Source organism: Ornithorhynchus anatinus, chromosome 7 (genome assembly GCF_004115215.2).
Source record: "Ornithorhynchus anatinus isolate Pmale09 chromosome 7, mOrnAna1.pri.v4, whole genome shotgun sequence".
In the NCBI taxonomy this organism is placed as follows: domain Eukaryota; kingdom Metazoa; phylum Chordata; class Mammalia; order Monotremata; family Ornithorhynchidae; genus Ornithorhynchus; species Ornithorhynchus anatinus.
In genome coordinates, this window is record NC_041734.1 from 15,741,231 (window position 1) to 15,857,867 (window position 116,637).

The 116,637-nt window shown below is 45.8% G+C and overlaps 3 protein-coding genes, 2 long non-coding RNA genes and 1 other non-coding gene across 8 annotated transcripts; 2 read left to right on the forward strand and 4 right to left on the reverse strand.

Annotated features, from left to right (window-relative positions):
• Nucleotides 1-4,670: 4,670 nt before the first annotated feature.
• MEP1B (meprin A subunit beta) lies at nucleotides 4,671-34,487 on the reverse strand. Its single transcript, XM_039912536.1, has 15 exons — nucleotides 34,428-34,487; nucleotides 32,829-32,847; nucleotides 31,812-31,862; nucleotides 31,671-31,714; nucleotides 30,772-30,850; nucleotides 27,841-27,958; nucleotides 21,493-21,671; nucleotides 18,859-19,077; nucleotides 17,570-17,722; nucleotides 16,220-16,435; nucleotides 14,501-14,950; nucleotides 13,143-13,319; nucleotides 8,525-8,675; nucleotides 6,584-6,792; nucleotides 4,671-4,768 (listed from the first exon to the last, which is right to left on the reverse strand). Exons 1-15 carry the CDS (start codon nucleotides 34,485-34,487, stop codon nucleotides 4,671-4,673), a joined length of 2,223 nt encoding a protein of 740 aa, XP_039768470.1.
• Nucleotides 20,079-20,216, reverse strand: LOC114813597. Its single transcript, XR_003761314.1, has one exon. It is a non-coding gene; the product is annotated as a small nucleolar RNA SNORA7 (small nucleolar RNA).
• Nucleotides 34,488-46,250: 11,763 nt separating the features above from the next.
• RNF138 (ring finger protein 138) lies at nucleotides 46,251-64,407 on the reverse strand. Of its 2 annotated transcripts, XM_029069097.2 has the most exons (7): nucleotides 64,228-64,405; nucleotides 56,788-56,953; nucleotides 55,032-55,147; nucleotides 52,009-52,065; nucleotides 51,493-51,604; nucleotides 50,244-50,351; nucleotides 47,601-47,778 (listed from the first exon to the last, which is right to left on the reverse strand). In XM_029069097.2, exons 1-7 carry the CDS (start codon nucleotides 64,338-64,340, stop codon nucleotides 47,710-47,712), a joined length of 741 nt encoding a protein of 246 aa, XP_028924930.1. In that variant the 5' UTR covers nucleotides 64,341-64,405; the 3' UTR covers nucleotides 47,601-47,709. The 2 variants fall into 2 exon arrangements, with proteins under 2 accessions (XP_028924931.1, XP_028924930.1); XM_029069098.2 differs by lacking the exon at nucleotides 50,244-50,351 and having other exon boundaries at nucleotides 46,251-47,778; nucleotides 64,228-64,407.
• Nucleotides 64,408-65,027: 620 nt separating this feature from the next.
• Nucleotides 65,028-66,121, forward strand: LOC114813240. Of its 2 annotated transcripts, XR_003760914.1 has the most exons (4): nucleotides 65,028-65,438; nucleotides 65,544-65,621; nucleotides 65,910-65,989; nucleotides 66,095-66,121. It is a non-coding gene; the product is annotated as an uncharacterized LOC114813240 (long non-coding RNA). The 2 variants fall into 2 exon arrangements; XR_003760912.1 differs by lacking the exon at nucleotides 65,028-65,438 and having other exon boundaries at nucleotides 65,445-65,621.
• Nucleotides 66,122-71,424: 5,303 nt separating this feature from the next.
• Nucleotides 71,425-95,680, reverse strand: RNF125 (ring finger protein 125). Its single transcript, XM_039912537.1, has 7 exons — nucleotides 95,632-95,680; nucleotides 92,896-93,004; nucleotides 84,208-84,361; nucleotides 82,739-82,833; nucleotides 80,214-80,304; nucleotides 77,743-77,850; nucleotides 71,425-73,182 (listed from the first exon to the last, which is right to left on the reverse strand). The coding sequence occupies exons 1-7, from the start codon at nucleotides 95,678-95,680 to the stop codon at nucleotides 73,096-73,098; spliced, it is 693 nt and encodes a 230-aa protein (XP_039768471.1). The 3' UTR covers nucleotides 71,425-73,095.
• Nucleotides 95,681-104,310: 8,630 nt separating this feature from the next.
• On the forward strand, nucleotides 104,311-105,213 carry LOC114813241. Its single transcript, XR_003760915.1, has 2 exons — nucleotides 104,311-104,461; nucleotides 105,146-105,213. It is a non-coding gene; the product is annotated as an uncharacterized LOC114813241 (long non-coding RNA).
• Nucleotides 105,214-116,637: the final 11,424 nt, after the last annotated feature.

Below are 116,637 nucleotides of genomic sequence, written 5' to 3' on the forward strand. Positions count from 1 at the left end.
GGCAGGGAGATCAGCGAGGAAGCTGGGGCAATGGACACCTCTGCTGCGGGAGAACAACCACTGTCCTGATTACCGTGAGTCGGACTGCATTAGAATAATGTACAAGTGAAGCCAGAGCTTGGTGGTTCTAGAAGCTACCGACTGAGCAGTTCAGTCAAGGAAAGGAAGGGCCGCTGGCTGAAGAGGGATCAATCATTAAGTGGTATTTAATGAGCGCTTACTATGTTCGGAGCATTATTTTAAACCCTTGGGAGAGTACAATACAACAGAATTAGCAGACTTGTTCCCGACCCATAATAAGCTTACAGTGTAGAGGACATTCCAAGCGCTTAGTACAGTGATCTGCACATAGTAAGCGCTCAATAAATACGATCGAATGAATGAATGAGCTTAGAGTCTAGAGCGTGCAAATTCTTGGCTACCGCATTTAGCCAAGAGCACCAGGCCCACAGGAAGAGCTTGATCAACTTCAGGATCATCAGCAAAACACCGGCCAGGCCCGTGACCGTGGCTTGGTTTTTATATAGGAAGAAAAGAGGATTTTGGCTGTCCTCTCTCCTCTCGGGCTGCCGGAGCCTCAGAGACGGGAAAAAGGGGTTTCGTTTCAGCCACCGAATTGCCAACCTCCTTGAGGGTCTGGATCGTGTCTACCGGCTCTGTCGGATGGTACCCACCCAGGGGCTTAGTACAGTGTTCTGCACCCAGTAAGCGCTGGGTAAATCCCATCGATTGAGTGATTGACCGAGGGAAGACCCCTGAAACTCGGTCAGGGAGATTGGGCCCATTACACTGCTCGTGTTGTTGCTGCAGGCCCAACGGGGTCCACGTGGCGGCAGGCTTTCCCCTCCAATGGGGAAAGTTGGAGATGGCAGATTTCAGAGTGGATTTCAGAGTTTGGACGAAGCCCACCCTGTCCGGCCCTTCACACTCTTCTTGCAGGCGGTGATCTTCCTCAGCTCGAAAAAGTAGTCGAAAATATTATCAAATATTTATATTAACGTCTGTCTCCCCTCCAAGATTCTAAGCTCCTTATGGGCAGGGAATGAGCCTGCTAATTCCGTCGTGTTGTACTCTCGCGAGCACTGAGTACCGTGCTCTGCACATAGTGAGCCCTAAGTAAATCCATTTATCGACTGAGTGGTAGGAACAAGATGGGGCCGTGAAGAGCAAAGGTCCTCTTGGAAATAGTGATAGTAATTAAAGTGTTTATACTGTGTGCTGAGCACTAGGGAATAAGGCAGTGAGACCAGGCACTGTCCCTGTCCCTCATGAGGGCTCTCGTGGCTTGAAGGGCAGAGCTTGGGACCAGAGGACCTGGGTTCTAGACCCAGCTCTCCCACCGACTTGCCTTGTGACCTTGAATTAGACACTTTACCTCTCTGGGCCTCAGTGTCTTCCCCCATAAAATAGAGATAAAATGCCCTCAGAGTGTGAGCTCCATACAGGACAGGGATGACTTCCACCACTTGTCAGCTGTGTGACTTTGGGCAAGTCACTTAACTTCTCGGTGCCTCAGTTCCCTCATCTGTAAAATGGGGATGAAGACTGTGAGCCTCACGTGGGACAACCTGATTACCCTGTATCTACCCCAGCGCTTAGAACAGTGCTTGGCACATAGTAAGCGCTTAACAAATACCAACATTATTATTCTTGGGAATCCCGGTGTTTTGCTAGGGCACTTAAACTCAAAGTAGCAACAGCTGAATGACGGACTGCAGCTGTTTGAAGTGCCCTTTCTTAGGAAGTTAGTTTCATTCATTTTTCTAGAGCAAAGATTTTCTCTGCTAAATCCTAGGAAATACAAAGTCTCGCTAAGATGAGTGAGAATTGGTCAGGGAAAGGTTAACTAAGAGACACTGAATTCCAAAATAAGAAATCAGTCTCATCCCATTTTATGGAAAGCAATTTCAAAGCCACTTCTCGGTTATGAAGATAGCTTCATTCCGGCATTTATTTAATAGTTAATTAGCAGAATCTCTTAAAACAGTTTGGCTGCTAGAAAACATATCCAGGGCTATAATCCTAGCTAATAATATCAAACTGATGAGCAAAGCCGCGATACCTAGGCTTTCAGCTGATGATGTGGCAAAGATCAAGAAATTCTGCAAAACTCAATCTAAAGTAAGTTATAAATTGCCCAAATACTAGCTAATGGATAATGAGATTCTATTCTAATGTTGATAATGTGCAATGTAAGTGTTTCCTGTTTCTTAAATAGGGTATCTTTGACCATTTAAGCAAATCTTTAGCAGCAAGCATGCCCGGACAAGACTATATTAAAAAAGTCATTTTGTGGGTGCCTCTCAGAGGTAATGAGCAAGGGCTCGGCAATGGGACAGGCATAAAGGGAAGCATCTGTGCCATTAGTAGGTAAAAGCAGGCCGAGTTAATAGTGCAGGGACAACTTATCTTTGTCTCCGGTGCCATACGCTCGTGTGATTTGGTGAGACATTATTAGCAGGCAAACAACAGCCTAAGGAGCCCAATGTTGGGACCACCATTTTCTTGGACGGAAGAGTGCTAGAGGAGCAGTGTGGCCTACTGGAAAGGGCATGGGCCAGAGAGTCAGCGGACCTGGGTTCTAATGCCGGCTCTCCCGTGGGCTTGCTGTGTGACCTTGTGCGATTCCTTTAACTTCTCTGTGCCTCAGTCCCTTCATTGCAAAATGGGGATTCAATACCCGTTCTCCCTCCTACTTCATTCGTTCATTCATTCAGTCGTATTTATTGAGCACCTACTGTGTGCAAAGCACTATACTAAGAACATGAGAGAGTACAGTAAAACAATGAGCCCCATGTGGAACCTGATGATCTCATATCTACCCTCACACTTTTAGGACAGTGCTTGGCATATAGTAAGCCCTTAACAAATACCACGATTATCATTAGTAGTAGTATCCCTGGGACAATTTCTATCTCATCCAGGAGAGTACTCCATTTCCATTTGGGGCTCAAACCTTCCACCCATTTCCTTGACCCAGACTTGGTCCTTGGGATAGCCTTAAGAAGCAATCGGATTGATTGATTGATGTCCCACCCGCCCCAGGAATCTGGTTCCCTAAATTTCATCCTGGACCTAAGGAGAAACTCTTCCAACTTAAAAGTCTTTATATGTTATGTTGACTGATAATGTTAAAACCTAGGAAATACAAAGTCTCTCTGAGTGAGAATTGGTCAGGGAAAGGTTAACTAAGAGACACTGAATTCCAAAATAAGAAATCAGTCTCAACCCATCTTAAGGAAAGCAATTTCAAAGCCAATTGAAATGTTGACTGATATGTTATGACTGATAACATACGACTGATAAATATGACTGATATTTTTTAAGTGAAAAATCCTTGACATGGTCACCTAGGAGTTGGGCGTTTTTGTCTGTCTTCCCCATTGAATGGGAACCTCCTTGAGGGCAGGGAACAGGTGAGTTGCTACTGTTCTGTTTTTCCTTTTTTATGGTATTTGTTAAAGCACTTTCTATGTGTCAGGCGCTGTACTGGGGTAGATACAAGTTAATCAGGTTGGACACAGTTCTTGTCCTACATGGGACTCACACTCCTAGCTCCATTTTACAGATGAGGTAATTGATCAATCACTCTTAGGTTGATTGATAGTTCATTCCAACCCATCTCATCCTCTCCCAAACATTTAGTCCAGTGCTCTGCAGACAGTAAGCACTCAATTAATACCACTGAGTGATCGATGGTCACAGAGAGTGACCAGTGACTGACTGATGGAGAGCGCTGAAAAATGAAACAAGTGGAGAAGAGCTCGGTTGTGAAATGGAGGTAATAATTGACCACTTAAAGAGAGTTGATGAATTGTACACTTAGCAGTTGAGAAGCAGCATGGTTTAGTGGATAGAGCACAGGCCTGGGAGTCGGAAAGATGTGAGTTCTAATCCCCACTCTTCCACATGTCTGCTCTGTGACTTTAGGCAAGCCACTTTACTTCTCTGTGCCTCAGTTCTCTCATCTGTAAAACGGGGGTAGGAGTGTGAGTCCCACGTGGGACAGGACTGTATCCAACCTGATTAGCTTGTATCTACTCCAGTGCTTAGAACAGTGCTTGGCACATTAATTAATTCATTGTGCAAGTGAAGGAGGAGCACTCATTTGTGGTTGGATGGTTCTTGATGGTGTTGAGGTAGTGGATTTTGCATACAGATACTGTAAACCCATTTCATTCATTCAGTCAATCATATTTATTGAGTGCTTACTGTGTGCAGAGCACTGTACTAAGCGCTTGGGAGAGTACAATATAATAAATAGACACATTCTGGAAAGAGAAACAGCATGGCATAGTGGATAGAGCACAGGCTTGGAAGTCAGAAGGACCTGAGTTCCAATCCCAGCTCCATCACATGTCTTCTGTGTGACCTTGGGCAAGTCACTTAACTTTTGGGAGCCTGTTACCTCATCTGTAAAGTGGGGATTAAGACCATGAGCCCCATATAGATATAAGATACCGCAGCACTTAGAACAATGCCGGGCACATAGTATAAGCACTTAACAAATACTATTTTTTTAAAAAAAACAAAGACTCAGACTACCAACTTCAAATCTCCCTAAATGATTTTATTCAAATAGGACATTTACAGCACTCTGAAATGAGCTTTTCGCAGAAAGTTTCCATAAGTAAGAAAATAATAGTAGTGGCATAATCCCCAAAGGCCTCTCATGTGATCATAATTATATCCGAGGAGTATTCTTTGAGGAGAATTTCATTTATTTTCAGGTGGCACTCTTTTAATAACTTCAGAATGTTGTATTCCGCTAAAAAGGAGAGAGAACAATGAATGACAATCCTTAAATTGAAAAGGCTGGAATTTGAACAAATCCCAACAAAATGGTCTAATTTTTGAACAAGGTCGCTGCACCTGTTTTCCAAGATAATCGGCAGAGATTATTTTTCTGACCTTCACACAAACCTTTATCCCGAGGGATTCTTTCACCTGCAGTATCAGTTACATGTGTGATTGCTACCAAAGTCTCTGGGCCTTGGCAGAGAAAAACCATAAAACCTCAGAGCATACTTGGAAAAAACTCGGCTACGTTTTAACAGCCACTCCTGGATAATCTCCATTGTTTATCTAAGGGTTAAAACATCTTGGGAAGTATGTGAAAAAATCCCCTTGCAATCTTTTATTTACCTTCTAGATGGAATCTGAGAAACACACAGGGTCTGCCAGAGAAATGCTAGCAATGGAGCGGTATGGTTCTTCTTTGGTGTTGGCTTGTATTAAATAAATTTAGAGTTTGAGTGCCCCTGGGAGACAGGATTCAGTGGTCTATGCCCAATAATCCATCTTCTACTGTAACATTAGGCTCCTTCCCCTTCCCCACCCCCTCCACTCCAGACCCTCCCCTTCCCAGTCCTGGAAGCAGCATGGTCCAGTGAGAAGAGTACAGCCATGGGAGACAGAAGACTTGGGTTCTAATCCTAGCTCTGCCACTTGCTTGCTGTATGACCCCGAGCAAAGTTACCAAACTCTCTGTGTCTCGGTTTCCTCATCTGTAAAAAAGGGATTCAAAACCTGTCCCCCTTTCTTTGAAGATCTTGAGCTCCAGATGGGACAGGGACTTTGACCGCCCTGATTATCTTATATCTACTCCAGTACTTAGTACGGTGCTTAGTGCAGAGTAAGCACTTAATAGATAGCACACTTATTATGTTAAGTGCTGCCAACAGACCACCACTCCCCCTACCTTTAAAGTCTGTCGAAAATCACATCTCCTCCAAGAGGCCTACCTTTGTTACTCCCCCAACCCCCAACCCAACCACCCCCCAGCCCCCCCCCCCCCCCCCGCATCACCTATGCACTCAGATTTGCTCCCTTTAAGCACTTGATATTCACCCCAACCTCAGCCCCACAGCACTCCAGTACATATCCTTTCATTCTGTTGTTTCCCCTATCTGTGATTTAGTTTAATATCTGCCTCCCTCTTTAGGATATAAGCTTCTTCTTGGCAGGGATCTTATTTACTAACTCTCTTGTATTTTCCTAAGCACTTAAAACGGTGCTCTGCGCACAATAAACACTCAGTACATACCAGTTATTGAGCGACGGATTAGTCCTATGTCCACAGAGGCATTGCCCCTTGACCTTATTACTAAGAGCTAAAGAAATCTAGACCCCACGATGCTGTGCTTCTCTGGCAGTTTTGCACCCCTACTTCCTCGACATTTGGCTTGAAAACCTCTGTGGCCAGAAATAAACACATTATCCCCTCCGTTCTCAGTTCTCCATTTGTTAGTGGAGACCTGGCCAGAGAATAGTCTGAAATACATCTGCAGTTATAAATTTCCCCAGCAACTTGGAAAGTATATATATATCTTTATCTACATATGCATAATGCTAGGAAAGCAGCATGGCCGAGTGGCAAGAGCACAGAACTGGAAATCAAAATTTGGTCTCTAATCTTGATTCTTAGGGGTTAAATACCTGTGTGAGCACCGTGTGGGACAGGGACTGTATCTGATCCTATTGTATTGTATCTATATCAGCTCTTAACTCAGTGCTTGGCACATACAAAGTGCTTAACGAATACTACAATTACTATTCTTCCTTCTGACTCTTTCTTACCCACCCTGTGTGCTACTTACATTTGTCAAAGTCAAATCTTGAATCTTTCGAAGGTACTTCTTTTTGGTACAGTAGAATGTGAGAAGAGTGATGATGAGCATGACAACAAATACCGAAATGGTTGAAGCAACTGTAGTGACAATGTTCTCCTGTCTTGTTCCTCTCTTCTCACACCTCTGGCCCAAATACCACCAGTCTTCCCCCACGGGACACCTATGAAACAATCAGTCGATCAATCAATCGGTGGTGTTTATTGAGCGCTTACTATGTGCAGACAATGTCCAACCTGATTATCTAATATCTACCCCAGTGCTTAGAATAATAGTGAGAATAGCATGGTGCAGCGGATAGAGCATGGGTCTGGGAGCCAGAAGGTCATGGGTTCTAATCCAGGCTCTGCCACGTGTCTGCTGTGTGACCTTGGGCAAATCACTTCACTTCTCTGGGCCTCAGTTACCTCTTATCTATAAAATGGAGATTGAGACTATTATTTTATTTATTTCTATTGATGTCTGTCTCCCCCAGTCTAGACTGTAAGCTCATTGTGGGCAGGGAATGTCACTGGTTATTGTTGTGTTGTACTTTCTCAAGCATTTAGTACAGTGCTCTGCATACAGTAATGCTCAATAAATATGATTGAATAAGTGAATGAATGGGTAGAGAAACATCCCCCTCCCCCAATCCCTTTTTCCCCTCAAGGCAGGAGAAATAATTCTCTTTGTGCTGGACCTGAGGTGACATTTTTGGTGTCTAAACAAAGACCCAGTTTGTTTCCCCGACCTGGATATGAAAGGGAACCTGGAGAGAAAATCCTGGACTATCCAGAGAAGCTGAGCTCCACTTATCAATCAATCAACCAGTCAATCAATCGATCATATTTATTGAAAAATTACTATGTGCAGAGCAACCTCTCCCTAACCCTCGATGGTTTTCCTCGATGGTTTCAGTTGGGAACGGAGCTCAGTTGGGAAATCCATCTGGGTTATTGTTCATTTCACATTTCTTTCAGACTGATCTCGCTGCTTGCTACCGGAAGAGGATGCATCTGCTCATTCTGTTGTATTGCACTCTCCCAAGCAATTAGAATAGTGCTCTGAACATAGTAAGCACTCAACATATATCATAGATTGATCATTGATTGATTCTAAATGAGGTTAAGGGGCCAATGGACAGCACCTCATTTTGGAGACTCTTGGCCTGGATTCGCTCATTTTGGAGAGCTGACCCCAATTTTTCTTTTTGGGAAAAACTCATCCCAATCAGTCTATCAGTCAGTTATATTTATTGAGTGCTTAATAATGTACAGAGCACCATACTAAACACTTGGAAAAATACAATATAAGAGTTAGTGGGCATGTTCCCTGCCCACAGTGAGCTTCTCAAGGGGGATCCTGACATTAATATAGATAAATAAATTATGGGTATGAACATAAGTGCTCTGGGGCTGAGGGAGAGGTGAAAACAGGGAGAATTTCCAAGTTCAAGCATGATGCAGAAGGGAGTGGGAGAAGAGGAAATGAGGGCTTAGTCATGAAAGGCCTCTTGGAGGAGATGTGCCTTCAATTCACTCATTGCGTACAATCTTATGTATTGAGCACTTATTGTACGCAGACCACATATTCAATCCATCACTAAATGCTGTTGGTCCCACCTTCACAACATCCCTAAAATCCTCCAGTTCCTCTCCATCCAAACTGCTACCAAGTTAATAAAATCACTCATGCTATCCCACCTGGATAACCACATCAGCCTCCTTGCTGCCTCCTAGCCTCCTGGTTCTCCCCACTCCAGTCCATACTTCACTCTGCTGGCCAGATCATTCTTCTACAAAAATGTTCAGTACGTGTCACCCCCCTCCTCAAAATACTCCAGTGGTTGTCCATCCACCTCCTCAGTGGCGTCCCAGACCGTGCAGGTAGGGCCGGGGATCCAGCTGGTGGGTTACCTGCACTCTGCTTTGTTGTCTTTAGTGGTGCAGACACCCCCGTTCTCACAGTGCAGCTCGGAGCAGAGGTCGGCCACACTGGGCACCGTCGAGGATAAAGAGATCTGGGTAGGCTGCGGCTGTGGCTGGGACTCTGCCAGGTGAGCTATATCTAAAAGAGAAAAGTGTCAAGCTCCACCGGCCATTCCATCCACCTATCAAGCCATCCATCCGTCGATCGTATTTATTGAGCGCTTACTGTGGACAGAGCACTGGACTAAAAGCTCAGGAGAGCTAAATGCAAGAATCGGTAGAAAGGTTCAAACTCCCAGGCCCATGCTCTATCCACTATGGAAGCAGGGAGACTAAGTGGCAAGAGCAGGGGCTTGGGAGTCAGAGGACATGGGTTCTAATCCTGACTCCACCATTCATCTGCTTTGTGACCTTGGGCAAGTCACTTTACTTCTCTTTGCTTCAGCTACCTCATCTGTAAAATGAGGATTAAGACTGTGAGTCCCCATGTGGGAAAGCCTGATTACCTTGTATCTACTTCAGTGCTTTGCACGTAGTAAGCTCTTAACAAATATCATCATTAGTATCATTATTATTATTAAAACCCAGATCACCTGCCTCCCAGTGCAGAGCCTCTTTCCACTAGGTTCTGTTGCTCCAATAGTCTCTCAACATTTGTGTGGCTGCAATGGGGATCTTTTCTTGGAATTCAGAATATTTTTCTCACCCAGAAGGATGGGCCAGTGCTGAGCTGTGGAAGGGCAGTCAAAATAATTCCATTTGACCTGAACAGGTTCCTCACACTTTGAACACTAAAGTTTCATGGCACCTCATTTGAGTCCCACCCTGTATACACAGAGAAGCAGCATGGCTTAGTGGAAAGAGCATGGGTTTGAGAATCAGAAGGTGTGGGTTCTAATCCTTGCTCTGCCACTTGTCTGCTGTGTGACCTTAGGCAAGTCACTTCACTTATCTGGGCCTCAGCTCATCTGTAAAATGGGGATTGAGACTGTGCCCCTATGTGGGACAGGCACTGTGTCCAACATGAATTGCTTGTAACCAGCCTAGCACTTAGTACAGAGAAGCAGCGTGGCTCAGTGGAAAGAGCACGGGCTTTGGAGTCAGGGCTCATGAGTTCGAATCCCAGCTCTGCCACTTGTCGGCTGTGTGACTGTGGGCAAGTCACTTAACTTCTCTGTGCCTCAGTTCCCTCATCTGTAAAATGGGGATTAAGACTGTGAGCCCCACGTGGGACAACCTGATTCCCCTATGTCTACCCCAGCGCTTAGAACAGTGCTCGGCACATAGTAAGCGCTTAACAAATACCAACATTATTATTATTATTATTATTATTACAGTGCCCAGCACATAATAAGCACTTAACAAATTCCATAATTACTATTATTGTTATTCTCAGACAGGAAATACTGGAAGTTCTAGTGAAAAAGAAAAAAAAATGCATCACCTCCAACCACAAAATCTCTTCCTGGATTAAGTGGGAAATAGATGCAGAGTTTCAACAAATCAATAATATCTACTGAGAGCTTCCACTGTTCAATGCACTGTACTAAGTGTCTGGAAGAACACAATGCACTTAGTAGACATGATCCCTGCTCTGAAGGAATTTACAGTCTTCTCCCAAGAAATACCCAAATCTCATACCTGGGAGGTTTTGAGCTCAAGTGTTTAGGGATCAGGCCAGGAAAAGTCCATTACTTGTTTTATCTGGAGTGGAAGATCCTTTTTTTTCCTATAATACTTTAAAGCGCTTACTCTGAGCCAGACACTCTACTGACCCCTGGGGCAGATACAAGCTAATCAGGTTGACATAGTCCCTCTCCCACACTGGGATCACAGTCTTAATCCCCATTAAAGATGAAGTAAATGAGGCCCAGAGAAGTGAAGTGCCTTGCTCGAGGTCACCCAGCAGACAAGTGGCAGAGCCAGGTTTAGAACCCAGGTCCTTCTGACTCTCAGGCCCTTGCTCTATCTCCTAGTCTGTGCTACTGGCAAGGATGACTTTTGTTTTTATTTCTCTGGCTTTTATTTCAATTCTACTCTCCCTTGTGTCTAGTCGAGTACTCAGGACACAGCAATAGCATCTCGCCTCACCTTGCCGCCCTGTCCTCTCTTCCCACTCTCGACGATCAGGTCTCCGCTCTCAACTCCACCCTCACTACTCATCTCGACTCTCTCGCCCCCCTTTCCCTCCGCCGCTCTCGCGCCACTAACCCACAGCCCTGGATCACCTCCTCCGTCCGCCTCCTACGCTCCTATGCTCGAGCTGCTGAGCGCCGCTGGCGAAAGTCCAAGCACCAAGCCGACCTCACACACTTCAAATTTATCCTTTCCTGCCTTAACTCTGCCCTCTCCTCCGCCAGGCAAAGCTTCTTCTCCTCCCTCATCGACACCCATGCCCGTCACCCCCGCCGATTGTTCCGGACCTTTAACTCTCTCCTTAGGCCCCCTGTTCCTCCCCCTCCCCCATCTCTCACCCCTAATGATCTGGCCACCTATTTCCTCACGAAAATCAACACGATCAGGTCTGAGCTCCCCAAAGTCACCCCTCCGCCTCTCCCCTCCCCCCCAACAACTCCCTCCCCTACTTTCCCATCCTTCCCTGCAGTATCCTCAGAGGAGATCTCCTCCCTCCTCGCAAGTGCCACCCCCTCCACCTGCGCCTCGGACCCCATTCCCTCTCACCTTCTTAAAACCATCGCCCCTGCCCTCCTCCCTTCCTTAACTTCTATTTTTAACCACTCAATCTCCAAGGGCTCCTTCCCCTCTGCCTTCAAACACGCCCACGTCTCCCCCATCCTAAAAAAACCCACTCTTGACCCCACTTCCCCCTCCAGTTATCGTCCTATCTCCCTACTACCCTTCCTTTCCAAAATCTTAGAACGAGTCGTCTACAATCGATGCCTAGAATTCCTTAACTCCCATTCTCTCCTAGACCCCCTCCAATCTGGCTTCCGTCCCCTCCACTCTACTGAGACTGCTCTCTCTAAGGTCACCCATGACCTCCTTCTTGCCAAATCCAATGGCTCCTACTCCATTCTGATCCTCCTTGACCTCTCTGCTGCCTTTGACACTGTCGACCATCCCCTCCTCCTCCGTACCTTATCTCACCTTGGCTTCACGGACTCTGTCCTCTCCTGGTTCTCCTCTTACCTCTCTGGCCGATCATTCTCGGTCTCCTACGCTGGAGCCTCCTCCCCCTCCCATCCTTTAACTGTTGGAGTTCCTCAAGGGTCAGTTCTTGGCCCTCTTCTGTTCTCCATTTACACTCACGCCCTCGGTGAACTCATCCGCTCTCACGGCTTTGACTACCATCTCTACGCAGATGACACGCAGATCTACATCTCCGCCCCTGTCCTCTCCCCCTCCCTTCAGGCTCGCATCTCCTCCTGCCTCCGGGACGTCTCCACCTGGATGTCTGCCCGCCACCTAAAACTCAACATGAGCAAGACTGAGCTCCTCATCTTCCCTCCCAAGCCCGGTCCGCTCCCAGACTTCTCCATCACCGTGGATGGCACGACCATCCTTCCCGTCCCGCAGGCCCGCAATCTCGGTGTCATCCTTGACTCGTCCCTCTCGTTCACCCCACACATCCTATCCGTTACCAAGACCTGCCGGTTTCACCTCTACAATATCGCCAAGATCCGCCCTTTCCTCTCCACCCAAACGGCTACCTTACTATTACGGGCTCTCGTTATATCCCGGCTAGACTACTGTGTCAGCCTTCTCTCTGACCTCCCTTCCTCCTCTCTCGCCCCGCTCCGGTCTATTCTTCACTCCGCTGCCCGGCTCATCTTCCTGCAGAAACGATCTGGGCATGTCACTCCCCTTCTTAAACAACTCCAGTGGTTGCCTATCGACCTCCGCTCCAAACAAAAACTCCTCACTCTAGGCTTCAAGGCTCTCCATCACCTTGCCCCTTCCTACCTCTCCTCCCTTCTCTCTTTCTACCGCCCACCCCGCACGCTCCGCTCCTCTGCCGCCCACCTCCTCGCCGTCCCTCGGTCTCGCCTATCCCGCCGTCGACCCCTGGGTCACGTCCTCCCGCGGTCCTGGAACGCCCTCCCTCCTCACCTCCGCCAAACTGATTCTCTTTCCCTCTTCAAAACCTTACTTAAAAATCACCTCCTCCAAGAGGCCTTCCCAGACTGAGCTCCTCTTCCCCCTCTACTCCCTCTGCCATCCCCCCTTTACCTCTCCGCAGCTAAAGCCTCATTTTCCCCTTTTCCCTCTGCTCCTCCACCTCTCCCTTCCCATCCCCACAGCACTGTACCCGTCCGCTCAACTGTATATATTTTCGTTACCCTATTTATTTTGTTAATGAATTGTACATCGCCTTGATTCTATTTAGTTGCCATTGTTTTTACGAGATGTTCTTCCCCTTGACGCTGTTTAGTGCCATTGTTCTTGTCTGTCCGTCTCCCCCGATTAGACTGTAAGCCCGTCAAACGGCAGGGACTGTCTCTATCTGTTGCCGACTTGTTCATCCCAAGCGCTTAGTACAGTGCTCTGCACATAGTAAGCGCTCAATAAATACTATTGAATGAATGAATGAATAAATAGGATGAATAGATGGATTGGTCACTAGCATTCCTGTCAATTGTCATACCTTCCACAGTCAGAAGGATATAAACGTCATCTCCTTTGATGTAATCCCTGCTCCTCAGTCGGCTCTGGGTTATGAAAGTGGAAAATCCTTTCCCAGGACCTCTTTTGAACTTTGTTCCATTAGGAAAGCTTTCTTCTCTTCCCACAGTCGAAGGCTTATCCCAATAGAAGGTATCACCTGAAAGAGCAAATTAGAGTCACTGATTGTTCTCTGCCAAACCAAGTTTATTAGCAGTGGAGCATTCTATCCTTGGGGATCCAGTTTAAAACTCCAGGTAGAAAGGACCCAACAAGATTTTCTTGGCCTGGGATCCTTTCTCCAGAAGATACGGGTGGTGGGAATGGGAAAAGTGGCCCATTCTCATTGTTCGCCATGCTGAAATTCCCTCCCCACCCCCAGCTCTGATGAGCCATTATTGCTTGCATCCATCCCACCTCCCTTTGGGAACAAGTGGGTATTGAGCTTTTCGCTTGCTTGTTAAAAAGGGATGGAGAGCTTTAGGATCCATAAGGGAAGGGTGAGAAATAACTTCTTCCAACCAGGAAGAAAATACAATTTATGATGTGTCCCTCTTAGAGATTTTCAACTTTAAACTAGCTGTACCAGTCTCTAAAAGTTGCATCGGTTGTTTTGTTCATCATAACATTTATGCATATTAATGTCTGTCTCCCCCTCTAGACTGTTAGCTCATTATGGGCAGGACACGTGCCTGCTAATTCTGTACTGTACTCTCCCAAGTGCTTATTACAGTGCTCTGCACACAGTAAGTGCTCAGTAAATGCAATTACTTGACTGATTGATTGATAGAGTACAATATAACAGACTTGGCAGATTGGGAAACTCAGGGTGGATGACAGGAAGGGGTGGAAAGTAAGTTGCCTATCCGCATTTGGCTTCTTAGCTTATTGTGAGAATAGAGAGGAGAGACAAATACTTCCAGGAGTTTAGGAAAAGTAAATAATAATAATAACCATTGTGGTATTCATTAAGCCCTTACTATGTGCCAAGCACTGTGCTAAACTCTGAGATCAATATAATCAGATCAGACATCTTACCTGTCCCACATGGGGCTCCTAGTCTAAGGGGAAGATAGAACAGACATTTTTAATCCCCATTTTACAGATGAGGAAACAGAACAAGAGAAGTTAAGGGACGTGCCCAAGGCCACATAACAGGCAAGCGGTGGAACTTGGATTAGAACCCAGGTCGCCTCCCTCTTGCTGTCCTGTGGTCTTGCCACGAGGCTAGACAGCTTCCCCAGGGCTGTCAGCACTGCCAAGTTTTTCTGCTCTCGCTGCTTCCTCTCTGCTCAAAGCAAGGGTGCCTGGCGTAAGCGATAACGATTGCAAATCACTGACCCTTTTTCTCCTCGGGGTCCGTGGTCACACTCCTCTGATTGGACATGCGTCGCCGGATGTCAGGGTTCTGATCCAGAAGGGTCAGGGTGGCCTGTTGCCAGGGACATGGCCATTTCAGCGAGTCGTCGTTGGCTCCGGAGATCAGGTAGAAGAAAATGCCGACTTGAACCGGATCACTGATGTTCAGCGAGATCTGAAAAGCATATCCTTTAGGAGAGTAAAATGGAGGGCTGAATATTTTTCCATTCTGCGAGCTCGTGTCCAGAAGGTGTGTGAAATTTCTGATTCTCCAGGTGTGGTGAGGACACCGCGTCTCCGACAGGTTGATGTCATCGATCGAGAGACCGCCGGGAGACGTCCCGGCTCCTCGGACCCCTTCAAACACCACTCTGAATTTTTTGGACACATTCAGTGACACGTGGTAAAGTTGCCAGGTGTCCTCAGGTGCTCCTGCAAAGGAAGAATCCTCTGTTATTGTTTGGGCTTCGGAGTCAGGGCTGAATTAAGACCCTCGTGATGGGCCTCCATACTCTTCAATTCGGGGCTCCCCCGTCTCTCACGCTCGTCCCTTTTGCTCTTCCAGACCCCCACCTCCACCAGGAGAGACACCGTGCCACCTAGTGGATAAAGCACGGGTCTGGGAGTCAGAAGGACTCGGGTTCTAATCCCCACTCGACCACCACCTGTCTGCCATGTGACCTAGACCTGTAGTTTTGAGAAGATGGTGACACCACTGTGAGCCCCCTGTGGGACAGGGACCGTGTCCAACCTGATTTGTTTGTATCCACCCAGCCGCTTAGTACAGTGCTGGGCACAAATATCGCATTTATTATTATTATTACCAGGAGACAACCCCATCTGCTCACATGGAATAGACAGCACAGTGAACCCCAGCCTTGCTTTTATTCAGAAGATGCTGAAGGGATTGGGAGATGCATTCATTCTGAAACTGTTGGTAGAGAGAAAGATCCTGTTTGCTAACCACCTCAACAAAAGAGTAAACCTTGAGCTGCTCTAAGCAGAAGCATCTGAACAGTGCAGGCATTTTGAAGCCAGAGAAACTGACTTCAGGGGAGAGGGGAGCTTACCAACTGACCAGAGGGGAAGCTATTTGCTGATCAGAATAACAGAGTGTTTATAGAACACCCTCTGCGTCCTACCCAAAGCTCCACAGAGAAGTTAAATGCCAGCTGGTGACTCATTATTTTAAGCTCCTGTTCCCCTATGAATCAATCAACTAAGATGGCTCTTTTATAATAATAATGTTGGTATTTGTTAAGCGCTTACTATGTGCCGAGCACTGTTCTAAGCGCTGGGGTAGACACAGGGGAATCAGGTTGTCCCACGTGGGGCTCACAGTCTTCATCCCCATTTTACAGATGAGGGAACTGAGGCACGGAGAAGTGAAGTGACTTGCCCACAGTCACACAGCCGACAAGTGGCAGAGCTGGGATTCAAACTCATGAGCCCTGACTCCAAAGCCCGTGCTCTTTCCACTGAGCCACGCTGCTTCTCCAAGCGCTTTATGGCGGGGAGGGATCCAAAATGGCAGCAGCAGGTAGAGATTTGTTTGTGTTTGTGGGTTTTATGTAGGTGTTGATACACGTCATGCACGCACACACAATTGTGTGCAACTGATCCCTCTACCCAGAAGTTGAACAGAAGATCAAAGTTCTCGCTCCGAAACCAAGCATAGCTAATGAGAAGGGTGGGTCAAACCTATAATTTCTTCCACAAGGTTTAAGGTTCCATTAACGTGGTCTGAAGAGTACTCCCTGATCCAGATCTTCAACTTGTCATCTAGACTACCGCTGTTGTAGTAGTAAAACTGAAGGCACTGAAAATTTCTCTTGGGGTAGAGTATTCGGCTTTCCAGGAAAGAATTGCCGCCTTCTTTGACATTGCTGCTGTTGAAGTGCATGAAGAAACCAGCATCTGTTAGAAAGTTCAAAGAAAGGATTGAGGGAAAAATAAAGATATGAATTTACTTAATGTTAACTAGTAATGTCAAAGTCAACTAGATTCTTCAAGGGTTTCAACTTCTTTCCACTTTCCTTTGTCTATCTCATAGTTAAGTTATGAGGCAGTGTGGGCTAGGGGAAAGAGCACGGGACTGGGGACCCTGGGCAAGTTACTTAACTTCTCTGGGCCTCGGTTTCCTTGGCTCTAAAATGGGGTTATGAAAAATTGTGAGTTTTATGTGGGGCAAGGACTGGGTCCAATGTGATAACCTTCTACCTATCGTGGAATTTAGCACATAGTAAGTGCTTAATAATACCTTAATTATCATTATTTTACCAACTTTACTTAAAACTCCTCACTCTATTAATGACTTAAGACAGTGAAGAATTCTAGATTCTAAGTTCCTTGTGGGCAGGGAACATGTCTACCAACCTGGTGGCATTGTAGCCTCCCAAACATTTAGTACGGTGCTCTACAGACACAAAGTGCTTAATAAAAAGGATTGATTGATCTTTTGGACTGGTGGAATATCATCTGAACTACCAATTAAGAAGTACTAGTGATGGGCTTAGTGGAAGGAGCATAGGACAGTTCTGCCGCTTGCCTGCTATGCGACTTTGGGCAACTTACCTTCTCTGTTCCTCAGTTTCCTCATCTGTAAAATGGAGATTAAATAATTGCTCTACCAGCACCCCTTAGACTGTAAACCCTGGGTGGAACAGGCAATTTGACCTGATTGCCTTCTATCTTCTAGAGTGTAAGCTCACTGTGGACAACCTGTTGCTATTATCAGTTCTGATGTATTGTGCTCTGTTGTGTTTATTGTTATATTGTCCTCTCCCAAGCTCTTTGTACAGTGCTTTGCAGACAGTAAGTGCTCAGTAAGTATGATTGATAGCACTTAGTACAGTGCTTGGCACATAGTAAATGTTTAACAAACAGCACAATCATTATTGTTTTATATTATCATTATATTTTATTAACAATCCCCTCCCAGACACCAGCTCGGTTCTTAAACCATCTGACTCAGCATCTGCCCCTGCCGTGAGTGAGAGGAGGGATCTCACTGAAGAAAAAGCTGTCGAAGAGGCATTATGGACAAGTTACCTTTGCACTGTCCCATGTTGGACTGATCAGCCTGTGGCGCGTTGGAAATCTGGCTAACTCTCTCCCAGTCAGCAGTGTCCTCCGAACTTTGAATCATGCCACACACGTTTTCCAGTTCGAAATTACATGAGTCCATAAAGGTGAGGGAGGAGGCTATGAAAGATAAAAGCAGCTTAATGACTCTCTCAGAGTTGAATTGCTTGCTTATAAATGAAAATCAGCTATACTTAATCACCCCTGCTATTTCTGCTCCTATTAGGAAGAGTACTGAGCAAGCATCATAGGAGGTGCTGGGAAGGAAGTCCTTGGCTGAGGACTGATTACACAGGGCCCCCTGGCCCCTGAGGGGTTCAGGTAGGTGGATTTCTGGATTGCACCATTACAACCAAAATCATCAAATGTTTCAGGAGCAATCCAGCCTGCATATGTGTGAATTTCCCTTGCATTTGGACTAGCAAGAGTCTGGATGTGTCCGCTTCTAGGGCAACTATCAAAAGCCCCAGAAAAGCAGCATGGCCTAATGGAAACAGCATGGGTTTAGGAGTCTCAGAAGGACTCCTTGAATCCCAGTTCTGCCACTTGTCTGCTGTGTGATCTTGGGCAAGTCATTTTACTTCTCTAGGCCTCAGTTCCCTCGTCTGTAAAATGGGGATTAAGACTGTGAGTCCCGTGTGGGACGTGGACTGTGTCCAGTCTGATTAGCTTGTATTTAACCAGCGCTAGTACAGTGGCTGGGACATAGTACGCGCTTAAGAAATACCATAAAAAAGGCCCAGATGCAAATCCTTTGACCAAGGAGCAGCCCAGAGGTGCTGCAAATCAGGATGCAAGTCTGAATAAGAGCAAAGCAGTTGGGCCTAAAGGCAAGAGTACAGGCCTGGGTGTCAAAAGGACCTGGTTTCTAATCCCAGCTCTGCCACTTGCCTGCTGAGCAGGTCACTTCATTTCTCCACACCTCAGTTTCTTCATCTGTAAAATGGGGATTCGATACCCCTTCTCCCTCCTACCTAGTCTGTGAGCCCCATGTGGAACAGGCACTGTGTCCAACCTATCTAGTAACTACCTCAGTACTTAATGCAGGGCTTGGTATATAGCAAGCGCTTAAAAAAAATACCACCATTATCATTATCACTGAGAGGTCTAGGTGCCAGAAGAGCAGACTGGACACAGATACCGATTGCCTTGTGTCAGCCTTCTGTTTTGGATCCTGGGAAGTCCATGGCCCAAGAACACTTCCTAGGAACAACCAAGTGGTCCCAAAGGGCTCTCAGAGAAGCCAAGATACTTACAGCAGTTGTACAACCGATTCACCTTTTCCAGATCATTATCACTGAAATCCATCCGTTGTCCAATCACATCCAGGAAGTCATCGATTTTGGTGATGATGGTCGGTAAAGTTCCGTTTTGGAATGCAGTCTTGCTATAGTGCATCACGGATGTGTAATCATAGGGGGTGTTCAGGGAGTTAGATTTGGTGTCATCATATACGTTGAAATTATTCTCCTTTCCTAATGTTTTTAAAAAAGAGCAGTTAGTGCCCATGATTTGTAGACCCTTGAAGAACATAGTCAAGGGTCTTCAGATGGAGAAGGGGAAAATGCAACGGACCTGGAATGATTATGAATCATCTTTCACTGCAGTTTGCAAAGTGATTCCCCAGAAGTGTGTTGAACGCTGTCCTTAGGCTGAAATGGCCAAATGGTCAAGAAGCAGCATAGCGTAGTGGATAGTGCATGGGCCTGGGAGTCAGAAGGACTTGGGTTCTAATCCCGGCTCCACTACTTATCTGCTGGGTGACCTTGGGCAAGTCACTTCACTCCTCTGGGCCTCAGTTCTCTCATCTGTAAAATGGGGATTAAGACTGTGAGCCCCATATGGGACCTGAACTGTGTCCAACTCAATTTCTTTGTATCTACCGAGCGTTTAGTACAGTGCCTGGCACATGGGAAGTGCTTAACGAATACCACAATTATTATTATTATTACCTGCTGTTAAATCCTCTAAGCCATGGTCTCATTCCAAACAACCGCATGGAGAGTGGAAGAGGAAAGGCTAGGTGTGTGGAGGTGGAGGAGTAAAGTGACTTGCCCAGGGTTACATAGCAGACATGTGGCATCCCGATATTCGAACCCAGGTCTTTCTGACTCTCCCAGGCCTGGGCTCTACTCATTGCCCATAAGATCAGGATGCTGGTGAGATGGCCCGCGGAGAGCAGTGAGCCCTGGGAAACGACCAGTTTATCAAGAGGATAATGGGTCTCCACTGCTTCATTGAGAAGCAGTGTCTTGTCTTGTCTTATGCCGTTGAGTCGTTTCCAACCCATAGCGACACCATGGACAAATCTCTCCCAGAACACCCCGCTCTCCATCTACAGTCGTTCCGATAGTGGATCCTTAATCTTGGTAAAAATACAGAAGCGGTTTACCATTGCTGCCTTCCGCGCAGTAAATTCGAGTCTCCACCCTTGACACTCTCCCATGCCACTGCTGCTCAGCATGGGTGAGTTTTGACTTGTAGCAGATTACCTTCCACTCGCTAGCCACTGGCCAAGCTAGGAATGGAATAGGTAGGCTTCTGCTTCACTCTCCCTCCCATAGCCGAGACTGGTAGAGTACTGGAAACTCTCCAGGTGCGACCCTGAGAGGGGAGAGAAGCAGTGTGGCCTAGTGGAAAGAGCTCAAAGCTACATTCTAAAGCTGATTTCACCATTTACCTGCTGTATGTTACCTTAGGCAAATCACGTGACTTATCTGTGCCCCAGTTTTCTCATATGTAAAAGCAGCCTAAATACCTGTACTCCCTGCCCCTTCAACTGTGAGGTTTGTGCTGGACAAGGATGGTGTCCAATGTAAGAATAATAATAATAATAATGTTGGTATTTGTTAAGCACTTACTATGTGCAGAGCACTGTTCTAAGTGCTGGGGTAGACACAGGGGAATCAGGTTGTCCCACGTGGGGCTCACAGTCTTAATCCCCATTTTATAGATGAGGTAACTGAGGCACAGAGAAGTTAAGTGACTTGCCCACAGTCACACAGCTGACAAGTGGCAGAGCCAGGATTTGAACCCATGACCTCTGACTCCAAAGCCCATGCTCTTTCCACTGAGCCACGCTATTACCTTTTATCTACCCCAGGGCTCAGCACAATGCTTGGCCCACAGAAAGCACTTAACGAATACCACAAATATTACTGAAGAGAAACAAATGGGGCCTCTTTATCTTGAGCCTTTGGGAATGACATGTGGCCTTGTCTTGCCTCACATAGTTTACCACAAATGGGGAGCCAGAGATGATGGAACCGTCATCCCAAGGAAGGTGGCCTGTGGAGCATCTCATGGAACGTAAGCATGAAAGAAAATTGGGGGTGAGGGTTGTGGGGGGGGAGAAACCTGAGAAGCAACGGGACCTAGTAGAAAGAGCATGGGCCTGGGAGTCAAAGGACCTGGATTCTAATTACAGCTCTGCCAACTGCCTGCTGTGTGATCTTGGGCAAACCACTGAACTTCTCTAAGCCTCAGTGTCCTCAACTATTAAATGGGGATTCGATACCCGTTGTCCCTCCTACTTAGACTGTGAGCCCCATGTGGGATAGGGTCTGTGTCCGAGAAGAAGGAGAGGAAAAGAAGAGTATTTAAGTGCTTACTATGTGTAAAGCACTGTTCTAAGCATTGGAGAAGATACAAGTTAATCAGATCAGACACGGTCCCTGTCCCACACATGCTCACATTCTAAGTAGAAGGGGGGAAAGATATTGAATCCCCATTTTACAGATGAGGTAATTGAAGCCCAGAGAAGTGAAGTCACTTGCCCAAGTTCACAAGGCAGGCACATGGCGGAGCCAGGATTAGAACCCAGATCCTCTGACTCCCAGGCCCATGCTATAGCAATAACAACAATAATAATAATAATAACGATAACCTACCGGCCTGAATCCGGTTCCACATGATCATGACATAGTCATCCCGGTCTGCCCGCGACTGCTCGTGCCAGAATCCCAAGGCATGCAGGAACTCATGCTGGATAGTTCCGATCCGGTCACAGTTTTCCCCGATGGAGAGTTGTTGCTTGCCCTTATGCTGATTTCCTATCGAGGACCAACAGCTGATGGCGGCGACAGGGAGTGAAAACGAGAGTCAGAGGAGGCCCTTTCCACGTCCTGTGGTTCCGGCTGGTCTGCACCGCCGAACTCTGGGGACTCAGAACGGCCCGGCTGGGGCCTCCCCGCCACTCTCTGACCTTGCCCTTCCTCGGCCGAGCAGAAAACACGGACCAAACGGTTTCCGCATCTCTAAAATGGTCTTGGAGTCGGTGAGACATGTGTGGGGAAGGGACTGTGGGGAAGGGATCGTGTTGGATCTCATAATAAGGACAGAGTATGTATAGAATGGGGAGAGTTTGGGGGTGCACTGGTATGCGGGGGGCCAAGGGGACCCTTGGTCAGGAGGAACATCATAGATTAGTGGAAAGAGCATGAGTCCAGGAGTCAGAGGACTTGGGTTCTAATCCCAGCTCAATTGCTTTCCTGCTCTGGGGCCTTGGGGAAGCCATTTAACTTCTCTGTGCCTCAGTTTCCTTAGCTGTAAAAGAAGGGCAATCTCCCTCCTACTTAGGCTGTGTTCCCCAAGTGGGAGAGGGACTTTGTGCAACCGATAATCTTGTATCTACCCCAATGCTTAGATAATGCTGGACACATAGTAAGCACTAAATAAAATATTATATTAAATAATTATTAATAATTATATTAGTTCTTGTTAAGTGCTTACTATGTGTCAAGCACTGTTCTAAGCTCTGGGGTAGATATAAATTAATAAGGATGGACATAGTCTCTGTCCCAGATGGAGCTCACAGTCTTAATCCCCATTTTACAGATGAAGTACCTGAGGCCCAGAGAAGTGAAGTGGATGATGTGGCCCAAGGTCCCACATCAGACGTATAGCGGAGCCAGGATCAGAACCCAGGTCCTTCTGACTCCCAGGCCTGTGGTTTATCCTCTAAGCCTCACAAATGTCATCAACTCTGCAGGCTCAAGTTCCTGATTCCTCTTTCCTGACCAAAGCAAGTCAGGGGGAAGAAAGTCTAAGAGCTCTACCTCATTTTTCTTCAAGAAAATGGCCCAGAACAAGATTGCACATTGCGGCCCTCAGTTGGGCTATCCTGCCTCTTCCCTCAAGGAGACACAGCCCTGGTGACGTGCTTAGCTTTAAAGGGAGCATCATTTTGCTGTGGGGAAAGAGTGCAGGGTTGAGGCACGAGGCTTCTGTCGGGAAAAGGCAAAGAAAAGATCACTACCACCTTCTTCCCACCCTGACCAGGAAACCAGGAGCCAGAGAGCACTCCTCTGAAATAAAGAGTCAGCAATGTTCTACACAGCCCGATTAGAGGCAGAGCTTCGAGCTCCGCTCTGGGGCTTAAGTTTTCCAGAGAAGCTGAATGCATGTGTTTGCAGGAAGAACAGTTTATTGCTCCAGCAACAATCAAGATAATCTCACCACCTGATTTCAGGGCTTAAAGGTAATGTTGGCCCCAAGACATCTGTTTTTCTCTCCCCCCTAAGTCCAGAGGTTCATCTGCTGCCTTCCACAACTAGAGGGTTAGGAATCTGTTGTTCTCTTCCTCCTACTTTCAAAAGTTTATGTGCTGCCTCCCTCAGTGTGATAGAGGAGGAAACTGAGACACTCTTCTCCCTCTCAGGTCAGCAGGGAAAGGGCAGCTGTAGCGTTGAGCACAGTGGAGAATCGGAGGTTTGGTTTCCAGAAGACGATGATAATAATAATAATATACTAGTGGTATTTTTTAAGCGCTTACTATGTGCCAGGCATTGTTCTAAGCGCTGGGATGGATACAAGCAAATTGGATTGGACACAGTCCCTGTCAAGGGTAAGAGGGGTTGATAGCAACTGACAGACATCCACTGTGATAGGAGCCTTTTGGATTTGCTGTCTGTCCCTGTTTGGTTCAGGTTATTGCTTTCTATGGACAGCTGTCCCAGCAAATCCCAGTCAATCAATCAATGGTTAGTTGCTTGATTTTCTCCCCACCCCAACCCCACAGTACTTATGTACATATCTTTAAATTATGTATCATAAATTACTTATTCATGTTAATGTCCGTCTCCCCATTTAGACCGTAAGCCCGTTACAGGCAGGGAACATATCTGCTAATTCTGTTTTATTGCACTCTCCCAAGCACTTAGTACAGCATTCTGCACATAGCGCTCAATAAATTCAGCTGATGGATTTATTAAGTGCAAAGCACTGCACTGAGCACATGGGAAATTACCACAGAAAGAAGACAGTCATTTCTTGCCCTCAAGGAGCTTATAAATTGTCTCTCTCTGTTGCCAAATTGTACATTCCAAGCGCTTAGTACAGTGCTCTGCACATAGTAAGCGCTCAATAAATACTACTGAATAAATGAATAAAATGGATGATTAGAGAATCAATCCAATCCAAGGGCACACATGGGTGACTAGAGGATCATGGGATCTGTTGTTCAGTTCCTCCAAAGTTTAAAGATTCGTCTCTTGGCTTTCAGCGTCATGACTGATTGGAGGATGAAAAAGGGACTGGACGTTGGCAGTTGATGCCCAGATTTCCACTTGAGAGAGACGCCATCGGTTCCCTTATGATTCCCACCACCCGAAGGGAGAGGGCCAAAGTCTCTCTCTTAAAACCCCCAGCCCCTGCTCCCTAAACGAAAGACCCCAGTAGCAATCAATCAATTGACAGCTTTTATTGAGCACCTACTGTGTTCAGAGAACTGTGCTAAGCCTAGAGAGAATACAATACAACAGAGTTCTTAGACACATTCCCTAGCCACAAGGAGCTTAGACTTAAGATGGGGAGGCGGATATGCATCTGAGTACTGTGGGGCTGAGGGTGGGGTGAATATCAAGTGTTTAAGGGATACAGATTCAAGTGCATAGATGACACAGAAGGGAAAGGGAGTAGGAAAAAGAAACCTTAATTGGGGAAGGCCTCTTGGCGGAGGTGTGATTTGATTAAGGCTTTGAGGATGGGAAGAGTGGTAGTATGTCGTAGCAGTGAGTTTTCCTCCCTAGGATGTCCTAGGCCGCTGGGTTCCGAGGAGCAGTGTGGCCTCATGGAAAAAAACATGGACCTGGGAGTCAGAAGACCTGGGTTCTAATTCTGGCTCTGCCACGTGTCTAATGTGTGACCTTGGGCAAACCACTTAACTTCTCTGTGCTTCAGTTCCCTCATCTGCAAAATGGGGATTCAGTACCTGTTATCCCTTCTACTTAGGCTGTGAGGTCCACATGGGACCTGAATATCTTGTATCTTCTCCAGTACTTAGCACAATGTGTGACACAGAAAGCACTTAATGAATACCACAATTATTACTGTTAGTATTGTTATTTTTTAATGGTATCTGTTAAGCACTTACTATGTGCCAGGCACAGTTCAAAGCACTGAGGTAGAGACAAGGTAATCTGGTTGGACACGGTCTATGTCCCACATGGGGCTGACAGTCTTAATCCCCATTTTATACAAGATGTAACTGAGACACGGAGAAGTGAAGTGACTTGCCCAAGGTAACACAGCTGACAAGCGGCACAGCCAAGATTAGAACCCAGGTCCTTCTGACTCCCAGGCCTGTACTCTATCTAGTAGGCCATGCTCCTTCTACCTTCATAACTCTGGGACATATCTCAGTGCCCAGAGGGAAAAGTGAAGCCCCGGCCTGGTTCCAGAGCCCCCCTCAGGGAACAAAACACCCCCAAGGTGGTCCAGATGGGGCTAGCAAAGGATCACATATCACCATAGCCATGGCAGACCACAGGTTTGGATGGACCAGATATGGGGCCACAGAATGGTAACTCCATTTATCCATTAATCAATCCATTACTGGGTGCTTACTGGGTGCAGAGAGCACTGTTCTAGGCACTTGGAAGAATAGAGTAGAATCAATAGACCTGATCCTTGTCCTCAAAGAGTTTACAGTCAAGCAGCGGTTGAAAGACTCTGAGTAGATTACAGATAGGAGAAAGTTCTAGAGGGCCATGATAAGGGCTTCTTAAGTGCTTAGCTGGTGTGTAACTGCTAACTCAGGGAGTTGGGAGATGTAAAGTGGAGAGAAGAGTCATTAAACAAGGAAGATCTCCTGGAGAAGAGGTGATTTCTCAGTTCTGCAGCTTGCCTGCTGTGTGTCTTTGGGCAAGTCACTTAACTTTAAGCGCTTAGTACAGTGCTCTGCACACAGTAAGCGCTCAATAAATACAATTGAATGAACGAATGAACATTTCTGTGCCTCGGTTTTCTCATCTGTAAAGAGGAACCCTGTCCTCCCTCCCTCTTAAGACTGTGAATCCTGCATGAGGCTGGACCTGTTTCTGAGATGATTGCATTCTACCTACCCTGAATCTTAGCACTATGCTTGGCTCATAGTAAGTACCTAACTTACTATGTGAAGATTAAGAGAATTTGTCTAGCAGACCTCTTGGCCCCTAGTCAGCTCCAAGCCGGGGTGGGGGTGGGCTGCCTGCCAGAGGCCAAAAGGTTGTGGGACAAAATTAATGGCTTCTTCCCCACGGTCTCAATTCTGAGGTGGAGGCTCAGTTAGGATCAGAGATTTGGCAAGATTCCCAAGGCTTTCCCTTCTTCTCCTTCCTTCTAGACTGAAAGCTCACTGTGACCAGGAAATGTGTCTACCAACTCTGTTGTATTGTCCTTTCCCGAGTACTAAGAAAAGTGCTGTGCACACAGTAAGTACTAAATAAATTCCACTGATTGTTTGATTACTCTCGTCTCAACTTAAATCCAGATTTTCAGGGACAGGCACTTCTCTCCAGTGTTCTAACTTGTACCATCCTGCAGGTTTTTCTTTGGCTCTTTTCCTGTTCAAAGTGTCCTCCCTCGAGAGTGAATATAAGTGATTTTGCATTTCTTCTAAACAACTTTCCCTTCTGCCCTATTGCTCCTGGATCTGTTGCCCCATTGATCTCAATAAGCGTCTTGCTAAATGGACGTGGAAGAAATAAAAGAATGATCGATCACACTGTTTCAAACTTTCAACCCTTTTGCAAAATAAATAAACTGTAGTATTTGTTGAGCCCTTACTAGGTGTAAGTATCGGGGTAGGTAAAAGATAATCAGCTCCCACAGGGGGCTCACAGCCTAACTAGAAGGGAGAACAGGAATTCAATATTGAATTCCCATTTTGCAGATGAGGGAACTGAGGCCCAGAGAACTTAAATGACTTACTCAAGGTCACATGCAGACATGTGGCAAAGCTGAGATTAGAACCCAGGCCCGTGCCCTTTCTAGTAGGCCATGCTGCTTCTCTACTCTCCCAAATGCTTGGTATAGTGTTTTGCACACAGTAAGTGCTTTATCAATACCATTGATTGATTGAGCAGGGGGGTGGTGACAGAAAGGCAGGGGACACTGGGGCCTGAGAGCCATAGCCATAAGAACCACCAGGAGAGCAAAAAGCAGTAAGGCTGTGTGCAGGAAGGGGACAGAATGGCTGCAGAGCCAGACAAGGACAAAGACATGGTGGAGGAGGCAGGGAGAAGGGGGAGGGGAGGCAGCACATCCAAGTACAAACCGGGTATTTCACCAATGAATAAATAAATATTATAAATATTGAATACATTCCCTGTTCTGTGAGATTGACCCTCTGTGAGAGGATTGACCTCCACAAGTCAGAAAAAGAAGAAGAAAAGAGATTTTTCTAAATCTGACCAAAACCCATTGGCCATCTATGGACAGGGACAGCACGGCTTCATCAGCAGCCTCTGCCACCACTGCCAGGAAGCGAAATTTCACAAGACCAGTGAACATTTCTGGAAGAAAAGCGTCTCCGGGAATTGAGATGAGGAACTGCATCCAGGGACTCAGGGCACGGGGAAGCAGGAGGGGGGCAGATCGAGCCTTGGATTAGGTCTCCGGCTGCCTTTCTGACAGCTGCAAAAGTGGAGTTCTAAATCAGGGTACACCTCTGCTCTATCTACACCACTCTGCCAATCGATGATATTTACTGAGCACTTACTGGGTGCAGACCACTGCACTGAGCCCCTGGGAGAGTACGATACAGTTGGTAGGCACGATTCCTGCCCTCAAGTTGCTCACCACCCACAAGGGCACAGTGAAATCATCCTTGACCACCACCAGGGATTCAGCAGATCAGTGAATCCTCCGGCTCAGAAATCTTTGGGATTTCTGGAGTTCTGGGGAATTACTGAAGATCAGACATGGCCGCTAAAGAGTGCTTGGCAGTACATATTTCGAAGACTCACTCTTCCTCTTACCCGCTTCCCTTGAATACAGATATATAGTTAGCTTCGCCTTCCCAAGGTTTGAAGTCGATGCAGGTTTTTAGGCGGTATCTCTCAAAGGCATTGAGAATGACTCCCTTAGCATTCATTTCTGCAGGAAACAACGGATAGAGACGTTCCTGTTAAAGTCATCAACTTGAGAAGCAGCATGGCTCAGTGGAAAGAGCACGAGCTTTGGAGTCAGAGGTCATGGGTTCGAATTCCGGATCGGCCACTTGTCAGCTGTGTGACTGTGGGCAAGTCACTTAACTTCTCGGTGCCTCAGTGACCTCATCTGTAAAATGGGGATTAAGACTGTGAGCCCCACGTGGGACAACCTGAATGCCCTGTGTCTACCCCAGCGCTTAGAACAGTGCTCGGCACATAGTAAGCACTTAACAAATACCAACATTATTATTATTATTACCCTCATGAAATGGAGGTTGTCCAAGCTATGGCCACTGACCACTGAAATAGCCCATGCTAGTTGTTATATCTCTTCTTGATAACTTTCTGAGATGTCTAGTTTAGGACTCAGACATTGCAAATATTAGCTATGATATATTAGATACTTTAGAGAAACAGAGTGACCTCATCGCAGAAGAATGGGCCTGGGTTCTAATACTGGCTCTGCCCCCGCCTACTTGCCTGAGACCTTGGGTAAGTCATTTAATTTATCTGTACCTCGGTTTCCTCATTTATAAAATAGAGATGATATACCTGTTCTCTCTTTTCCCTTCAACTGTGAGCCTCATGTGAGACAGAGACTCATCAGATCTAATTGTACAGTGTACAGTATACAAAGCACATAGTAAGGACTTATACAATTATACCTATACTATTATAACCATGCAATTATAATTATGCAATTTTATTATTATAATTACACAATTAAAATTATACAAGTTTATGGTTATAATTATACAATTATACTTATACAATTATTATATGGTAACTTTAGAATGCTTTATTGTTTACTTTTCCCTCAGGCTTCCCCCTTCGGGGCTCCCTAACCATAGGAAATGTTTTGTCCAAGACTTTGCCTCAAGGAATTTCCCACCTGGATAACCATGTTCCAAACAGATGCCTCACTGATTTCAGGGAACTGAATGGAAAGCTGGCCACCCTCCATCTTTGCCAAAGGGAAGTGAGTTGGGGTAAGGGGTGTCAGGAGGGAGTGCAGTTGCTTGTAGTTTGTTCTCAATTTAAACTTAAATCTTGGGGATTTTCCCTGGGATTCACCCCCTGCAAGAAAAAAACCTTTGAGCATTAACTTTAAACTGACCAGGGGCATCTGATTGAACTCTAGGATGCTGACTTCCTGTGGGCAACAGATGCAGTAACATTGGAACTTTGGAGGGTAATGCAAATCTGTTTATTCACAGAGGTGGTTGGGTTCAAGAGAGAATCAGGCATGCTCTCTCCCAAACAAATTCTCCTTTCTCTTGAGAGGTAGCTAAGACCAGGTCTTCAGGGCCAGAGGGACAAAGATTTGGTCAAAAGACACAATTATTTTGTTCATTTTTATGATCCCCTTAGCCTTTCATATCTCTACTTACCCAACCTTACCCACCCTATTCAATGTGGAAATTAGAGCAAGTTGACCTAAGTTGACCTTGAGAAACTAAGGGGGAAAGACAGCCAGAGAGAAGGAGGCAGATAGAGAAAGAAAACTACTTAATAATGTATGAGCTAAAATAACCAACTAAAGTTATGTTATTGCCCTCAGTTGACCAAGTCTCAAAATTAATTCCCCAAACAAAATGAACAATTCCTCATTCAATGTGCAACTGTTTTTTCTTTCCTCCATCCTTTTTACAAAAAAACCCTGCCAAAATGTAGTTTCAAAAGCATACCAAGCTGTCAATCAGTCAATTGCATTTATTGAGCACTTACTGAGTGCAGAGCATTGTAGTAAATGAAAACAATATTACAGACACATTCCCTGCCCACAACAAGCTTATGGTCTAGAGGGGGAGACAAACATTAGTATAAATAAATAAAATTACCGATATGTACATAAGTGCTGTGGAGCTGGGAGAAAGGATGAATAAAGGGAGCATGTCAAGGCAGTGCAGAAGGGAGTGGGACAAGAGGAAAGGAGGGTTTAGTCAGTCCTCCTTTTGGAGGAGATGTGCCTTCAATGAGGATTTGAAGGTGGGGAGAGCAACTGTCAGATCTGAAGAGAGAGGGCCTTCCAGGCCAGAGACAAGATGTGGGAGAGAGGTCAGTGGCGAGATAGACGAGATCAAGGTGCAATGAGAAGGTTGGTCTTAGAGAAGCAAAGTGTAGTAAGAGAGTGGGGTAGTGAGATAAGAGGGGCAATGTGATTGAGTTTAAAGCCAATGGAAAAGAGTTTCTGTTTGATGCGGAGATGGATGGGTAGCCACCGGAGGTTCTTGGAGGAGTGGAGAAACGTGGCTTGAATAATAATGTTGGTATTTGTTAAGCGCTTGTTATGTGCAGAGCACTGTTCTAAGCGCTGGGGTAGATACAGGGTAACCAGGTTGTCCCACGTGAGGCTCACAGTCTTAATCCCCATTTTACAGATGAGGTAACTGAGGCCCAGAGAAGTGAAGTGACTTGCCCACAGTCACACAGCTGACAAGTGGCAGAGTCGGGATTCAAACCCATGCATGACCTCTGACTCCCAAGCCCGGGCTCTTTCCACTGAACCACAACATTTTTGAAGGAAAATAATCTGGGCAGCAGAGTGAACTGTGGACTCAAGTGGGGAGAGATAGGAGGCAGGGAGGTCAGCAAGGAGGCTGATACAGTCATCAAGGGGTGATAGGATAAGCACTTGAATTAACATGGTAGCAGTTTGGATGGAGAGGAAGGGGCAGATTTTAGCGATGTTGTGAAGGTCGAACTGACACGTGATTGTGCTAGTTTTGAGCAGAAGCTGATGCTGGCGGTACCCACCCAAGCTATCCTCAAGGACGTAGGGAATGATGTGGGGCCATCTGTACCGATCACCAATAATGGAGTTCCGATCTTGACCCTAAAGGCAAAGAGATGAAGAAAAATACATATTCATGTGTGAGCGGGAAGGCACTTTAAGGAGCAATCTGTTTACAGCAAGCACAGTCCCCCGATTAGACCGTAAGCCCGTCAAACGGCAGGGACTGTCTCTATCTGTTGCCGACTTGTTCATCCCAAGCGCTTAGTACAGTGCTCTGCACATAGTAAGCGCTCAATAAATACTATTGAATGAATCGAGGAATGGATATATTCCTAAATGCAGTTCTGAGCTTCTCTCACCCCCGGCCAGTACCACTAGAGGAGCACAGATCAGAGGAGCACACAGATGATTTCTCAGTAATTCAGACTGGACTCTGCTCCTTCAGCAGACAAAGGAGCACTGCCAAGTGTATGTAAGGAATGATGTTTGAAAGACAAGAAATCACCATCGTTAGCATGGACTCCTGGAGCAAATTTACCTCTACGCAGAACAATTGTACGCCAAGAGGGAATTACAAATGAAATCTCCAGGGTTCACATCCAAGCCTGCCTGGCCTTTAGTGGGGGCGGGGGAGGGGAGAGGGCGGCCACTTCTGTGGGAAGACGGCCTTCAAGCTGCCGTCCCTCCGCTTACAGGAAATCCGAACAACGGAAAGGAGATGATGTTATTAGGAACCGAGTAATTTTTCTCAAATGCAATTTGCTTAGGTGGAGTGTGCAAATCTACCTCCGAGTGATTGAGGTCGATTCTGGCCCAGCTGCAGCTTGTGTGGTTTAACCCGGTCCCTGCTGGTTCATCCGATTCAGGCGGGAGTCCCGCCGCATTGGAAAAATTCCCCCAAGTGGGCTTTCCGACTCACCTTGGCAAAAACGATGTCTCCCTCAAAAAGGTCCAGGCCCAGAGCTGAGAGGGAAGAGGAGAATCTGCATTAGTCAACGGAGAGCAGAGCTCAGGCCGAGCAAGGGGCTGTGGGGTGGAGTGAGAAGGGGAACAGGCCAACCTGAATTGATGTCGAATATATCCCGGTCGACCCCACCATCCACGTCTTTGACTGCAAAAGCAAATAAACGGATAGATCAATCCCTGCCATTAGAGTTACAGGGGAAGGAAAATCTCCGAGACGCCGATTGCTAAATTACAAGTCCGAAGTTATCGCTGCTGGGGGCCGCTGCCACGGCCTGTTTATGGAGGGGGATATGGCAGTGGGCTTTGAGAGGAAGAAATCGATCCTCCTGTGGAACAGAAGTACTGATTGAACAGGAAGCGGCATGGAACACCACTCAGGCCTAGCTGGCCCTCTGCTGGCTTTGTGCCTGTGGAATTCTAACGTTCAAACTCTCGCCTACAAAAGCAGCTTGCCCGTCTGCCTGCCCCGCTGAGGCCGTAAGTCTCATCAGGGATCTGTCACCCTCCCACAGCCCAGCCCCTACTGTGCTTAATGCAGTATCATCATCTTCGGAGCCAGTCAGCCGATGAAGTGACAGCTTTCTGAAAGGCCCTTCTCCACTACCTGGCCACGTGTCAGCCTTCTCAGTCACCCCACCGTGCCAGGACACAGAAGTCACTGTCGGCTGTGACATCTCCAAATACAAAGAACTTTGTGCAGTGTGACTGGGTGTATCCTCATATCCCCAGCTTTCCTGAGGTGGCAGATGAGTCTGACACTTGCCAAGGATACTCCCTGCCGGAGGGGTGGGCAACTGCGGCATGCCCACCAGCACACAGAGGCTAAGTCCTCACCACTGTGAGCATCTCCTCCCTACACTGCTGCTGCCCTGTTGCCTAGCAATAAAAAAGGAACAGTGGAAGTGGGAGCAGGCCGATCCAGAAGAAAAGGAGACTCCCATGAATGCAAAAGAGGCCAGAAGTGTGAGAAACAAAAACAATTTGCAGGAACCTTTCCAGAACACAACTTAGAAGAGAACTTGAATCTATCCTAGTACTTAGTACTGTACCTGGCACATAGATCTTAACAAATACCATAAACATATACATCTTTTTCAAAAAAGGAACTCACCATAAGTCTCCGGAGTAGGCTAGAAGACAAAAAGGAGGCAAAGGACACCATCATGAAACCTGGGATTTGCAAAAGCTTTTCTCATTTTCATGTCACATTCAATATCAGGAAACATTTCCTTTTTTCTCAACTAGATTTTTTTCTCTTTTTCCAGACAGCAAACAATATTGGGTTTTCAATGTCCATAATTAGTTTTTATTCAAAATTAGCTCATGCTCTCAGAATTCCAGAAAGAAGATGAATAATCAATCAATCAAAAGCCTTTATTGAGTCCTGTATTGTGGGCAGTGAACTGTACTAAGCACTTGGAAGAGTACAATAGCATTAGAAGAGACAAACCCTGTCCTCAAGGAGCTTGCAATCTGACGGACCTCAACTGTACAAGTTGCAGAAAACTTCATAATAACAGTAATTATGGTATTTGTTAAGCACTTACTATGTGCCAGGCACTGTACTAGGCACTGGGGTGGATACAAGCAAATTGGGTTGGACGCCATCCCTGTCCTACGTGGGGCTCAAAGTTTCAATCCCCATTTTATAAATGAGTTAACTGAGGCACAGAGAAGTGAAGTGACTTACGCAAGGTAGTCACAAAGCAGATGAGTGGTAGAGACTAACAGAAAGGTTCACACTTTGAGGAGTGTGATACATAAGGAGGTGGACAAATTTAGACAGGCAAAGATGAGGGAAAACAAATGCAGCGATACAAAGGCAACTGTGTCTCCGTTCCTCATTTGCAAATGGGAAGTAGATACCTGTTCTCCCTTTCCCTTAGACTTTGAGCCCCATGTGGGTCAGGGACTATGCCTGACCTGATTATCCATTATCTACCATAATACTTGGCACATAGTCAGTGTAATAAATCCCAAAATTATAATTGTGAATTATTATCAATGAGCAATTGACACTATGGTCTTATGAAAATCTACTTTCTCAAGCGAACAAGTATCATTCTCTGAATAATCTAAACAATTCATTCTCACAATGCAAGCAAAATAGTCCATTATTTTAATGGCATTTGTTAAGCACTTACTGTATCCCAGGCTCTGTATTAAGTGCTGGGGTAGATACACACTAATCAGTTTGGACACAGCCTATGTCCCACTTGGGGCTCACAGTCTTAATCCTCAGTGGAAAAAGCATGGGCTTGGAAGTCAGAGGTCATGGGTTCTAATCCCAGCTCCGCCAGTTGTCAGCTGTGTGACTTTGGGTGAGTCACTTAACTTCTCTGTGCCTCAGTTACCTCATCTGTAAAATGGGGATTAACACTGTAAGCCCCATGTGGGACATCCTGAGTTCCTTGTATCCCCTAGCACTTAGAACAGTGCTTTGCACATAGTAAGTGCTCAACAAATGCCATTGTCATCATCATTTTACAGATGAGGTAACTGAGGCACAGAGAAGTAAAGTGACTCTCCTAAGGTTACACAGCAAAGTGGCAGAGGCAGGATTAGAACCTATGTCCTTCTGACCTCCAGGCCTGTGCTCTATCCACTAAACCACGCTGCTTCTCATTTTTGTAAAACATCTTTATCATAATTAAATATGCTTTGGTTAAAAGTGCTGGATGGCTAAAAGTTCTGGATGGCTCAAACCCACTTTCATGTAAGTATAGGCTTTCCCAATTTCATTGCTTTCAGAGCCTTGACTATAAAGCATGGCCACTCCCCCAGCTAATAAAATAAAAACTCAGAAAACATCCTTGAGATCTGGGTGAAAAACTCTGAAAATAATACAGTGAATCAACGCTGTTTTCATGAAGGACAGAATGGAGTGGGGCAGGAAGAGATCTCCCCTGTGGAATTCATCCAGAAAGGTCTAAATGGATGGTTCCATTTTGTGATGGATAGCTGTCAGATGAGCTGGTCACTTTAGATCAGTACCTTCTGGACAGTTGTCCTCACATCGTACCATTGAATTTGACATGAGCAGGTGTCAATAGTGTTCATATAAGTTAGTGAGGCAAAAAAAAGTACAAATATCCAGTGGAATGTAAGGCCATCCCAGATAAGAATAACCACAGTGTCATGTTTACAGTTATAACTTGAAATAAATAGCTTGCTCCTTTCTGGATGCTAGAATGCGGGCCTGAGGATAGTGTTCATTTGATCACAATTTAAAAATCATGACTAAAAAATTTTCTCCAACTTTATGGAATGGAATTTAGCCTTCACAGATTTGTTCATTTGTCTTCTGTTAGGAAAATAGATCTCCAGGCGGAAGAAAGGTTCTGCCCAAGGTAATGAATAATTAAAACTGAATTCATCTTAACTTACTTATAACTGCCTAATAAATCTGGCAGTCCTCGCAAAGAGCCCTGCTCCAATATCTCTACTATTCAGGATATGATTATTTAAACATTTCTAAACTTGGGACAGTTACCAACACCTAACTTTAAATTGTGGGGTTTCAAAGTTTCATTTTCACTAAACCAGCTGGTTTGGAAACAGAGGAGCAGGGATAACAAGATTAAATCACCTGAAAGACTCAAATCTTCTCTGACTGCACACCCATCCTACAGCTAGCAATCAGCATGACCCAATTGGTCATTCATGTTCAATCAATCAATCAATCACCGGTATTTATTGAGTGCTTACTGGGTGCAAAGCACCCTTCTTTGCATTTGAAAGAATGCTATCTAAGAGAGTGGACAGAGACATTCCCTACTTACAGTCTAGAGGGAGAAGCTTAAAACTGTGTTTATCTAAAAAAAATGTTATTTCATTGTCATTGGGCAAGGCCCACACCTAAGGAAGCTGCCTCATAGCAATCAGTACTGCCCCCTCCCCCCAAAAATTTTGATTTCTTCATCATTTTCCAAGAATTCAGTTTCCTCAGTTCCTTACCAGACCAGAGACCACAAAGAATGTCCAGCAGAACAGAAGAAAAAGCAAAGACTGTGAATCCATGTTGCTTCATCCAGGTAAAGGCTGTAAACTATGACATTCAGCTTGGGTTTTACTTTTAAAAGCTATAAACATCATAAAATGGAATGCTTGACTTGGATTATATACCGGGCAGGTTTGGCTTCCTGGACTGTAATAACCTAACCAACCTAGGAGGTGAAAGTCCATTTTTTTTCCACCTTTCTGGGACTTCTGAATTCCTTGTTTGGGAAGATAACTGTGGTATTTGTAAAGCACTTACTGTGTGCCAGACACTATACTAAGCGCTGGGCTAGATACAAGATAATTGGGTCGGACACAGTTCCTGTCCCACCTAGCGCTCCCAGTCTCAATCCCCATTTTATGGATGAGGAAAGCGAGGTGAAGAGAAGTGAAGTTACTTGCCCAAGTCCACACAGCAGATAAATGGCAGAGCTGACTGGCTGGGCTTTGACTAAGACCAAAAAAAACTCCATATCACAGTACGGCTCTCCCTATCATGTCCTCCCCCAGCCCTAAGGGGCAAAGACTATGTCTAATTCCCACTTTTGTATTCCTAGCACTTAGTACAGTGTCTGCACACGGTAAATCCTTAATAAGTACTATTACTACTATTATTTAGTGATGAATTAATCCATAGAAATAGGGATGGATTAGAAATAAGTGAAATATTCTACCCTGTATTTCTAATTTACTTACTGAGTTACAGAATGTAGTCTCTTTTATGGTATTTGCTGAGCACTCACTATGTGTCAAACACATTTCTATGTGCTGGGGTAGGTACAAGTTACTTAGGTTGGATACAGTCCCTGACCTGTATGGGCCTCACGGTCTGGGTAGGAGGAAGAACAGGAATTGAATCCCCATTTTACAGTGAGGAAACTGTGACCCAGAGAAGTTGAATGATTTGCCCAAGGTCGCACAGCAAGCAATTGACAGAGCCAGGATTAGAACCTAAGACCTGTGACTCCCCAGCCCCTGCTCTTTCCCCTAGGCCATGCAGCTCCTAATGAGTCCTGGACAATGTGTCTGTCTTGAAAACCTGTGAACTGGCCAAACGATAGCAGCTCTCGCTTCTGAAAATTCCCATCGAGGAACAGCTACATAATAATAATAATAATGTTGGTATTTGTTAAGCGCTTACTATGTGCAGAGCACTGTTCTAAGCGCTGCGGTAAATACAGGGTAATCAGATTGTCCCTCATGAGGCTCACAGTCTTAATCCCCATTTTATAGATGAGGTAACTGAAGCACAGAGAAGTTAATAATAATGTTGGTATTTAAGTGCTTACTATGTGCAGAGCACTGTTCTAAGTGCTGGGGTAGATACAGGGTACTCAGGTTGTCCCACATAGGGCTCACAGTCTTCATCCCCATTTTACAGATGAGGGAACTGAGGCACAGAGAAGTTAAGTGACTTGCCCACAGTCACACAGCTGACAAGTGGTAGAGCTGGGATTCAAACCCATGACCTCTGACTCCCAAGCCCGTATTCTTTCCACTGAGCCACACTAGTATTGATCATCCCATGTAGATGATACGTGGTTATTTGTGTTTTTTTGATGGTGTAAGTTATGCACTTACCAAGTGCCAGGCACCGTTTTAAGTGCTGGGGTAGATACAAGGTAATCGGGTTGGACACGGTCCAGTTCCACACTGGGCTCACAGTTTTAATCCCCACTTTACAGATGAGGTAACTGAGGCCCAGAGAAGCAAAATGACTGCCCGTTTGTCTCACAGCAGACTAGTGGTGGAGCTGGGTCTCGAACTCCCAGGTCCATGCTTTGTCCACTAGGCCACACTGCTTCTCAAGCACCTGGATTCCACTGTTGGAGACAGCTCCCTGGGCTTGGGTGAGCAATTGATATGACCAAGTAATGACCTTGATAGTAGAGAAGCGGCATGTGTAGTGGCAGGGGCCTGGGACCTGGGAGTCAAAAGTCATGGGTTCTAATCCTGGCTTTGCCATTTGTCTGCTGTGTGACCCTGGGCAAGTCACTTCACTTCTCTGTGCTTCAGTTACTTCATCTTTAAAATGGGGATTGAGACTGTGCTCCTCCGCTCAATTGTATATATTTTTATTACCCTATTTATTTTGTTAATGAGATGTACATCACCTTGATTCTATTTATTGCTGTTGGTTTAATGAGATGTACATCCCCTTGATTCTATTTATTGCTATTGTTTTTGTCCGTCTGTCTCCCCTGATTAGACTGTAAGCCCATCAATGGGCAGGGACTGTCTCTATCTGTTGCCCATTTCTACATTCCACGCACTTAGTACAGTGCTTTGCACATAGTAAGAGCTCAATAAATACTATTGAATGAATGAATAAATACTATTGAATGAATGAATGAATGTGGGAGAGGGACTATGTCCAAACCGATTTGCTTGTATCCACCCCAGTGCTTAGTACAGTGCCTGGCACGTAGTAAGTGCTTAACAAATACCACAGTCATTATTATCATTATTATTATATTGATCTGATTTACTGGCATAGGCACAACCCCACTACTTTTCTTTTTATTAATAATAACGATGATAATAATTTCATGCATTCATTCATTCCAGTTGTATTTATTGAGCACTTAACTGTTTGCAAAGCACTTTGCTAAGCACTTGGGAGAGTACAATAGAACAGAAAGCAAACACAGTTAAGCACTGACTATGTGCCAAGCACTGTTCCAAGTGCTGGGATAGATACAAGCAAATCAGTTTAGGCACAGTCCCTGTCCCATATGGGGCTTGCAGTCTTCATCCCCATTTTACAGATGAGGGAAGTGAGGCACAGAGAAGTGCCCAAGATCACATTGCAGACACTCAGAGGTGGGATTAGAACCCAGGTCTTTCTAACTTCCAAGTCCTTGCTTTATCCACTAGGCTATGCTTCTTAAGTGCCGCATTTGCCAAGCATTTACTGTGTACAAAGCAGTGAGTAAATAGAGTACAGTAAGATCAGACAGAGTCCTGGGTTCACCCATTTGAGGCTTACAGGCTTTTGTATTGTCGGGGAAGGAGGAAACTACCTTTTACAAATGAGGAAAATGAGGTCCAGATAAATTCAGGGACTGCCCAAGGCCACACAGTAAGCAGGCGGCAGACATGAGATTAGACTCTCCTATCTCCCAGTCCCAAGTGCTTCCTACTAGGCCATGCTAGTTCTCCACTTGTCTCTTCCCCTTCCCCTCTGCTTCCTCCGGGCCTGACCCACCCTCTAATATCCCTTAAACTCTCTCCTCACACCACCCCCAAAAAAGCCAGGCAACTGTGAACCCAGCCGGGAAATTGGCAGCCAAGCATGGTGGAAGAGAGAAGCAAAGCAATAGAGGGGGGTTTTTTAGAGCTCTGGATGCTATTTCCCCCTGAACTAGAGTTCATTCATTCAGTTGTATTTATTGAGCACTTACTGTATGGAAAGCACTGAACAAAGTGCTTGGGAAAATACAATATAACAATAAACAGACACATTCCTGCTCACAACAGAGTTTACAATCTAGAGACTAGTTTCAAGTCTAGACTCCTTCCCAGGACTGGCTGGCCTGGCCTGCCAGCCTCAGCTGTGGCCAAGTGCCGTATGCAGACTGGATAGAGAAAAATGGGTCATGCTTAGCCTGGGCTAGGAGAAGGGCAGGTCTCTGTCCCCATGTCGGACCTCCTCCGGGCTTAGCTAGCGGACCCTGACTGGGCCAACTGGGCTCCTGGCTGGGCTAGTGCTTCCCCGTCCACCACCCCGCAGTGCTTGGGGACTCATGTTAACCTCCAGGTTCTACAAATCCCTCTTCCTGAGCTCCCTGAGGGGCCGGTGCCCAGGAGCGACCATCCTGACTTTGCCAGTGGCCGTTCCGCTCCTGGGGATGAGCCTCTCTTCCCCCCATGGTTGGCTAGGGTTTCCATGGAGCTGACCAGCTGGTCCAAGGAGCGGCCCTGCCACCTCACCGAGACCAGTGCCGAAGCTCTGTGTGTTGCATAGGCGTCGGCCACAGCCAGGCACTTCCATCCCCTTCCAATACTTCCCACACTTTCCAGCTGGTGGCAGGTGGCCCTGCAGAGGCTGGACCCAGGCCATCAACCCTAACCCTAACCTGGCTGTGCAGGGAAAAGCGGAAGAGGAAGAAAAGAATGAAACCTAGCAAGAGGCTCTACACACCCCATCTGTAAAACTCCAGATGTGCCCTTGCCCCCGTGAAACTAGAACAGGACAGCGGGCAGGATGGGCTCACCTCCAGGAAAATCTCTGTGGTGAATGTCGCTAATGCATAGACTAATGCTCCAGAAATGCCCAAACCCTGGCGACTTTCTCCCGATCTATAGCGGGGAGCTGGCCTGTTGTTCCATTTCTCTTTCAAATCCCCTGACCTTGTTAACCCTGGGCCGGGCAGCTTTCCCTCTCAGAGCTCTACAAAATGCCCTTTTCTTGTCTTTCACTTCTTGAAGGAGCTTTGCAAAGAGTAGGTTCACATTCTCCAGGACAACAGAATTGCACTGAGGTGGGAAGAACCAAGATCTGATTTGTTTAATGAGCCAACAGGCAATTACTCTCCCCCCCTTTACTCTCAAATATGACAGGCAATTATTGAAGGCACATCTCCTCCAAGAGGCCTTCCCCAACTAAGCCCCACTTTCCTCTTCTCCCATTCCTCCTTGCAATTCCCTGACTTGCTTTCTTTATTCGTCCTTCCTACCAACTCCACAGCACTTATCTCCGTATCTGTAATTTAGGTATGTATATTAGTGTCTGCTTCTCCTCTAGACTGCAAGCTCATTGTGGGGAGGGAATGTCTCTGTTTATTGTTATATTGTACTCTTCCAAGTGCTTAGTACAGTGCTCTGCACTGTACTTGATTGACTGAATTCAAGTTAATGAATGAATGAAACAAGGTAATGGAGACCAAACAACAGTTTAGAGAATGAATCATTATAAAGTCCGTAATCCTGCACTCTGAACAGAGGAGGTGATAAGTAAATACTATTGGCTGATAAGCAGTAAACCCCAATGAATGAATAAATGAGAAACAGTGTGGTTTAATGGAAAGAACACGGGCCTAGAAGTCAGAGAACCTGGGTTCTATTCCTGGCTCTGCCACTTACCTGCTGTGTCACATTGTTCAAGTCAATTAACTTCTCCATGCCTCAGTTACCTCATCTTTAAAATGGGGATTAAGACTGTGAGCTCCATGTCCCTGTATCCAACTTGATTTGCTTGTATCTAACCCAGCGCTTAGTACAGTGCCTGGCATAAAGTAAGCACTTAACAAATAAGTTGAAAAATAAAATAAAATAAATCAGTAATAAAGCCTGTAAATTACTGAGTTAGTGGTGAGATGGAGGTGGAGCTGGTATGACTGATGGGGCGATTAAACAGGGAAATACCTCAGATTTTAGAAGGGCTTTGGAGGTGAGGAGATTGTGAACTCGTTCTAGGTGGGAACATGTCTGCTAATTCTGTTGTATCGTACTCCCCCAAGCGCTTAGTAAGGTGCTCTGCAAATAGTAACCACTCAATAAATACCACTGATTGGGTAGGGACGTGTTTTGGCAAAGCCAGAATGGGTAACACTAGGAGTTGTCAAGAGCTCCTGCTTAACATTATCTTGATGATGATGTCTTGTTTTTGTTTTGTTCTGCTTTGCTTTGCTGTCTGCCTCCCCCGTTTAGACTGGGAGCGCGTCATTGAGCGGGAATTGTCTCTATCTGTTGCCCAATTGTCCATTCCAAGCGCTTAGTACAGTGTTCTGCACATAGTAAGCGCTCAATTAGTACTATTGAATGAATGAATGAAAATACGGTCCCGGCTGAAGAACGGGAGTGAAGAAGATTCAGGGAATTAAACAGACTCTCCCTTTGGATTTCCAGGGTGTCCCTACTGTTAACATTTCAAAGGTAGAAAGCAACTATGAATATTTGGACTTAATTATGCAAACAAGAACCCTGTTTTTCCACCCCTAAGGATGGAGAACGAGGATTTCCTCTCCAACATTTATGCCACGATCTTCAGATGCCACCTGGTGGCTATTATGTATATTGCAACAGCTCGAAATTTAACAACCCACCGGTCCCCAAAATAATAATAATAATAATGTTGGTATTTGTTAAGCGCTTACTATGTGCAGCACACTGTTCTAGGCGCTGGGGTTGATACAGGGTCATCAGGTTGTCCCACGTGAGGCTCACAATCTTTATCCCCATTTTACAGATGAGGGAACTGAGGCCCAGAGAAGTGAAGTGACTTGCCCACAGTCACACAGCTGACAAGTGGCAGAGCCGGGATTCGAACCCATGACCTCTGACTCCCACGCCCGGGCTCTTTCCACTGAGCCACGCTGCTTCTCTAATAATAATGTTGGTATTTGTTAAGCGCTTACTATGTGCAGAGCACTGTTCTAAGCGCTGGGGTAGACACAAGGGAATCACGTTGTCCCACGTGGGGCTCACAGTCTTAATCCCCGTTTTACAGATGAAGGAACTGAGGCACAGAGAAGTGAAGTGACTTGCCCACAGTCACACAGCTGACAAGTGGCGGAGCAGGGATTCGAACCCATGACCTCTGACTCCAAAGTCTGTGCTCTTTCCAGTGAGCCACGCTGCCAAAAAGTTCAATAATAATAATAATAATAATGATGGGGCGGAGCCGAAATTAGAACCCGCGACCTATGACTCCCGAGCCCTTGCTCTTTCACTAAGCCATGCTGCTTCTCCAGGGTTCAAGAAACCCTGGACTAAAGTAGGCTGACCTGGAGAGGTCACTTGGACTACCCCCCTGTCTTGGGAGAGTACAATATAACAATATAATAGATATTCTCTCCCCACATTCTTAGTAGTGGTTGGGAGATCTTACTTGTAATATCTACTGTTGAGATAAAGATAAGTTTTCTCCATGTTTTCAAAGGAGATTCAGACAGCTGGAATTCTCCATATTGGAAACTGTGTCAGTCACAGAAGAGAGAGAAATCTTGGGTTCCTATAATGTGTGCAGAGCTGCTCAAGTAACAGTTTTTTGATAGCATGAAGAATGAAAATTAGTCTCTCTTAAGAAGACTAATCAAAGCAAAAAGATCCAGGTAAAGCATTGTTGTGTTTACTAGGCTATATTTAAAGATGACGGGGTGTTTTGGGCAAGGGGTTAAAAATATAGAATCTGCACATGGTAAAATGCTTAATAATTACTATTTCTACTACTACTACTCCCCATCGACCCCCAGAGTGGGACATGAACAGAAGTCACCTTTCTTTATCACAGTTAGAGAACAATCAATTGTATTTTATTTACTGAGTGCTTACCGTGTACAGAGTACTGTACTAAGCATTTGGGAGACTTCAATAGAGCTGTCACATTCCCTGCTTACAAAGAGCTTGCAGTCTAGAGGGCCCGGAATACCTTCTGATTTATCCGTTCCTTTATTCCAGATTGTGTTTTCTTTATAAATCTAAATTATTTTGTTGTTCAGGGGCTTACACCTTCCAAAGCTCCTCAAACCTCGAATCATTAACCTCACACCCCAAAATTCCACTGGGTTTTTATAGAGAAGGTAAACCCCCTCACTAGGAAGGGCAAGGTTTGACTAGGAATAGTGGCCCAATGGATAAAACACGGGCCTGGGAATCAGAAGGACCTGGGTTCTAATCCCAACTCTACCACTTGTCTGCTGGTTGACCTTGGGCAAGTCACTTAACTTCTCTGGGCCTCAGTTTCCGCTTCTGTAAAATGGAGATTAAGACTGTAGCCCCATGGAATATGGACTGTGTTCAACCTGATTCATTCATTCATTCGATTGTATTTATTGAGCACTTACTATGTGCAGAGCACTGTACTAAGTGCTTGGAAAGTACAATACAGTAATAAAGAGAGGCAATCCCTGCCCACACGGGTTTACAACCTGATAACCTGGTATTTACCCCAGCGCTTAGAACAGTGCCTGTAACATAGTAAGCACTGAACAAAAACCATTAAAATAATGGAAGGGGTGAGACATGAAAATAAATTACAGATATGTACTTAAGTGCTGTGGGGCTGAGGGTGGGATGAATATCGAAGTCCAAATATACAGGCAATGCAGGAGAGGGAGTAGGAGAAATAAGGGCTTTATTGGGAAAGTAAGCTCCTAGTGGGCAGGAATTTTATGTTTATTGTATTATATACTCCCAAGCACTTAATACAGAGCTAGGCACACAGTAAGCGCTCAATAAATATGATTAAATGAATGAATGAATGGAAAGTCTCTTGGAGATTCGACTTTTGGGACCACCCCATTGGAATTCCTGAGGGCAGAGATACAAGATGGTCACCATCTCGGTTCTTACCTCCCAAACCCTACTTTCAGGCCTACAGCCAGGAAATCTGGAGCGAGCCTCCATTTTAATTTGCTCTGCTCCGAAAGGCCATTCTTAAAACCAGGCCTGAAGCTGCAGGGAGCCAGAGGACTTGACATCCCCAGCTCATCAGCCTGTGTTTACTAGGTAATTGAACCAAAACCTGAAAACATGCTGCCAAAAGAGCCATGAGATATAATAATGTTGGTATTTGTTAAGCGCTTACTATGTGCAGAGCATTGTTCTAAGCGCTGGGGGAGATACAGGGTATTCAGGTCGTCCCACGGAAGGCTCACAGTTAATCCCCATTTTCAGATGAGGCAACTGAGGCATAGAGAAGTTAAGTGACTTGCCCACAGTCATACAGCTGACAAGTGGCAGAGCTGGGAGTCGAACCCATGACCTCTGCCTCCGAAGCCCAGGCTCTTTCCACTGAGTTACGCTGCTTCCATGTATTTGGCATTCCCAATGACAAGCTGGGTCTCATGTAGTTTAGCTGAAATTAGGAGAGGTGGAGGGGGACAGGTAGAGGAGTGCATGAGTAGGAGGTTAAACCAGTTACTCAATCATCAATAGTATCGATTGAACATTCATTATGTGCAGATCGATCAATCGATGGTATTTACTGAGCACCATGGGCAGAGCACAGTACTAACTAACAGCTTGGGAGATTACAATACAACAGATTTGGCAGAAACAATCCCCGCCCAAGCTAACACTCAAATAGGGAGAGCAAGTTAGGAGGGAGGGAGAAAAGAGGCAGAAAAGGATGTCTGTAATTTCTAATCATTTTCTTAAAATGTACGGGTAATTTAGGTATTTCATTGGTTCAATAGCCAGTTCTGAAATCCCTTATTTTCAATTCAACTAAAATTAACCAGGAGTTTCATCTCTGCATTTAGTTGTCAACAGATCCACTTTTCATGGAAAAAGGAGGGGAGAATGGTGTTTTTCCTTTCTCATTACTATCCACCTGATTTGTTCTACACTCTAGGGTCCTGAACTTGGAAGAAACCTGCCAGATTGGGAGCAGTGAGCCCTGCAGTCAGACTGGCACAGATGGCATTAACATGGACAGGGAATGTGCCTACCAACTCTGCTACATTGTACTCTTCCAAGCGCATAGTACAATGCTCTGCACAGTAAGTAAATACGATTGATAGATTTCGTGGTCCAAAGCCTCATATGCAGTAGGAAGGACCTATAATCAGCTCAAACATTGGAAATCTCCCTCATGAGCTTAAAGCCATAAACTACACAGGTTGTGATGATGCCAAGAGATGAGCTGACAGCAGGGTCCCACAACCAGCTTCTCCCTAAAAAGACTGGGTGTCCAAGTAAAAATCTTCACTGTTTGAAACTACTGAGACCAATGGGGAGAAATGGTCAGCTAATGCTTTTGAGCACTTACTGTGTGTAGACCACTGTATCAAACACTTGGGAGAGAACACTACAAGAGTTGTACAATGGTCTCTGTAATTACTTTTAAATGTTTTAAATGAGACCTCTCCTGCAATTCCAAGGTGTTCAAGAATGTAGCAAAAAACTCAAGGAGCAGACCTGCTGCTTTCCCACCTATGCATTCTTTCCCAGGGATTAGTACGATGTTCTGCATCTAGTAAGTACTCAACAAATACTACTGATTGATTAATAAACACCATTACTACTAACGCCACTGTCCCTCACTAACCACGGTCGTCACCTTTCTGTGTATGCCAATCAATGGTATTTTCTGAGCACTTGTGTTCAGACCATTCCACTAAGCAGGAAATAGAGTTGGTAGGGAGGATCCCTGCGACTTGGGCCACCCCAAAATAGCTTTGCTAACTGTGTTTGGGTGGTGCAGCCTACCTGCCATACCATGCTAACCCTGCCTTCGACTTTTCTGATTCCTCTATTTGTAAATATATCTATCTTCCTGACTATAATGTGAGCTTCTGGAGGGCAGGGACTATGTCTCATGCTTCTGTTATACTTTCCCAGGTATTTAATACAGCATTCAGTGGGTGCTCAATAAATACCTTGGTAACTACTAGTCTACTGCTGTGGAATCCACTGAAAGCTACTAGTGTAACTGAACTAAAGTCCATTTTCCTCATGACTCTTTGCCTTGCTGACTATGGGGTTTTCAACAATCAAACCCACAGTTCCCTAGGGGTTGACATTACTCTTCAGGTCTTAAACTATCTCGCATGACTGGGGGGAAAAAATAGCTCAAAAACCACACTTCCAAAATTAATAACAGTTTTTATTAAATCAGTTAGAAATGTTCACTGTAAAAAAGTTAACATTCTGGAGATTTTTAACAAAATCAAAATAGATCTTTTTACAAATATTAGCAGCAAACTGGTTTGAGGTCTCCATTATCTGCTCATTTTTGAAGGTAGCATAAACAGTACATAAAGCATGGAATATCCAAGAGTCCCCTTTTCCTCCTCTGCAGTGATTCAGGCCCTCCCAGATGTGTTGTAATGCAGGGGGCTGGCACTCAACACTGTCACTGGTGAGCATGATCAACTCAGGCTGTACTCAGGGTGGCCCCGGGGAACTGCTCTCCTGAATCACCCAAACAATTTTTACCCTCTAAAATGCGAGACACACAGATAAGCAACTTAGCACCTCACTTGTTGAATGGGTTTCAATGGAGAGAAGATACTCAACCCAACAGAATAAGATAGTCTAACCTCCCAAGTTACTTTTCGATAACCCCAGTTCGGTTGATACTACAGATACACACGCTACCTGTAAAGTGCCAAAAATGTAGAGCATTTACATTTGATCTTTAGGAATAATAAAATGGAACTCTGACATACTCAGAGAGAAGGGGTCAAACCTCACTTCGATACCACTTCCTTGAAAAAATCTCTCCCAAGTCACTGCTCCCTTAACTCCTCTGAGCACTTGCTATCAAAGTCTGAGGGCCAATGGCAACTGCTTGGCATTTTCAGGGCAAAGAGCTCCTTTCAGTCAAGGGACTCACTACCCACTTCAAATTGCCCAACGGTATTTGAACTCTATTTTCCGCCTGCTACTAGTATACCGGTTCTTTCACCAGGTGGGAAGTGAAACCGAGTGGCGATACTCCATATCTAAAAATAACGTTTGTTTTCATTTTTTAAAAGTTAACATTCAAGAAATCTCACTACCCTTCAAAATACCAAAAAACATGTACATGCATATTTTTCCTAATAAATTCCTGAACTAGAAACCACCCTAAGAAATATTGAATAATCGGAACATTTTCAAAGTTTCTATTGTACAATTATTACTGGCTCAGACAAGAGCTAACATCCATTTTGTTTTTCCTATTTTACTAATGTTATTTACTGTACAGTGAACAAACAGTGGGAAAACCTCACAAAATACAAATGAGAAGTTCAAAGAAATTTAATGCGAGAAAGAATAAAGGTACGACATTTACATCAACACTGACTAAATTTTCACCAACACCAGGTGAAAAAAAACTCCTTTATTTTACAATACCATAACCTTATATTATTTGATCAAAAAAGAGGGTAGGGTGTAAAAAAAACCCAACAACAACAAAACCCCTATTTTTGCGATTGAAAAAACCAACAAGATATTGAATTCTGTTTTATTTATGTACACCTCAGGCTGTTGAAACGTGAATCACGAAGTTTTTTCTTACAGGTGGCACTGGCAGGCAGAAGAGGCAGGTGACTGCACTTTTAGAAATTCAGTTGGTAAGACTCCTCAACAGCAGTTTGGTATTGCGTCTCCTCATCTAGTTGAAGGTTCTAAAAAAATGTTTGAAATAGGAGAGACCAATGGAAAGAGAAATATTTCACTGTTCACCCCAAACCACACGAACATATTATTTCTATTACAATCTCCATTTAATTGGTTGAGTGATAACGGGAACTCAGTCCTAATCCTTCTCTCAAGGATGTAATCACTTATGCTTAAAATTAGAAATGAGCTCCCTTGGACTATTTAAGAACCAGTATTCATTCAATCGGAGGGCAGTGACCATTTAAATGAAAATGTAAGAACTTGTTGATCAATCTCCTAGAGTAAAAATAATTCTGGTAGCCACCCCTGCTTTGAGCCAACTGCTTTCCCTAGGGCCCCTACAATCTTCTGGCCCCCAGGACTCATTTTTCTGGCTTTAACATAAAAGGGGCTCTTTCCAGGGGAATCAGAATCTGCGTTTTAGAGCGGATCATCCCCGAGCTAAATAAATTAACTTTGATTTCTATTCATTAAAGAGGCTCTCTAGTTATTAAGTAATTTCTTTCAGTGAGATCTGGAGAGGTCACAGGGATGAGGTAGCCTAGGCAGAGCACTACCTTCAACAAAAACTGCTCCAAACATTCATAAGAAACTGAAAATAGCCTGTAGACCGGCCTAAGGGGGTTACAGTACCATATTTGGGGACCAAAAGGAGAAGAGTCTCACCCTGGTAATAATAATAATCACTGTTGAGCATTTACTATGTGCCATGAACTGTGCTAAGTGCTAGGGTAAAGGGTAAAAGCTGGAGGATCCTGGAAGAAGACTGAATGCCCTCTCCCTGCCAGGACTCGAGGACGCCAGGAAGCTGCTGCTGATCAGGGTCCTGCCCACAGGAGCAAGACAAGGCACAGGACCAGCTGCAGTGGTGGTCCAAGAGTCAAAGTAATAATTCCAGGTACTTGTATTAGAAAGAGCTGATCATGTAGAAATACTGAAGTTTGTGTGCGAGAGGCTGCGGTGAGGCAATGACCATTTTGAGAGGAGACAGTCCTTATGGCTGGGGTGGCTGGAATGGAGGGTGGTGGTTTGTTGCGGGGGATGTCATGCTTTCGGTGAGGCCCCCATCTCCCTAAAGCACAACGCCAACTAGATGACAGTAACCCATACCAAACCCCTTCCAATGTAAGCTACCTCCAGAATTTGAGGGTTGAGGATCACAGGTGGTCTAGGCGCCCTTCAGACAGTATTTATTTTTATTTCTCATGAAACTGAAATGGCCGAGTGGTGTTTCGTTTTTAGCAAATACAAAAATTTACTAGCCTACCGAGCCATCTGCCTGCACTAAAAACAGCCTAAACCACACCACTAGTAGCATTCTCTGGTACTAGCTCATCAAACTGAGGTTACCTGCAAGGTTGCTCAATAGTAACCGCAATTTTGCATTTGGGGTAATAGATGTCATAGTGTTGTTCCATGTGTATTCACTGCCACATTTACCTCTGAAGTGATACTAAACTTAAATTTGCTGTTAGTGTTACGCAGTTCATTTCTGCATCCAAATGGTCTGTGCTGTTTAGATCTAGTTTTTGCACATGACACTCGTGCTGTGCACATTTTACATCTTCTAGACCTGCCATACGTCCTCCCTTCACCCTCCCTAGAAGGAAGGGAACAGCAAATGGAGCCTTAGCTTCAGAGTCCATATGGTTGGTCTTAAATATACATTTTCCTTGAAAAATGTGTCTTTTGGAGGGGTTTTTTTTAATGCCATTGGTTAAGTGCTTACTATATGCCAGGCACCATATTAAGCGCTGGGGTAGATACGGGATAATCAGGTTGGATACAGTCCCTGTCCCACATGGCACTCACGGTTTTAATCCCCATTTTACAAATGAGGTAACTGAAGTACAGAAAAGTTAAGTGACTTGGCCAAGGTCACAGAGCAGACAAGTGGTGGAACTGGCATTAAAATCCAGGTTCTTCTGACTCCCAGGATCATGTGTTCTAGTCACCAGGCCACACTGGTTCTCTACATGTTACCCGTAGAGGTTTCTCTTCTTAGTAAGAGAAAACCCTTGCAGGAAGGGCTAATTTTATCACTCTGCACCCTCCTATGGGCCTCCAAAGCACTGTTTTAATTGCTTACAAAGCTCATCAAGCAGTGTGCCTTCACAGTTCTCCACCTCTCTAGAAAACACTTTTCCCAGAGCATGTATGATCACTCTCTAAAAATTATTCAACTCTCTTCCTGGCCCAGGTGAAAAGAAAAACACAACTTCTGCTTGCATTACCCTATTAGCAAAAAGAGTGTAACCTTTTAATAATGATGGTATTTGTTAAGCGCCTACTATGTGCCAAGCACCATTCTAAGTGCTGAATAGCGTTCTACGGCCCAAAAGAGTCATTTCTAGACTGGTTCAGACATATCATCTAAGATGGTGAAACAGGTTAATTTTACTTTTCATATGCAGCCTTTCACAGGCCTTTATACACTGTTTTCTTGAATAGCAATAAGGAACACACTTACCACAAATTCACCATAATCAAACTGATGTCTCTGATTTAGATGGCTAACAAAATTTCTAGTAATCTGGCTAGGATCGCCCCATGGAAGAGACACACAAATAGGACATGTCTAAGTGAAAGAGATTTTGAAAAGAATTAAGATAGTTCAGTTAGTTACACGATATAGAAGTACACTGAATGAGGGGGTTCAACCCCCTGGTCAAAGTACTTTAAAGCCCAAATAAACAGGAGTTATTTGTTGCAAGCCCCATTGGGAACTTTCTCCCATCAACCACTTGCCACTTCACTTGAGCGGCAGGCTATTTCCCATGATTACAGCTTTTTACACTCAGATTACAGTGAGATGTAAAGTGTGTTACAATGAGGTAAAGGTCCTTACTTTAATATCTAACGTTTTTTGTCTTTTGTTATATAGCTACAGTCTTTCCTAATGTTGGTATTTGTTAAGCGCTTACTATGGGCCGAGCACTGTTCTAAGCGCTGGGGTAGACATAGGGGAATCAGGTTGTCCCACGTGGGGCTCACAGTCTTAATCCCCCTTTTTCAGATGAGGGAACTGAGGCCCAGAGAAGTTAAGTGACTTGCCCACAGTCACACAGCTGCCAAGTGGCAGAGCTGGGATTTGAACTCATGAGCCCTGACTCTGAAGCCCATGCTCTTTCCACTGAGCCACGCTGCTTCTCCTAATGGGTTTCCTTGTCTCGTTTCTAAACCATAGAACCAAATCTCTAACTGCCACATGCTTCTCTGGGACCTTTAATAATGAGAAAAAGCAAACATATCAAATATTATACCTATCTGCACAGCTTATTCTGGCTTTTCGAATGAATACCCCAAATTTTAAGAAACTAGTAAGTTAACTATTGAATGAATAGTGGTCCAAAGGAGGCTTGGATCACTGGATTGATTTTCTGAGTACCTTCAATGAAAAATCGAATGTTTTTAAAAATTTAATCTGGTTTTCGAATAGAAAGAGACCTGATCTCTTAAATCTTTACCATTAAGGTGAGATTCCAAATGAAAAGGGAAATTGGGTTTGTTTTATAATACCTGACTTTGAGCCCAAAGGCTAAGATAAAGAATGAGCCATCAAATAGCTCACGTAAAATATAACAATTTAAATCAGCCCACCCTGCCCAGTGTAATTCAAAATAGCTAAACTAAGGACAAAAGAATCATTTTCTAATTATACCCTGTGTTTTCCTGGGAGACTCACTACATTCAAGACTGCCTCTGACAGATGCACTTACCACGGGAACAATCTGAAAGAGGTGGCTACTATTACAGTGATCCAGTAAACGCTGCCTTGTCAGGTTGGTTTCTTGACACAAGGGACACTTAAATGTGGGATGCACACTTGCACTGAAAGACACGCAACAATGTTACATGGAGAATAGGGTTCCCCCAAATCAAATTTCTACTTCAGCTTGGAATACAAACTTCATAACATTTTTCTCAGCTGTACAGTCAGAGTAAGTGTAGAGAGACATTTCACTCAAAGCAAGCTGGCCTCTCCATCTCACGTCTGTTGTTATCACAGATAGATGGAGCACCGGGGGAGGGACCGCCTGCCTTACCACCAAAACTCATATTAGACCAAGGGTTATTTTAACTGGTTTCTGTTGGGCAGGCTTTAATACAGCACTGAGAGGTTTCAATGAATAGCAAATGACCAGTATTATCCAAAAGTCCGTTCAATAGCAGTCTCTTGCAGTTTAAAGAATTATCCCAAAATTGAATTAAACCAGAGTTATCTCCTTTCTTACCTTGACTCTCTTGGAAGCGATTCTGTATTATCAGATGTAGATGTTCCACTCCGATTACTTCATTTAAGCACAGAGAAAGGACAGTCAGTATTTAAAAACTATAATATCTTAAATAACTGAAAAGTGTCCCTTTTTTTTTTAATCAAGTGTGAGATCATGAATTTAAAATTAGCTTAAATCAGCAGGACATATATAAATTCCCTTGACGGAACAAGCTTGTTTCTCATAATAACCTACCAACAGTGGTATGCTGAGATAGTTTGAAGCCACTCTACACTGTGAGCTTATTGTAGGCAGGAATGTGTCTGTTGTTAAATTGTACTCTCCCAAGCGCTTAGTAGAGTGCTTTGCACACAGTAAGTGCTCAATAAATACAATTTAATGATCACAAAAATTACCCAGGGTGGATGACAAAAATGTAACCCATTTAAAAGGGAAATAAAAATTTAATGGACTGTGATAGTGTAGAACCAAACTAAAAAATAAACCGATGAAAGTTTAGGTTGGCAGTTCTCGCCAATCCTGCGGTTGAGATCTGCAAGTACTGGTCGCCTCAGGGCTGCGACACTACAAATACCAACTGAGCTCTGCTCCATTTGCCCTGCTCAAGTTATCAGCACAAGTCAGGTCTTCTATAAGATGAGGGATATCTTCCTGAAGAACCTCATGTGAAGGAGAAATCTTGTCACGGAACTTGGGCCATCCACCCTACGCATGGGCACAACTGTTTCTGCTGACACTGTGTTGCTTTTATCCAGAGAGATATACTGAAGGATGAATGCTCCCTAACCCCTCATATCCTACCCAGAACCAGTACTGAAGTCGCATGATAGTACAGTGCTCTGCACACAGTAAGTGCTCTATGATTCTATTTATCTTGATGATGTCTGGACTAGCCTGCTCGTTTTGTTTTGCTCTGTTTTGCTTTGCTGTCTGCCTCCCCCATTTAGACTGTGAGCCCATTACTGGGCAGGGATTGTCTCTCTCTGTTGCCGAATTATACACTCCAAGTGCTTAGTACAGTGCTCTGCACATAGTAAGCGCTCAATAACTACTAGTGAATGAATGAATGAACAAATATGACTGAACAAATGATAGGGAAGAACTGACTGTACTTTAAAAATCCTTACTAATGCTGACCTGAACTTCTCAGGTCCTTTTATTTTTAGGTGCCTTTAAAATCAGGTATGCTTTTTGGGGAAGGAAATCTGGCAATATCGGAGAATCTGACCTCATGAAACGTGGCAAAAGTTCTTCTGACAAATGCAAACTTAATGTTCCCAGGGGAAATATATGAATTACCATAGCCAGGGGGCTAAATCTTCCACTTGTGGAAGCAAGGAAACCCTCCAAATCAATATGCTCGTGGACCAAGAGACATCTCTGGAATGTCCTTTATGAACAAAACCAGGGCAATTTTGCTTTATTTGTTTGCAGACCATGTGTGGTAAGCTCTGTTCATTCACCCAACTTTATTTGTACGGCCACGTTGCGAAATAAGGAGACCGTAATGGCTAAGTCAGAGTGGGTAAATGTCTTAGATAGAATTAGGCTGCTTACATTGGTACCGAGTTGGCGTTCCAAACAGACTTCTTCTGCATAAATTTGGATACTTGGAAATTGGATATAAGTTTCATGTACTCAAACAGCCAGACCCTTGAGGCATAGCTTCATTTCAAATACAAACGAAGCATCCAACTGTCAAATCAATTAACGACAGTCTGGTGGGCCACGAAAACAGTCACGGACTCGATCCCTCTCCGTACTTCAATATTCACCTCTGAGGCCTCCCTGGATAATCACCCGGTGGAACTGGCAGCATAATCCACCCTTTCCCCTTTGGTACTTAGGAACTCTGAAGTCGTACGAAATGGGGCCCACAGAATCCAAACAGGCTCATGTTGTTAGAAGGACATTCTCAAATTCCTTAATCATGTTCTAGCCAAATCATGTTATGGCAGAACTACTTGTTTACTTCAGTGCCAAGAACAGTGATCTCCACGGACTAAGTCCCACTCCCGGCTTTTCACAAAAGTTGTCGATGAGTTGATTTTTGAGAAAAGCTGATGATTCTAATTTGCTGAATGAACTTTAGGTGTTTGATTTTTGGCTGGCCACATGCCCTCGAGGCACTCTACAAACTGAGCTAGTGACTTTCTAAGCTATGAGAATGTTAATTGGAGGATGCAAACCAATTTAAATTGACAAGTTTAAAATGAGTAAACTAGTGATTCTTTACAGTAACTTGAAATCAATAGGAATATAACCTAGAGCTAGCAAACAACATTTGGGGCTTGGGAACTATAATACCTGAATTTAAAGCATAACAATGAAGTCAAATTTGGCACCAAAAAACTCAAAATAAAGACTCCAAAAGGAAAACCCAGCTGCACTAAGTACACTGATTTTTAAGTTAAAATAACATGTAGGATTTATCTCAATATTGGAAGGAACAAATTATGAGGAAAAAGATTTATCATTCCATTGAGATGCAAAGGGATTGTGTGACTTGTCCGAGGATCCACAGTAATTCTTCTACTCGGGGATGAAGGAGAGTCCAACTCAACCTCTAAGTTCGTTGTACCGTCTCCTTTAACTCAAGAGTTTGCAAGAAATATTTATAAAACTCTGCTGGAGCGTAGTTTTAGTTTTGAATGTCACTATCCTATGACTCTGGCATGGGATTCAGGCATGCTTCCTCTCAGAGCTACGCCTAGCAATTTTCTTTAAAACTTCCCCTCTAAGCATTCATTCCCTCAGGGCCTGAAAATATAATTACACTCAACTGTTCCATAACCTGTGTCTTCACTGTGCATTTTGGATAGAACTCTGTTATGGAATTAGAGAATGTTCTAGATAGAAAACAATATGACGCTGGGGAAAACAGTTGTCCACAAGCGACAGACCTTAATGCTTGCTTCCCTTAGCACAGAATTCACCCAAAACAGGAAAACTTGGTATATTTTTACGTTCGGGTTTTTTGGGGGGTGTTTTATGTTTTGATGCTCAAGGAAATCACTCACCTATTCCCTCCTGAATCTTGGGAGATTGGGAAGTTTGGAATGACAGAGGAAACACCATATTCATCTTGATACTTCTTACAGGTTTTGTAGTGATGCCTCATCCGATAGAATTTAATCTGTAAATAAAAATCACCAAATCAATTTTTCATTTGAGCTAGTGAAGACACCTCACAGTATCCATAGACACTTGTGCCAACAGAAAAACAAAGATGAGATCAAGGAACTAAGTATTCCAACTGTGCTCTGCACACAGTAGAGGCTTGTTAAAATCTTACTGAGTGGTGGTTGACTGAAGTAGAGAAGTTCCTTGCTCATGCAATTCTAACAAGTAAATCCTCTATTCTCCACTCTGAATTAAACCTTAGGATATTCATGAAAGGGATAAGTGCCTCTGGCATCGTAGAACGGAGAAATCCTCCACTTAACTGATTTAAATCTGAGCTTTTATTCATGCAGCCATATTCCTGGAATGCCAATGTTAGTTGTAATAGGAATTAGTAGGAGGGTGAGGTACAATCTGGAGAGCAATCACTCAAACCACACAGACCAATCTAGGTTCCTCATACACATTCTCTCAGCCAGAAATGCAGATTTGAAAGAATAAAAAAATCTATCTCCTGAGGATAATTGGGTGGGTTTTTTTCTAGTCTAGCTATCATGTGGTGCCCTCACTTGAAATTTAACTCCTAAAAAAATGAAATGCCAGGTTATCCAGTGCACCGCTTTCCAGGCAAGTGATGAGGAGTTAGAAGCTCTTCTTCAAATGGAAGACCCACTTCCCTCACACCTGGAAGAAGCCCCTGATAGGACCTGGGCATAAAGCATGAAAGAGTCTGACTGCTAAACCACTCTGTTGGCTGGGACAGAGGATGGTTTTGTTGAGGATGGTTACGCTTATCACAACTTCTCAATCCCAACAGCCTCCCCTGCCCACCACTGTTATTTTCCAAGTAAGAAACTGGGAGATAGAGGGAAAGACTAAGTTTGTGTCTGTAGTCTGTAAAAAGTTGGTTTTTGGCCTTTTATTTATTTATTTTAAGGAATCTCACAAATATAAAGCAAGGGTCTCGTTCCAAATCTGCCCCATGAGGACATGTTGGAGCAACTTCTCTCCCAAGTGTATGTTAAAACGTCCTTTAAAATGGATGCTAAGAAATTGTCATCTATGATAAATGATTTTTTTGAATGACCCTTAAATTAGATTTAAGACTTTCCTTCAAATGTATCCTTAGGTCAGAACCCTCAAAGCGCACTGGTGAGACTTCACCTCAGTGTTGCTTAAACTCCCCATTCCTAGAGTCCTGGGTATGGGTCATCAGGCACACATGGCTTTAAAGTTATTTGCCAGAGATTTGACTTTCCACTGGTTTCTTGTCCCAGCTAGGGATTTTTACCTACTCCCTTAACTTAGCATTCGAAGTTGTTCTTTGTTCCCATAAGGACCACTAATTGTCAAACCCCCCTGAGACAACTGTTTCTCAGGTTGTAAGCCCCTCGAGGAAAAGGTTCCAGCTCTAATTCCCATCTGTGTACAAGTTCCCAGCGCTCAGTACAGTGCCCTCCACATACAGTCGGCGCTTAAGAAATACTATTACTACTAGTTTGTAACTGTTCAACTTTTTGTAATTATAGAAATAACTCCTGCACCAGGAAGTAAGCTTGGGCCCCAAAGCCTTCAAAGCACTCAGCTCATTCAGGGTGATGCTCTCTGAAGCAAAGTTGACTTTCTACCATCAAGAGCAGTAGCTTACTCTACCTGTTTGGCACAGCATCTGCAGCTGCCAGAGAACTTCCTCATGACGTTTTCAATGTCCAAAGCTCTTTCGGGACATGCTCTTTCTCTTCTGGTCACATTTCCTCGGCAGAAAGGGCAATGTACTCCACTTTCCCTCATAGCAGTCAGGAAACATTTTCTACAGAAACTGAACCAGAAGTAAGATTAGAAATTAGGGAGAGAGCCCGCAGTCCTAGAATACAAAGATAAAAACAAAGATCAGGATAAAGAATGGCAACAATACGGGATGGGAGACTTTTCATTATTTCTTCTCGGAATTTCTACATTTTGAATCATCTCATTTGTTACAACATAGAAGCCCAAAACGTAACTGGAGTCACTTTTAGTTTTAGAAAGGAATCTCAAGTAGAACATTGAAACAAACATCCTGAAGGCAACCAAAACAAGAGGCTACTGAATTTGAACAAGGATTTGAAATTCACTCGCTAATGATTTGCTCATTCTATATTGATCCGAATAAGAACCTTCTTAAAAAAATAAAAACCTACTGCAGCTTTCAAAAGTGAACAAATGACTATCTCTGTTCACATAGTCAGTGTCTCTGGCCCTTAACCTGGCTAGCCAAAAAAACAAAAGAACGATGGCTATCGAGCTGGATTCTCCCCTTTCGATCTCAGAGAGAACAAGGCCCTTTTCCAAAGTGCAGGAAAAGAAAAGGAGGAGCATCCTTCTCTCAGCCTGCCTGTTTCTCTGGGTCCAGGCAAACACAAGGGCTCCATGCTCTGCAGTGGCCCAAGAAAAGGCTATTTTCTGCACAGAAAATTTGGCTCAGGAGAGAAGGAGCCTATGGAGTTAGACTTGACTCCATCCTTCTTCCCTGGCCATCCCCACTCTGATCCTTCTAAAGCTCACACCCACTCAAATGAAGAACTTGGGAAAACCCTAGTGAAAAGCAGGGTTTAAACTTGCCCATCCTCCCGATCACATTTCATTTGTGACCTTGGGTCATCAATTGCTGGGCAACTTTTCATTGAGTCTAGCACCCGTGAGACTGGCAATTATATTTGCAAGCCCGGGGGATGTTTGTTTAAAAAAAAAAGCAAACCAAAAAAAAAAGGATTCCTTGCTGATGAAGAATGAGAAGAACCTCCTGGCAAGCAACAAGCATTCTGAATGTACAGTACTTTGAAAGAAAAATCTTTTAAGGAAACAGAATGATTCGATCTGCCTTCATATGCTCCTAGAAGCAGAAGCGAAATGCAACAGATGTGATCCATACACTAGTAAAATAGTGGGAAAATATGTGGGTGAGATCCTGAAGGCAATGACAGCTTTCTCAAAGACAAAGGTAGACTGGAAGATCCTTGAGGACAGGGATCATGTCTACCAACTCTGATGTACTGTACTCTCCCAAGTACTTAATATGGTGCTCTGCACACAGCAGGTGCTCAACAAATGCGACACTGATTGCTCTACACACAGTATGTAATCAGCATGTGCTCAGTTGGACTATTGTATCATCGGCCTCCTCACTGGTCTCCAGGGCTGCGGTTTCTCTCTACTTCAAGTCTATATTATATGCTGCTGCCCAGATCATCTGCTGCATGCATCTTTCCACTCAAAACCTTCCAATGACTACCCATTGCCCGCTGCACCATGCAAAAATTCCCTACCAATGGTTTCAAGGCTCTCCAACAGCTTTCCCCAGCTTACGTATTGGCTCTCTTCCCCACTACTCCCCAGCTTGCACTCTTTGATCCTTACAGGATCACCAAATTGTACCTGGGTTTCTACTCTCCTGCCTACGACCCCCTGCTCATACTGTTTCCCTGGCCTGGAACTTTCCTCCCTCCACAACACACCCAAATCCACTGACTACTGTTTTAATTGCAAGTCCTGATTTTTAAAAAATTATTACTTAGTAATAATAGTACTTGTTAAGCGCATACTATGTGCCAAGCACCGTACTATGTGCTGGAATAGATACAAGGTATTCAGGTTGGATACTGATCCTGCCCTAATCAGGCTTCACTTTTAAGTGTAAGAAAGAACAGGGATTGAATAATCCCCATTTTACAGATGAAGAAACTGGGTCACAGAGAAGCTAAAGTGACTTGGCCAGGGTCACACAGCAAGCAGGTGGCAGAGCCAGAACTAGGAGCCAGGTCCCCTGACTCCCAGGCCTGGACTCCTTCCAGTAGGCCAGGCTGCTTCTCAGTTTAATTTACTGACCTGAGATGAGTGCAGTAATTTTAACCTAAAAAGAAGCAGTGCAGTTTAAAGGATGGAGCACAGGCCTGGGAATCAAAAGAACCTAGCTTCTCATCCTGGCTCCGCCACTTGTCGGCTGCGTCACGTGTGGCAAGTCTCTCAACTTCTCCGAGCCTATTACCTCAGCTGTTAAAATGAGAATTAAGATTGTGAGCCCATGAGGGACATGGGCTGTTTCCAACCTGATTAGCTTGTATCTACCCCAATGTCTGGCACAGAGTAAATGCTTAACAAATGCCATTAAAAAAAACAACCCAAAACAAAGTTAAAAAAAGTTTGGAGAGGGCTCCCCCAGAGACCCTGAGCAGCAGTGTTAAATCAACACCTCTTCTTCTCCCTGGCCCGAGAGCCACATTTGGCTCCAAGAAGATCCTGATGTGGCTTCTGAGCCATAGGTTACAGAACACTGGTCCACCACCACAAATGCTGGAGGTCCAGCAGACTCCTGGTGACCAAAAAGTTTTAGGTGAGGAAAAGAACAAATGAATTTAGAAATACAAAGAAGAAAGGGCCAGGTAAGTCAAGGAAGGAGAGGGAGAGAAACAGGGGGTGAGACATTGAAAAAAAGAGACAGCACTAGGCAGAGAGGTCTGAGCGCTAGCCGGAGAAAGAGGCGAACATGGAAAGGATGAGTAAAAAGGTCCATGGCAGGATTCCGGGGGGGGGGGGATGTCTCACAAAGTTAAGGTGACACCAAATACTGTGTCCCCTTCCCAGCCAACACTGCGTGGCTAATAAAGGCCGGGGGGGATGGGGGAGAAAACCTTTGCCCACTTGAACTCCCAAGAACTCAGAAACCCTCTTTCCACTATTTTTAGTAAGAATAATGGCAACACCTTGAATTTATACAGTGTTTTCATTTTTCCAAAGCATTTTGACAGCAATTCTCTCACTTTGTTCTTGTAATATTCCTGTGAGAGGGAAGTATTATTACCCACAGTGACCAGGTGAGGAAATGGGAGGCCCAGGTTAAGGAACTTGTCCAGAGTGACACACTAAGCTAGGTGTTAGGTCCCAGGTCCCTTAACGCCCAATCCCATCACCTTCCACTAGACTACAGTGGCTCAAATTCTTACTGGTGAACTGGACAAAATTCTTCTTCCTTCCTTCTTTCTGCCATCACCAACCACTCACTTTCATGGCTCCTTACACTCTACTTTCCCCTAGCCTACAAATACCCTCTGCACCAAACTATCGCCCCATTTCTCTCCTCTCATTTCTGTCCAAATGAGTTGTATGCACTCTCTGCCACCCCTTCCTCTCCTCCAACTCATCATCAGCAATGGTATTTATTGAGCGCTTACCATTTGCAGATCAATGTACTACGTGCTTGGGAGAGTACAGTCCAAGAGAGTGGTCCCACACTCCCTTCTTGACCCTCGCCACCCCTGCAACTCTGTGCCCAGTTGGGAACAAGACTGTCAGGGAAGACAGAGTGTGAGTAAAACTTGACAAACCACTAGCACGATAATCACTTCCTTCATGCGGGCTTCCTCTCAGTCCCCAAGTCCCTCAAGAGCCTTCATCGGCACCACAGAGCTCACGGCGACAGTGGCTACACCAAGCGTCATCTAAAGGGCCCAACAGATGGGCCAAGCCTGCCTTGCAAATAGGCACCTACCCAGGCCTCATTGTTTACGCTGAATGAACAGAAAGAAAAAACTGCTGATTTCATTTCACTTCTGCTGTGCATCTGAAGGAGATGGTACACTAATAAATGGACCTCAGCTGGCCTAAAAAATTCTATTTGCTTGATGGGGTAACAGGATAGAATCCCTCAAGTTTAAAGGACCTGTAAAAATGACCATCCTCTATTCCTCCTCTGCTTCTCACCCCATTAGTGTTTGTACCCAGTTCCCTCTCTTCCTCCTAACTTCCCACCCCTCCCTCGCCGGAGCAGAGCCTTGCTCCTCCTTTCTCCTCCAGCCTTGATTCGACCAGGACTCAGGTGAGGATCCGAACGTGGTCATGTATGAAATGATGTGTATTAATGATGTGTATCTATATATTATATATCTATAATTCTACTTATTTATATTGACGCTATTGATGTCTGTTTACTTGTTTTGATCTTTGTCTTCCCCCTTCAACCCCGTTGTGAGCAGGGACTGTCTCTATTTGTTGCTGATTTGTACTTTCCAAGCGCTTAGTACAGTATTCTGTACACAGTAAGCACTCTGTAAATACGACCAAATGAATGAAATGGGAAGACTGGTGCACATCTCCCCACACCTCCAAAGGTTGCTCACCCTCTCCACTTCAAATGGAACCTCCTCACTGTTGGCTTTAAAGTAGCCAATCAGCTCTCCACTCCCTCCATCTCCTCGCTCCTCTCCCACCATACCCCAGCTCACACACTTTGTTCCTCTCACACCAACCTACTCACTGGGCCTTGTTTTCATCTCTTCAGCCACTGACCTGTTGCTCACATGCTCCCTTTCGCCAGGGCTCCCCTCCCCAGTCACATTCAGCAGACCTGCTTCTCTTCCCATCTCAAAGCTCTCCTGAAATCACATCTCCTCCAAGAGGCTTTCCTTGATTAATTTGTCACCTTTTCACCCTATATGCCCCTCTCTTGCCACTTTGATATTTCTAGTTATCCAGTTAGTCAGTGGTATTTATGAGCTGCTTACTACATGCGGATCACTGTACTAAGTGCTTAGGAGGGAACAATACGACGACGTTGGTAGACACATTACCTGCCCTGTCTAAACTGTAAGCTCCCCTCTAGACTGTAAACTCATCAGGGGCAGGGAACATATCTGCTAATTTTGTTGTATTGTACTCTTCCAAGCAATTAGTACAGTGCTCTGCACAAAGTAAGCACTTAAATACCATTGATTGACTGAGGGGGAAGAGTACTTGGACCCAACCCCACAGCACTATGTACATATCTTTAGACTTTGTCGCTGAAAATTCTTTTGGTGCCACGGATTCTAATCCCCACTCCACCTCTTGTCTGCTGTGTGACTTTGGACAAGTCACTTCACTTCTCTGTGCCACAGCTACCTCATTCATTCATTCAGTTGTATTTGTTGAGCCCTTACTGTGTGCAGGGCACTGTACTAAGTGCTTGGAAATTACAGTTCAGCAACAGAGAGACAATCCCTGCCCACAATGGGCTCACAGACTTGGGGGATTTGAAGGTGTGAACCCCATGTGGGACAGGGACTGTGTCCAATCTAATTTGCTTTTATCCGCCCCAGTGCTTAGTACAGTGCCTGGCACATAGTAAGTGCTCAACAAATTCTATAATAATTATTATTAGTTGATTTTCAACACCCTGCAAATCCTGCCACCCTCTGTAGGGGAACTCGTGGAACATAAAGGGCCACGGAAACCTGGTGGAGAGGAAGACCCAGGGAAGGGAAAATAGTTTGGAACTCACTGTTTTAAGTCACCCTCCCTATCTTTCCTTGAACCAAAAGATGAATTTGTTTCCAGAGTCTGTGCCTCTTAAGCATTTGCTATTCACCCTACTCCCATACCAGCTCCCAAACCAGTTATGTACGTATCCTTAAACTCTGCCAATCCCTGATGTGAAATTTTAGTGTCTGTTCCCCTCTTGACTGTAAACTCTTTTTTTGGGGTGTTATCTGTCAAATGCTTACTACGTGTCAAGCACTGTTCTAAGCGCTGGGATAGACACGAGTGAGTTGGGTCAGGCACAGTCCCAGTCCCACATGGGGTCCACCTTCCAGTAGGAAGGAGATCAGGTAATTCCTTGTGGTCAGGGAAGGTGTGGAAAGAGCCTGGGCGTCGGAGTCAGAGGTCATGGAATTCGTCTCCCGGCTCTGCCACTTGTCAGCTGTGTGACTGTGGGCAAGTCACTTCACTTCTCTGTGCCTCAGTTACCTCATCCGTAAAATGGGGATTAACTGGGAGCCTCATGTGGGACAACCTGATTACCCTGTATCTACCCCAGCGCTTAGAACAGTGCTCTGCACATAGTAAGCGCTTAACAAATACCAACATTATTATTATTATTATTACCAACTCTATTGAACTGTCCCCTCCCGAGGGCTCTGTCCAGTGGGTCGCACACAGTGAGTGCCTCATAAATACCACCGATCAATGACCTCAACGGCCAGAGCCCAGGGGTGGGGGCGGGACGAGTGGGCAGGCTGGGATGGAGGGAAGCAGCAGGGTGGCCCAACGGATAGCGCAGGGGCCTGGGAATGACAAGGACGTGCCTGACGACTTGTTTCGTTTCGTCGTCTGTCGCCCCCGTTTCGACCCTGAGCCCGTTGTTGGGCAGGGGTTGTCTCTCTCTGTTGCCGAACTGTCCATTCCAAGCGCTTAGTACAGTGCTCTGCGCACAGTAGGCGCTCAATAAGGGCGACTGAATGACTGAACGAATGAGGAATCCCGGCTCTGCCACTTGTCGTCCGTCCGGGTGACCTGGGGCCGATCACTTCAGTTACCTCAACTGTAAAACGGGGGTGACGGCGGGGAGCCCCTTGTGGGTGGTATCAGGCCCGGCGCGCAGTGGGCTGGACGCTGGCACGCAGTGAATGCTTAACCAGCGCCCTTTTTAAAAAAAGGGGTTGGGGGGGGGGGGGGAGGAGACCGGGCAATCTCCAAGCGAAATGACGGTAAGATGATGGCTTGGGGGCGAGGCTGCCCCGTCCCCTCCACGGCCTTCCCTTTCCTCCCGGGGGCCCCAAGGGGGCAGGAGAAGCGGGGGGGGGGTGGGGGGGGGGGGAGCGGCCGTTGAGGGAGGGAGGGTAAGGGGAGGGGGACGGAGGGTTGAGGGAGGGGGAGGGAGGGTTGAGGGAGGGTTGAGGGAAGGTGAAGGAGAGGGAGGGAGGATGAGGGAGGGTGAGGGGAGGATGAAGGAGGGTGAGGGGAGGATGAAGGAGGGTGAGGGAGGATGAAGGAGGGTGAGGGGGGGTAAGGGACGGTGAGGGGAGGGTGAGGGGAGGATGAAGGAGGATGAGGGAGGGTGAGGGAGGATGAAGGAGGGTGAGGGGAGGATGAAGGAGGGTGAGGGAAGGGTGAGGGAACGTGAGGGGAGGGTGAGGAAAGGTGATGGGGGAATGAGAGGGAAGGTGAGGGGAGGGTAAGGGAGGTTGAGGGGAGAGTAAAGGGTAAGGGCAGGTTGAAAGGGTGAGGGTGAGGGTGAGGGAGGGCCGCTGAGGGCGGTCGGGCGGTCGGTCGGTCCAGGCCCCGGCCCCGGCCCGGACTCACACGTGCTGACAGGCGGTGATCCGCACGGGGGTCTTGAAGACCTCCTGACAGACGGGGCAGTAGAAATCGTCCTCGCTGAAATCCGGCCGCTCGGAGAAGGCTTCGGCGGACATGGCGATGGCGGCGGCGGCGGCGGCGGCCTCGGCTCCCTGCGCCGCCCGAGGAGAAGGACGGACGGACGGGCGGGCGGGCGGACGACGAGGAGAAGAAGGAGAAGGAGGAGGCGGCGGCGGCGTCAGCGATGGGCCGGGCCGGCCGGGCCTGGGGGAGGGAGGGACAGAGAGACGAGGAGGAGGAGGAGGAGGAGGAGGAGGAGGAGGAAGGGGAAGGGGAAGGGGAGGGGGCTGAGTTTGGGCCCCCGGAGGGCCGTCATTTCCTCTCCCGCCCCGCGCGCTCCCCGCGGCCTCCCTCGGCCCGCCCGTTAACCGGCGAGGGGCCGGGCTGGGGGGGGAGGGGGGGGTCCCGTCCCCCGGGGCACGGGGGCTTTCGCTTTCGTTTTCCCCGGGACCGGCCGCCCCCCAACCCCCGCCGCCTCCTCCCGCAACGGCCCCGGCCACTGACTTAGGAGGGCGGGGGTCCCGCTGTTCCCGGCCGGGGGCGGGGGCGGGGGGCGGCGGCCGGTCCTGCGCTCACGGGCCCGGCGTCGGGCTGAGCCTCATGGTGCTCCGGGAGGACGAGGAGCGGCCCTCTCCCTCCTCCTCCTCCTCCTCCTCCGCCGCCGCCGCCCGCGAGCCCCTCGCCCATGGCACTGCCCCTCCCCCGCCCGCCCGGCCCGGGGAAGGCGGGGGAGGCGGCTCCCGCTGCCATGGCAACGCCCCCCCACGCGGGGGAGGGGCGCGGTTTGTGACGTCAGGCCCCGCCCCCTCCAACCTTGGGGGCCGTTACTTAGGGTGGGCCCCGCCCCCATCGATCAATCAATCGATACTACTTAGGGATCGCTGCCCCCCCCATCGATCAATCAATCCTACTTAGTGACCGTTTCCCCCCCTTCCCCCCCCGCCCCCATCATCCCACTAAGAGCGCTCTCAGGGAACATCATCCAGCAGAATTTGAACAGATCCGTTCTTTGATCGGAATCGTGGTGAAAGCTTTCCCCTCTGATTCTTTTTTAACTGATGGTATGATCTATTTAGGATTTTGGGGAAGCCTCTGCAAGTATAGAGCACTGTACTCGGCGCTTGGGAGAACCCACCACTGACCTAAGCGCTTGGGTGAGTACAAGCAAGCAGAATTTGAGCAGACACATTCTCTGCCCACAGCCAAGGTGAAAGCTTTCCCCTCTGATTCTTTTCTAACTGATGGCATGATCTATTTAGGATTTGGGGGGAACGTTTACAAGTATAGAGCACTGTACTCATTGCTTGGGAGAGCCCACCACTGAACTAAACGCTTGGGTGAGTACCAACAAGCAGAATTTGAGCAGACACATTCTCTGCCCACAGCCAAGGTGAAAGCTTTCCCCTCTGATTCTTTTTTAACTGATGGCATGATCTATTTAGGATTTTGGGGGAACGTTTACAAGTATAGAGCACTGTACTCATTGCTTGGGAGAGCCCACCACTGAACTAAACGCTTGGGTGAGTACCAACAAGCAGAATTTGAGCAGACACATTCTCTACCCACAGCCAAGGTGAAAGCTTTTCCCTCTGATTCTGTTTTTATTGATTGTATGATCGATTTAGGATCTTGGGGGAGCACCTACAAGTATGAAGCACTGTACTTAGCCCTTGGGAGAGCCCACCACTGACCTAAGAGTGCTTAGGTGAGTACAGTCAAGCAGAACTTTAGCAGACACGTTTGTTGCCCGGAACCAAGGGGAAAGCTTTCCCCTCTAATTCTGTTTTTATTTATTGTATGATCTATTTAGGATATTTGGGGAGCACTTACTAAGTACAGAGCACTGTACTTAGTGCTTGGGAGAGCCCACCACTGAACTAAACGCTTACAGTGAGTACAATAAAGCAGTTTAGTAGATACATTCTCTGCCCGGAACCAAGGTGAAAGCTTTCTACTCTGATTCTGTTCTCATCTATTTTATGATCTATTTAGGATATTTGGGGAGTACTTACTAAGTACACAGCACAGTACTTAGCACTTGGAGAGTTAAGGACCAGACTTGCCTCCAGTGACCTTACAGTCTACAGGTGGAGACAGACATTCATTAAAAGTGTACCCGGAAAGGGCTTTGCACTGATTTACCTCCTTCCCCGGAGGATTCGGAATCGTGTGCCCAAAGGAATTAGCTCTTGGCGTCTTACTTTATATAAATTTGTGTGTGGCTACAGTACCAGGTTACATTGTATCAAGGTGTCAGGAATGTGGTCAACAGGACTTACCTTCAAGTCACTCACAATGGCAGATTTTAATGTCCTTGTTTTCTCTCCTCCCTCCCACCCCCCCAAAAAACCCCCAACAACAACAACAAAAAAAGGCATTAAAGGACAGGGATTGGGAAAGGTAGTCTTGTGTAGCTTGGGAAAGAGTTAAGGAAGCATGTTAAAAGGTTTAGAGATTATGCCATCTATGTTTAGGTATCTGTTTGTCTTTAAATTTTATATGTTCTTTAAAGTCTAAAGCCAAAGGGCAATATTTTGAAAGTACAAGCCCCAAACTGATTTTGGACGTGAACCCAATTGACGTTTCAGGAACTGAGTCTTCCTATTTCTCTTTTTAGGCTGTTGTCTTTCAATGAGAAGCAGCACGGCCTAAGAGCAGGAGGCTGGGTTCTAATCCTGGATCTGCCACTAGCCTGCTGGTGGGTCCATGGGCAAGTTGCTTAAATTCTCCGAACATCAGTTCCCTCATCTTGAAAATGGGGACAATGGGGGTAAAATGTCAGTTCTCCCTCCCCTAAGGGAGACCCACCTGAGCCAAGAGATTGTCTGATCTGACTGTATCTACCCCAGTGCTTAGCAGAGTGCTTGTTATATAGTAGGCATTTAACAAATCCAGTTATTATTAAACACCAATTATGTTCACATGTTCCAGTTTCTGATATGTTTTGTGAGTATTGTTTTCTGAACTGAGAAGCATCGAGTTCCCACTCACCTCTTCCCTCTCCCTTTCCTCTTTTTCTCCTCTCCTCTCCACTGAAAGTAGCAGAAGCAGCAGGGTGGTCTAGTGGAAAGAGCATGGGCCTGGGAGTCAGAGGACCTGGGTTCTAATCCTGAATTTGCTACATACCAGCACCTGCTGTGGGGCCTTGGGTAAATCACTTAACTTCTCTGTGCCTTGACTCCCTCCTCTGCAAAATGGGGATTCAATACCCATTCTCTCTCCTACTTAGACGTGAACTCCAAGTGGGGCCTGATTATCTTGTATCTTCCCCTGCTAATTAGTATAGTGCTTGGCACCTAGTAGACATTTAACAAATAATGCAATAATAAGAAGAAAATGGGCAGAGCCAAGACTGCCTTGGGCAGGCTCATATCGGGGTTCCTCTGGGTATTATAATGGTATGTTGCTTCAGAAACTCTCACTCTTCTCACCCTGGGCTCCCCTCGAAAGCTCCCCTGGTGTTAGATTTGCAACATTCAGATACAATATATGAGTGAAATACAGAATGACACTAGATAAATATGTTCCCAAGCATATCTTGCTTTTATTTAGAGACAGACAGCTCCCTAAATTGGAAGAACCAGTGCAGAATGCAAATCTAGAATCAAGTGTTTGCTCACCTGAGGCCCAATTCTGGCCTTCCCCCTTTCTCTGTGACACTCTCCTCCTTCCTATTCCTTCTTTCTGGTACTAAAGCAGACTTCCACTTTCAGGCCTTTTTTTAGGCTGCAGATTTTCACGAGCTTGCTCAACACTTAACCATGTCTCCATCTAACTGGTGGTTGTGAGTTTCAAGGGCCCCCAAGTTCCGTTCCACTTGAGTGGAGTGCTTTTTTTTTTGGAGCGCTTACTGTGTGCAGAGCACTGTATTAAGCGCATGGAATGTACAATTTGGCAACAGAAAGAAACAATCCCTGCCCAACAACGGGCTCACAGTCTTGAGCGGAGTGCTTTATTTTAGTGTTTTGGAAAATAACTTTTGACCTGCAAAATGATTCCTTTCCGAGCCAGAGTTCTAGGGAAATTTGCAGGGTGAGATTACAAGATTCCAAGGGAAGATTTTTAGGGAACCTCAGGCTTCCTGGTAAGACTAGAGTAGTGGGAAAGCCTTCTTATAAACTCTTCTATGGGATGCCGCCCAGTGATGATGGCCATGGCAGAATTGTGGGCCTTACCACGCTGAGGAGTCTCATTCTCAACCATTCAGCTGCCGACTCTGAAGGACAGGAGAAAATCTTGGCTTCTGCTGATACCTTATAGTGTCTCCCCCAAACCCTGACCCTGAATTGTTTGCGCTGAACCGAAACCTAGGTTGGAGTCCAGCATAACGAGTCTCATTATCCCTTCAATTTTGAATGTAATTGCAGGTCAGATCTCATCCCTATTCAGAGATATGTTTTTATTTGTCTTCCTGCCACACACTTCCAGAGCAAACATCCTTTCACTAGAGGAAATGAGAGTTTTGATGGAGGAATGGGAAATGGATATTATAAGCTCCTTGTGGGCAGGAGCTTATTGTCTATTAACACTGGTTTTTTTTAAAAAACGATATTTAAGTACTTTGTGCCAGGTAGTATACTAAGCACGGGGGTAGATACAAGGCAATCGGGTTGGACACAGTCCACGTCCCATATTGTTATTATTATGGTATTTAAGTGCTGACTATGTGCCAGGCACTGTATTAATGGGACTCACAGTCTTAATCTTCATTTTGCAAATGAGGTAACTGAGGCCCAGAGAAGGTGTGACTTACCTAAGGTCACGTAACAGACGAGAGGCAGAGTTGGGATTAGAACCCAGATCCTTCTGACTCCCAGGTCCATACTCTATCCACTAGGTGATGCTGCTTCTCTGCTGTTTAATTGTGTTCTATTGTCCCAAGTGCTTAGAACAGTGCCCCGGCCACCATAAGTGCTCAATAAATACCACTGATTGATTGAAGCAGGGCTAGCTGGACCTCCAATGATGATCTGGCTTTTCCATCTTGGCCTTCAGATGGACCCAATCAAGAAGCCGTTAGGCTATCTATCGGAACTGGATTTCTCCCTGTTTTCCTTGGTAGAAAAGGCACTGGACATTTATCATTATAGTACAGGGTAACTTAGAACCCAGATGAAATTCCTGCACCATAATAGTCATTTTGCTGACTACGTTTGGTAATCAACTACCCCAATTCATCTGGGAAAGCCCGGAGTTAAGGGCTTTCCTAGCCGGTTGCTGATATCAACAAAAATGTTGGCAGGGAGGTTATGGCTTTGGAATAGGGTGCCGCTTTCTTCACATGCCCTGGCAACTCCACATGCTTCACATGCCCTGCAAATCCTGCAACTCTGGATTTGGAGCAGCAGGAGGGTAAGGGTGCCTTTATTTATTTCAATTCCTAGAAATTTCCCCCCAAGCTTGCTGGAGGCCCCTTGGCGGGTCTCTTGAGTACCGGGTTGGCCTTCTGGCTGATCTTCCTCCTCCTGTCACTCCTCTCTCCCATCCTTACTTCACTCTGCTGTCCAGATCATTTTTCTTGAAAACCGTTCAGTATACACCTCCCCACTCCTCAAAAACCCGCAGTGGTCACCTGTCCACCTCTACATCCTACAGAAACTCCTCACCATCCGCTTTAAAGCATTCAATCAGCTCACCCCCACCTATCTTACCTCACTGATTTCCTACCACCCAGCCTGCACGCTTTGCTCCTCCAAAGCCGACCTCGCTGAAGCTTGACCTCATCTATCTCACCTTTTGCCCTGGACCTCCTCTCTTCATATGTGCTTAGAAGAGTGCTTGGCACATAGTAAGCACTTGACAAATACCATCATCATCATTATTATTATGCAACCTACTACCTCTCCCCACCTTCAAAGCCTTACTGAAGCCACATTTCCTCCAAGGGGCTTTATCTAAGACTAGATGAATATGTTCCCAAGCATATCTTGCTTTTATTTAGAGACAGACAGCTCCCTAAATTAGAAGAACCAGTGCAGAATGTAAATCTAGAATCCCTCATTTCCCCTACGCCCTCTCCCCTTGTGTCACTTATGCCCTTGATGTCCACCAGACTCTCAATGCCACAGCACTTATGTGCGTATCCCTCATTTATTTTAATGTCGGTCTCCCTCTCTGGATGTTAAGTTCCTGGTGGGCAGGAAATATGTCTACATGTCTCTTGAATTGTACTCTCCCAAGCACTTGGTACAGTGCTCTGCACCCAGTAAGTAGTACATAAATACCACTGAATGATGACATGTCAGGAAATCAACATGTCATGAGAACAAAGTCGGCCCTGCCCCTCCCTCCAGCAAGAAGGAGAAGCTGCAGTCACATGACTCGAGTCTCTCCTCTCTGGGGGTCTGGTGAGCAGCTCTGCCCATCCTGACAGGTGGAAGGAGGCAGAGGTGGTCGTTAGCTGTTAGGAATAAGTGGACAGTCTAGAGGGGTCAGTGCAGGACCTGAAAAACATCCCCTCCCTCTCTTCAGGGTTCTGCAACTTGTATGCCTGACCTCCTTCCTCCACCTCCTCTTACTTTCTCGTGGCGTAGTGGACAGAGTCAGAGGACCTGGGTTCTAATCCCAGTTCCGCTACGTCTGCTGCGTGACCTTGGGTAAGTCACTTAACTTCTCTAGGCTTCAGATACCTCATCTGTAAAATGGGGTTAAGAGTGAATCCCACATGGGACAGGGACTGAGTCCATCCTGATTAACTTGTATCTATCCCAGCGTTTAGAACGGAGATTGGCACAAGTAAGCATGTAACAAGTACCATAATAACTATTATCATTATTAGACTGTGAGTTCCCTCGAAGCCTGGTTATTATCCTGGAGTCTTTCCCTAGAGTTTAGTCCATTTAGGGTTTTGCAAAAAGTGCTCAACAAAAACTGTACATAGCAGAGAACGTGTTACCAACTGTTACCTCGTTATAGCTGTACTGTCCCAAGCGCTTACTTCAGTGCTGTGCACACAGTAAGCGCTCAAAAAATACGATTGATTAATAAAAGGGTAGTTAAGTGTGTAATGGGTGAGTCTCTGGTGTGCCATTGGTAATCACCTGGGTGCTTATACCCGAGGCTCTTCCGTCTTAACATCTGTTGTGCAGTTCACCTGTTGCAGCATGATCCAACACAGGAAAAAAAAAGTCCCAAACGTTATATTTAGGAAGGACATTTTTATTGAAGTTCAGCATTAATACTAGGAGACAATTTCAGTGAAAGTCATGGTCCTACCATCCTTAATTATCTGTCCCGGATAAGATATATTTACAAAAAAAACCAACCCAAAACATCAACTTTTATATGGCTGTCTTTGTTTTTGGGGGAGGGTGTGTTTTTTGATCTCTGTCCTTGGAGGCACCGAATCGACCTGGAGTCGAGATGCAGCAATCTCAGCTTTTTTAGGAAGAGAATCCTAGCCCTCAGTGTGAGGCGAGATAAACAGGGAGGATTGGGAACCAGGAGTTCTTTAAGAATGCAACCTTGGACCAGGTGCTTTTTGCATGGATCTCTTGGTTTCTCGGTAGGAAGCCTGAATAATACCGACCGATCTAATTACAGATTGAAAAGGTAATACTATTAACTCCTGAGTATGCAGAAGCTGCTTAGGCAGGGGAGTTTACAGAACTCTAATTTATCCAAAGTTGCGACTTTTTAAGGCTTGCTGAGCAGCTTGGGTCAAGGCTAAAATTCATATCTAAAAGGAGGAATAGGAATTATCTGCAGATCTCATTTATTCACATTACCTCTCCCCCTGGTACGGATCAAGGAAAAGGATCCAGAGGGAGTGACTCAGTAGAGAAGAGTCTGAAGCCCTAACAGCATTTTCTTGATTCAACAAACCTCTAAAACCAACCCCTGAGCTCAAGGAATAGTCAGAGTGGATTCTTGATTAGAAACTGTGAACCAGGATGATCTGGAGTCTTAGCTGGATAAGATTTTACCCTCTGAGGTAGGAGGGGTTGCTTTCACACAGATCTGTACCCCTGTCAAACTTGAAAATTTTAATTCTATGCCCAGAACATATCCATACACTTGTAAGGGCATCAGAAGACGCCCATCAGAGGAAGAATCTTTTGGGGGGTGAGGAAATATTGGTCAGTGGTTCACAGGAACTTGATTCCATTAAGACATTTATATTAAACTTAACTGAAAATATTTGGAAAAATATATTCAACAATGCTAATGGATATATATTTATATAAAAGTTACAGCACTAAGTTTACATTCCCATTACAAAATTTATTTTGTTACAGTACTGAGTAACGATACAATTTAAAGGGATGTTGCCAACTTGGTTATTTCTTTTTTGCTTCCTCTTCCCCACCCTTCACAGAAGAACATAGTTTTTGTAATAATCTTTTGGAAAATGTTTTTAGAGCCTATTTGAATATTGGCAAGTAGTTTTGCTACATAGGTCCACCTTCGTAGATAACAGTGTGTTGCAGATTGTTTTGTACTCTCCCAAGAGCTTAATACAGTGCCCAACTCACCGTTAGTGCTCAATAAATGCCACTAATTAACTGAAGCTACAGTCAGTCTTATCCCAATTTATCAAAGGCACTGCCCACCCCTCAAATTACTTCCCAAGGTAATTTGCATGCTGAGAGCAACAGAATATTTAAAGTCAAAAGTGGACTATAGTTGTAAATGATAGGCACATTTGAACACCCATTGGCGATAGGGTGGTAGACATAGGAAAGGAATGCTGAATTCTTCCCTTCAAAAGGTTGACAATTTCCCTTCAATTGTTAAGGCAGCACTTAAATGCACTTTGCAACAACATCCATCTCGGAAAGTCTCTGAAATGCAGTTTTCTCTGTGGCCAGATTATCTGCTGTTAGAATGATTCATGTATTCTAGAAGTGAGCGGTCTAAGACTCTTCGGATGAGAGCTTCCTCTATTATATTAAAGTCCTGAAATAAAGGAAGAGTTTTGTAGGTATACAGATCGACCCAGTTTGTTCTAAAACAAAACAGCCTGGTCTCCGAAACTCTACATTCTTAGCCGGTTTGCTCGGTAAAGTTTGGCAGTTCAGAGTGGGAGAACGAAGCCAATTTATTTAACACGTACAATATGGACCTCAGACGACCCAGATGGCAGCTCCTATGGGTGGAAATCCCCAACTACATTATTTTTGGGGCCGCACCCAGTACGGCTGCATACCCGTCAACAACACTGGAAACTCCTCCTCTAGACTGTAAGCTCCTTTTGGGGAGGGAATGTGCCCACAACTCAATTGTAGCGGTACTTTCCCAAGCTCTTATATAGCATTCTGCACACAGTAAGTGCTCAAATACCATTGATCTGAATACAACACAACAAGCCTTTACCTAGCTAACCACGGGAAGGTAGGTGTTGTGTCCTCCAAGCCGGAGCTGTCTGAACAGAGGCCTGGGGGGTGTGGTCCTGGCTAAAGCTTTTGGGAAGTAGCAGCCGTGCTTGGGGGGGGGCTTGGGGCTCAGAGAATGTGGGTTCTAATCTCAGATCCGCCACTTGCTAATGTGTGATCTTGGGCAAGTCACTTCACTTCTCTGGACCTCGGTTTCCTCATCTGGAAAATGGGGATTAAGACAGTGAGCCCCATGAGGGACGTGCGTTATGTCCAAACTGATTCCCTTATACTTACCCCAGCACTTAGAACAGTGCCTGACACATAGTAAGTGCTTAACAAATGCCATTATTAATTAATTAATCAATCTTATTAGCATTGAAAAGGAACACAGGCCTGGGTGTCAGAAGGACCTGGGTTCTAATCCTGGCTCTGGCACTTGACAGCTGTGTGACCTTGAGTGAGTGACTTAACTTCCCTGTGCCTCATTTACCTCATCTCTAAAATAAAGAATAAGACCGTGAGCCCCTCGTGGGACAGGGATTGTGTCCAACCTGTACTGTATTTACCTCAGCGCTTAAAGTGCCTGGCACATAGTAAGTGCTTAACAAATGTCATTGTAATTATTGTTATTATTATTATTATTCAGCAGGCCAAGCCTCAATTTGTACCTGGATAGAAGCCTACCTAGAAATCCTGGCCACTTTAGCCCTGCCTGGTGCTTTGCTTTCCTCTAGGATCGATCCTCAGATACTGTTTGCCTCGTTCAGTTCTTCTTGTTTTCCCCTGTTCTAGTACAACATGGGTCAGGCTCTCTCCCCGGACCCAGGCATGTCACCTCCTTTCCCTCTCTACTGCTGTTTGTTGTTTGAGGGCAGTGGCTGGATGATGGCAGATAAGAAATAAAGAGAAAACCTAATATTATCACCTGAACTTGAAAACTGCCTACAGCCACTGCCCAGTGTACCAAGAGGGCCAGGTAAATTGTATCCAAGCCCCAACAGTTCTGCATGTTTCCCTTCTGGCTATTTCACACCCTTGAATGTGGCCCATCGGCTAGTATTGAATTTTGGCCCGATATACAAAGCTATTTTGCTTGGAGTTCTCTACAAAAAGACAAAAATCCTGAAGGGGGAGCAATGACAGCAAAATAGCCTTACACAATAATGCATGTGTCTAAGCAGACTGGAAGCTACTCACTTGACATAGCCAAGATCGACGCTTGCCTTTTACACTAATGCTAATGGCGGTGACGTACACGTTAGCTCAAAGAGTGGACTACTAATTTAGAGCTGGCTTTGGCCCCCACCACTTCCCATCCTCTAATTTTTATCTTCCTGGTGTGCTTCAGTTTTGGTGATTAAAAAAAAAAAAGAGAGAATTGTTCTGTGTTCCAGGGAGTTAGAATCATAGAACTACTTAACTCATAGGAGCTCAGCACACAAGATAAAGTCACCTTTTGTTTTTCTCCTTCCCTTTTGTTTTTCTCCTTCCCCCAGAATTCAAAATGGATTGTTCACTGGATCTTGTGGATACTGAACTCACTCTATGAACTCATTTCATTCATCAGTATCTCCTCCAGACCATAAGTGCATTATGGGCAGGGAACACGTCTGTCGACTCTGTTGTATTCTCCCAAGCACTTAGTACAGTGCTCTGCACATGGTAAGCATTCAACAAATATCACTGATTGGTTTCCTCGAAAACGAGTTATATTAGTACCCAAACCTCAAAAACAGGAAAGCATCCATTGCCATTCATTACTATTTTGGATGATTATCAGGAAAGGGAGATTACGATAGAGTCTCCAGTCAGGAATTTAGGATGAGCCTCAGTTTTGAAACTTCAGGCCCACAAAACTGCCCAGAGGAACTGATCATAGTGCTAGTGGTTTGTGTGATGATGGGCACACTCTCTTTTTCCTACCAGCTGGGGTGCACCTGGGGACAGTGAGCAAATAGAGGGGCAAAATGCAAAGACCAGGTGCTGTCTTTGTCCCCATTAGAACTCAGTTCTAGAACCCAAGATTAAAACCCCAGTCTCTTGATTCCCAAAGCAGTGCCCTTAAGCTTAACATGGGCAGGGTATGTGTCTACCACTGTTATATTGTACTCTCCCAAGGGCTTAGTACAGTGTTCTGCACACAGAAAGCACTCAATAAATATGATTGACTGCAAATTCATTGTGGGCAAGGAATGTGTCTGTTCTATTATTGTTATATTATACTCTCCCAAGCACTTAGTACAGTGTTCTGCACATAGTAAGCACTAAATAAGTACAATCGATAGATTTCTGCTGGAGCAACAGCAGGGCTGGAAGGAAGGGAGGGTAGTGGAAAATAATTTCACCCTGGATAAGGGTCAGCCTTTAGATCACTGCCTACCAGAAATTCTATACCATCTAAAGGTTTAATAATAATAATAATAATGCTGGTATTTGTTAAGCGCTTACTATGTGCCGAGCACTGTTCTAAGCGCTAGGGTAGACACACGGGAATCAGGTTGTCCCACGTGGGGCTCACAGTATTAATCCCCATTTTACAGACGAGGTAACTGAGGCATCGAGAAGTCAAGTGACTTGCCCAAAGTCACACAGCTGACGAGTGGCCGAGCTGGGATTCGAACCCATGACCTCTGACTCCAAAGCCCGGGCTCTTTCCACTGAGCCACGCTGCTTCTGCCCACCTTCAACAGGGGCCTTAATTGTGTGTTTTGAAATACAACCCAGTTCCAACTAGGGATATTTTGGCCGTCTTGAAATGCAGCACACTTTATCTCTTCCCACCTCCCACCCATTTCAACATATTCCCTAGAAGCGGATGGGGCTGATCAGCTATCTCGGAAACTATTTTCTCCTTCTTTCTCCCTGACTCAGCATCATCCTGGCTTCTTGTTTTTCTAGAGAAGCAGCATGGCCTAGTGGATAGAGCACAGGCCTGGGAGTCAGAAGGTCATGGGTTCTAATCCACTTATCTATGTTACCTTGGGCAAGTCACTTCACTTCTCTGTGCCTCAGTTACCTCATCTGTAAAATGGGGATTAAGACTCTAAGCCCCACGTGGGACAGGGACTGTGTCCAACCCGATTTGCTTGTATTCCTCCTCAGCACTTAGTAAATGTTTAACAAATACCACAGTTATTTTTATTATTATAAGTGTACACCCATACACACACTTTCATCTCCGGCCAAGGAAACGAGCAGCCACTCTGTACTCAGAAGCCTCCAGCCTCCGGGAGGGTTTGAGCACCTGCAGAAACTGCACGGGATGGGGGAGGATTAGGAGCAAGCCTGGGCCTGGCTCACTGCCCCAGTCTCTATGGCAAGCATCTGCAAATCCACCTGCTGAGAGTGGAAAGGAAGAAAGTGGAAAGGAAGCTGCCTTTGCTGCAGGCCTTGGCTTCCAGCTGCTATTTTCTCCCGAGAGAGCTGAGTCCCTGTAGGGGTGGAGGTGTGAATGTATTATCTGCCCTTTCAGTTCTCTGCACAATTGCTCCTGCTTCTATGAGAGAGAGTTTGCCACCTCCTGGCCTCTCGGAGACAATCGGATTTCAGTCAATTGTATTTATTGAGCACTTTCTTTGGGCAGAGCACCGTGCTAAGCGCTTGAGAACGTATGATATAACAGAGCTGGTGGACACATTCCTTGCCCACAACGAGCTTACAGTCTAGAGGAGGAGACAGAAGGATATATACTTAAGTGCTCTGGGGCTGAGGGAGGGACAAATAAAAGGTGCAAATCCAAGCGCAAGGGAGACACCAGAAGGGAGTGGGAGAAGAGGAAAGGAGGGTTTAGTCTGGGAAGGTCTCTTGGAGGAGCTGCGTTTTTAATAATGTTTTATTTATATTAATGTTTGTCTCCCCCTCTAGAGTGTAAGCTCGTTGTGGGCAGGGACTGTGTCTGTTATATGGTACTCTCCCAAGCGCTTAGTCCAGTGCTCTGCACACAGTAACCACTCAGTAATTATAATTGACTGACTGATTAGTTTGGTTTTGAACGTGGAGAGAGTGATCATCTGTGGGCTATGATGAGGGACACAATCTTGGGGACCAAAACATTCTTTCTCCTCAAGTTCCATTTACAAGAAAAGGCTGTTTTCACAGCCAATACAGCAACTTAAGAAAAACAATCAGGTCATTTACTCACTAGGAAGTCATTGTAAAACAAAGTGTGCCTTATCTGCAGGTGCCTGATTAAGCTGCCGGTGAAACTGCTTGGATCCCCAGCAGGTAACAAGCGGCAGAGTGGACAGAACTGGAAATCAACCAAGATAGAAACTGCATTTTCAACAAGGTAATAATCCAGAACATTAGACATATAACAATTCATTAGTGCTGCAATTAGAAAAGAGAAACTCTCTGACAAAAGGCTTTTCTATTATAGGAAAAGTCTGGAGTATTCTATACACCATCCAATATGGGGCTGTCTAGGGGAATTAGGCTATTCTATTACACACCTGGTACAAGGTGCTTACGAAATATTAGCAGAATTGCCTTAGTTTGTCCCTAAGATAGGAAGAAGGCAGTGGAGGTAGGCAGGAGGGCCTTTCATTCACTGAAGTTGATGGCCTTACTTGGAAAGCTTAAGCAGAAGCAGGCAATGCAACTGTGGTTCAGTTACTGTGTCACCACCATGACTGCTGGCTGTGTTTTTACCTGTAATTGCTAGATCTGAGGGTAGGGATCATCTCTATCAGCTGTACTGGACTCTCCCAAGTGCTCAGCACAGTGCTTTACACTAAGTGTTCAATTAAAAAAATTGATCGAAGATTTGCAGCTGCAGGGACAAGAAAGGGGAGAAGGCCAGTGGTCCGTAAGAAGCAGTAAGGCCCGTTATTATGATCATGGCCATTATTACTGTGGTATTTGTTAAGTGCTTTCTATGTGCCAAGCACTGTTCTAAGTACTGGGATAGATACAAGTTAATCAGGTGGAACACAGTCCCTGTTCCACATGGGGCTCACAGTCTCAATCCCCATTTTACAGTTGAGGTAATGGAGGCCCGGAGAAGTCAAGTGACTTGCCCTAAATCACATGGAGGACCTATCCTTCTGATGCCCAGGCCCATACCCTATCCACTAAACCACACTGTTTCTGATTTTGTACATCAGTTTCCTCATCTCTTGTCTGCTATGTGACCTTAGCCAAGTCATTTCACTTTTCTGGGCCTGTTACCTTATGTGCAAAATGGGGATTGAGACTGTGAGCCCCAAGTGGGACAGGGACTGTGTCCAACCTGATTTGCTTGTATCCACCCCAGTGCTTAGTACAGTGCTTGGCCCAAGCGCTTAACAAGTACCGTTATTATCAAAATACTGCCATTTTCCTACTTCACAAGGATGTTGGAAGGAAAAAAATGCAATAAGTAATGGAAAAGTGCTTTCAAAAATAAAAGCACTAGATAAAATAAAAGGAATTATAAAAATTGAAAGGGAGTACCCAGAGGTGTGCAGATAATCCCAGTAAAGCCCTATATCTAGCCCTGTGCTTGAAAAAATACTTGGCAGAAACATTTCACTAATCAGTGCACCAGACCAGGACTTCTCACTCTTTGTTTCTGTCAGTGTGACTAGTGGTATAGTTCTCCTTTCCCACCACATAGTCTGAGAGGGAGGGAGAGGGAGAGAGAGAGAGAGAGAGAGAGAGAGAGAGGATGGAAGGGGAAATCCAATGACTTGACTCTCATCCCCAGGGGAGACACACTCCTGGATGCCAAGAGTTAAAGGGGGCTAAGGGAAGAGGGAGGCAGATCATGTATATATCTCTAATTTACTTATTTATAGTAATGTCCATCTCCCCCTCTAGACTGTTAGCTTACTGTGGACAGGGAATGTGCTATATTGTACTCTCCCAAGCGCTTACTACAGGCTCTGCAAAGCGTAAGTGCTCAATAAATACGACTGACTGACTGACTAATCAACAATGCAGGTGTAGTCTCCCCCGGTTAATTAACGTAGCCCACCTTGATGAGGTAGGGCCATCCTTGCAACTGACTATCTGTGACTCTCAAATAGTGTTCTGAGAAAGTGATATTCCTTTCCTCCAGCTGAACACCCCCAAATCAGCCCTAGTGGACAGAGCCTGGGCCTGGGGGGTCAGAAGGACGTGGGTTCTAATCCCAGCTCTACCACTTGTCTGCTGGGTGACCTTGGGCAAATCACTTCACTTTTCTGGGCCTCAGTGACCTCATCTACAAAATGACGATTAAGACTGTGAGCCCCATGTGGGACATGGACTCGGTCCAACCTGATTAGTTTGCATGTACCCCAGCACTTAGTACACAGTAAGGGCTTAACAAATACCATAAATACCCTAAAAAAGGCATCCAAGCAAATTGTGGGAGCACTCAGTCTTCACCCTGTGAGACAAGAGCGTCGTCACTGAACTTAATGAGAAACACAGCAACTGATTTTCATGTTGCAGTGTGAGTTCTGGGTGAACAGTGTTCTTTCAAAATTCATCTCAGTCCAGTTTGCCTCACTGTAAAGACTAACTTTCTGAGATTTGAGAATTAGATCTGTTCACTGTAACCAGTCTTTTAATTTCTTTCTCTCACTCAATTCCACACCCACTGTTTGCTTATGAAATGGAAACCTATAGGATTTTTATGATGCTTACCACTGGCCTTCTCTCTGATTTGTGATAAGTAAGACAGTGATCCAACAGGCCATCTTCATCCAATTCTCGCTGGCAAAATGGACACACACACCTGCAAATAGGATATAATATATAAACAGGACACACCTGGCAGCTGACCTTGGCAGTAACCGAGACCAGTGGTCACTGAATTGGAAGCAGGAGAGGCAACCGGAAAGTGGACCAAATTGAGTCAGGAAATTTGGGTAAGAATTCCAGCTCTTTCCCTGACTCACTGGGTCACCTCAGGCCACTTGACCTTTCTGAGCCTGCAGTTTCGTATGTGGAAAATGAGCAGAATCCAACCAGCCTCCCCACTCCCACAAAGGATTTGGCCAAACTAAACAAAATAATGAACCAAATTTTCTCTCTTGAAGTGGTCCAACACTCACCTAATCACTTTCAGGAGAGGCAGAGGGCAGAACAACCTCTCCTCCTCTCCTTCAGTCTGCACTGAAGCCAGGCTTAGAGCAGGAATTACTGCTATGGGTTGATGAGAATGATGGTGATGGTATTCTGCCTGCTGCACAGACCAGGGAGTCAGAGGACCTGGGTTCTAATCCTGACTCTGCCACTTCTCTGCTGTGACACCTGGGCAAGTCACTTAACTTCTTTGTACCTCAGTTTCCTCATTCATCAAATGGGGAGTAAATCCTATTCCCTCCTACTTAAACTGTGAGCCCCATAAGGACAGGGACTATGTTAACCTAATTATCTTGTAAATACTCCTGTGTGTAGTACAGTGCTTTTTTTACTGTATGTGTTAAGCACTTACTATGTGCCAGGCACTTTACTAAGCGCTGGGATAGATACAAGCTATTCAGGTTGGATGGAATCCCTGTTCCACATGGGATTAGGCCCCATTTTTCAGATGAGGTAAATGAGGTCCAGAGAAGAGAAGGGATTTAACCAAGGCCACACTTTAGACAAGTGGCAAAACTGGGATTAGAACCCAGGTACTTCTGACTCCCAGGCCCGGGCTCTATCCACTAGGCCATGCTTGGCACACAGTAAAGCACTTAACAAATATCACCACCATTCCCATTAGTACCCACAATACACTTCCAGTGCTTGCTTCTAAATTGCACACAGGAGAAGTGGGGAATGACGGCTGTACTGTGAGCATCATCCCGTGCAGCATGACCTAGTGGAAAGGGCGCAAATTTAAAAGTCACAGAGGACCTGTGCTCTAATTTTACTTTGCCACGGCTGGCCGTTTGTCCTTGGTCAAATCACTTCCCTTCTGCAGGCCTTATTTTCCGCAACTGTAAAATGGGGCTTCAATACGTGGACTCCCTCCTACTTAGATTTTGGGCCCCGTGTGGGAGAGGGATTCTTGTATCTACTCCAGCATTTAGGAGTACTTATTATTTTGTAAAATTATTCTGTAAAATGGGGATTCAATATGTGTTCCCTCCTCCTCTTTAGCCCCATGGGTGGCTGGAAGCCAAAGCAGGCAGCTGGTTGCCCCCTGGGGTCAGAGTCTGTCCCGAGTGGGTGGGGTGGAGGGCAGGGGAGTGGAAAGGACATCAAAGTCCCAGCTGAGCTCCAGAAGAGAGGTGCATTGTGATGGAGGGTCGCCAGGCTGGAGGAGGAGGGGGCCCCCCCAGGGTTGGGGAATGAGGCGGGGGCAGGGGCTTGCTCACTGCCACATTCAGAATTGGTTGAGTTTTAAGGGAGAGAAGCAGCATAGCCTAGTGGGTAGCACACAGGCCTGGGCGTCGGAAGACCTGGTTCTGCCACTCGTCTGCTGTGTGGCCTTGGGCAAGTCAATTCACTTCTCTGGTCCTCAACCACCTCATCTGTAAAATGTGGATTAAGACTGTGAGCCCCAGGTGAGACATGGACTGTGTCCAACCTGATTAGCTTGTATTTACCCAGCGCTTAGTACAGTGAGGGCTTAAATACCACAAAGGCAAAAAAAAAGGGGGCCTGGGCCCTGATTTCTATGGTAGTCCCATTTGTGATGACAGATATATTTCAGTGGAAAGAGCCTGGGCTTGGGAGTCAGAGGTCATGGGTTCGAATCCCGTCTCTGCCACTTGTCAGCTGTGTGACTGGGCAAGTCACTTAACTTCCCTGTGCCTCAGTTCCCTCATCTGTAAAAATGGGGATTAAGACTGTGAGCCTCACTTGGGACAACCTGATTACCCTGTATCTACCCCAGCGCTTAGAACAGTGCTCTGCACATAGTAAGCGCTTAACAAACAAATACCAACATTAATTGTACTTACTGAGCGCTTACTGGGTGCAAAGCACTGTTCTAAGCTCTTGGGAAAGCATAATATAACAAACACATTCCCTACCCACAATGAATTTACAAGTCTACAGGAGGAGACAGACATTAATATAAATAATACAGATATAAATCTTTATATTTATGTGCCTAGCACAGGACAAGGCTACTATTACTACTGCATGAATCATTATTCTCTAAATGCAGATCTTTATAAATTTAATAATTCATTCACACAACCTGGCCCATATTTCTCCCTCCAACACTTTACCTTGTTGCTATTTCTCCAAGCTCTTGTAGAGGTCCATATTTTTCTATATATTTGTTGCAATTCCTTATATGTGCTCGCATTTCACTGAGACACACCTATGTAAGAAATGGATGAAGGATAAATTAGCTTTTAATCCTTTGCTTAATTGGGCTTTTTTGGTTGCTATTGCCACCATTCAAAATCACGTTTCCCCCTAGGCCAGTCTGTGTAGGGGATTATTTCATTGCAAAGTGTGATGAGTCATGTTCATTCGGTCGTATTTATTGAGCACTTAATGTGCGCACTGTACTAAGTGCTTAGTATAGTGCTCTGCACACAACAGGTTCTCAATAAATGCTCCTTTATTGGCTTCACTGATATTGCTAAAGCCTATCTGGAGCTATAATCTGGGTGTATCTCTATGCCAGGACTTGATCATTTCAACTTGAATAATAATTATAATAATAATTATGGTATTTGTTAAGTACTTTGTGCCAAACACTGTACTAAACAGAGGGGTGGATACAGGCAAATCAGGTTGGACACAGTCTGTCTCCCACGTGGGTTTCACGGTCTCAATCCCCGTTTTACAAATGAGGGAACTGAGGCACAGACAAGTTAAGTGATTTGCCCAAGATCACACAGCAGACAAGTGGCGGGGGCGGGATTAGAACCCATGACCTTCTGACTCCCAGGCCCATGCTCTATCCACTAGGCCGTTCTGCTTCTAATTCATTCATTTATAAGACTTGTTTTTGGTGGCCTCATTTTTCAAGAATGCACCCCAGGGTATGACATAAATACCATGAGTCTATACTCTGCAGAGGCCACACATAATAAGTCCATTAATAGTATATACAAAAGATGGCTAATGCATTCCATTTTATGAGCCCTCAATAAAGAACACTTGTTTTTGCAAATATACATTCAGAGATCCTGGTGAGGAAGTCTGTTACTCACTAGACAAATTCTGCTAACTACTTAATTGGAGATCCTGATAAGATCTTGGGCCACAGGAAGCTTTGTTCTCTGTGGTAGGACGCCAGACAGATTTTGAACTATATTTTGAACTATATTTTGCTCAAACTACGGAAGCTAAAACTCTGACCATGAAACCCTCCGTGTCGGACAAATTCAGTTCCCGCAGAGAAAGAAATCATTAAAACTAAAGCCGAAAACCCTGTGCAATACTAACTCGCTTCTTACGATACCTGCAAAGGCAGGGAAAGCCTTCCAGGTAGCTTGCTTGATGCAAAAATACTCCCAAGATTTTGTCACCCAACCTAGCTCTTTGACAATCCCACACCCCTGGGTTGTTTTTTTTAACAGCCTTTTTGAACTGCCAAAGAACTGACTAAAGTTGGAACTTTCCCAATTCTTGAGCCCTACAAAATGAGGGTTTCCGCACTGCATTCTTGGACTCTGAAAAGGAGTCAGGGGGTCTCAGGGGGTTGCGGGGTGGGGGGGGCATTATTTCTAGAGATACATACCGGTGTTTCACACTCTGTGCAGTCCTGGTATGCAGCTTTCATTTTCTTAACAATATCAACAGCTGGAACCCCCTCAGAAGGAAGGTAAGCCCGACAATAAGGGCACGTCCATTTATTGTTCCTCAGGCTTGTAGCGATGCAGGAGCGACAAAATCTATCCAAAACAAGTCAAAACGTAAACACTTCCTCGGGGGGAGGAAAAATTCTATTACGACTTTTAGTTAACAACTCCAGCAGTCACCCAGATGAAATAAATCTCAAACTCTTCACAATAAACCTTACACCACCATTACCACCTCCTTCTCTTCTCTTCACCTACCAGCCTCCCTTTAAAGTAGGGGTTTGATCATGGACCTGGTTTGGACCAGGAACACTTTTCGGCAGACAGGAATGCAGTTTATAAGCCTGTTACTCCTTTCCTCTTTGCCTAGACCAGAAACAAAAATGTTGGAAATTCTCCACAAGCCTCACCCTTGCGATATCGGAGAATCAAAGCTAGTAAATCTAACTAACCATCACGGCCGAGTGGGAAGCAGCATGGCCTAGTGGATAGTGCACAGGCCTGTAAGAAAGATCTGGATTCTAATTCTTGTCTGCTGGGTGACCTTGGGCAAGTCATTTAACTTCTCTTTGCCTTGTTACCTCATCTGTGAAATGGGTATTACGGCTGTGAGCCCCACGTGGGACAGGGACTGTGTCCAACCTGATTGCCTTGTATCTACCCCAGCGCTTAGCACAGTGTTTGGGAAATTCATGTCTGTCTCCCCCTCTAGACTGTATGCTCGTTTGGACAAGGAGTCTGTCCGCTCATTCTGTCATCCTGTACTCTCCCAAGTGCTTAGGGTAGTACTCTGCACATAGTAAGTGCTCAATAAATACGACTGATTGGCACACAGTAAGTGCTTAACTAACACCGTAAATAAGAAGTGTTCTATCCTCTTAAGGAAGGGGAGACTCTACTTTGGATCCTTAGAGACCACGCAGTCTCTCTGGGTTAAGATTCTCTGCGTTAACAGCATGTTCACAGTTTGGTTTCAGAGAATAATGTATATGAATAGCCCATTGTTTTTGGACAATGAACAATTTGCCTACTGAGATTCTACCCGGTGCTAAGAGATGATGGATCCAAAAACAGTGAAATCTAGAAGCTGGTTGGGGGAATCACTATGAGGTTAGCTGGAAGCTGCACTGTGAGGTCATGCCTGTCCAAACTCTGAAATGTCGGTTGCTTCAGATTCATTAGTATCAGTTCAATCCTTCCCCCTCCTCATCTCAGGATGTGGCTAAGTGGAAAGAGTTTGTGCCTAGGACTCAGAGGACCTGGGTTCTAATCCCAGCCACACTTCTTGCCGGTTGTGTGACCTTGGGTAAATCACTTCACTTCTCTTGATTTCAGTTTTCTCCTCTCTCAATCAATCATATTTATTGAGTGTGTACTGTGTGCAGGGCACTGTACTAAACATTTGGAAGAATACAACACAACAATGGGGATTCACTGGCTGTGCTCCCTCCTAATCAAGCAATGGTATTTATCGAGGGTTCACTGTGGGCAGAGCACTGCACTAAGCACTGGAGAAAGTACAATACCACAGAGTTAGTAGATGCGATACCTGCCCACGAGGAGCTGACAGAAATGAAAATAGATTAGGGATGGTGGAAATCGAGGAAATAGATATTTACATAAGTACAGTGGGGCCGGGGTGAGTGTCAAGGTGCCTGAGTGGTGCACAGCCAAGTGCACAATCAATAATAATAATTATGGTGTTTTTTAAGCATTTACTATGTGCCATGCACTGTACTGAGTGCTGGGGTGGATTCAAGTAAATCAGATTGGACACTATCCCTGTCCCATGTGGGGCTCAGTCTCAATCCCCATTTTACAGATGAGGGAACTGAGGCACAGAGAAGCAAAGTGACTTGCCCAAAGTCACACAGCAGACAAATGGTGGAGTGGGGAATAGAACCCATGGCCTTCTGACTCCCAGGTCCATACTCTATCTTCTATGCCATGCAACACAGAGAGGAGGGCTGATAGGGGAAATAAAGGACTTCGTCTGAGAAGGAAGCCTTTTGGAGATGTAATTTTAGGTGGAGAGTCTGATGCACTGTCGGGTATGAAGTGGGAGGGAGCTCCTGATCCAAGGGAGAATGTGGGGAAACGGTCCTTGGGGGGATAGACAGAATCGAGGTGCAGAGAGTAGATTGGTGGTAGATCGTGAGCCCAATGTGGGATGGGAATTATATCCAGCTTTATTATCTTGAATCTAGTACAGTGCTTGGCATATAAAGTGTACTTAAGAAATACCACCGTTATTATTACTATTACCAGCTCTTCCATGCACAAGAAATAACAACTGATCGGAGAGGGAGAAAAGGCGATCAGCAGCCCAACCAAGTCATGTTGAAGCACTTCAGAATCATTACACTAACAGAATTCTTGCCTGGACAGGAAAGCGAATTAGGCTACTTCTTCAAACCAATGTATACTCAAACCCAATTAAAAGAGGTCTAGAAAAAAACAAAATGCAAAGAAGGTTTAGCTCACTGGGAACTTGGGTTTGCCATTTGGATGCAAACCATGTTTTGTCAACTTCACACTAAATTACACAGTTGTATAAATGGGCCCCGATATGATTGCCCTAAGATAGTTTTGTTTTGCCTTTTCAGGGAAGTTAGCCCAGTACAAACACCCTAGTATAGCAATCTGGCCACAGTTCAGGTTCATAAAGCAGAGGAAAAGCCTCATTACACGGCCATTCATTTGCATTTTTAAATTGCATCTTAGCCTAAGAAAGACAGTAGTTTAGACGACACAAATGACTGTCTGCTGTGGGGAACATCTGTGGCGTGGAAGAGACCCAAGTCCCTTTGCCCAAATGAGAACTATGATGACCCCGCCCCCATCAGAACACTGCACACACATTTGTCCAAACAAAGAAGGGGGGAAGGGGGAAGGAGGGACGGAAGTTTAGTTTGCAGTTTGGACTTCTGCTTTCTCTAGTTACTTGCTTCCTCCCCCGCCCAAACAAAGAGAAAACGAGATATTTAAAGCGGCTTAAAAGATACAGCAGTTCTCTAGGATCCCTCAGCTAAAAAGATTGCAACCGCTATAGTGCACTTCATGCAGGTCAGTTCTCCAAACCAGAAGACTGTCCTCAGCTCAAGAACGATGATAAAGAACATACAACCCTCCCACCCACTCCGTCCCTGCACAAGAGTATTGTCCAAGGTAATTTCCCCATTAGCCAGGAGCACATGTGAATCCTGTTCAAAATGTGAAAAACTGACTGCTGGAGTCCAAACATTCATGGGGCGGGGAAATGGACACTTTTTGTTCTCTGGAATGAAACTTTCAAAAAAAGTGGATAAATCTTTTGCTCTTTTACCCACTGGACTTCTATTCAAAATCTTGGTTACTCTGTAGCTTTCCAGACCAAATTTGCACTTCATTCTGAACCTGATTTCAATGTCTCCAGCATGCAACTTTTTAATCATTTCTTCCCAGAGACATATATCTCTCTCAGTGGTACACTCAGGGGCATGAAGTCAACTTGCATCAAGGTGGGTCAAGAAAAGCGAATCTAGCACACCTAATGACCAACATTAATTAATTAGATGCTTACTACACATCAAGCACTGTGCTGAGCACTACGATAAATAAAGGTAATCATAATAATAATACTAATTATGGTATTTATAAGCATTTACTATGTGCCAGGCACTGTACTAAGCGCTGGGGCAGATACAAGCGAATCAGGTTGGACACCATCCCTGTCCCACATAGAGTTCACAGTCTCAATCCCCATTTTACAGATGAGGTAACTGAGGCCCAGAGAAGTGAGGTGACTTGCCCAAGATCACACAGCAGACACATGGAAGAGATGGAATTAGAACCCATGACCTTCTGACTCCCAGGCCCGTGCACTATCCACTCTGCCATGCTGCTTCTCATATGTGCCTAATGCAGTCTTTTCCAATCTGATCATTCTTTACCATTTTTTAGGCATATTCACCTCTAGACTGTAAACTCCTGGTGGCCCGGGAACATGTCTACCAACTCTGTTATACTGTATTCTTCCTAACAGGGATCTGCAAACAGTAAGCACTTCATAAATATGATTGATTCAGCTCCAGCTCCACTTTGTGTGAAAAAACTCCCTCACAAACATCGAATTCATTTGATCTAATGAAAAACTAGAACATTTCAGTTCTTGCTCAAAGGGGCACTTGGCTGAAAACATTTGGTCCATCTAGTATTGTCTTGGAGGAAACTGTGATGGTTATTTTCCCTGACATCCATCCTTAGAGTTAGGGATGAACCCTCAAAAACTCCTAACTTTTCCACTCTACATCCTGAACCATCCCTTGATAACCCAGTTCAAACTGCTCAACCATGAATTTATCCAAATCCTTCTTGAACCTACTGATTCCTTCTTCCTGCACAACTAACTTCCTGTAGTCTTGAATTCACATGTTTATCACCAGAGCAGTGAAAAAGTGCTTCCTAGTGTTTGTTTTGAACTTATTCTCCCTGCAGTGAGTGTCCCCTCATTCTGATGTCAACAGAATCTTGCTTGATTATTGCTCAAGAAACGATCAATATTTTTTTTGTGTTGATCCACAGCATATTGGGACAGTTGATTTGGCATTAAGGACACATGGAAACACAACTTCAGATGGGTTTGCCGAGCTGTGGAACCACAACAGAAGCAGGCACGTCGAACTGAACGCTGACATCTTTTTTATCGTATTTGTTCAGCGCTTACTATGTGTTGCTGTTCTGAGCGCTGGAATAGATACAAGTTATCTTTATAGTATTTGTTAAGCATTTACTATGTTTCAGGCACTGTACTAAGCGCTGGGATGGATAATAATAATAATAGTAATAATGATGACATTTGTTAAGCGCTTACTATGTGCCAGGCACTGTTCTAAGTGCTTCTAGATACACGGTAATGAGGTTGTCCCATGTGGGGCTCACAGTCTTTATCCCCATTTTACAGATGAAGTAACTGAAGCACAGAGAAGTTAAGTGACTTGCCCAAGGTCACACTGCAGACAAATAGCAGGGCCAGGATTTGAACCCAGTTCCGTCTGACTTCCCTGACTTTCTCCCTTTATTCACCCCCTCGCTCGGCCCCAGCCCCACAGCACTTGTGTTCATATCTATAATTTCTTTATTAATATCAATGTCTGTCTCCCCCTCTAGACTGTGATCTCATTGTGGGCAAGGAATGTGTCTGTTATATTGTTACGTTGAACTCTCCCAAGGTCACAATACAGTGCCTTGCACACGGTAAGCTCTCAGTAAATAGGACCGATTGATTCCAGGACCACGCTCTATCTACTAGACCATGCTGCTTCTCGAGTTAATTAGGTTGGAGACAGACTGTGAGCCCCACATGTGACAGACTAAGTAGGAAGGAGAACATCTTGTTGTCCAGAAGGCCGTGGCAATGCTGAAAACAGCAAAAGCCTGCAAACAGCCTCCGCATCATTAACTGAAATACAATCTCCCTCTGTAAGCAGAGTGGAACCGACCTGCTCTGCAGGTCGCTTATCGATCGGCCTTTCAGCTTCCTTCACAACCTAAATAGCACAGTCATCCGTAGCATCCTCTCGAACACCAAGGACAAGGACGTGTATACAACCGGAGGCCCACACCCACACTACAGAAGTGATGTTGGAGCTCTGTCATATTTGCAAAGCATGGGCCTTTGGATACATTCTCTGTGGGCTATTAGAAAAAGCATCCTAAACTACTGTACCTTACAGTCACGGTTGTGCCTAATCCTCACCACATTTCTATAAAATGAGCACTAGACAGAGAGACAAAGCTGCTGTGGGATTCATCCACCTAAAGAGTGGAGTGAAAGTGAAATATGAGTTCAAAGGACAATCCCCTGAAACAAACCACACTGCTCCACCATCTCTATTAACATTACAATATACAGCTTAAGGAGGCACGATTCAGTTTAAAAGGTAAATATCAGGGTTTTAATCAATAAAAAGTATTTATTGAGCACTTACCATGTGGTAAGCATTGTACTTACCATTGTACTAAGCACTTGGGAGAGTACAATTTAACAGAGTTAGCAGACACATTCCCTGCCTGTTTCCCATATCCTCTAGACTGTAAGCTCGTTGTGGACAGGGAACGTAAATGATAATGATGGTATTTGTTAAGCACTTACTTTGTGCCAAGCACTGGTCTAAGGACTGGGGTACATACAAGGTAATCAGGTTGTCCCACTTGGGGTTCACAGTATTAATCCCCATTTTACAGATGTGGGAACTGAGGCACAGAGAAGTTAAGTGGCTTGCCCAAGGTCACACAGCAGACGAGTGGTCGAGCCGGGATTAGAACCCAGGTCTTCTGACTCCCAGGCCCGTGCTCTTTCTGCTAAGCCACGCTGCTTCTCATGGTGAACATGTCCACCAACTCTGTTTATTGTACTCTCCCAAGTGTTTAGTGCAGTGTCCTGCACCCAATAAGTGCTCAATAAATACAACTGATCGACGGACTGATTGATGTGAAGCTTTCCCTCAGTAGTACCTCGTTGTGGACAGGGACCATAGTTACCAACTTGGTTGCACTATACTCTCCCAAGAGCTTAGTATAGTGTTCTGCATGCCGGGTCCTCTCAATACCACTGATTGCTTGCCTGGTTAGAGAAGCAGCGTGGTCTAATGGATAGAGCACGGGCTTGGGAGTCAGAAGGATCTGGGTTCTAATCCCAGCCCCACCACTTGTCTGCTGTGTGATCTTAAGCGACTCACTTAGCTTCTCAGTGCTTCATGTGGGATGTGGACTGATTATCTCTCACCTACCCCCAGGGTTTAGTACGGTGCCTAATACATAGTAAGCCCTTAACAAATACCATTAAAAAAGTAGAAAAGTAGTTGAATATAGAAGTAGATAAGTGGCTGAATATAGGGCACAGCACATCAGGCTTGATTTTGATTTCCCTGCAGGGATGCAGGTCCTCAATAATCCCTTGGTCTCCTAGAGCAGGAGGCAGAATTCCCGGAATCCGGTCCTGCCTCCCGCTTGCCCCACCAACCTGTTCCGAAGACTCATCCTGTACTCATTCATTCTTTCATTCCTTCGTATTTATTGAGCGCTTACCGTGTGCACAGCATTGTATCGAGCGCTTGGAAAGTATAATTTGGCAACAGATGGGGACAATCCCTACCCAACGACGGGCTCACAGTCTAGAAGGGGGAAGACAGACAACAGAACAAAACAAGTAGATGGGCAAGGCAGACTGTGAGCTCCTTGTGGGCAGAGATGGTGTCTACCAACTCTGTTGCACTGGACTCTCCCGAGGACTTAGCACAGTGCTCTGCCCACAGTAAACGCTCAGCGCGGATTAGTGGATGGAGCACGGGCCTGGGAGTCAGAAGGTCATGGATTCTAATCCCAGTTCTGCCACTTCTCTGCCGGGTGACCTTGGGTAAGTCTCTTCCCCTCTCAGTTCCCTCATCTGTAAAATGGGGATTTTGACTGTGAGCCCCAATTGGAACAGGGACCGCGTCCAACTCGATTAGCTCCTGTCCATCCCAGCGCTTAACAAAGTGTCTGGCACATAGTAAGTGCTTACAAATACCATCATCATCATTATTATTAATAATAAGTACGGTTGATTGGTGACTCCCAAGCTGGTTTCCCGGTGCCAGACTCCGGAGGGCGGAGGAGGGGGGTTGTTTTGAGCCCGGTTAGTGCCCAGCTCTCTCGGCTGGAGGAAACGCGCTGGGTGTTTCGCAACACGTACACAACTCCGGCAAGCATAACAACATCTCGAGGCGCCGGAGGTGGCGGGAGAATGGTTTTTTGTTGTTGTTGTTTTTGGTTTTTTTTTTTTGGTGGGGGGAGCTGGACAGGGTAAATTCTGGCTGACCTGTTGTGCCCTGGCGCCGTGCCAGGGTTGGGCATGTCCTAGCTTCGAGGTCCCGCTTGCATAGAGTAAGCGCTCAGGAAATTCATTCAATAGTATTTATTGAGCGCTTACTCTGTGCAGAGCAGTGTACTAAGCGCTTGGAATGGACAATTCGGCAACAGATAGAGACAATCCCTGCCCAGTAACGGGCATCGACTGAGTGACAGCCCTGTTTGGCCGCAGCCCCGAGCCCTTCCTTCGGCAGCGCGGGGACCCCATCCCCTCCGCATCCCCCCCGGGCCCCGGGCCCAGCCGCTCGGACCCCAGGGGACCCCAGGGGACCCCAGACCAGCCGCCCCCCCCCCCATTGCCCGCCTTCCCTCCTCCTCTGGCCGCTCCTCCTTCCCGGCCACCGGGCACCTCCTGGCTTTCCAATGCAAGGCCCGGGCAGGCTGCGGGGGGCCAGGGCCCTCGCCCGGTGCCCCTCGCCCGGTGCCGCTCCCAGGCACCTGCCCCGTGTCCTGCCCTGCGCCCTGTGCTGCGCCCTGCATCCTGTGCCCCTGTGCTGTGCCCTGCATCCTGCTCCCTGTGCCCTGCATCCTGTGCCCTGTGCCCTCTGTCGTGCCCTGCGCCCTGTGCTGCGCTCTGTGCTCTGCGCCCTGCGCCCTGTGCTGCGCTCTGTGCTCTGCGCCCTATGCCCTACGTCCTGTGCCGGGCCCTGAGCCTTGTGCCCTGTGCCCTGTGCCGTGCCCTGCGCTGTGCCCTGGCCGGTGGTCTGCGGGGTGTCCTTTTCCCTGGCCGCACTCACACGTGTCCGCAGCGGGTCCTGACGGGCCGGTGCAGCACCTCCAGGCAGACGGAGCAGTCGAAGGAGGACAGCGGCAGGTGCGGGGGGCCGGGGGCCGGGGGGACCGGGGGGGCCGAAGCCCGGGGGGCCGGGGGGACCGGAGCCCGGGGGGCCGGGGGGGCCGGGGGCCTGCCGCCCTCGGGGCCGCTGAGCACGGACCCCATCGCTCCGCACGGACAGTCTGGGGCGGCGTCCCCGGGCCGGGGCCGGAGCCGGAGGAGGAGGAGCCGGGCAGCCCGCCCCGGGGAGGGGCCAAGGGGGGCCGACCCCAAGCCCGGGGGGGGACACCAACCGGGGGGCGGAGGCCGGGGAGGGGACAGGGAAGGGATGGAGAGGGAGGGGGCGATGGGGGGGAGAGAAAGGATGGAGAGGGTGGGAGGGGGAGAGGAAGGATGGAGAGGGAGGTGAGAGAGGATGGAGAGGGAGGGAGGGGGATGAGCAGGGACTAAGGAGGGGGAGGAGAGAAAAGATGGAGGGGGAGAGGGGGCTGGAGAGGAGGGGATAAGGAGGGAGGGGGGGAGGGAGGGAATGAGGAAGGTGGAGAGGAGGGGATAAGGAGGGGGAGAGAGGAAGAAGGAGGGGAGGGAGGGGAGGGAGGGGGAGATGGAAAGGAGGGGATAAGGAGGGGGAGGGAGGGAAGGGGAGGATGGAGAGGAGGGCATAAGGAGAGGGAAGGGGAAGAGGGAGGGGAGGGAGGGGAAGGAGAGAAGAGACAGGATGGAGAGGGAGGGGGAGATGGAAAGGAGGAGATAAGGAAGGGGAGGGAAAGAGGGGGGGCAGAGGAGGATGGAGAGGAGGGGAAGGAGAGGAAGGGAGGGAGGGGGAGAGGAGGATGGAGAAGAGGAGGTGCGAAGGGGAAGAAGGGGGTGGAGAAGAAAGCTGGAGAGGGGATGCAAAGGGGGAGGAGAAAAGGGATGGGGAGGAGAGGAGGGATGGGGAGCAGAGGGGGATGGAGAGGGGGAGATGCGGAGGAGAGGGAGGGCATGCGTAGGGAGGAGGAGGGGAAGGAAGGCGAGGAAAGAGGAGAAAACGGAGAAGGGAGGGGAGGCAGGGGAAAGAGGAGGAGGGTCAGCGCGCTCCCTGCAGGGTCCGGCCACACCGGCCCCAAGCCTGGAAACCTGCACCGCCCGATGACCCGAGGAGCCCCGGCTGCTGGCTGACCTGGGCCCGGACTCCTGGGCCCTCCCAACCCGGACCGTCCTGCCTGGACGAGTCCCTGAAAACAGGAGCGCGACCGCTACATCATTCCCAAATTGATGCGCTTCTGCCAGAGGACAGAGCAGGGATTTGTCCGGCTGGACCCCGGGATAAGGCCCTGCGCCTCTCAGACCCCATTCAATCATTCCATCATCACTCAGCCAATCAATCCATGGCATTTACTCAGCCCTTACTGTGTGCAGAGCACTGTACCCAGCTCTCAGAGCAGCTCCCGGGGCCAGTTGGCCATCTGGGATGACTTAGAAACGAATGTTCATATCCTCTGAGCGAGTGGACATTTTAAATATCACACTGCCCTGTTTGTCACTTTTAAGAAAAGTTAAGTTTTCCTGAATCGTAGGTGGGAACGCAGTAGCGGCCAGCTGGTAGTCCAAGCCCAGGAGCCCTGGCTACATGCAGCTCACTTGTGTGTGTCCTTCCTCTCCCCATACCAGGGGCACCGCCAAGCCACAGGGGAAGGAGGTTTCTACACCAGCTACAGATTGGCTTGCAGGGCCTAAAGGGGTCATGCCCTTTGGCTAACATAGGTCTAGTGAGGTCTGACTGGCTAGAAGTGGCCACTCCCCAGACTCCCATTATTCACCATTTCTGGTGATGGGAAAGCGGTTCCCAATACCGACCAGTTGAAGCATTTGGTGATGGTTCAGGATAACAACTGTGATATCGATTGTCTGCTTACTACAAACTAAGCACTGGAGTTAATACAGTATTTGAAAAGCAGAAACGATCCCTTTTCCACATGAGGCTCGGGGTCTAATTGGGAGGGGGAACAGGTATCAGCTCCATTTTACTGATGAGGAAATGGAGGTTAAGTGACTTGTCCAAAGTCACACAGTAGGCAAGGGGCAGAACTGGGATTAGAACCTGGGCCTCCTGACTCCCAGGCCCAAGCCCTTTCCACTAATCTATTCTGCTTCTAGCCACCAAAAGTGGCCAGAAACTCCAGTCTGATGAGACTGGAGGAGAAAGAGGAGGAGGAAAAGGTTTCCCCTATGCTGCTGATCCCTTGGGGCAACCATTTGCAAAGTGGGTAGTGGAGGATTCCCTGTCCTTTTATCCATCTCCCCTCTCCCTTCACCCTCACAAGACATTTTACAACCCCTCCTCCCCCTGTGGGAACTCCTCAGGCTTCAAAGTCGATTCAAATCTCCTTTCCTTCTGTGGCTTAGGGCAAACTACTTGTGCTGGGTTTTAGGTGGAATGACTATAATGAGGGAGAGAATTCATATCGATATTCCCTCACTACCTCAACATTCTATAACTATTACTTGTGGATGAAATAATGTCCCATTTTCATTTATTATGTGGGAGGAGATGCATTTCATTTTAAGGATACAACTGATGAGTGTAGGCCTGGCTAACCGATTCAGATATCTGAAACTCTGCCACTGACCTGCCTGGGTGGCTTATCCTGGCTTCAAAGGCAAGTCACAGGAACCAGCTGAAAAGAGGGGTAAGGGGATAATCAACTGTTCTCACCTCTGGAATTGGTACTGAGGGTAAAGTCACTAGTTTTATCTATTAGCATTGAGGGTAGGATGGACAACGGGCATCTTTTTGTCCTTTTGGAGCAAAATGGGAGTCAGCCAGAAATGGAGTTAACAAGATAGTGGCCCCACTCCCCTGGGACCTGGCCACAGCTTCTTCTTTAGCAGTAGCTAGCGTGGCCTAGTGGAAAGAGCATGGGCCTGGGAGTCAGAGGACCTGGGTTCTAATTCCAGCTCTGCCACTTGACTGCTGTGTGACCTTGGGCTAATCATTGAACTTTTCTGAGCCTCAGTTCCCTCATCTGCAAAATGTGGATTCAATATCTGTTCTCCCTCCTGTTTAGACTGTGAGCATCATGTGGGACCTGATTATCTCATTATGGGCAGGGAATGCGTCTGCTAATTCTTTTGCACTGTAGTCTCCCAAACACTTAGTGCAGTGCTCTGCATATAGTAAGTGCTCAATAAATACCATTGACTGCTTATCTTGTATCCTAGTGCTTAGTACAGTGAGTGACTCCTAGTATGTCCTTAACAAGTATTATTATTGTTATCATTATTATTATTACCCTCCTTTCTGGCTCCTACCGTTAACTGGAGGCAGGGATGGGGGCTTCGGTGCACCCCAATGTCTAAATGCAAAGTCAATACTTTGGACTTAACATTCCTGCAGTATATCGCTGGCCTCTGCTCTTTCATCAAGATAACTCTTCCAAATCAATCAATGGTATTTACTGAGTGTTTACTGTGGGCAGAGCACTGTACAGTACAACAGAGTTGGTAGACATGTTCCCTGCCCACAGTGACCTTACAGTCCTGAGGGGTGACAGACATTAATATAATAAATAAATTTACAGCTATGTAAGTAAGTGCTGTGGGGCCTAGGGTGAGGTGAATATCAGATGCCCAAAAGGCAGAGACAAGTGCATTCTAAGGGATTTCCTCCCTTAGAACTATTGGTTTCTTCCATATGCTCCTTTCCATGTAATCCCCTCTTTTATTACTTCCTTCCGGTACCCCACACCTCATTTTCCCCTTATGCTCACACCAAGGTCTCCTCTGGGATGACTCGTTGAGGCAGCAGCTAGGTTACCAAGAGTCCCAGTGAGACCCAATTGTTTCATTTGAAGGATAACATCCACCTTCCCATGAGGCTTCAAATACAGCCAGGCTCATTTAACTTAATAAGAAGTTGAATGGCAACAGACATAAATATGGTAAATATAGTACAGACACAAAGAGGAGAATGAGGAAGAAAAGGAAAGAGAAACAGCAAGGGGAAGAGAGAGGGAAGAGAAAGGGGAGAGAGGAGGGGGGAGGAAGAGAGAGAGAGAGAGATGGCATGGTCTCAATGGAGCCTGGCTTGGAGACTTAATTGACCCAGGTTTTGCTGCATAATTACCTTAATTAAGGATTTTCTGGGAGTTTTGTCCTTGACCCTACATACCTTGAGGGGGAGGGGATAATGGACTCTTCTCTTCCTGCTTGCCAGTTTCTCTCCTTGTCCTGTAATCACTAGTCTCTATGGCATCAATTTCACATCTGAACCCTAATTTCCCTTTTTAACCCTCAGAATCCAGAAATGCGGAAGAGAATCCATCTGTGGAAACGCTTAGAAAAGATAGATTAAAAAAAGGAAGCTTTTTTAAATCACGAAGAACTGAGGCCGGGCATGTTGTGAATTTCATCTGTGAAATCTTCAGCTGGTATCCAAGTGTCAACACGATTTTACTGGATTGACCAGCTTCCCCAGGTAAATTGGGATCCTCATAAGCAGCAGAATTCATTCAGTTCAATCATATTTATTAAGTGCTTACTGTGTGCAGAATGCCAGGAAACTGCAAAGGGGTGGATAGAATTTTTGACCTGAAGCAGCACCAACGCGCCTTGTGCTATCACTTGGGCATACATAAGTACGAAAGCTCCAACTGGTGACAGGTAGTCGATTTCTGAAAAATTTGGTGGAAAACCTCTCCCCAGCCCAATACTGTCACCGATAAGCATACTACAGGAAGGGCCATAAAGACAGATAGCTTTTTTTTAATGACATTTGTTAAGTGCTTATTACATGTCTGACACTGTACTAAGCACTTGGGGTAAATACCAGCTAATCAGGTTGGATACAGTACAAATCCCACATGGAACTCACAGTCTAATCCCCATTTTACAGATGAGGTAAGTGAAGCAAAGAGGAGTGAAATGACTCCCCCAAGGTCATAAAGCTGGCAAGTGATGGAGCCAGGATTTGAAACGAGTTCCTTCTCGTTCCCAGGCCCACATTCTATCCACTGCTTCTCAGATTGCCCTCTAGACTGAAAGTTAATTGTGAGCAGGGGATGTGTCTATCAACTCTGTTGTACTGTACTATCCCAAGTGCTTAGTACAGTGCACTGCATATAGTAGGTGCTCAACAAATACAACTAATTGATTGACTGATTGATGGGTGGATGGAGGCAGAAGTGGTGATCCAGATGCCTGGGACTATTTTTTTTGGATCCCCAGTTCTAAATCTATAGGCTGGATTAAGAACTTGGTCTTGTATTTGTTTAAATGGAGAGTTGAACTTTTCCAAGGTAATTCTGAAGAGTAAAGCCTGTAACCTGTTATACACTGGGATTGTTTTATGATTTCAGTAACTTCTCTGATAAACCTTCAGGAGGGAGGGAGAGAGAGAGAAAGAGATAGAGATAGATAGAGAGGGAGCGCACGCGTGTGTGTGTATGTCCATGCCCACCTTGCCATACTAAAGTAGAGGGCTTGCTTGGTCCCCCAAGTGGGCATTTCTGAAGGAATTGGACAGTTGCAGGGGTGGGAAAGAGTGGAACTATGTTTCTTGAAGAATGTTCTTCTTAAAGGGAGAGTAGACAAAAATTCTTGGGTTTTTTTCAGTCAATCAATAATATATACTGAACTCCTTCACTCATGACATTTATTGAGTACTTATTGTGAGCAGAACATTATACTAATCACTTGTGAAACTACAAGTCAATACAGTTGGTAGACACAATCCCTGCCCTCAAGGAGCTTATAGTCTACAGGGGAGACAGACATTAAAATAAATTACAGAGAGGGGAAAAAGATATAATCAATAGTATTTACTGAGTGCTTACTGTGTGCAGAGCCCTGTGAGCCCCATGTGGGACAGGGACTGTGTCCAACACGACTAGTTCGTATCCACCCCAGCGCTTAGTAAATGCTTAGCAAATACCATAATTATTATTACAGTACAAAGGATATGCACATAAGTGCTGTGGGGTTGGGGGTGGGATGTTTATCAAAGGGCTTATGGGGAACAGACCCAAGTTCATAGGTAATGAAGAAGCGAAGGCAGGTAGGGTGGAGAAATAAAAGGTTAGTCAGGGAAGGCTTTTTGGAGGAGCTGTGATTTTGGTAGGGCTTTGAAGATGGGGAAAGTGGTGGTCTGTTAAATGTGAAGAGGGAGGGAGTTCTAGACAGGAAGGAGGGTGTGAGAAAGAGGTCAGTGGCGAGAGAGTTGAGATGGAAGCGCAGTAAGTAGATTGGTGTTAGAGGAGTGAAGTATGCAGGCTAGTTTGTAGTGGGAGAGGACCGAGGATAGATAGGAGGGGGAGAGCTGATTGAGTGCCTTTGAGCACTGTGCAAATTCTCTACCCTAGAAGAGCTTACAATTTCGCTGAGAGACAGGCATTCAAATAATTTTGCAGGGAGGAAGAAGAAAAGCAGATATTTAGATGAGCGCTTAAGGACAGATTATGTCTAAGAAAGCTCAGGTGTTGGTGTAAGGTGCTGTGTAGTCCTTTAAGAGAGAGGAGAAGTTAATCCGGGAGGGTCACATTGAAGAACCGTGATTTCAGGAGGGCTCTGCCATTGGGGAGAGCTGTGACCAGTCGTATATTGAAAAAGGAGGAAGTTCCAGGCAGTGGCAGGGCATGAGCAAGAGGCTAATCTTGAGAGATATGAAGAGTGTGAGCTACCAGGCTAGAAGGAGAAGAGAGTGGCTTAGTAGAAGGGGAAGAGTGCTGATTGAGTGCCTTAAAGCCATTCAGTGCCTGGCACATAGTAAGCCTTAACAAATACCGTTATTATTATTAAATAACGGGAATTTCTGCTTGATACAGACTGTAATGAATAACCATTGACAGCTTTTGAGGAGTGGGAGAGTACAATACAGCAGAATTAGCAGACACATTCCCTGCCCATAATGAGTACTCTTACAGTCTAGAGTACTTACTATGTTAAGGACTTTGTAGGTGTCAACCACTGTTCTAAGTTCTGGAGGAGATACAAGTTTATCAGGTTGGTCACAGTCCCTATCCCACATGGGGCTCACAGTCTAAGTAAGAGGGAGAAGAACTACTGAAACCCCATTTTACAGTTGAGGAAACTGAGGCACAGAGAAATTCAGTGACTTGCCTATAGTCACACAGCAAGCTGTTGGCAGAACCAGGATTCGAACCCAAATTGCCAGTTAGATTTTGATGTTATTGTTTTGGAAGAAAGAGGAAAAAGACCCCCTCCATGCCCCCTAACCCTCACTCAGTCAAACTAAAGTGCCGTATTCAACAGTGGCAAGTGAAAAATGGATGAGGGTTCAAGCATTCTACTTCCATATCCTCCTTCCTTGACAGACATCTTGCACAGTGTGCTGCTGATAACAATAATAATAACTGTGGTATTAGTTAAGTACTAACTATATGCCATGCACTTTTCTAAACACTGGGGTTGTTCAGTGGAAAGAGCACGGGCTCGGGAGTCCGAGGTCGTGGGTTCTAAGCCCGGCTCCGTCACTTGTCAGATGTGTGACTTTAGGGAAGTCACTTACCTTCTCTGGGCCTCATTTACTTCATCTGTAAAATGGGGATAAAACCTGTGAGCCCCACGTGGGACAACCTGATTACCTTGTATCTCCCCCAGCACTTAGAACAGTGCTTGGCACGTAGTAAGCACTTAACAAATGCCGTCATTGTTATTACAAGGTAATCAGAGTCCCTGCCCCATGTGAGGCTCATGGTCTTCATCCCTATTTTCCAGATGAGAAAATTGAGGCAAAGAGAAGTGAATTGACTTGCCCAAGGTCACACAGAAGACATGTGGCGAAAGCAGGATTAGAACCCACAACCTCTGATTCCCAGGCCCATGCTCTTTACAGGGAGTGGGCAAGAGGGTGAGGATGACAGTGCATACCTTCATTACTACCACTTAAACAACGCAAACACCCTCCAACTGGGGATAGATGTACCTTACCCCTTCCTCTCATTAAATGAAATATTATGACCTAATTAGGTGAGCCTACTCTGGTCTCTTGTTTGGGAGATGTAGCAGTGATTTCTAAGCAGCCCTAATTTTAAATGCAGTACTCAGCACCACTGTACGGTAGGGGCTGTAGTCTAATTTCTCAGACACAACGTACAAGAGATCGTCTCTGAGTGACCCTCCCACGTGTATGCCAATCTCCATCAGCACTGAACTCTTCAAATATCAAGAACAGCTCCACATTTTATATTTATACTTATATGTGGCCCTGATGATGGGGAAATCAAGTGGTATCCTTGCGTTACAAGGCTGTCCTTACATCATATTTTTCCAGATGTGGCAGCTTGATATGCACCTTGTTGTCTTATGCCGTCAAGTCATCTCTGACCCACAGTGGCACCGTGCACACCACTCTCCCAGAATGCCCCGCCTCTATCTACAATCGTTCCGGTAGTGTATCCGTAGAGTTTTCTTGGTAAAAATACGGAAGTGGTTTACCACTGCCTCCTTCCACGCAGTCAACTTGATTCCCCGCCCTCGATCATCGCCTGTTCCGCTACTGCCCAGCACAGGTGAGTTTTGACTTGTAGCAGATTGCCTTTCAACAGCTAGCTGCTGGCCAAATAGGAATGGAATGGGTAGGCTCTGCTTGGCTCTCCCTCTCAAAGTTGAGACTGGTAGAGTACTGGAAACTCTCTGGGTACAACCCTGAGAGGGGCTGATGAGCACCAGATGTTCCTTAAATCAAATATCCAGATTGTAAGATCCATCTAGCATTACCTCTCCCATATCAATAGGCAGTATGGAACACTGTAACTCTGAGGAATGGTTTTTGGAAAACTCAAAATACGTGACTTCTTTCAAGAACTTCTTTTGACAAGCAGCATGGCCTAGTGGATAGAACACGGGCCAGGGGGTCAGAGGAGCTGGGTTCTAAGCCCAGTTCCATCACTTGTCTGGTCTGTGACCTTGGGCAAGTCATTTAACTTCTCTGTGCCTCAGTTGCCTCATCTGTAAAATGGGGATTAAGATTGTGAGCCCCATGTGGGACAGGGACTATGTCCAACCTGATTAGCTTGTATCTACCCCAGTGCTTAGAACAGTGCTTGGCACATAGAAAGTGTTTAATGAATACCATCATCATCATCATCGACAGCGAATAGTGTTAAAAATGTTTTATGAAACAATTCTTCATCCCAAAAGAAATATAAACGAACCATGTCCCTGGTGAACAAGTGAGCAAACTGAGAAGAGTTGTTAGAGCTGCTGTGGACATTTAATAGTAATAACCACTGGGGCTTTTGTTCAGTGCCAGCCACTTTACTAAGCACTCCTGGAAGAGATACAAGGCAGTCAGGTCAAACACCGTTCCCATCCTACATAGGGGGCTCACAGTCTGAAGGAAAGGGAGAACAGGTGTTTAATACCCATTTTAGGGATGAGGAAACCGAGGTACAAAGCAGTTGCGTGACTTGCCCAAATTCACACAACAGGCAGGTGGCAGAGCCAGGATTAGAACCTGGATCTCCTGACACCCAGGCCCATGCTCTTCCCACTAAATGACACTACTTCAAGACCAGCTGTTCGAAATAATTTACTTCACCTTATCTTCTCTTAGTTTCTGTAAGGCCCCCAAAGAAAAGGGGGATATATCACCTAACTACACTAGATCAAGGCTGTGCCCTATTCTCACCTCATCCTCCTGGTCTCCTTCTCCGGTACCCAGCCCTGTCTCCTCCTTACCCCCTCTCAGCTAAATTCATGACTCCCAAGAAGTTTTTTTCCAATCAGTTTTGTTGTGCTCTCTGATCTAAGTCTTGTCGCTTTCTATTTCCTTCATCCCTGTGGCTTGTCATTGTTAAGTGTAAGTTTCATGAGAGCAGGAATTATGAGGCCATAAGGCCTAAGGCCATAGGCAAGAAAGTGCTAAATTCACATGATTCTAATTCTATCTAAGCCATGAAGTAATGGTGGTATTTGTTAAATGCTGATCATGTGGCAGGAATTGTGCTAAGTGCTGGACTAGATACAAGATAAGCAGATCAGACATAGTCCCTGACCTACATGGAAGAAGAAATACATGTGTCTTATCCCCATTTTACAGATGAGAAAACTGTGACATCCAAAAGTTAAAGCAACTTGCCCAAGGTCTCAGAGAAAGCAAGTTAGCAGAGTGGAAACTAAAATCCAGGTTTCCAGGCTATCAGCCCTGTGCTCATTCCATTAGCTTCCGTGGCTCCTACTCCACACATAAATTGCCATTAGTTTTAGGCCCGTTGCCATATAAGTTATCTAAAAATAGGGTGGTTTTTTTTGCCAAAAGTAGAGTTCTTCAGATCTTCATTTATTCAAAACCTTAACTTGAGAAAATTTGGCATTTTTCGTAAGAAAAGAGGAGAACATCTTAAGTAGTTGTAATCCAATGTATTTTAAAATTCATTACTTTGTCCTTCTCCTATTGTAATGATTCATCTGTATCTCTACCTCCCAGTCTCTCCGGAAATACCAAAATTTTAGGCCACTTCCTGTAAATTATTTCCACAAGTTAAAACATACATCTAGGAACTTTTGAAAAGCTGTAATAAATCATTTTTAAGGGTACCAGTGTTCCTTTTTGCATGCCCCGTTTTCATGCATTAGGCAACTAATGAATGTTGACACTGAGCGAAACAAAAGAAATACAGATATATTCAGTTCAGATGGGGGTTGGGGGGAACATTAAATGGGGCAGTCGGCTACTAAAGGCCCAATTATCATGCAAATTGGCTTCAAACTCTTCTGGATTTCATAAGGGTTGGGTCTAAAAAGTGTTCTCATTTGAATTACATTCATAGGATCAGCCCTATAGAACTTATTGCTTTTTTAAAATGAAATTTTAACACTTCCAATACCGTTTCTTTGGACCGACTGCCAATTTATCGGCTTTTTATACACGTTTCTTTGGTACAAGGAAGTGGTTTCATACACTGTTAAAGCAGTAGCTCCAGGGCTGTGAAACAAGAGTCCAGAAATCAGTAATGTAACAAAATAAAAATAGAAAACCTTCACCCCACACTAGCATTTGTTACAACAGTGCACCCAGTTTTGCTACATTTGTTTTCACTCCCCAGTTTTGATGGAACATGCTGGAAGAATTAGGGAATGTTCTTCCCACAACCCAAGTCTGTTCTGATGTATCATGATCCACAAATTGGTGCACGTAGATTCGGTGTAGGAAGAAACCCTTTGTTAAACAATGGCACTTGTTAAGCGCTTACTATGGGCTAAGCACCGTACTAAGCACTAGGGTAGATAGAAGCTAATCAGGTAGGACATAGTCCATGTCCCATGTGGCGCTTACAGTCTCAATATCCATTTTTACAGATGAGGGAACTGAATTATAGATGAGTTAAATGACTTGTCCAAGATCACACAGCAGTCCCGTGATGGATCTGCGATTAGAACCCGGGACTTCTGACTCCCAAGCCTGTGCTCTATCCACTAGGCCACGCTGCTTCACATACACAGGACATTGGCGTGACGTATCCTTCCCAGCCACTGAGTTGAACCATTCCAACCTTTGTGTTTTTTTGCATTTTTGCCACTTAGCAGTAAGTGTGAAGCATTCTACTGGGGCTGGTGTGTGGGGGGGGGGAATGCTATTTATAGGCATTTGTATTGAAGAATATCAATCATGGTTCTATCTTCAAGCCATCTACCTCATGACCCATTAATTCCTTTTGACTCAATGTTTACTATAATGTGATTTTCCCATAACGCAAGGTATTTTGAGGACACGCATTATACAAGTACTCCCCGGATAGGGAAAAGCTAGAAAGTCACCAAACAACTATCTTCTCTGGTAAGAGTGGACTTTGTTTGGAGAATACCTGTCCTCGACTTAAACATGAGAAGCAGTGTGGCCTAATGTAAAGATCGTGGACCTGGGAGTGCGGGCACCTAGGTTCTAATTCCGCTTCTATTTGCCTGCTGGGTGACCTTAGGGAAGTCACTTAACTTTGCTGTGCCTCAGTGTTCTCATCTGTAAAATGGGAATCATACACCCACTCTCCCTTCCTTCAGATTCTCAGCCCCATGCGGGATGGGAACTATTTTTGACCTTACTACCTTGTATCTACGCCAGTGCTTAGCATAGTGCCTGGCACATAGTAAACACTTAAATACCACAAGTATTATGTGAACATTAGTATCTTGGCATAATCTTTGGGTTGGTGCTCGTGCCTCCTTCATAGGAAATAAATCCACTGTCTCTTCTTTTTTTCCACTTGTCCTAGGAGGATGTTCCCTGATCTGAGTAGGGAAGAACAAATCACAATCAGGGCACATTCCAGAATGCCCAGAAGAAAAAGAATCAATGAGAGCACGGTGGGCTGGATCCCCAGAAGAGGAAGTTGGTTGGTTTAGTAAGATCAAAGATGTGGTGGCAGCAGACCAGTAATTCTTAGCCATCTTTTAACCTTCTCTGATTCTACCCTGCTTTCAGCTGCATCTATTTTAAAATCCTTCACTTCCAGGCTAGAGTTTTTCTTAATCTGTAGCCCGAGGCTCCTACCGTACCCACACAACCCTGAACTGGGACCCGTAGGAAAACTCTTACCTGAGAGCTGGCCTCCATAATAATTATAATAATTGTGGTATTTGTTAAGTGTCTACTATGTGCCACTGGGGTAGTTACAAGATAATCAGGTCCCACACGGCGCTCGCCATCTAAGTAGGAGGGAGAACAGGTACTGAATCCCCACTGTGCTGAGATGTGGAGAAGTTAAATGACTTGCCCGAGGTCACTCAACCAGTATTTGGTAGAGCCAGAATTAGAACCCAGGTCATCTGACTCCCAGGCCCTGCTCTTTCCATTAGGCCACACTGTTTCTCCTTGAGAGGAGACACCCAGCTTCTCATCACTAAGACATGCTAGGGCATTCCTTAGGGAGAAGTTACTGGATCAGAGGCCCAACAGAGGCATTAGCAATTTGACTAACGACCCAGTACTAACATAAGATCATAAACAGCGCGCTTACTGGGTCAGACCACTGAGTGATCCATCTAGCTCAGTGCTGTATCTAGGATCCTCACTGGCTCAAGAATGCACTCAGTGCTTGGGAGAGCACGATATAGGGTGAGTAGACCCTTTCCCTGCCTACAAAAAGCTTACAGTCTAGAGGGGGAAGCAACCATTAATATAAATAAATAATTTACAGCTATCGATCAATCATTGGTATTTTTTGAGCCATTATTATGTGCAAACACTTGGGAACGTACAGTATAACAGAATTAACAGACACGTTCCCTGCCCCAACGAGTTTAGTCTAGAGAGGGAGACCAACATTAATATGAGTAAATAATTTATAATATATAATTTAAAGATATGTACAGAAGTGCTATGGGGTTGGAGGTGGGGTGAATATCAAATGTCCAAAGGTCACAGATCCACACAGTTATGTGCATAAGTGGTGATGGGGCTGAGGGTTGGGTGAATACCAAATTCGAGAGCATATTCCAACAAGATGACAGGCCCGTGGTTTGCACAATGCCAGAATTTAATAGATATATCATTAAATAAGGACCTTTTCTCTCCCCTGTGAATAACTTGATCACTGACCACATCATTTCTTGTGTTGGATTATATGTCTAATCCTCCTTCAGTAGTGTCACTTTCTTACTTGTTTATCCCTTGATCTGTTCCATGCCCCTGTGCTTCTTATCCCCTTTGGTGCTACCCCTCATTTTGTTTTTATTTTTGTGTGTGGTGTTTTTTAGGCACGTACTCTGTGTCAGGCACTGTTCTAAGCAGTGGGGTAGGTACAAGTTAATCAGATGGGACACAATCTGTGCCCCACAGTGGGGCTCACAATCAAGTAGGAGGGAGAGCAAGCATTGAATCTCCATTTTACTGTCGAGGAAACTAAGGCACAGAGATGTTAAATGGCTTGCCCAAGGTCATGAAGCAGGCAAGTGGCAGAGCCGGGATTAGAACCCAGGCCCCCATTTCCCTGTTGTTGTAATGCTCTATCTCTCCCTGCATCCATTTCCTCTTCTGCTTCACAGCCTCTGTCTCCTTCCTGCCCGGCTCTGCTTCTGCTGCTTGTCTCTTTACTCTCAGCCCTCTCGGCCTCTCTTCTTGTCCTGTTCCTTATCTCTTTTTCAGATGCCCTATTTTCTTCTATTCTCTTTCCACCCCCCTCCTCAAACCCATTCCCACTATGTCCTAACATTCCTTCCTCCCTTCCCCCCTCCTTCTCCACTTTCTTCTTCTCACGCAGGTCCTCTCACCCTGTCTTTCACTTTCCCCTTCCTCTCGCACACACTCTTTTTCTCAATCTCAAACTTCTGCCACTGGACAAATAATTCAGTACTCCCAGCCCCTACTAGTGGGAGAGATAGAGTCAGATTAGAGCTCCAGTCACCCACTGTCTTTGAGCCATCTTTGAGTCAATAGGAGTGCTCAGAGGTGGTGACCGTTTAGATTTCATTTGTGTATATGTAGTGGACAAAGAAGGATACTGAGACAAACTCAGAGAGAGATGGAGAACAATAAAATGAGAGAGAGACGTGGGGAGAGAGGAAAGAGACAGAGCGAGAGAGTCAGTGGCACAGAGAGGGAGAGAGAGATTTGTTTTTGGGACATGCTTCATGCACTTAGAACAAACTTTAAACCCTAACTGGGATCAGTGCCCAGACAATCATAAGCTGAGCAAAACAAACCAAAAGAAAACAAAAGAGAAAGACAATTTGGGGACACGAGGGAGGGAAATGGAAGGAAGATAGTCATAGGTGAATTTTCCTGTGTGTGTGTGAGGGGTTTACTTTATAAAAATGTTGTTAGCTGCTGCCGTGAGGTTCAGGAGACCTTCATCCAAATTTAGAGATTGGGTTTGAACAGAAGGATTTAATTTGCCCTAGCTTCTAACAGCATTATGCAATTCATTCTAAAAAGATCTTACAAAGTATTTATTTGCCCTCTCAGGCAGCAAAACTGCTTTCTCAGGCCTGAAAATCCCAAACTGAGTTATAAATAATAATAATGATAATAGTAATGGTGGTGTTTGTTAAGCACTTACTATGTTCCAAGCACTGTTCTAAGCGCTGGGGTAGATACAAGGCAACCAGTTTGTCCCACGTGGGGCTCAGTTTACAGATGAGGTAACTGAGGCCCAGAGAATTTAAGTGACTTGCTTAAAGTCACATCGCTGATAAGTGGTGGAGCCGGAATTAGAACCCACGACCTCTGACTCCCAAGCCCATGCTCTTTCCACTAAGCCATGCTGAATAAGGCCCTGAAAAGGTACACGGAATTAGTCCCTGAAGCTTCTTAGGGTAAATCGATTTGCACATGGGTTGTCATTCATTCACTTATATTTATTGAGTGCTTACTTCCTGGAATTAGAACTCAGGGCCTTCTGACTCTCGGGTCCGTGCTCTATCCAGTAGGCCTCGCTGCTTCACACTAAAACCGCACTTTTAGAATGCCTTGAAGAACACTTTCATTTATCCAAAAACATTTCACATTATTTATCTGACATGATCTTCACAACATCCCTATGAAATCGGGAAAGGTGACATTATTAATCCCATTTTACAGACAAAAAGACTGAGGCTCAGTGAGGTCACACAGCAGTTCAGTGGAAAAACTGGGATTAAAACCAGGTTCTCTGATTTCCAGATCCATGTGCATTCCATTAGACCACACTCCCTCTTCAAAATTGCTAAATTCTATCTTGAAGACTGTCTACGCCACCAATTAAATGGAGGGTTTGATAGTTATCTGATGGATGCTCAGTGTAGCTCCAATCTGGAGAATTCACATCAAAGCTCACTCCTTTCTCAGTAGCAGGTTTTGGGTTTCTTCAGGGATTTGGATGAGCATCAGAGTGCCCTGTTTCAATCAGTCCTGTCAACAAAACTAATCAATTTGCTAGAACATTCTGTTTCCCAAACAACAAAATCCAAACTAAAATACACAACCGAGCAGACTGTTAATCACAGACATTATGAATGCAAGCCCAGTGTACATCCAAGGTCCTCGTCTCTGCCTTGTATCTTTCCACCCACTGAAGGATTCGCTAATCCGTTGGCACTGATTCATGCCAAGGCAATCGGAGCACTGGGATGATTACAATGTTTTTCATAGGTACTGAACACCTACTGAGGGCAGAATATTGAATTCAGCAGCTAATGAGCTGAGCAAATTGCATTAGACATTTGGAAAAATAGAACAGATATAAAAGACAAAGTAATGTGGGGGGTGGTCGGTGCCTGAATTTTGCAAAGAACATGTGAGTGTTCACGATCCCTTGGTCTGGGTCTTCATAGTGCACAGGAAAATGTAGATTGTAAATTCCTCGTTCATTCAATCGTATTTATTGAGCGCTTACAATGTGCAGAGCAATTGTTGAGAGCAATCTGTTGAAGCTATGTGTTTTTGAGCCCCATGTATTTGTAAAGAACCCAGAGGATATCTGGGTACTGCCTCTTGGTTCCGATATCCTTTACTTTAAACAGGGACGTTGACATAGGCTGTTTGCATTTCAGTGGGCATTTTAAATAGACCTTACACTCTAAAATGTTCCAAACTTTAAGTATGTTAAAGCATGCCCTGGTCTCCATTCATGCCGCTGCCCCCCACCCCCACCCCCGCAACATAACTTTGTCTCATCAGATTGTAAATTCCTCGAGGGCAGGAACTGTGTCTACTTGTGGTATATCCAACAATGCACAGACAAAGAGAGAAAAAAATTCCTCAAAGTTTTTGGCAGAATGCAGAAAGGTTGGAGATAGCAGAACATCCAAAGCAAGATCAAGTTGAAGATTTTTTAAGGCTACAGTGGTGTTCAGCTATATACAAGCTCCCCCCACCCCCAAAAGTTCATAATGACGGTGGGTGGTTATGGGTGAAAGAGCCAGAAGCAGTGAGGCTCAGTGGATAGAGCACTGCCTGGGAGTCCAAGGACCTGGGTTCCCAGCCCAGCTCTCCTACTGGCCTGCTGCAGGACCTTGAATAAATGACTTCTCTGTGCCTCACTTTCCTCAATTGTAAAATTCATTCATTTATTCATTCAGTTGTATTTCCTGAGCAAAGCACTGTGCTAAGCGCTTGGGACAGTTGAGTATAATGACAAATAGACACATTCCTGCCCTCAATGAGCTCACAGTCTAGAGGGGGAGACAGACATTAATATCAATAAATAAAGACATAAATAATTACAGATATCTATCTATCCATCTATCTATCTATGTACATATGTGCTGTGGGAGGATGAATGAAGGGACAAGTAAGAGCGGCGCAGAAGGGAGTGGGAAAAGAGGAGAGGAGGGCTTAGTCAGGGAAGGCTTCCTGGAGGAGATGTGCCTTCAATAAGATTTTGAAGTGGGAGAGAGCAATTATCTGTCTGATATGAGGAATGGGGACTCTATACCTGTTCTCCCTCCTATTTAGACATTGAGCCCCGGGTGGGATAGGGATTGTGTCTGACCCCATTAGCGGGTATCTATCCATGCTTAGAACAGTCCTTGATGGATAGTAAGCACTTAACAAATACCATAATTATTAGTTATTAAATTATTAAATCGGGGAATGTGTCTAATTCCCACCTCTATCCACTTTCCCAGTGCTCAGTACAGTGCCTCACTTTTTATCAAGAAAGCGCTTCATAAATACGATTACTGACTACTACTATCAATTAATCAATCAGTGATATCTACTGAGCATTTACTAGGTTCACAGCACTGTTCTAAGCGCTTGGGAGAGTACAATAGAACAGAATTAGCAGACACATTCCCTGCCTGTATTGAGCCTGCCTGTCTAGAGGGGGAGACAAACATTAATATGAATAAGTAATTTATTATGAATAATTTATTGTTTAATTTATGGAGCCATTTGGGAAAGAAGCTGGACAAAGCTCTCAGGGAGATGACTTTCTAGATGCTGCCTTTTGTCTTTTTGGAGACCGTGTTTTAACATACTTAAAGTTTGGAATGATTTATAGTATAAGGTCTATTTAAAATGTCTGTCTGAAATTCAGACAGTCTATGCCAACATCCCTGTTTAAAATAAATGATATCAGAACCAAGAAGCATCACCCAGAAATCCTCTGGGTTCTTTACAAATACGTGGGGCTCAAAAACGCATTGCTTCTACAGTGACTATTTGGGTAACACTTGAAATCCAAAACGATTATGCCTCTATCTTTCAAAAGGGAGTAGTAGGAAAACAATAGGAGGGCTTTTGTTTGTGACATTAATTTAGAGGAAGATTTATGTAGAGTTTGAATAATTTCATTGAGAATATTATAGAGCTTGAGAACCTCAAGGCTAATTATAGGACTCTCACTAAAAAAAAAATTTAATTGACTATGACTCATCCAGAGAGTGATAGGGGAATTAGACTCCATCTGTTCAAATTAGGTATTTAATTTTTCTAATAGACTAGAAAGACATTACTATGTAATAAAAAATAATCAAGAGCATAGGTCAACATGGGTTTAAGCATTTTGAAAAGGTGAGGATAACCTTAAAAGAGATTTAAGGAGCAGAAAAGAGTTAAATTTAAGAACATTTTCAAAATTTTCCCACAAAATTGTTTTAAGATTCTTTTTCCCTAATTTTCTAAACAGTGAAGATCCATATGTGCATAGGCATTGACAGATTTGTTTGTATCCTTAAAGCCAATAGCACCATCTACTGTGGAAATGCAAGGGATATTCAAAAACAGTAGACAATGAAAATGAAAAGGATGCAATATAAATTAAGGAGAATTCCCCAAATGACCCCATGAGCAGCTTCATCTTTCAACATAAACCAGAAAAGCATCTCGTTTTATGCCGTCGAGTGGTCTTCACCCCGTGGCGACACCGTGGACACGTCTCTCCCAGACCGCCCCACCTCCCTCTGCGATCGTTCTGGTAGTGGATTCACAGAGTTTTCTTGGTAAAAATATGGAAATGGTTTACCCTTGCCTCCTTCCACGCAATAAACTTGAGTCTCTGCCCTTGACTCTCTCCCATGCTGCTGCTGCCCAGCACAGGTGAGTTTTGACTTGTGGTAATAATAATTATAATGGTATTTGTTAAGTGCTTACTATGTGCCCAGCACTGGAGTAAGATAGAGGGTAATCAGGTTGTCCCACGTGGGCCTCACAGTCTTCATCCCCATTTTACAGATGAGGGAACTGAGGCCCAGAGAAGTGAAGCGATTTGCCCAAGGTCACACAGCAGATAAGGGACAGAACCTGGATGAGTTGCCAGTCCTCTGACTCCCAGGCCCATGCTCTATCCACTAGGCCATGCTGCTTCGCGACTTGGTTGCCCGCAAAGTTTTTGGCTTCCCCGTAGTCCTCCACTTGCCTCTGGCAGTGTCCGGTGAAGAGGCAGCTGGATGGAAGGGGGCCCCACCCATCCTGCTTCCTCCTCATCCCATCTTCTCTGCCCTGCCGATTGTGGAGAGGGGAAGAGAAGGCTGGCAGGGAAAAAGGAGAATCCGCTTCATCTGTACAATTTGGCTTTCGGTTTATTTATATCATCCTCTAGTCTGGAAGGTCATTGCGGGCAGGGAATTTGTCTGTAGTAATATTGTTATATTGTAATAATAATCATAATGATGGTATTTGTTAGGCGCTTACTATGTGCCACACACTGTTCTATGCGCTGGGGTAGATACAAGGTAATGAGGTTGTCCCACGTGGGGCTCACAGTCTTAATTCCCATTTTACAGATGAAGTAATAATAATACTATTAATGATGGCATTTGTTAAGCCCTTACTATGTGAAAAGCACTGTTCTAAGTGCTGGGGAGGATACAAGGTGCTCAGGTTGTCCCACGTGGGGCTCACAGTCTTCATCCCCATTTTACAGATGAGGGAACTGAGGCACAGAGAAGTTAAGCGACTTGCCCAAGGTCACACAGCTGATAAGCAGCGGAGCTGGGATTAGAACCCATGACCTCTGACTCCCAAGTCCGGGCTCTTTCCACCAAGCCACGCTGCTTCCCAAGTATGCTGCATGTACTCTCCCAAGTGCTTAGTACAGTGCTCGGCACACAGTAAATGCTCAATAAATACCACTGATTGATTGTTTTGCTGTTAGGGGATAGTACCAGTGTGGCTCAGCGGAAAGAGCCCGGGCTTGGGAGTCAGAGGTCATGGGTTCTAATCCTGGCTCCCCGGCTTGCCAGCCCTGTGACTTTGGGCAAGTCACTTAACTTCTCTGTGCCTCAGTTACCTCATCTGTAAAATGGGGATGAAGACTGTGATCCCCATGTGGGACAACCTGATTACCTTGGATCCCCCCCCCTCAGCGCTTAGAATAGTGCTTGGCACATAGTAAGCGCTTAACAAATGCGATCATTATCACTACCTCCAAAAAAACATAATGAGAATCAAAGGGGGATTTGGGATGCAAGAGCACGATGGAATCAGGGGATTCAGGATGCAGAAAGTTCAAGTTCAAAAGCCATCTCTCACGGAGTCCCTCCTGCACCCCTGGGTTACTAAAAAGGGGTGGAAGAGAAGCAGTGTGGTCTAGTGGAAAGAGCATGGACCTCGGTGTCAGAAGGACCTGGGTTCATTCATTTAATTGTATTTATTGAGCACTTACTGTGTGCAGAGCACTGTACTAAGCACTTGGGAGAATACAACAGTAAACAGACGCGGTCTCTGCCCACAGCCAGCTTCGAGCCTAGAGACTTTTCTGTGTCTGCTTTCCCGATCATCCCCGGGCTTGCATGGCTGGTTTGTTTGTTTTTATGGTGCTTACTCTGTGCAGTCTGGCTGGGGGAGGTGGACAGACCGATGCAAATCAAAAAAATTACAGATATTCATTCAATAGTATTTATTGAGCACTTACTACATGCAGAGCACTGTACTAAGCGCTTGGAATGTACAGTTCGGCAACAGATAGAGACAATCCCTGCCCAATGACGGGCTTACAGTCTAGTCGGGGGAGACGGACAAAAACAAGACAACATAATCACGATAAATGATATGTATATAAGCGCTGTGGGACCGGGAGGGGGAAGAGCAACAGGACCAAGTCAGGGAGACGCAGAAGGGAGTGGGTTCTAATCTCTGCTCCACTCTAGGTCTGCTGTGTAACCTTGGCCAATCACGCCTAAGACACCACCAGCAGTTTAGTCCGGTTCGAATTGTGTTCTGAAGAGTGACCGAGCTCTTTTCATTTCGAAAAGAAGTGGATTATTGGAAAAGTACAGGGCTGTCGGGGGCCCTTGATTTATTTTTTTCCTATGGTATTTGTTAAGCACTTACTATGCGTCAAGCACTGTCCTAAGTGCTGGGATAGATACAAGTGTATAATAATAATTATAATGATGGTATTTCTTAAGCGCTTACTGTGTGCCAAGCATTGTTCTCAGCGCTGGGATAGATGCAAGGTGATCAGGTTGTCCCACATGGGGCATTAATTATTAATTGTTAATAGTTAATTATTTTGTTAATAATTTGTTAAGTGCTTACTATGTGCAGAGCACTGTTCTAAGCGCTGGGGTAGACACAGGGGAATCGGGTTGTCCCACGTGGGGCTCACAGTCTTAATCCCCATTTTACAGTGAGGTAACTGAGGCACAGAGAAGTTAAGTGACTTGCCCACAGTCACACAGCTGACAAGTGGCAGAACTGGGATTCGAACTCATGACTTCTGACTCCAAAGCCCGGGCTCTTTCCACTGAGCCACGCTGCTTCTCTGACCTATGTCCTACCACTGACCTGGAATGCCCTCCCTCCTCCCATCTGCCAAAGTAACCCTCTTCAAAGCCCTCCTGAGCGCTCACCTCCTCCAGGAGGCCTTCCCGGATTGAGCCCACCCTTTCCTTCTGCCCCTCCTCCCCTCCCCATCGCCCCTCCTCCCTCCCTCTGCCCTTCCCCCTTCCCCTCCCCACAGCACCTGTGTATAATAATGTTGGTATTTGTTAAGCGCTTACTATGTGCACAGCACTATTCTAAGCGCTGGGGTAGACACAGGGGAATCAGGTTGTCCCACGTGGGGCTCACAGACTTCATCCCCATTTTACAGATGAGGTAACTGAGGCACAGAGAAGTTAAGTGACTTGTCCACAGTCACACAGCGGACAAGTGGCAGAGCTGGGATGTATGTATTATTTAGCACTCTCTTTATTTATTGATGTGCACCTTGATTCTGTTTATTTGCTATTGTTTTAATGAGATGTTCATCCCCCTTATTCTATTTATTGCTATTGTTTTTGTCTTTTCTCCCCCGATTAGACTGTGAGCCCATCAGAGGGCAGGGACTGTCTCTATCTGTTACCGATTTGTCCATTCCAAGCGGTTAGTACAGCGGTCTGCACATAGTAAGCGCTCAATAAATACTATTGAATGAATGAATATCAATGATTCCATTGATTTATTTTGATGGTATTGATGCCTACTTGCTTTGCTGTCTGTCTCCCCCTTTTAGACTGTGAGCCCTTTGTTGGGCAGGGATTGTCTCTATCTGTCACCGAGTTGTACATTCCGAGCGCTTAGTACAGTGCTCTGCACCCACTAAGGGCTCAATAAATACGATTGAATGAATGAATGAAGTCAACCCCGAGCCGCACATGCGCAGTAAAAAGAGTTGAGGAGCGGACGCGCGCACGCGCGCCTCAGCTCTTTCCCCACCCACGTGACCTGGCACGCTGGCAGCTCGTGCGGAGTTATGACAGCTGAGGAGCGGGCGCGCGCATGCGCGCCTCAGAGTCTCTCTTCCCCCCCCCACGTGACCCGTTGTTCCCTCCTCCTGGTCGCCCGTGCACGGTGATGACAGCTGAGGAGCGGGCGCGCGCAGGCGCGCCTTAGCTCCCCCCACCACGTGACCGATCTCTCCGGATCGTCCGTGCAGAATAATGGTAGCTGAGGAGCGGGCGCGCCTCAGATTTCTTCCTCTCCCACGTGACCAGTTACTCCCTCCTCCTAGGTCGCCCGTTCAGAGTAATGACAGCTGAGGAGCGGGCGCACGCAGGCGCCCCTCAGGTTTCCCCCGCCCACTCCAACCCACGTGACCCGTTCCTCCTCCTGGTCGCCCGTGCACGGTAATGACAGCTGAGGAGCGGGCGCGCGCAGGCGCGCCTCAGATTTCTTCCCAGCTGAGGAGCGGGAGCGCGCATGCGCCCCTCAGATTTCCCCCAACCCCCCCACGTGACCAGTTGCTCCCTCCTGCTGGTCGTCGGTGCAGAGTAATGACAGCTGAGGAGCGGGCGCGCGCAGGCGCGCCACAGCTTCCCCCCCCCCCCCCCCCGCCCGTGACCGGTCTCCCCGGACCGTCCGTGCTCAGTAATGACGGCTGAGGAGCGGGAGCGCGCAGGCACGTCTCACCTTCCCCCCCCCCCCACACGTGGCCGGTCTCCCCGGACCATCCGTGCAGAGTCACGACGGCTGCGGAGCGAGCGCGCGCCGGCCTCAGTTTCCCCCTCCCACGTGACCGGTCACCCCGCACCGTCCGTGCAGAATGACGACGGCGGCGGGAGCAGTCTCGCCGACCCACTCCCACCCACGTGACCGGTTCCCCCCCCCCTCCCGTCATGACAGCTGCAGAGCGCGCAGGCGCGGCACCCCCTCCGCTCCCCCATCACGTGACGCCGGCGGCGGCGGCAGCCTCGCCGACCCGCTGCCACCCACGTGATCGCTTCCCCCCTCCCCCGTCGTGACAGCTGCAGAGCGCGCAGGCGCGGCGCCCCCTCCGCTCCCCCGTCACGTGACGCCGGCGGCGGCGGCAGCCTCGCCCACCCGCCCCCACCCACGTGATCGCTTCCCCCCTCCCCCGTC

Bases quoted from the DNA above. Each gene is read 5' to 3' on its own strand.
- MEP1B (XM_039912536.1), bottom strand. From the start codon at position 34,487: ATGCTTTATAGTCAAGGCTCTGAAAGCAATGAAATTGGGAAAGCCTAT. The intron at 21,672-27,840 runs GTAAGAGGAAGA...CGCCGCCATCAG, and splicing joins TCTGTATTCAAGGGAAGCGG to CTGTTGGTCCTCGATAGGAA. The intron at 19,078-21,492 runs GTAGGTTATCGT...TAAAAACATTAG, and splicing joins GTGGAACCGGATTCAGGCCG to GAAAGGAGAATAATTTCAAC.
- RNF138 (XM_029069097.2), bottom strand. From the start codon at position 64,340: ATGTCCGCCGAAGCCTTCTCCGAGCGGCCGGATTTCAGCGAGGACGAT. The intron at 56,954-64,227 runs GTGAGTCCGGGC...CTTCTGGTTCAG, and splicing joins ATCACCGCCTGTCAGCACGT to TTTCTGTAGAAAATGTTTCC. The intron at 51,605-52,008 runs GTAAGAAAGGAG...CGTGTCTTTCAG, and splicing joins TCGCTTCCAAGAGAGTCAAG to TGCAAGTGTGCATCCCACAT.
- RNF125 (XM_039912537.1), bottom strand. From the start codon at position 95,680: ATGCTAATAGATAAAACTAGTGACTTTACCCTCAGTACCAATTCCAGA. The intron at 82,834-84,207 runs GTATGTATCTCT...TTTCTTACATAG, and splicing joins GCACAGAGTGTGAAACACCG to GTGTGTCTCAGTGAAATGCG. The intron at 80,305-82,738 runs GTAAAGTGTTGG...TCCTATTTGCAG, and splicing joins CTTGGAGAAATAGCAACAAG to GTGTGTGTGTCCATTTTGCC.